This window comes from Ranitomeya variabilis, chromosome 3 (genome assembly GCF_051348905.1).
Source record: "Ranitomeya variabilis isolate aRanVar5 chromosome 3, aRanVar5.hap1, whole genome shotgun sequence".
Classification (NCBI taxonomy): domain Eukaryota; kingdom Metazoa; phylum Chordata; class Amphibia; order Anura; family Dendrobatidae; genus Ranitomeya; species Ranitomeya variabilis.
Genome location: NC_135234.1, coordinates 157,678,418 through 157,822,596, shown reverse-complemented (window position 1 = coordinate 157,822,596; position 144,179 = coordinate 157,678,418).

The window sequence follows — 144,179 nt, the reverse complement described above, 5'->3', positions numbered from 1 at the left end:
GGCGGGATTGTGTGTGGTAATGTGGGGGGCGGGATTATGTGTGGTAATGTGGTGGGGGGGCGGCATTATGAGTGGTGATGTGGTGGGGGGGATTATGTGTGGTAATGTGGTGGGGGGGCGGGATTATGTGTGGTAATGTGGTGGGGGCGGGATTATGCGTGGTAATGTGGTGGGGGCGGGATTATGTGTGGTGATGTGTTGGGGGCGGTATTATGTGTAGTAATGTGGTGGGGGGGCGGGATTATGTGTGGTGATGTGGTGGGGGGGCGGGATTATGTGTGGTGATGTGGTGGGGGCGGGATTATGTGTGGTGATGTGGTGGGGCGGGATTATGTGTGATGATGTGGTGGGGGGCGGGATTGTGTGTGGTAATGTGGGGGGCGGGATTATGTGTGGTAATGTGGTGGGGGGCGGCATTATGAGTGGTGATGTGGTGGGGGGGATTATGTGTGGTAATGTGGTGGGGGGGCGGGATTATGTGTGGTAATGTGGTGGGGCGGGATTATGCGTGGTAATGTGGTGGGGGCGGGATTATGTGTGGTGATGTGGTGGGGGCGGTATTATGTGTAGTAATGTGGTGGGGGGGCGGGATTATGTGTGGTGATGTGGTGGGGGGGCGGGATTATGTGTGGTGATGTGGGGGGCGGGATTTTGTGTGGTGATGGGTTGGGGGGCGGGATTATGTGTGGTGATGTGTTGGGGGTGCGGGATTATGTGTGATGTGGTGGGGGGCGGGATTATGTGTGGTAATGTGGGGGGGCGGGATTATGTGTGGTAATGTGGTGGGGGCAGGATTATGTGTGGTAATGTGGGGGTCGGGATTATGTGTGGTAATGTGGGGGGCGGGATTATGTGTGGTAATGTGGTGGGGGTGGGATTATGTGTGGTAATGTGGGGGTCGGGATTATGTGTGGTAATGTGGGGGGCGGGATTATGTGTGGTAATGTGGTGGGGGTGGGATTATGTGTGGTAATGTGGGGGGCGGGATTATGTGTGGTAATGTGGTGGGGGTGGGATTATGCGTGGTAATGTGGTGGGGGTGGGATTATGTGTGGTAATGTGGTGGGGGCTGGATTAGACAGTAATCACCTTGCCTCTTATATATATATATATATATATATATATATATATATATATATAGATGCAGTCAGTGTCGGACTGGGTTGTCAGGGGCCCACTTTTCAGCTACATGCACATGTGACATTATCTCCAAGCACACATTTATATAACAATGAACTGGGAAGATTGTGAATGAATAAGATGCCGCCTTTGTCTGTACGTAGTGATTCAAGTACATAGTGCCAAGTACTGCTCATATAAGAGCGAGGTAGCCCACTCTTGCACAGGGGCCCACCAAAGGATTCTCCTGCTGGCCAGTCCAAGCCTGCATACAGTACACAGTTCCTTTCTATCAAGGAGACATTTGTGTAGCGATTGCAGTTGCAGAGGGTACAACGGGAGTGGGCCCCACTGACTCGCCAATTTCACCTGGATATGCGTCCTCGGATGGACATTTTGCTGAAATATATTGCAGCTCAGACACCTACTGTCTCTGCTGCCAGCCAATCTGAGGCCAGCAGCAGATGTCAGCTTGCCCATGACAGGCGGTGCGTGGCAGTAACATCATACGCTGCCTGTGCTGGCACGCCGAAGTCAGCTTCTGGCTTCTGCTCTGGCTGTAGAGTAGGATGCTGCTCGTCTTACGATACAGGAAAGGTAAAAATACCGGTAATCATTTGTTTCTTTTTAAAATGTGTTGGAAAAGATCGGAAGGGGTCCAGGAGGGCATTGTACCAGGATGGGGAAACATTATATCAGAAAGTGGCCCAGGATGGAAGACATTGCTATAAGATGGGGGTCATTATTCCTGGAAAGGCCCAGGATGAAGGAAATTAGTAAATAAAGGGCCCAGGACAGGGGACGTTATTGCATGATTACATTATACCAGGAAGTGGCCCAGGATGGAGGACATTGTTATATCATGGGACTCATGATGATAGGCATTATTACTGCAAGGGCACAGGACAGGGAAATTATTACTGTAAGGAGTCAGGATGGGGACATTATTACTGGAAGAGGACAAGCATAGGGGGACATTCCTCAAAGAGAACTAGGATTAGTACAGAAAGGGGCCAGGATGGGGAGATTTTTACAAGAAGGAGCCAGTTCGAAAAAAAATTATTACATATGGAGTGAACATGTATGTCTTTATAGGATCTACAGAAGAACACTACAGAGGCCCATACACCTGACCAACATGCAGGTGGTGGCTTAGGTCCAAATTTTGTACCGGGTCCCATGGAACTCAAGTTATGCTAATACAAAGAGCTACTAGCTGAGCTGCCCTCATTTCAATAGGTTGGTCTGTCTTTACTTTCACAATCCTCATCCTTTACTGGATTGTCTTTCATTTCATACTAAATGGTTTTTACTAGGACAATATACCACTGGCAAATGAAACCCTGCCCAGTTAGAATATGGGTTCATCTTGTCCTATTCAGGCAGATTCTGCTCCAAAAACCAGAAAAAGCGCTTACTAAATGCTCAAAACAGTAAGCATAAAAACTTCTATGTAAAAATTACTAGCTTTTCAATTGTTCTGTCCTTTGAGCTTCTTTGAACCTCTTCAGGTTTTCAAAAACACCAAGCGATTTAAACGAGCGACCTGATTCTTCTGGTATTTTCCTCTGTGAAGACGCTGTATATTTTATAATAAAAGTCAATGGTATGTCTTAAAAGAAGCCTGGCGAGCGAGCCTCCGAGCACCGCACCTCAATTCAAGATGTTTTTCAACAGTTGGTGGGCCGATATACAACTTTTCTATTTTTTGCGACGTAAAAGATGGCTGACGCCTTTTTGAGTGGTTTGACAAAAATTTTCCTTGGAAAAATTGCTAGTTATTTCTTCATTGCTGAATGGGTTTAAAAAATAACAACAACTGGAAAATGGTAGTAAACAAAACACACAAAAAACATTGGCTGCCAAAAAAAAAGCAAACAGCGCTCATGAAACAAACAAACATACACTCAACAAGGGGTAAAAATGCTGTAGTTTTCTGATGATAAATTCTTTGAGTTCGCTAGTAATACACTTCAGATGAATGTCAAGTGCACCCACCAATTTTAGCAGGATCAGCAGACCATCTGATAAGGGTTGCCCCAGTGTTTCCCCACAGAAAATGTAGGCAGAATGAAAGAGACAAAAATGTTGATTATCAACACGCCATATCCTCACCGGAGATTAGGCACCACCAGAGCTGTCTGGCATGGATGTAGCTCCTTCTTCATATAAAGAGCATGGTCATGCTTGGTGCCTCATCAAATATACAGTAACACATATAGTTCTGTATCACATGTAGTAATATTATCTGTAAAAACATTTGTAATTGGATATTAACAAGAATTTGGAGCTAAATACAAACTTTCACCGGCAAAAGACACTATTTTTTCATATAGTAAATGACACAATAAAACTTAACATTTACTTAATATCAATAAAATTCAAAAACAACATTCACAACCTAAAAACATGTATGGCTGCAGACAAAGATACAGGGTGCTCTATCTCCCTAGAGGGCTTACTATCTATTCCCTACCTCACAGCAGAGGTTGGCACCCTAAAAAATCCTTCGCAATGGCGCCCCTGCTCAACGTAGGCTAGCCCTACCTGTCCCTGATAGGCCCTATCGTGCAGAAGATAGTCAAAACAACATACAGCAGTCCATACACTACATACAGCACAATTGATGAGCTGAGCAAAAAAGTGCAATGTGATGTACCCTTAATATATTGCACAATTAAATAGTATATTTTGTCTAATGCCACATTGGGAATTGTATACACTAGAAAAAAAGGCCTGTGCAAATAGTGTCTCTATATTCAATACTTTAAAAAATTGCACATAGATTAAGGCCTGTTCTGCGGCTAAATAGCCTATATACCTGCACTGAACCTAGAAACGAACAGCCTATCTGTGGGGGTTGGCACCCTATATACCTGCGCAATTGGCGCCCCCGCTCCAGTCGACTGTCCCTAGCACACCCTATATATTATAACCAAGGTGCAAAACCAAGCAAATGAGCTAGAAAACAACAAGGTAAAGTGCAGAAAATAGTGCAATACAAATACACAAAAATGCCCAGTAACAGCTCAAATAGAACAATATATAAACAATTAATATAAATAAGTACGTTTAACCCACAAATATGTTCAGCTCACAAGTATGTTCAGCTCGACGCGTTTCCCCTCTGTAGGTTCATCAGGAGACATACTCATGTTAAAATAAGATATAGAAACTTATCTGTATGCTATAAGGGGATGTCAAAGCCAAGTGACTACAGGTGAAAATGTAATACATGTAACAGTGCAGTTTAATAGTAGTGTAAGGAGAAATACATATTACCTATGATGGCAAGTGCAATGGACCTTAATTGATACCATTGTAACTAACCCACCACATGGACAGTTTGGAATTTAGTGGAGAGTGTTAAATGGTGCCACTGATGTAAGTTCCTTGCCTGTAGCATTATACTCACTAGCCGCTGTTCCCAGCACCGCTCCCAATCCGCCACCTTGGGACCGCAACTTCTGACTGACCGGATGCCAAAGGTAACGGTCACAAGCTCTCAATGTAAGTTTGTAAGGTCTTGTCCTGGGTCTCACAGTCTTACAATGATCAATAACTTCTGTCTCACTTAGGAAACACTGGAGAGATCCGGCAGGTCACAACTTGCAGAAGACGATCAGAGCGACCCCGTTAACAGAAGAAGATGGCAGCTGGTAAGTATGATACTAGGGGCAGGGAACTTAGAATAGTGGCACCACTCCACGCTAAAATGAAAAAAAAACACGCTGAAGTGGTGCTTTAAGCGCTCATTCAGCTTTATACCCCAATCACACTGGAGTAAGATTAGCAAAATTCATCAGGAGGCTCGCACCTCCACTAGGAACTGCACATTTTTGGTGTTAATTATGCCACATTAGTGATGTAAATTATGATGAATTTGTCGGGTGGACTTCGCCATGCTTTATCTTGCTCCAACTCGACCCTCCTTTCTAAAAGTTGGCAGAGCTGGCGGAAACTCCTTGATGAATCGGATCATAATTTTCCACTATAACATGGTTATCTACAATCGACGGTGTATGTAGCAAGTACAGTCAGTGTTACAGAAACATTTTTAAACTGGTCAGATGGTTTCTCCCCTAATGAGCTCCATCATTTCATCCATTTATGCGCAGCAATTACGACTATGATCAGTCATTTGATGCTATAAATGCGCACGTTCTGTACTTCTCATAGCCAAGACTCATCACTGTACTATTCCAAATCAAAGCAGGGTTAAACATCAAAGTGTTTCACAGCATCCTGCAAGGGTGGCGGCACATAATACCAGGTATTTCATTGTGTAATACCTGTCTCTATTATATCAGCCAGTACTGGGTGGTGTTAATTACTTTTGCTTCTATTGTGCAAGAGCAATTCACTACCAGGATGTACAGGTCACAAATTCAGTTATTGTTTGACACTTACTAAATGTATCCTAAAACCTTTATTCCTGTGCTGGTGATATGTAGAAGCACATTACAATTAAACCACATTGTTCACCTGATTATTAAAGATGATGTTAATGATAAAATTTTTAATGCAACATCTTACAGCCAGGCTTCCATTAGTCCCAGTAATGCATTATTGTCATCCTTCACTTTCTTTTAGGGTCGTTATATATCCCTTTGTGTGAACATTGGAGCTGGTCATTGCAGGGGTTGTTCACGCCGGTCTTGATGACTTGGCATGCTGGAGTCAGACACTCCTAATTTATGAAGAGGGTCAGGATTCTTCATGGACCTGCAGTGTCTTTCGAGTGCCATGAGGCTCCGTGGACTAAGCCATAAATCACACTCCAGTCAGGTACTGGAGTGAGATTTGTGACATACAGAACACCACAGCTTGTCATGAATTAGACAAGCTCTGCCACCATGCCCCCGTCCTGCCCTAGCTCTGCCCATTTTGGCAGAGCTAGGTGAAAATGCCAAAAGTTGTGCTTAAACTTTGCAACTTTTCAAAGTTTTGACACCAGAATTCTGGTGTGAAAGCTTTGATGAATTGGTCCCATTGTGACTAGTTTTGAATAGATAAATGTCATTGGTAAAATCAATAAATGGGTTTTGTAATCTCAGTCCACTTTGAGTTTTTACAAATCAGTTACACTCATTTACTGCCTTGGTTATACAGGTTTAATAATTTCTGATGGGAACAGAACCAACAATCACTCACTAACAACAAAGCATCATGTTAGCAGCACATCTGCTATTTACCTAGGGTTATGTGATGCCGAGAACGATGATTTTTATGCCAGCATAAAGGATCCAATCACCTGATAAACTAATGTTTTTGGACCTTAAAGGGGTTGTCCCATGAACAAAGTTCATTTTAATCATTGGATCTTAAGTGTCTCTCTGTCTTTGGTAAGGAAAGGGGGGCCTCAAACTGTCCCTGGAACTGGGATCTTAACTATCCCTGTCCCGGGGCACTCTTGAAGGTAGAGAGGCCTGAGTCTCCAACCTTACTATGCTCCTGTTAAACCCTGATCTGTCCCATCCCTCACCCCATGAGGCATGGGACATAAATGTAAGGTAAATATTCACAAAAACAAAACATGGATAACAGAAAACCTCTATCATACAAAAGCACTAACCAACAATAGGTAGGAGGATAGGGATAGGGAGGAATAAACTAAGTGGGAACAGGAACCAGGAGATAAACATACATATACTACAGTAAACCACAGAACACTACTTGAACAACTGTACTCCAACCACTTAGCTTTAGCATACTGCACAGGAACACAATTCTTTCACTGCCAGGGACAAGAAGGTCTGACCAGTTTCTATAGGAAGAGGTAATGACCAGATCAGAAGCAGCTGAAATGGAGCTGCATGTTTCTGACCAGATTAGGGTAGTTAACCTCTTCAGCACCAGAGTAAACTAAATCCATTTAATATGGGACACAAATCTCACCATCTCTAAAGAAGACTCATTAGAAGAATCATTACCAGACATGACCTTCTAACTCCAGGTCTTCCAAGAGGACTGACACCCTCATGATAGTATGTTACTATGATATGCTATCACTTAATCAGCTCGAAAGGTCTATTTTGAGGAAACTTTACAGAGTGTGAAAATAAAGGGTATACAGAACTCCATCCCCTTCATAGTTTTATCTGCACAATGGCACCCAGCCACTGTGGTGTGCAGTGAACCAGTGGCGTGTCCACTTCATTCTCAGGATTTGTGGGAATCCTAAATGTCAGATGTCCAGCGACCAGATTATGGCATATCGTAGCGGCGATGATAATATCCCTTTAGTATGTTAACATACAATACATTCCGAAGAAAGGCATAATCGTTTTAATGGAAGTACCTAGTCTACATAAAGATAATGTGGTGTACAAGTGAACAAGCATTGTTATATTGTTACAATGTTTAACAACATGAACCACATTTACCAAATTCGGAAAGCAGTATTCTTGAAGGTCAGGATGCTCGATCTGCGGCAAGGACATCAGATGTGTTTCAAGCACTTCAAGTTTTCGTAGCTATAAACATAGACTCTTCGGAGAACACTAGATACATAATAATTTTCTCTTTACTATCACTAAAGTAAAAATAAATTCTGAAAGTGGAATAAATACCAAATAGCATTTCACCAGCCCAATGTAACAGGGAGTGGGGAGCAAGCACAGGTCATTCATATTCCTCTACCGCAGGGGTAATATTGACCTTCATAGGACTCCACTACTCCATAAACCCACAATGCAAGCATAAGGGTATATTCCGACATTGTGGTTAAGGTGCAGTTAAAAAGCAGCAGGGTTTGCTGTGGTTTTTGATAAGGCTGCAGTTTTAACAGAAAAAAAAACGTTTTATTATTTTATTACACATATTTCTCCTGCAAAAACCACAACCTGAGGAAAATCAGATGTGATTTTGACTGCACCTCAACGGCTACTCTTGAATATATATTAAAGACGCCCAAATCGCCACACTGCCCTCCAAGAAAGGTGCAATCACCCACATTCTCTGGATGCTACGGTGTGATAGTGTGACCGATCACAAAGGCCAACACAAAATATTGATTGCTGTTATGGGGCAACCCCATATGTTCTCCATTGCAAAGATGTAATTGTTCTTGTGTGATATGCATTATATGAACACCGCTCCTGTGCAAGAATTCAGTCTCTGGCAAGTTTTCAATCCTATATGTGGCGAGACAAATTCTGGTGAGGCTACTGCTTACTCAACAAAGTAATGGCCCACACCGAAGTGATGAAATCCTCTGGAAACCATTTCTGACTAGCGGTGACCCACAATAGTATTGTTCCCCTCCTGCAAGTGAAAGATTTAGTGACAGGTCTAGCAAGTGTTAACCACGAGATACCACGTCTCACGGAGAAGCCCACACCTCAGCATGGTGTTCATTACAATACTGCAGTTCCTGGACCCGGTACTCTAATTTCATCCTTCCTCACCTAAATGCTTTCAGCTGTGACAAACTAGAAAAATACAAACCATGCTTGATGTGTAGCAGGAATGCCAGCTCCAAAAAGCAGTGTTTATTTGCGAAATCCTGTCATTTTTACAGCATAGCTATGGTTGCACATGTTGAGAGATGTAGGCGAGCAGATCTCTCCGCCGGATGTGTTTTCAAAGCAAGTTGGAATCCAGGGCTGCGATTCGGATCTCATTCAGTGTCCTAGATTCTGGCGTGTTTCCCCCCCAAACGTCTACTCTTTCAAAGCAGAAGTGAAACGTGCGTACGATTTGAAACTTGAAACTCGAGACCAAGAAAAGCTCGCTGATGAGGTTAATTTTCCTTGCGTGGGAGCTACTAAAAGGCAACTGTGCTAACTTCAAAGGAGATCAATTAGATCTTAAGACAATAGCTAGAAATGAGATAAATGCAGTTACATGTGTACCTGCATGGTGGGAAGAAATGGGTGCTTTCCTAATAACGGAAGGCAATTTAAAAAGAAAAGCTGAATTTCTTTTGCAAAATTACTAACGGTGCATTTACACTTGCCGATTATCGTGAACAAGCGTTCCTGGGAAAACTCATTTCCCGATAATCAGCCACTGTAAACATGGTGCCAATCACCCAAAGAATGAGCAAAATGCTTGTTCATCCGGTGACATTGTGTTTCACTCACATAAAAATCATCGTTCTTGGCAGCACATCTTCCTTCGTAAATAAGACGCAGGCTGCCGAGAACAACAATGGTCTATACACACTGAACAACCTATTGCAGGTCAGTTCCTGCCCATCTAAAAAAGTGCCGTCTGCCTGAGTAAACAGGCTAATGAATATCCCACGAATAGCAAAAATGTAGCCGATTGATGGTCATTTTCGGTCACAAGCCATGTAGTGTAAACCCATCTTAGGGCGCAGAAAGAAGGCCAGGATCATAGTGCAGTCCTCAGACTGGCCATTTGCACTCCTGACCTGAGCGTGACCACTGCATAGAAATACATCACGCTATCATGCTCCGGACAGGAGAGGTGCCAGGCCAGTGTGTGGAGTGTGATGCGATCCTCGCATGAGTTATATGGCCGTCTGTCTGCGCCCTTGAAGGGAACCTGTCACCATAAAAATACAGTTTACTCTGCAGGCATCAGATTATAGAGCAGGGTGTGGACTCGGTATTAGGCTATGTTCACTTGTCCAGTAATCATCCATTTTTTTTAAACGGACAAAAAAATTGTCTGCACAACCTTTTTGTCAATGGTTTGCTGCTGGATCCGTTCTAACAGATGATTACTGGACATGTGAACATAGCCTAACCTGTGTTTTAATCATTTAAACCTCTGCTCTTTCTGGGGTCTTTGGTCCAGTGGGTGGTCCTGTCAGTGACTGACAGATATCTCTTTATGCTCACTTATACAGTTGTGGCCAAAAGTATTGACACCCCTGCAATTCTGTCAGATAATACTCAGTTTCTTCCTGAAAATGATTGCAAACACAAATTCTTTGGTATTATTATCTTCATTTAATTTGTCTTAAATGAAAAAACACAAAAGAAAATGAAGCAAAAAGCAAAACATTGATCATTTCACACAAAACTCCAAAAATGGGCCAGACAAAAGTATTGGCACCCTCAGCCTAATACTCGGTTGCACAACCTTTAGCCAAAATAACTGCGACCAACCGCTGCCGGTAACCATCAATGAGTTTCTTACAATGCTCTGATGGAATTTTAGACCATTCTTCTTTGGCAAACTGCTCCAGGTCCCTGATATTTGAAGGGTGCCTTCTCCAAACTGCCATTTTTAGATCTCTCCACAGGTGTTCTATGGCAGAGGTCCCCAACCTTTTTTGCACCAGGGACCGGCTTTAAGCAAGACCAGTTTTCCATGGCCCGGTGGGGGTGGGGCAGGGGCGGGGCTTTGGTCATATGGGGGTGGGGTTATGGAGGGATGGAGCTTAGTGCATACTTATCATATAATTATGACATTTATAATGAGAATGTGATTCAACTTACCATAGGTTCAGAATGAGTGGGAGCACCATGCTTGTTTCCCTGGTGCTTTGCACCATTATTGCCCCATAGCTGTGCCATATAGTGCTCTGCACCATTATTGCCCCATAGCTGTGCCATACAGTGCTCTGCACCGTTTATTATTGCCCCATAGCTGTGCCATACAGTGCTCTGCACCGTTCATAATTGCCCCATAGCTGTGCCATATAGTGCTCTGCACCATTATTGCCCCATAGCTGTGCCATATAGTGCTCTGCACCGTTTATTATTGCCCCATAGCTGTGCCATATAGTGCTCTGCACCGTTCATAATTGCCCCATAGCTGTGCCATATAGTGCTCTGCACCATTATTGCCCCATAGCTGTGCCATACAGTGCTCTGCACCGTTTATTATTGCCCCATAGCTGTGCCATATAGTGCTCTGCACCGTTCATAATTGCCCCATAGCTGTGCCATATAGTGCTCTGCACCGTTCATAATTGCCCCATAGCTGTGCCATATAGTGCTCTGCACCATTCATAATTGCCCCATAGCTGTGCCATACAGTGCTCTGCACCATTATTGCCCCATAGCTGTGCCATATAGTGCTCTGCACCATTGCCCCATAGCTGTGCCATACAGTGCTCTGCACCATTATTGCCCCATAGCTGTGCCATATAGTGCTCTGCACCATTATTGCCCCATAGCTGTGCCATATAGTGCTCTGCACCATTATTGCCCCATAGCTGTGCCATATAGTGCTCTGCACCATTATTGCCCCATAGCTGTGCCATATAGTGCTCTGCACCATTATTGCCCCATAGCTGTGCCATACAGTGCTCTGCACCGTTTATTATTGCCCCATAGCTGTGCCATATAGTGCTCTGCACCGTTCATAATTGCCCCATAGCTGTGCCATATAGTGCTCTGCACCGTTCATAATTGCCCCATAGCTGTGCCATACAGTGCTCTGCACCATTATTGCCCCATAGCTGTGCCATATAGTGCTCTGCACCATTATTGCCCCATAGCTGTGCCATATAGTGCTCTGCACCATTGCCCCATAGCTGTGCCATATAGTGCTCTGCACCATTATTGCCCCATAGCTGTGCCATATAGTGCTCTGCACCATTGCCCCATAGCTGTGCCATACAGTGCTCTGCACCATTATTGCCCCATAGCTGTGCCATATAGTGCTCTGCACCATTGCCCCATAGCTGTGCCATACAGTGCTCTGCACCATTATTGCCCCATAGCTGTGCCATATAGTGCTCTGCACCATTATTGCCCCATAGCTGTGCCATATAGTGCTCTGCACCATTATTGCCCCATAGCTGTGCCATATAGTGCTCTGCACCGTCCATTATTGCCCCATAGCTGTGCTGCTGCTGCTGCAATAAAAATAATAAAACACATACTCACCTGTCTTGCTTGCAGCTCCTCGGCGCCATCTTCCCGGCGTCTCTCTGCACTGACTGATCAGGCAGAGGGCGGCGCGCACACTATATGCGTCATCGCGCCCTCTGCCTGCAGTCAGTGCGGAGAGACGCCGGGAAGATGGAGACAGCGCCCGGCGTGTGGAACGAGGACAGGTGAATATGTAATACTTACCTGCTCCCGGCGTCCCGCTCCTTCCCCCGGACAGCTGGTCTTCGGTGCCGCAGCCTCTTCCTCTGTCAGCGGTCACCGGCACCGCTGATTAGAGAAATGAATTATGCGGCTCCGCCCCTATGGGAGGTGGAGCCGCCTATTCATTTCTCTAATGAGCGGTCCCACGTGACCGCTGAACAGGGGCGCCGCGGACCGGCTGAAAAACCCCAACGGCCCGGTCCTGGTCCGCGGACCGGCGGTTGGGGACCTCTGTTCTATGGGATTCAGGTCTGGACTCATTGCTGGCCACCTTAGAAGTCTCCAGTGCTTTCTCTCAAACCATTTTCTAGTGCTTTTTGAAGTGTGTTTTGGGTCATTGTCCTGCTGGAAGACCCATGACCTCTGAGGGAGACCCAGCTTTCTCACACTGGGCCCTACATTATGCTGCAAAATTTGTTGGTAGTCTTCAGACTTCATAATGCCATGCACACGGTCAAGCAGTCCAGTGCCATAGGCAGCAAAGCAACCCCAAAACATCAGGGAACCTCCGCCATGTTTGACTGTAGGGACCGTGTTCTTTTCTTTGAATGCCTCTTTTTTTTTCTCCTGTAAACTCTATGTTGATGCCTTTGCCTAAAAAGCTCTACTTTTGTCTCATCTGACCAGAGAACATTCTTCCAAAAGGTTTTAGGCTTTTTCAGGTAAGTTTTGGCAAACTCCAGCCTGGCTTTTTTATGTCTCGGGGTAAGAAGTGGGGTCTTCCTGGGTCTCCTACCATGCAGTCCCTTTTCATTCAGACACCGTCGGATAGTACGGGTTGACACTGTTGTACCCTCGGACTGCAGGGCAGCTTGAACTTGTTTGGATGTTAGTCGAGGTTCTTTATCCAACATCCGCACAATCTTGCGTTGAAATCTCTTGTCAATTTTTCTTTTCCGTCCACATCTAGGGAGGTTAGCCACGGTGCCATGGACTTTAAACGTCTTGATGACACTGCGCACGGTAGACACAGGAACATTCAGGTCTTTGGAGATGGACTTGTAACCTTGAGATTGCTCATGCTTCCTCACAATTTGGTTTCTCAAGTCCTCAGACAGTTCTTTGGTCTTCTTTCTTTTCTCCATGCTCAATGTGGTACACACAAGGACACAGGACAGAGGTTGAGTCAACTTTTAATCCATGTCAACTGGCTGCAAGTGTGATTTAGTTATTGCCAACACCTGATAGGTGCCACAGGTAAGTTACAGGTGCTGGTAATTACACAAATTAGAGAAGCATCACATGATTTTTCGAACAGTGCCAATACTTTTGTCCACCCCCTCTTTATGTTTGGTGTGGAATTATATCCAATTTGGCTTTAGGACAATTCTTTTTGTGTTTTTTCATTTAAGACAAATTAAATGAAGATAATAATACCAAAGAATTTGTGTTTGCAATTATTTTCAGGAAGAAACTGAGTATTATCTGACAGAATTGCAGGGGTGTCAATACTTTTGGCCACAACTGTACAAGGAAAGCTGTCAGCTCCTCCTGCTCTATAGTATAACATGGTTCCTGTAGATTGGAATTTAGTTTCATAGTGACAGGTTCCCTGGACATGTGAAAGAGATGGTTCCCACTTCCATAGGTAATTGGGTACCTTTAATAGCCGAATGCACCTGCTGGCAGGTAGCTCTGTGGGTATTCTGGAGCACTATATGGGGCCATTATACTGTATTGGGCAATATACGGGGCTCATTATTCTGTTTGGAGCAATATATGGGGCTCATTATTCTGTATAGAGGACTATACTGTCCGGTTCCTGAGCTAATGTAGAATGCACAATAGATATCACTCATGTAATGTAAGAAGTAAGTGAAATCTTTGGCATTGTACTATACCTATATTTCTCTGCCGTATCCGTGCATTTTGAATTGTGGTATGTGTTAAAGGGGCCCACCGGGACTCTTTCACCCAGGGCCCATGAAAACCTGGAGCCGGCCCTGCTGAGGGTACATTCACATATCACTCGCTGAGTAAACTGTGCCCACACAGTGGGTGGGATTCTCAAGTATTAATTGGTTGCATTATTTTTCCAGCACTACTGCAGTTCTTACAGCAAAACTGTGGCACTATTAGGGTATGTGTCCACGTTCAGGATGGCCGGCGCTTTGGACGGAGCGGAAAACTCGCTCCGCCCAAAGCGCCGCCCCCTTCTGTAGATGCGATGATTCCGGATGTGTTCATTGCACACATCCGGAATCTCCACACCCCACACATAGGGCCCTGTGTTTTACCTTGCGGCTGCGGCTCTACACAGCATTCAATCCGCAGCTATTCCGGATGTAATATGGCCCGTGGACACATACCCTTAACAATCAGCCTGCAAATTAATGTGTACCTCATTAACAAATTATTTGAAAACTCAGTCCAACAAGTGTGGGCATGGTATTGTCTGCGTGCGGCCTCCAGAATATAGAAACATTGCCTCCAGTGGTGCCACTTATCTGATTTATAAAGAAAAGTTGCAATAAATCGCTAATGGCACCTGGATAGCAACTTTTACAAAGAAAAAATCACTAATTTGTGTAGTGCTCCCTGGCATTTAGAACAAATATATTTTTAAAGGAGCTGTCTGGTCTAAATGTATAAGTCTGCAATTACTCTATGTGACTTCAGACTTATGAATCCCCTCCAGTACACGCAGTGTGTGCTGTGAGGATTCGCCTACTTCTGAGCCGGGACTGGCGGGTATGTATGTAATATGCATACTCCCGGCCAGAACCCAACTAGCGGGCGCCGCCTCCCTCAATACACTTGTATTGAGCGAGGTAGCCACCCGTCTAGTGACGCGTCCAACCTGTTCATGCGGCTGTCCAGTGGGCGCTGCTTCACACAATACAAGTGTATGGAGCGAAGCCGTGCCCACTAGTTGGGCTCTGGCCTGAAGCATGTATAACTCATAGATACCATTAAATCGGCAAATTCATAAGTGTGCAGTCACACAGAGTGACTGTAGATTTGTCAATTTAGACCAGACAACCACTTTAAGGTAATCACAAAGGAAACAGATTTGATTTATATTAATATTGTCTTAGTAATTCATCTCCAGGTCATGTTAATCCTCCATAGAATCCTCTAGTGGAACCAGATAGTAACACAGAAATAGGCTCATGAGGATACGATCCTCGATTTGGAGTTATCATTAGAGCCAATCAGTTTGTATCTAGCGCTATTTCTTAGGACTCATTCAGACATCCATGAATTGGTTTGTTTCCTCAGTGTTTTGAATCTGATTTATATTAGGCTACTTTCACACATCAAATTGTGAAAAACTGATGCGACTGATCCGGTTTTTTTTGCTGGATACGTTTTTTTTTTGTTTTTGTTTTTTTTTTATACCCGGGGATAGAGTTTGGACTTTCTGTTCTGGGGAGGAGAGAGAGAGGGAGAAAGAGACCAGAATGGAAAATGCATGATTTGTGTAAAAAATATGGATTTGTTTTTCGCCAGATCCATCACTGGCCGTTTTTTTGCCAGACAGAAAAAAACATTCCTATGTACGTTTTCTCCGGCCGCCGGAAAAAGAATTTTCAATGGATCCGCCAAAAAACAGATGAAACATGAGGCAATCCGGCGCTAATACAAGTCGATGAGAAAAAAAAACGGATCCGGCGGCAACTTTTGCCGGATCCGTTTTTTTTCAAAATTCCCATGATTGTGCCTGATGGCAAAAAACTGATGTGTGAAAGTAGCCTTAGTGTTTGGTCACTTTATTTGCTTTTACCATAAGTGTTTTACAAAGCTTTCCCCCTACATTGCATTGTTAATCTCAGATTACACAATGCCATCCGTGCATTGTCCTGTCCATGATTTGCACAGATCCATGGACTTGTATTGGTAATTTTATTCCATGACTCCGATCAAAATCAGACTTGTCTCCAGATTTTTTTTGCAAATGCACGGTCTGCAAAATAACACAGACATGTGAATAGCATCATTGACTTTAATGGGTATCTGATTCACAGCCATCAGAATAAGGCCTTATGGATTCACTTAGACATAACCTATTAGACCTTGTTGATCTTATGTCCTTTGTGTGTTAGTATGCGTTTGAAGGGGTATCCGACACGGTTTGCTGTGAGCCGGAATGGAGTTTTCTTTGCCCTGAAACCCCTCTTCTAAACAGGAGTCAGACATGTGTGGGGTGTTGTGCTGTGGAGTTCGTTTTTTTCTCACTTGTAGTTTGAGAGTCCTTGTTACCTCCCCATGCATGGGGCCCGATCTGGCTGCAGCTACAGATATGAAAGAGACCCTAGGTCCTGTTCAACATGTTCGGCTTTACTGTGTAATAAGCAAGCAATTGCGGCATACAAATTTACACAGAGTCCCTTTTTGGTGCAGTTCCCTTCGTCCTGTGTATTATCAGTCCTTGAATACAAAGTGTGATCGCAGCTTAATAGCAAGAAAGGGCATGATGCCATAAAAGTGGATATGTGCACGTTCTGCATGGATGTAGGGTTTGGTTGCACTAAAAACAGTAGACAATGAATCAAGTCAGGGGCGGACACTGACAGCTTGGGGCCCCTGTGCAAGATATGTCTCTGGGCCCCCTCCTTTTATGGCGACAAAGCTTATATAGTCTCCTTTATTATGTATATCACTGTCCCTTATCACACAATGCCCTTGTTAAGAAAAATAACAAGAATACGCTATGTAAGGGGCAACACTGTGCATAACAGCAGAGGAAGCTAAGGGACCGCACTATATATAACTAGAGAGGATGGTACGTAATAAGGGATGGTGTTATCTAATATATAAAGCTGAATGTGTGTATGTGTGTATGTATGTATGTATGTCCGGGATTGGCATCTGAACCGTCGCAGCTGCAGCCACAAAATTTTGCACAGTCACACGTCTGGACCCTGAGAGCGTCATAGCTATGTTGTGAGGTGAAATTTTAACCCCGCGCTTTCCAATTCACCAAACAATTTTGCCCCTATCTACATAATGGGGAAAAAATGAAAGGAAAAGTGTTGGAGGCAAATTAACAGCTGCCAGATGTGAACAATGAGGACTTAAAGAATGACAGCGATGGCGCCAAAGAGTATATACCGTACAGTTGCTAAGGTGGGGCCCCAACATGGGATAATCACCACACCACCACGGGGATATGAACACACACACAAAATGCGCCACACACTACCACGTGCTCGAACACATATACCACCGTCAGCGCACATTTCCCCACACATACACCAACCTCGCCACATAAAAGTCGAAACACAAAAGTCGCCGCTCAAAACTCGCCACGCGCAAAACTCTCCACATGCAAAACTCGCCACATGGAAAACTCGCCACACGCAAAACTTGCACACGCGGAAAAATTGCCACATGCACAAAAGTTGCAACACATGCAAAAGTTGCCTCACACAAAACTTGCACATACTCAAAAGGCACCACACATAAAACTCGCCACGCGCAAAACTCGCCATGTGCAAAACTTGCTGCACACAACTTGCTACACTAACCTGTCACATGCAACTCGACACACAAAAAGTTGTTACACGCATGTCGCCACACAAAACTCATCTCACAAAAGTCGCTACATGCATGTCGCCACACGCAACTCAACACACACAACTTAACACACGAAACTCGCCCTAAAACACACACAAGTCTGGTATTATCCTTCAAAAATAAAAATCTGATTAATAAGCAGACAAACTACAAGAGCAACAAATGTACCATATAGGAATCCGGCAGCTGTCAGTCACATGACCAGTCTATTATGTGTATGTGTGAGCTAATATATACTGCCAGGGGGTGGGCTTCCTGTAGGCTGGGGATTTATCAGGCTGCCAATTTAGCTTACAAATACTGAGGTAAAAATACTGACCAAATAACGTGTGAACGAGGTCTAATACAGGAGGAGATGACATACAGATATATACTATATACAGGAGGAGATGACACACAGGTATATACTATTTACAGGGGAGATGACACACAGGTATATACTATATGCAGGAGGAGATGACACACAGATATATACTATATACAGGAGAGATGACATACAGGTATATATTATATACAGGAGGAGATGACACACAGATATATACTATATACAGGAGAGATGACACACAGGTATATACTATATACAGGGGAGATGACACACAGGCATATACTATATACAGGAGAGATGACACACAGGTATAAAGTATATACAGGAGGAGATGACATACAGGTATATACTATATACAGGAGGAGATGACACACAGGTATATACTATTTACAGGGGAGATGACACACAGGTATATACTATATACAGGAGGAGATGACACACAGATATATACTATATACAGGAGAGATGACACACAGGTATATACTATATAGAGGAGGAGATGACATACAGGTACATACTACATACAGGAAGAGATGACATACAGGTATATACTATATACAGGAGGAGATGACACACAGGTATATACTATATACAGGAACAGATTATCTACAGGTATATAGTATATACAGGAGGAGATGACATACAGGCATATGCTATGTATAGGAGGAGATGACATACAGGTATATACTATATACAGGAGGAGATGACACACAGATATATACTATATATAGGTGAGATGACACACAGGTATATACTATATACAGGAGATTACATACAGGTATATCTAATATATAAAGCTAAATGTGTGTATGTATGTATGTGTGTATGTCCGGGATTGGCATCTGCACCGTCGCAGCTACAGCCACAAAATTTTGCACAGTCACACGTCTGGACCCCGAGAGCGTCATAGGCTATGTTGTGAGGTGAAATTTTAACCCCGCGCGTTCCAATTCACCAAACAATTTTGCCCCTATCTACATAATGGGGAAAAAGTGAAGGGAAAAGTGTTGGAGGAAAATTGACAGCTGCCAGATGTGAACAATGGGGACTTAAAGAATGAGAGCGATGGCGCCAAAGAGTATATACCGTACAGTTGCTAAGGTGGGGCCCCGACATGGGATACTTACCACACACGGGGATATGAACACACACACAAAATGCGCCACACACTACCACGTGCTTGAACACATATACCACCCTCAGCACACATTTCACAACACACACCAACCTCGCCACATAAAAGTCGAAACACAAAAGTCACCACTCAAAACTCGCCACGCGCAAAACTCGCTACATGCAAAACTCGCCATATGCAAAACTAGGCTCACGCAAAACTCGCCACACGTGCAAAACTCACCTCATGGAAAACTCACCTCATGCAAAACTTGCACACACAGAAAAATTGCCACATGTACAAAAGTTGCACCACATGCAAAAGTTGCCTCACGCAAAACTTGCACATTCTCAAAACGCACCACACATAAAACTCGCCACGCGCAAAACTCGCCATGCACAAATCTTGCTGCACACAACTTGCTACACTAACCTGTCACATGCAACTCGACACACAAAAAGTTGCTACACGCATGTCACCACACAAAACTCATCTCACACAACTTGACACATGAAACTCGCCCTAAAACACACACAATTCTGGTATTGTCCTTCAAAAATAAAAATCTGATTAATAAGCAGACAAACTACAAGAGCAACAAATGTACCATATAGGAAATACGGCAGCTGTCAGTCACATGACCTGTCTATTATGTGTATGTGTGAGCTAGTATATACTGCCAGGGGGGAGGGCTTCCTGTTGGCTGGGGATTTATCAGGCTGCCAATAGCAACCAATCACAGCTCAGCTTCTATTTTGCTACAGTTAATTAATCTGAGCTCTGATTGGTTAATATAGGCAACAAAGACATTCTCAGTATAACAAAGCTAATATATGTTAAGAAATGCTTCTATTAGCTTAGTTTTTGCCTTTTAATAATTACATTTCTATCTATTTGTTTTGTGGTTTTTGTGTGCAGAATAAATTTTTGTTAACACATTCTATTTTGCTAACAGCAGTCATTAACCCGGGCGAAGCCGGGTAGTACAGCTAGTACATAATAAAAGAGGAAACTATGTAACTAAGGAGGGCACTATACATAATAAGTGAGTACACTATATACTACACATAATAAGGCTAAATTCCTGTATCTATGTTCATTGTCTGTGTGCTATTGTCTTTTACAGATTCATTGAGCATTTCCTACTCTGATCCTCAAAATCAGATCAGAACAGGATATTCTCTGACCTTCACGAATCTCATTCTCAGATATGTGAATGGACCTATGAAACTCTACAAGTTCATGTGCTGTCTGATAGAAAACCTGGAAGCACACAAATGTGAGAATGTAGAATAAGGGATTTTACAGATAACATCACTCCACGTCACACAGTGCAGATACAGAAAAATATCTACATCCAGGTACGTACCGCTGACATCTCGACTGTTTAGACTTGTTTTTTGCTGTTTCTTCTCCATTTGGTCAGACATTCATGTCGACATCTCCCAGCCATGACTCGTCTTGTTACTATGATCATTGCAGCCCTAAAAATAACAAGGTCACATACATTGTATATATACATGTATCTCCCCCGCACTGCACCCTTGAATACAGATATGTAATCCGTGATTAATATTCTATTAGCCACGCACCAATCAATATATAAAGTGATAAGCAGCACTGTACCCCCCATTAACTATAATCTCCACCACCCATTAATATAAATTATTCAGTCTGTGACTCTCCCCAATTAACTGTTAGGGTATGTGCACACGGAAAATGTGCAAGGTTTTACAGTACAGGAAAAGTGAATGAGATCACTGAAGTCTCATGCACATGTTGCTTATTTTTTCCTCGCAGACTTGCAGCAGATTCAAATGTGCATAATGTCAATTATTGCAGCGTATTTCACCCATACTAATGGGGAAAAATACGTAACAAAAGCATGGGAAAAATGTGACATCCAGCAGAATTTTCTCTTGCAAATCCTGAACGTGTGCACATAACCTTAGTCCGTGTCCTGTGTCCCCCCCCCCATTCATTATACATACTTGATAGCATCTTCTCCCACCCAAAATTCATTATGATGCTATCAGGTACTGAGCATCCTCCGCCACCTCCCAATCCATTACAACTCCCCGACAGAGCCTTCTCCAACCTTTCAATTCATTATAAAGTGTCCTATGCACCTTACCCCCTCATCTCCACAATAAATTTTAAGTCCCTAAGAGTGTCATAATGAATTGTAAGATGGGGAAAGACGCTATCAGGGACTTAGCACCCTCCTCCACCGCCTAATTCATTTTACATCCATATCTAAAGTCCTCCCTCTCCCCCGTTCATAAGTCCATTAGAAGCCACTTACTCCCATCCTAATTCCCCACCCCCTCATTATCTTCTCCCCACCCCCTTCATTGTCATCTCCCCCACATCCATGATTGTTCACCCCCACATCAATCATTGTCCTCTCCCCCACATCCATGATTGTCTTCTCCCCTACATTCATCACTGTCCTCTTACCCACACCCCATCATTGTCCTCTTCCCCACTGCCCTTATTGTCCTCTCCACCACCCGATCATTGTTCTCCCCCACCTCATCTGTGTCCTCTCCACCATCCCCAACATACCTTTCCCCACCACACCTCAGTGTCCTCTCCACTATCCCACCATTGTTCTCCCTCACCCTCATATTTGTGCTCCCCTATGCTCATCATTGTTCTCTCCCAGCACAATTCAATGTCCTCTCCACCAGTCCCATCATTGTTATTCCCCACCTCACTTGTCCTCTCCCCATCACACCTTATTGTCCTCTCCTCCGCCACCTATCAGTGTCCTATCCCCAGTGTATTGCTTAAAAAAAACAACACAACAACTTTTACCTCTCTGTCTGTTCCCCCTCAGCATTGTCATCATCGCCGCCTGCAGCTTTTTCGCTGACACAGGTGTTGTGAATTAGACTTTTTTGGCTCCCTCTTGTGGTCACTAGTGGTATGACTCTGAGATTGTCTTTCCCTAGTTTGGCACCCACCTGGGTCGTTAGTCCAGGGGTGTTGCTATATGAACTTCCTGAATTCTTAGTCTGGTGCCTGGCATCGTTGTAATCAGTCCTTTCTGCTGGTCCTGGTTAATGCAAAATTAAGCTAAGTCCTGCTTCCTTGTTTTTTGGTTATTTGTATTGCTCTTATTTTTTGTCCAGCTTGTACTAAATGTGATTCCTGATTTTGCTGGAAGCTCTAGGGGGCTGGTATTCTCCCCCCGGGCCGTTAGACGGTTCGGGGGTTCCTGAATATCCAGCGTGGATATTTTTGATAGGATTTTTGCTGACCGTATAAGTCATCTTACTATATTCTGCTATTAGTCAGTGGGCCTCTCTTTGCTAAATACCTAGTTCATTCTTACGTTTGTCTTTTCTTCTTACCTCACCGTTATTATTTGTTGGGGGCTTGTATCCAACTTTTGGGGTCTTTTCTCTGGAGGCAAGAAAGGTCTATCTTTTCCCTTCTAGGGTTAGTTAGTTCTCCGGCTGGCGCGAGACGTCTAGAACCAACGTAGGCACGTTCCCCGGCTGCTGCTATTTGTGGTGCTAGGATTAGCTATACGCTCAGCCCAGTTACCACTGCCCTATGAGCTGGTTTTTTGTGTTTGCAGACTTGGTATTTATTGCAGAGACCCTCTGCCATTGGGGTCATAACAGTATGCCAGGCCTAAGTTGAATGTTTAATGCATTGCAGAAGTGGGATAATAAGAAAGGAAATTCTGAGTTTTTTTTTTTTTTCCTCTCTTTCTTCCTCCCCTTTACCTCTGAGTGGCTTAAGCTTGCTGCAGACATGAATGTCCAGACTCTGATTACAAGTGTGGATCAGCTTGCTGCTTGTGTGCAGGGCATACAAGATTTTGTTACCAGTAGTCCTATGTCTGAACCTAAAATACCTATTCCTGAACTGTTCTCTGGAGATCGATTTAAGTTTAGGAATTTCAGGAATAATTGTAAATTGTTTCTTTCTCTGAGACCCCGTTCGTCTGGAGACTCAGCTCAGCAAGTTAAAATTGTTGTCTCTTTCTTGCAGGGCGACCCTCAGGATTGGGCTTTCTCGCTAGCGCCAGGAGATCCGGCATTGGCGAATATTGATGCGTTTTTTCTGGCGCTCGGATTGCTTTACAAGGAACCCAATCTTGAAATTCAGGCAGAAAAAGCCTTGCTGGCTATTTCTCAGGGCCAGGATGAAGCTGAAGTGTATTGCCAAAAATTTCGGAAATGGTCCATGCTTACTCAGTGGAATGAGTGTGCTCTGGCCGCAAATTTCAGAAATGGCCTTTCTGAAGCCATTAAGAATGTGATGGTGGGTTTCTCCATTCCTACAAGTCTGAATGATTCCATGGCGCTGGCTATTCAAATTGACCGGCGTTTGCGGGAGCGCAAAACTGCTAATCCTCTGGTGGTGTTGTCTGAACAAACACCTGATTTAATGCAATGTGATAGAATTCAGACTAGAAATGAACGGAAAAATCATAGACGGCAGAATGGGTTGTGTTTTTACTGTGGTGATTCTACACATGTTATATCAGCATGCTCTAAACGCCTTACAAGGGTTGTTAGCCCTGTCGCCATTGGTAATTTGCAACCTAAATTTATTTTGTCTGTGACTTTAATTTGCTCATTGTCTTCCTACCCTGTTATGGCGTTTGTGGATTCAGGTGCTGCCCTGAGTCTTATGGATCTGTCGTTTGCCAAGCGCTGTGGTTTTGTTCTTGAGCCATTGGTAAATCCTATCCCTCTTAGAGGTATTGATGCTACGCCATTGGCGGAAAATAAACCGCAGTTTTGGACACAGGTAACCATGTGCATGACTCCTGAACATCGGGAGGTGATTCGTTTTCTTGTTCTGCATAAAATGCATGATTTGGTCGTTTTGGGTCTGCCATGGTTACAGACCCATAATCCAGTCTTGGATTGGAAGGCAATGTCTGTGTCAAGTTGGGGCTGTCAGGGAATTCATGGTGATTCCCCACCGGTGTCTATTGCTTCCTCTACTCCTTCGGAAGTTCCTGAGTATTTGACTGATTATCAGGATGTATTCAGCGAGTCCAGGTCCAGTGCTCTTCCTCCTCATAGGGACTGTGACTGCGCGATAGATTTGATTCCGGGTAGTAAATTTCCTAAGGGAAGATTATTTAATCTGTCTGTACCTGAGCATACCGCAATGCGTTCGTATATCAAGGAATCTCTGGAGAAGGGGAATATCCGTCCATCCTCTTCCCCTCTTGGTGCAGGATTCTTTTTTGTGGCCAAGAAGGACGGATCTTTGAGACCTTGTATTGACTATCGGCTTCTGAATAAAATCACTGTTAAATTTCAGTATCCTTTGCCTCTGTTGTCGGACTTGTTTGCCCGGATTAAAGGTGCCAAGTGGTTCACCAAGATAGATCTTCGTGGTGCGTACAACCTTGTGCGCATTAAGCAAGGAGATGAATGGAAAACTGCATTTAATACGCCCGAAGGTCATTTTGAGTACTTGGTGATGCCTTTTGGGCTCACTAATGCTCCTTCAGTGTTTCAGTCCTTTATGCATGATATTTTCCGGAAGTATCTGGATAAATTTATGATTGTTTATCTGGATGATATTCTGTTTTTTTCTGATGATTGGGACTCGCATGTAGAGCAGGTCAGGATGGTGTTTCAGGTTTTGCGTGAGAATGCTTTGTTTGTTAAGGGCTCAAAGTGTCTCTTTGGAGTACAGAAGGTTCCCTTTTTGGGTTTTATTTTCTCCCCTTCTGCGGTGGAGATGGACCCAGTCAAGGTCCGAGCTATTCATGATTGGACTCAACCCACGTCAGTTAAGAGTCTTCAGAAGTTCTTGGGCTTTGCTAACTTCTACCGTCGTTTTATCGCTAATTTTTCTAGCGTTGTTAAACCTTTGACGGATATGACCAAGAAAGGTTCTGATGTTGCTAACTGGGCTCCTGCAGCCGTGGAGGCTTTCCAAGAGTTGAAGCGCCGGTTTACTTCAGCGCCTGTTTTGTGCCAGCCTGATGTCTCACTTCCCTTTCAGGTTGAAGTGGATGCTTCTGAGATTGGGGCAGGGGCCGTTTTGTCGCAGAGAGGCCCTGGTTGCTCTGTAATGAGACCATGTGCTTTTTTCTCTAGGAAGTTTTCGCCTGCTGAGCGGAATTATGATGTTGGCAATCGGGAGTTGCTGGCCATGAAGTGGGCATTTGAGGAGTGGCGTCATTGGCTCGAGGGTGCTAAGCATCGTGTGGTGGTCTCTTGACTGATCACAAAAATCTGATGTATCTCGAGTCTGCTAAACGCCTGAATCCTAGACAGACCCGTTGGTCATTGTTTTTCTCTCGTTTTGACTTTGTGGTCTCGTATTTACCAGGTTCAAAGAATGTGAAGGCTGATGCTCTTTCAAGGAGCTTTGTGCCTGACTCTCCTGGAGTCGCAGAACCAGTTGGTATTCTTAAAGAGGGAGTAATCTTGTCAGCCATTTCTCCGGATTTGCGACGTGTGTTGCAGAGATTTCAGGCTGGTAGACCTGACTCTTGTCCACCTGACAGACTGTTTGTTCCTGTTAAATGGACCAGCAGAGTCATTTCCGAGGTTCATTCCTCGGTGTTGGCAGGGCATCCGGGAATTTTTGGCACCAGAGATTTGGTGGCTAGGTCCTTTTGGTGGCCTTCCTTGTCACGGGATGTGCGGTCATTTGTGCAGTCCTGTGGGACTTGTGCTCGAGCTAAGCCTTGCTGTTCTCGTGCCAGCGGGTTGCTCTTGCCCTTGCCTGTCCCGAAGAGGCCTTGGACACACATTTCCATGGATTTCATTTCAGATCTTCCGGTGTCTCAGGGCATGTCTGTCATCTGGGTGGTATGTGATCGCTTTTCCAAGATGGTCCATTTGGTATCTTTGCCTAAGCTGCCATCCTCTTCCGATCTGGTTCCTTTGTTCTTTCAGAATGTGGTTCGTTTACACGGCATTCCTGAGAATATCGTGTCTGACAGAGGATCCCAGTTTGTTTCCAGGTTCTGGCGATCCTTTTGTGCTAAGATGGGCATTGATTTGTCGTTTTCGTCTGCCTTTCATCCTCAGACTAATGGACAAACGGAGCGAACTAATCAAACTTTGGAGGCTTATTTGAGGTGTTTTGTTTCTGCGGATCAGGATGATTGGGTGACTTTCTTGCCGTTGGCTGAGTTTGCCCTTAATAATCGGGCTAGTTACGCTACTTTGGTCTCGCCATTTTTCTGCAACTCTGGTTTCCATCCTCGTTTTTCCTCGGGACATGTGGAGCCTTCTGACTGTCCTGGGGTAGATTCTGTGGTGGATAGGTTGCAGCAGATTTGGAATCATGTGGTGGACAACTTGAAGTTGTCACAGGAGAAGGTTCAGCGTTTTGCCAACCGCCGCCGCGGTGTGGGTCCCCGACTTCGTGTTGGGGATTTGGTGTGGCTGTCTTCTCGATTTGTTCCTATGAAGGTCTCCTCTCCTAAATTCAAGCCTCGCTTCATCGGTCCTTACAAGATATTGGAAATCCTTAATCCTGTGTCCTTTCGCTTGGATCTTCCGGTGTCGTTTGCCATTCACAACGTGTTCCATAGGTCTTTGTTGCGGCGGTACGTTGTACCTGTGGTTCCTTCTGTTGAGCCTCCTGCTCCGGTGTTGGTTGAGGGCGAGTTGGAGTACGTGGTGGAGAAAATCTTGGATTCTCGTCTCTCCAGACGGAGGCTTCAGTATCTGGTCAAGTGGAAGGGCTATGGTCAGGAGGATAATTCCTGGTTGGTTGCCTCTGATGTGCATGCGGCCGATTTAGTTCGTGCCTTTCACGCTGCTCATCCTGATCGCCCTGGTGGTCTTGGTGAGGGTTCGGTGACCCCTCCTTAAAGGGGGGGTACTGTTGTGAATTAGACTTTTTTGGCTCCCTCTTGTGGTCACTAGTGGTATGACTCTGAGATTGTCTTTCCCTAGTTTGGCACCCACCTGGGTCGTTAGTCCAGGGGTGTTGCTATATGAACTTCCTGAATTCTTAGTCTGGTGCCTGGCATCGTTGTAATCAGTCCTTTCTGTTTGCTCCTGTCTGCTGGTCCTGGTTCATGCAAAATTAAGCTAAGTCCTGCTTCCTTGTTTTTTGGTTATTTGTATTGCTCTTATTTTTTGTCCAGCTTGTACTAAATGTGATTCCTGATTTTGCTGGAAGCTCTAGGGGGCTGGTATTCTCCCCCCGGTCCGTTAGACGGTTCGGGGGTTCTTGAATATCCAGCGTGGATATTTTTGATAGGGTTTTTGCTGACCGTATAAGTCATCTTACTATATTCTGCTATTAGTCAGTGGGCCTCTCTTTGCTAAATACCTAGTTCATTCTTACGTTTGTCTTTTCTTCTTACCTCACCGTTATTATTTGTTGGGGGCTTGTATCCAACTTTTGGGGTCTTTTCTCTGGAGGCAAGAAAGGTCTATCTTTTCCCTTCTAGGGTTAGTTAGTTCTCCGGCTGGCGCGAGACGTCTAGAACCAACGTAGGCACGTTCCCCGGCTGCTGCTATTTGTGGTGCTAGGATTAGCTATACGGTCAGCCCAGTTACCACTGCCCTATGAGCTGGTTTTTTGTGTTTGCAGACTTGGTATTTATTGCAGAGACCCTCTGCCATTGGGGTCATAACACACAGGCGTGTGCTGCTTGCTGACATCATCAAGCCATGCACACCTGTGTCAGGAAGAAAAAGAAAGTGATGGGCAGGAAGCAGAGGCCGGATCCCTGCAGCTCTGCTCGCTGCTACTCTCTCCTGTAGACAGCGGAGCTGCAGGGATTACTCCCTGCCTGCCACTGATAAGGGCAATCTGGCCTTGGGCCCCCGGAGCCTAAAGCTCTGAGAAACAGGCCAGATTGCCCTCAGTATTAGCTGCCCTGCAGGGGCCCTCCTCCACCTCCGGGCCCCGGTACAGCTGCATTGGCGGTATGTCTGCCCCTGAATCAAGTACAAACGACCGGTGACATGACAATTTTCATTTCCTAGGAGTCTAAAGAAAACATGAGCACATTTTGTGTAGTTTGTAATTGTTTCATTGAACATAGATGCAGATATTGGAAGATGCAATCAATTACTTTCTGTTTGGCTGATATAAAAGTCTTTGTGTTGGTCACTGCAATGAAAATACCCAGCTGTAGTATGTGTGGGTAATAATGAACAGACAGAGTGGGAAAATGCAGCATCGTGTTGTGCAATGGATAAAATAGGTCATTTCGGAAGGAATGTATGATCCGATTCTGACGGCCTGTAAAAACCTATGCCAGAATTTCTGGGTTTGACCTGGTGACATGTTGAGTCACTCGTCCCAAATTCAGCTCTTCAGTTCCGCTCATTTTTTACATTTCCATAAAGATTACTTGAAACTAATGATCTGAAGACGGTAACCATCCTTAAGTCTGCATCAGAGGAGTGTATGAAAAATCATTTGATTTGCACCCAGAAAGCTTGGACAATTTACATCTGCATTGTCATCAGCGTGTCATATGCTGTCCGTATTTTACGTCCAAAGTGACATCCGTATGGCATCTATTTTTATACATAAACGTTGCAAAATGTGCATGATCACATACAATATCCAATGTTAATAATGGAAATATCTGTAAAAAACGGATGCCACATTGATGAATCCAATGGGATTCAATTTTGGGGGGCAGCTAATACTGAGGGCAGTTTGTGATTTTTTTCACACAGACGCTCGGTTCATTTGAGCATCCACATTGAATTACATTGGTCTGTGTGCTCTCTGATTTTCACTCTGCACATGTCCGTATAGTATGTTTGTCTGAACGAGCCCTTATATACTGGAATAAAAGATACAGCAGAAAGTCATCCTCTGAAAAAGAAGAATTCCCATTCACTGACCACAAGCAGAGGTTTGGAAAACTATAAGAAATGGACACACAAACTATATATATTAGATAATTACATTACAATTAAGCAATGAATGCAGTTTATTTGCTGAATCTTCCCTCACAAATTGGTGTTCATGAGGAGTAATAATCTTTCTGCCATGAATTTTCCCATCTAAATGCAGCTTGCAATAAAAGCTGAGCACAAAGCCAGACCACCAACACTGGGAAGAGGGGGCAGTGAGCGACCCTATCATGGGTCTGGTTACCTTTACATCGGCATGATGGCCTTGCTGCCCATTATCTATGGTGCATTATTGCTATCCATTATTTGTTCCCTATTCAATCCCCTAAGGACCAGAGTATTGTGCTAGAGAAATGTGTTGGGACTAAAAACCAAACAAATTGATAAAGCATTAAAAATCTTATTTTGCTAAAAATGACTGTGATATTCTCTTTATGGACAAAAATGTTGGACACACTTCTTAGGTTAAATTCCCATGTTGAGGAACGCCCCGTCAGGGACGTGGGGTACTCAGTACCGGGTCTGGTACTTAAAGGGATATGTCACGACGGCGGTCACCTGTGACACGCTCTCTACAATCTGTTCTGCTCTCTCTTCTCTCTTTCCAGGAGCTGCAGCACCTTCGTGGCTGCACGGCCCCACTAGTGCCATCTCGTCTGTCTCTCTAACAGACTGTCTGACTTTCCCACCAAGCCAGAATATATATAGGGAAGCCACCCACAAGCTGGATCAGAGCTCCCCATTCTGGCCTGGAGTATGAACATGTTGCATGCTTGTGATTACCTGATAAAAGAGATCCTTCATCGCTTCCAAGCATGACATCACCTTCCCCGTGAGGAAATCAATGCCACTGTAACAACCAGAAATGTGGGGTGTAACAGTTGCATATTTGGTCTGTTTGATGCTGAAGATTTTCAGCAGCATTTATACACCAATTAGCTAATTTAGGTGACCTGCCTTTTAGTGCATTATTTTTACACACAATTTTTCAGCTGTGGTTTATAAATCTAAAGTATGCTTTTTACAGAATTTATTTAATTTGCTGTATTTATTTAATGCCTCATCACTACCTACTTCCTTTAATTCTCTAAATGCTTTCTTTTTGTCACTTATTGCGCCCCTTACAGCTCTATTTAGCCATATTGGTTTCCTCCTATTTCTACTATGTTTATTCCCATACGGTATATACTGTGCACAGGTCCTATCCAGGATGCTAATAAACGTCTCCCATTTTCTTTGTGTATTTTTATGTCTCAGGATATCGTGCCAGTTAATTGCACCAAGATCATCTATCATCTGTTGGAAATTTGCCCTCCTGAAGTTTAAAGTCCTTGTAGCCCCTCTACTACACATCTTATTAAAGAATTAAACACCACTGGATCAAATATAATATAACTCTATATTCATCATAACACCACAACCCCTTATTGTATATTAATCACATGAGGTAAAGAGTTTTTTTCAAAACAATATTTATTTATTTATTTATACCAAACAATTCATTAATATAGAACTAAGGAGGCCTCCTGAAGAAGAGAAAACAACGAAACGCGCGTCGGGGTGGCAGGTGGAGATACCAGGCTAAATTCATCTATTAATGTAAGTTATTGCTGACACAGGTCCCCTAACTTTGGTTTAAATATAACGCCCTTTTTCCTTGGTAGGACTGTTTTTGTATGGCACTGGCCGGTTTTTTATAAATCTGTATACTAGTCCTAATGATTACCCAGGGTAAATTGGTCTTTTGTATTGGAGTGGGCCCTTGTTAGTTTTGCTTGCTTTCTACCTGGAGGGTCAGTTATCCTGTTTAGTCTATTATATATAACATTTGGTATGGAAAATATGATATAATATAAGGATATACACGACATCTACTATGGTAGTTTTTATATTTTGTCTATATTGTAAGTGCTATTTATAAATATACCTGGTTATATTCCTCCATTAAACCTGCTTGGTTTGTGGTACTCTAGTTCTATATTAATGAATTGTTTGGTATAAATAAATAAATAAATAAATATTGTTTTGAAAAAAACTCTTTACCTCATGTGATTAATATACAATAAGGGGTTGTGGTGTTATGACATCTTATTAAAGGACTAGATGTGGCCCGATTCTAACGCATCGGGTATTCTAGAATATGCATAGCCACGTAGTATATTGCCCAGTTACGTAGTATATTGCCCAGTGACGTAGTATATTGCCCAGTTACGTAGTATATTGCCCAGTGACGTAGTATACAGCACAGAGCCACGTAGTATATTGCACAGCGACGTAGTATACAGCACAGAGCCACGTAGTATATTGCACAGCGACGTAGTATACAGCCACGTAGTATATTGCCCAGTTACGTAGTATATTGCACAGCCACGTAGTATATTGCCCAGTTACATAGTATATTGCCCAGTGACGTAGTATATTGCCCAGCCATGTAGTATATTGCCCAGTTACGTGGTATATTGCCCAGTGATGTAGTATATTGCCCAGTGCCGTAGTATACAGCACAGAGCCACGTAGTATATTGCACAGCGACGTAGTATACAGCACAGAGCCATGTAGTATATTGCCCAGCCATGTAGTATATTGCCCAGCTACGTATGTCACAGGTTAAAAAATAAACATATACTCACCTTCCGAGGGGCCCCTTGTAGTTCTGTCGCCTGTGTTCGGTTCAGGCGGCAGCTCCGGTCCGAGGGTGTGATGACTTCGCGGTCACATGACCGCGACGTCACAGAAGGCCCTTCTCGCGCAGGCGCGCAGGGCCTGCGATGACGTCGCGATCACATGACCGTGACGTCATGGCAGGTCCTTGTCGCACACCAACCTTAGCACCGGAACCTGCCGCTTGCATGGACCGGTCACCGGAGCGTCGGAAAGTGAGTATATAATGATTTGTTATTTTTTTTAAATTATTTTTAACATTAGATGTTTTTACCTGCATAGGCAGCCTCAATAGTAAAAACTTGGTCACACAGGGTTAATAGCGGCGGTAACGGAGTGAGTTACCCGTGGCATAACGCGGTCTGTTACCGCTGGCATTAACCCTGTGTGAGCCGTGACTGCGGGGAGTATGGAGTGGGCGCCGGGCAGTGACTGCAGGGGAGTAGGGAGGGACTAATCGGACTGTGCCCGTCGCTGATTGGTCATGGCAGCCATGACAGGCAGCTGGCGAGACCAATCAGCGAATGAATATCCGTGACGGAAGTTGCCGACAGAAAGACGGAAGTACCCCTTAGACAATTATATATATAGATACATGAAAACTTATTATTTTGCCTTTTAGCTTCCGTTTTTTGTTGCGATACAGTATTGTTGGAAGTGCGTATTATAGTGGACCGCAAGGTTTGGGAGACTTTGAAAATAGCACCGCAGGTCAATTTCTGCAGCGTCACAATGCCCAGTAGACATCAGATTTATATAAATCTCATCCATTTTGCTTGAACTGTAATACCCTGCAGTTTTTCCACACACTAATACACAGCATTAACATCTTGATCAAGGACACGTATTTATTTTGTGATCACTATTCCCCAAGTGACCCCCAACCCTTATATTTGATATGCGGTCTGGCCTGTTGGTTAATATTAGGTCTAGCAGTGCCCCCCTTCTTGTTGGGTCTTGAACCAGTTCTGAAAGGTAATTGTCTCTCATAGTAGTCAAAAACCGATTACCTTTGCTGGAACTGCAGGTTTCTGTTCCCCAATCTATTTCAGGGTAGTTGAAGTCCCCCATAATAATGACTTCTCCTTGAGTCGCAGCTTCATCTATTTGCTTTACGAGGATATTCTCCGTTGCTTCCATTATTTTGGGAGATTTATAACAAACCCCTATCAGTAATTTATTATTTTTCCCCTCCCCTTATCTCCACCCACAGGGACTCTACATTTTCATTAGATTCACCTATATTATCACGCCGGATGGGTTTTAACCCCTTAGTGACAGAGCCAATTTGGTACTTAATGACCGAGCCAATTTTTACAATTCTGACCAGTGTCACTTTATGAGGTTATAACTCTGGAACGCTTTATCGGATCCCGCTGATTCTGAGATTGTTTTTTCGTGACATGTTGTACTTCAAGTTAGTGGTAACATTTCTTCGATATTACTTGCGATTATTTATGAAAAAAATGGAAATATGGCGAAAATTTTTAAAATTTTGCAATTTTCAAACTTTGTATTTTTATGCCCTTAAATCAGAGAGATATGTCACAAAAAATAGTTAATAAATAACATTTCTCACATGTCTACTTTACATCAGCACAATTTTGGAAACAATTTTTTTTTTTGTTAGGGAGTTATAAGGGTTAAAAGTTGACCAGCAATTTCTCATTTTTACAACACCATGTTTTTTTTAGGGACCACATCACCTTTGAAGTGATTTTGAGGGGTCTATATGATAGAAAATAACCAAGTGTGACACCATTCTAAAAACTGCACCCCTCAAGCTGCTCAAAACCACATTCAAGAAGTTTATTAACCCTTTACGTACTTCACAGGAACTAAAACAATGTGGAAGAAAAAAATGAACATTTTACTTTTTTTTGCAAACATTTTACTTCAGAACCATTTTTTTTAATTTTCACAAGTGTAAAAACAGAAATTTAACCACAAATTTTGTTGTGCAATTTTTCCTGAGTACACCGATACCCCATATGTGGAGGTAAACCACTGTTTGGGCGCACCGCAGAGCTTGGAAGTGAAGGAGCACTGTTTGACTGTTTCAATGCAGAATTGGCTGGAATTGAGATCGGACGCCATGTCGCGTTTGGAGAGCCCCTAATGTGCCTAAACAGTGGAAACCGCCCACAAGTGACACCATTTTGGAAACTAGACCCTCCAAGGAACTTATCTAGATGTGTGGTGAGCACTTTGAACCCCCAAGTGCTTCACAGAAGTTTATAACGTAGAGCCGTGAAAATAAAAAATCGCATTTGTTTTCACAAAAATGATTTTTTCGCCCACAAATTCTTATTTTCACAAGGGTAACAGGAGAAATTAGACCACAAAAGTTGTTGTGCAATTTCTCCTGAGTACGTCGATACCCCATATATGGGGGTAAACCACTGTTTGGGCGCACCGCAGAGCTTGGAAGAGAAGGAGTGTCGTTTTACTTTTTCAATGTAGAATTGGCTGGAATTGAGATCGGACGCCATGTCACGTTTGGAGAGCCGCTGATGTGCCTAAACAGTAGAGACCCCCCACATATGACACCATTTTGGAAACTAGACCCCTTAAGGAACTTATCTAGATGTGTGGTGAGCACTTTAAACCCCCAGGTGCTTCACAGAAGTTTATAACGTAGAGCCGTGAAAATAAAAAAATCGCATTTTTTCTACAAAAATGATCTTTTTGCCTCCAAATTTTTATTTTACCAAGGGTAACAGGAGAAAATGGACCCCAGAAGCTGTTGTACAATTTGTCTTGAGTACGCCGACACCCTATATGTGGGGGTAAACCACTGTTTGGGCGCATGGCTGAGCTCGGAAGCAAAGGAGTGCCATTTGACTTTTCAATGCAAAATTGACTGGAATTGAGATCGGACGCCATGTCGCGTTTGGAGAGCCCCTGATGTGCCTAAACAGCAGAAACCCCCCAAAAGTGACCCCATTTTGGAAACTAGACCCCCCATGGAACTTATCTAGATGTGTAGTGAGAACTTTGAATGCCCAAGTGCATCACAGAAGTTTATAATGCAGAGTCGTGAAAATAAAAAATATATATTTTTTAACAATAAAGATTTTTTAGCCCCCAAGTTTTTATTTTCACAAGGGTAACAAGAGAAATTGGACCCCAAAAGTTGTTGTCCAATTTGTCCTGAGTATGCTGGTACCCCATATGTGGGGGTAAACCACTGTTTGGGCGCACGGCAGAGCTCGGAAAGGAAGGAGTGCCATTTTGGAATGCAGACTTTGATAGAATTGTCTGCGGGCGTTATGTTGCGTTTGCAGACCCCTAATGTACCTAAACAGTAGAAACCCCCAACAAGTGACCCCATTTTGGAAAATAGACCCCCCAAGGAACTTATCTAGATATGTGGTGAGAACTTTGAATGCCCAAGTGCTTCACAGAAGTTTATAATGCAGAGTAGTGAAAATAAAAAATATTTTTTTTCCCACAAAAAAGATTTTTTTAGCCCCCAAATTTTTATTTTCACAAGGGTAACAAGAGAAATTGGACCCCAAAAGTTGTTGTCCAATTTGTCCTGAGTATGCTGGTACCCCATATGTGGGGGTAAACCACTGTTTGGGCGCACGGCAGAGCTCAGAAGGGAGGGAGTACCATTTGACTTTTTTAGCGCAAAATTGGCTGTCGTGTTTGGAGACCCCCTGATGTACCTAAACAGTGGAAACCCCCCAATTCTAACTCCAACCCTAACCCCAACACAGCCCTAACCCTAATCTCAACCCGATCCATAATCCTAATCACAACCCTAACGATAATCACAACCCTAACCCCAAAACAGCCCTAATCTCAACCCTAACCATAACCCTAATCAAAACCCTAAATCCCAACCCTAACCCTAATCCCAACCCTAATCCCAAACGTAACACTAATCCCAACCCTAATCCAAACGCTAACCCTAATCCCAACTCTAACCTTAACTTTAGCCCCAACCCTAACTTTAGCCCCAACCCTAACCATAACTTTAGCCCCCGTCGTCACAAAAAAAGTTCAATGTAACCTTTTTTTTGTACGTCGCGTCCGCCATTTCCGCGGATGCGTGGCCGTAACTCTGCCCCCTCCTCCCCAGGACATAGACTGGGCAGCGGATGCGTTGAAAAACTGCATCCGCTGCCCACGTTGTGCACAATTTTCACAACGTGCGTCGGTACATCGGGCCGCATTGCGACCGCCCCGTACCGACGCAAGTGTGAAAGAAGCCTAAGGCTACGGGCCGACGTACCGACGCTAGCGTTGTAAGCGCCGCACAACGGGTGCAGCGGATGCTGTTTTTTCAACGCATCCGCTGCCCCATTGTGAGGTGCGGGGAGGCGGGGGCGGAGTTCCGGCCACGCATGCGCGGTCGGAAATGGCGGACACGTCGCACAAAAAAGTTACATGTAGTTTTTTTTGTGTCGACGGTCCGCCGAAGCACGACATGTGGCAATCCGTCGCAATGCGTCGCTAATGCAAGCCAATGGAGAAAAAACGCATCCTGCAAGCACTTTTGCAGGATGCGTTTTTTCTCCAACGACGCATTGCGACGGAAGCCAAAAAACGCTAGTGTGAAAGTAGCCTAACTCTAACCCTAGCCGTAACCCTAACCCTAAATTTAGCCCCAACCCTAACCCTAACCCTAACCCTAACTCTAACCCTAACCCTAACCCTAACCCTAACCCTAACTCTAACCCTAACCCTAACCCTAACCCTAACTCTAACCCTAACCCTAACCCTAACTCTAACCCTAACCCTAACCCTAATTTTAGCCCCAACTTGTCTTCTCCTGCCGGCCGGCAGATGGCAGCAGATGGCGGGCGCACTGCGCAAGCGCCCGCCATGATGAAAAAGCCGGCTGGCAGGAGAAGACAGAAGAGGACCCAGGGACCCCGGGTGAGTATGATAGGGTCCCCGAATCCCCCTATTTCTCTGTCCTCTGATGTGCGATCACATCAGAGGACAGAGAAATAACTGATCGCTTTTTTTTTTTTTTTTTTTTGCGGTCGCCGGTAAACTGTTAATTACCGGCGATCGCAAAGCAGGGGTCGGTGCAAACCGATCCCGATCATGTTCTTTGGGGTCTCGGCTACCCCCGGCAGCCGAGACCCCAAAGAACATCCGGGTGCCGGGCGGCGGGCGCACTGCGCGTGCGCCCGCCATTTTTTCCCGGAAAAAAGATGGCGGCGCCCATGGGGAGACACGAGGAGCACCGGGGGAGGTAGGTAAGTATTGGGGGGCTATTGGGGGCCATCGGGGACCACATTTCTCTGTCCTCCGATGTGCGATCACATCGGAGGACAGAGAAATTAAACGGCAAATCGCGTTTTTTTTTTTTTGTTGCGACCGCCGGTAAACGGTTAATTACCGGCGATCGCAACTCGGGGGTCGGTAAAAACCCCCCGAATCATGTTCTCTGGGGTCTCGGCTACCCTCGGCAACCGAGACCCCAGAGAAAATCCGACTCTGGGGGGCGCTATTCACTTTTTCCACAGCGCCGTTAATTAACGGCGCTGTGGATTAAGTACCCTTAGCGGCCGCCGTTAAAAGGCGTATCGGCGGTCGTTAAGGGGCTAAGGATGATTTTACATACAGACACACCCCACCCCCTCGCTTATCTGTACGGTCATTTCTGAAAAGGCTATAGCCCTGCAAGTTAACAGCCCAGTCATGGCTCTCATTCAGCCATGTTTCAGATATCCCCACCATGTCATATTTATGCTCCAACAACATTAATTATAATTCGTCCATTTTGTTGGCGAGGCTTCTGGCATTAGTATACATGCACTTGATGTTCCTCTCTGTACCTCTATTCTTTCTTAAATTTTTAACTGTTCTAACCCCACCCCCCATGCCACCGCCACCCCCAACTTCCTTATTTGTGCCCAGGTCTCTATCTGCACTATCTTCCCCTCCTATAAATTGAATACCCTCCCCCCAATCCCTAGTTTAAACACTCTTCCAGCCGTCTAGCCATTTTCTCCCCCAGCACAGCTGCACCTTCCCCATTGAGGTGCAGCCCGTCCCTAGCGTAGAGCCTGTAGCCCACTGAGAAGTCGGCCCAGTTCTGCAGGAACCCAAACCCCTCCTTCCTACACCAGTTCTTGAGCCACTTATTAACCTCCCTAATCTCCCGTTGCCTCTCTGGCGTGGCACGTGGTACAGGCAGTATTTCGGAAAATACCACGTTTGAGATCCTTGCTTTCAGCTTGCAGCCTAATTCCCTGAAATTGTTTTTAAGGACCTTCCACCTAACTTTGTAATTTGTGCCAATGTGCACCATGACCGCTGGGTCCTCACCAGCCCCTCCCTGTGATCTGTCCACCCGATCAGCGATGTGTCGGACTCGAGCGCCAAGTAGGCAGCACACCGTTTGACGATCCCTGTCTTTGTGACAGATTGCCCTATCTGTTCCCCTAATAATTGAGTCCTCCACTACCAGCACCTGTCTGGCCTGCACATGTGAACAAGATTTTAAGAAATCTATTCATGCACTTTGCTGGCACTGTAAAACGCTGCAGATTTTCTGCAAGCAGATACACAGTGGAAAGTTTGCAGTGGTCGCATTGTGGGTTGGAACTTAGCGACATATGTCCTAACATTGAAATCAAAATTTCGAATGGCAACATCGTATCTAATTATTTCCTATGCATACCTCCCAACTTTAGGGGAAGGGAAAGAGGGACAAAGTTAGCGGCGCGCGTAGCGCGCCGCGGCAAATTTTAGGCCACACCCATTTCACAACTAGCCACGCCCCAACCACACCCATTTAGCACTTCTGATCACAATGTTTCGTCCGCCCACGTCTATAGTTGAGGAGGAAGCCGGAGGCGGGCGGTGAGGCAACTCAAGGGGGCGTGGCTACAACGCAGTCCCAGGGAACGGAACGAACAGCGGGTACTAATCGGGCTCTCTCTACGTCCCGGAAGTGGGCGGGGCTTCACCGGCGGCCGCAAATTCGGGATTTTAAATGCCCGAAGCGGGACAGCGGGACCCCGGTGCCAAAGCGGGACTGTCACGCTGAAATCGGGACGGTTGGGAGGTATGCCTATGGTCTCACCGTGCACCCTGAGAACTACTTTCACTCCGACACAGTTTTGCAAATGTTCTGAAATGTGTTGGATTTTTAGTTGCTGGTTGCACCCGAATAACTTGCCATAGACTTCAATGCACGTAACATGTGGTTACGGTACAACTTGTGTGTGACTTATCAGCGATCTGAGAAGAAAAGTGCTCTCTTTGTAATCTGAAAACAAATATGGCTTTGTTCACGCATGGTGTTTTTTTATGGTAATTAAAAGCCCCTTATTACAGTACAAGAAAAAGCGATGAGATTTCAGAGGTATCATGCACACACTTGATTTTTTTCTGACTGGATTGGAAAACTTCAGCATTTTATAAATCTGCAGCATGTCAATTCTTTCAGCGGTTTTGCAGTTTTTTTTCACCCATAGAAGAGTGAAAAAATGCTGAGCTGCACTTTTGCAGCGTTTTTGGTGAATAAAACAAATTTTATTAAACATGTGTAGCGCCCCCACTGCCGCAGGGCTGAGGGGTACCCGGTACCGGGCCTCTGAGTCCCTGCTTCTGGGGTTGTCACGGCGGCTAGGCCCCGGCCCGTGACCCTGCCGTGGGGCGCACAGTGAATGATAGGTGTGGATGTTGGTTCCTGCCTGACCCCCAGTTTACCCACTATGGTGGGGAGTGGCCTAATGAATAGAACCCTTAGCTCCCCCCGGAGGCCCTGCTGTGAAATGTATTGGTGTCTGTGATACCTGATCAGATGAACTCCTTCAGTGCCATCGGACGCACCATGGCTCCCCATAGTGGCGGAGCCACAGTACTGCAACGACCAGGACTCTGGGGCGCTGCACATGTACTTTAGACAAATCACACAAGTAATCGGTCACAGACGCTCCTGCCGGGGATTCAGAAGCCTCTGCTGGGAGCTTCATGGCATGGTCAAACATCGGTCAACAATGCATGGCTTCACAAAAGAAGAGTTCGGTGAACCGGCCGCCTGCACTACAGGCCATTCACCAAAAGAAAACATTTGTACATTTTGAATGAGAAATCCAGCAAAGAAGGCCCAGGACTGTTCTGCAGCTAGAATCCTACATCAGACAAGAATGGGACAACACTTCTCTCCCAAAACTCCAGAAATTGGTCTCCTCACTTCCCAGACATTAAGGCCATGTGCACACGTTGGGGATTTTACTGCGGATCCGCAGCGTTTTTGATGCTGCAGATCCGCAGCAGTTTTCCATGCGGTGTACAGTACCATGTTAACCTATGGAAAATAAAAACCGCTGTGCACATGCTGCGGAAAAAAACGCGCGGAAACGCAGCGGTTTATTTTCTGCAGCATGTCAATTATTTGCGCGGATTTTGCAGCGGTTTTACACCTGCTCCATATTAGAAAACCACAGTAGAAACCGCACAAAAACCGCTGAAAATCCGCAGTAAATCCGCAGGAAAAACGCTGTGTTTTTGCCCTGCGGATTTACCAAACTCAGTGCGGAAAAAAAACGCACACCAGTCCGCAGCGTGTGCACATACCCTTACAGACTGTTGAGAAAAGAAATGGTAGACATGAGCCTGTCTCAACTTTTCTGAGATACAGTATGTTCCTGCCATCAATTTCTAAATTAGTTATTTTTTAAAATGGAAAAATGTGTAACTTCCACCTTCTGATCTGTGATCTGTGTTCTGTTGTGAATAAAATATGGCCAGAAGAACTTTCCCAAGAATTTAATTCTTGTTTTCTTCCCATTTTACACAACGTGTCAACTTTTTTGGAATTGGCGTTCCATTACTAGAGGACAGAATCCCTCTATATAACTGTGCTGTCCTTTCGACGCTACCGGTCTGCTCTCATTCCATTAAATAAAGTGTCACACATTTTTAAAAGGCAATTATGCATAACTCATTATTTAATTGCTTCATAAACCATATGGCAGTACTTGTAGAATGCAAATTTTGAAGGACCACTAATCATATAATATTAGATGATCCATTATGTGCACTATCCATATAATATACGCAGGTAACTCTGCAATGATTTCCAGATTGTAGAATATAAGCGTGCTTCTTATTACCGGTAATATGTAAAAAACTTGAGAATTCCTGAACATGTTCGAGAGGTTATTTCCTACTGTAACCTTTGTAGCTTATCTAATATAACAGGAACTTACCTTTACACTGTGAAAACATACACATGTCACATACCAGTGTTTCCCAATTTAGACCTCAAAGAATCCAAAAAGTTCAGGTTCCCTACTGTCGCACTGACCAGGTGTACAGGAGGGGCATCAGGTTAACCTCAATTCCAGCCATTCATTGTCCATAAACATTTATCACCAGAAGGTGGGTCACGTGGTGGCTCAGTGGTTAGCACTGCAGCATTGGAGTCCTGGGTTCAAATCCCACCAAGGACATACTTGTAGAACATTTGCAAGGAGCTTGTATGTTCTCCACTAGGGTTGAGCGACTTTCATTTTTTTAAGATCGAGTAGGGTTTTGGGAAACCCGATTTTGTCCAGAGTCGAGTCGAGTGCAGTCGGCCGATTATCGCTAAAAGTCGGGGATCGACCGAAACACGAAACCCAATGCAAGTCAATGGGGAAGCATAGTCGGCAGTGAGTGGAGGCCAGGAAAACACCTACAGTGCCCATTTTAATGCCAAAAACATCCATTCTTGTTTCTGAAGCTTGCCAATCTTAATTAACTGTATAATAATAGTTGGGCATAGGGAATTGGGGGAAAGTTGTGGGGGGAGTAGGGCTGGCTCAAGTTTTTCGTGGGCCCAGGAAATGCGGACTACGTCACGGCGGTGTTGCAGGGAAAGGTAAGTATTTAAAAGTTGCAAGTGCTGTGATCCTGAGCAAGCAGGGGGGGCCCACTCGTTCGCATTGCCACTGGCACAGGGCCCCTCAAAGTACGGCGGTGTGTTTGCATGGCGGGGGCGCCTCCCACCAGCAGCGACACTTTTGCGTACTCTGAGGGGCCCTGTGCCAGTGACGTCGCCAACGAGTATGCCCCCCCACCTGATGAAGGAACCTGCACTTTCATCTGCACCTTCCTCTTTGTCCCTGTGTAAGGTGGTATAACATGCGGGAAGGGGAACCTTACTTTCAGCAGGGACAGATTCTGGCTGTGTAGAGTACAAGGGGAATGTAGTGGTCTAGGTCAATGTACCAGCAGACTCATTTAGCAGTGGCTGGGCAATGGGCAGGATGAGGAGGAAACAGATATAGGGCCAAAGAATAAAGTAGGCTACATGCAGTTCAAAATTGGTAACAGGACTAAACAGGCGGCATTGCTTTGTTCAGTGGAGTAGCAAACCCAAGAGCAGCAGACACTGTTTCAAGGGCCTAACCACACTAGTAGGCCAAATGCAGTTTAATATCTGATAGTATAGGGCGAAAGCCAGAATGTGGAAGCTCAGCTTTGTTCAGTTGAGGACAACACCAGGGAGGGGCAGACACCTTTAGTAGGCCGGAAAAGCCTATTGCATTTTTTAAAATGGTAATTTGGAGCAGAAGGTTGAAGCTCAGCTTTATTTAGTTGAGGGCAACACCAGGGAGGGGCAGAAGCCGTTAGTAGGCCCTAACCACCATTTTTTTTTTTTTTAAAACCACTTAATGAGAGCCGGAAGGTTGAAGCTCAGCTTTATTTAGTTGAGGACAACACCAGGGAGGGGCAGAAGCCGTTAGTAGGCCCTAACCACCATTTTTTTTTTAAAACCACTTAATGAGAGCCGGAAGGTTGAAGCTCAGCTTTATTTAGTTGAGGACAACACCAGGGAGGGGCAGAAGCCGTTAGTAGGCCCTAACCACCATTTTTTTTTTAAAACCACTTAATGAGAGCCGGAAGGTTGAAGCTCAGCTTTATTTAGTTGAGGACAACACCAGGGAGGGGCAGAAGCCGTTAGTAGGCCCAAACCACCATTTTTTTTTTTTTTAAAACCACTTAATGAGAGCCGGAAGGTTGAAGCTCAGCTTTATTTAGTTGAGGACAACACCAGGGAGGGGCAGAAGCCGTTAGTAGGCCCAAACCACCATTTTTTTTTTTTTTAAAACCACTTAATGAGAGCCGGAAGGTTGAAGCTCAGCTTTATTTAGTTGAGGACAACACCAGGGAGGGGCAGAAGCCGTTAGTAGGCCCTAACCACCATTTTTTTTTTTAAAACCACATAATGAGAGCCGGAAGGTTGAAGCTCAGCTTTATTTAGTTGAGGACAACACCAGGGAGGGGCAGAAGCCGTTAGTAGGCCCTAACCACCATTTTTTTTTTAAAACCACTTAATGAGAGCCGGAAGGTTGAAGCTCAGCTTTATTTAGTTGAGGACAACACCAGGGAGGGGCAGAAGCCGTTAGTAGGCCCTAACCACCATTTTTTTTTTTTTTAAAACCACTTAATGAGAGCCGGAAGGTTGAAGCTCAGCTTTATTTAGTTGAGGACAACACCAGGGAGGGGCAGAAGCCGTTAGTAGGCCCTAACCACCATTTTTTTTTTAAAACCACTTAATGAGAGCCGGAAGGTTGAAGCTCAGCTTTATTTAGTTGAGGACAACACCAGGGAGGGGCAGAAGCCGTTAGTAGGCCCTAACCACCATTTTTTTTTTTAAAACCACATAATGAGAGCCGGAAGGTTGAAGCTCAGCTTTATTTAGTTGAGGACAACACCAGGGAGGGGCAGAAGCCGTTAGTAGGCCCTAACCACCATTTTTTTTTTAAAACCACTTAATGAGAGCCGGAAGGTTGAAGCTCAGCTTTATTTAGTTGAGGACAACACCAGGGAGGGGCAGAAGCCGTTAGTAGGCCCTAACCACCATTTTTTTTTTTTAAACCATATAATGAGAGCCGGAAGGTTGAAGCTCAGCTTTATTTAGTTGAGGACAACACCAGGGAGGGGCAGAAGCCGTTAGTAGGCCCTAACCACCATTTTTTTTTTTAAAACCACATAATGAGAGCCGGAAGGTTGAAGCTCAGCTTTATTTAGTTGAGGGCAACACCAGGGAGGGGCAGAAGCCGTTAGTAGGCCCTAACCAAAGTTGAAGGCCAAATGCAGTTTAATTTCTGATACTATAGGCCGAAAGCCAGAAGGTGGAAGTTCCGATTTAGACAGTGGAGGACAATTTGAATTAGGGACTGCAGACAGACTTAGTAGGCTGTCCCCTGTGGACCATGCATCCACCACATTAACCCATTGCGCCGTAATGGACACGTAATCTTCCGTGGCCATGCCTACAGGTCCATGCGTCTGTTGTCAGGTGCACCTTTGTACTCACAGATTGCCAGAGTGCATGGACAATGCGGTCTTCTACATGCTGGTGGAGGGTTGGGATGGCTTTTCTCGCAAAAGAAGTGTCGACTGGTTAGCTTGTAGCGTGGTACAGCGTAGTCCATCATGGCCTTATTAATAGTAAATAAAATATATAACTAGGCTCTATGAACTTTTAAATAGGTTCCAGGGGTACACGGGCAGCATTGGTGTGGTCAGTGGAGGAGTATTGCAAGTAGGGGCTGCAGACAGGCTATCAAAGGCCTAAAATAACAAACAGTAGGCAGTCATGGCAGTTTTACATCGGTTACATGGATACACAGGCAGGCACTCCAGGCAGCATTGTGCTCAGTGGAGGAGTATTGCAAGTAGGGGCCGCAGACAGGCTATCAAAGGCCTAAAATAACAAACAGTAGGCAGTCATGGCAGTTTTACATCGGTTACATGGATACACAGGCAGGCACTCCAGGCAGCATTGTGGTCAGTGGAGGAGTATTGCAAGTAGGGGCCGCAGACAGGCTATCAAAGGCCTAAAATAACAAACAGTAGGCAGTCATGGCAGTTTTACATCGGTTACATGGATACACAGGCAGCTAGGTGGTGAGTGGAGGAGTATTTAAAGTAAGGACCGCAGACAGGCTATCAAAGGCCTAACATAACAAACAATAGGCTCATGGCAGTTTTACAGCGGTTACATGGATACACGGGCAGGCAGCTTGGTGGTGAGTGGAGGAGTATTTAAAGTATGGACCGCAGACAGGCTTCGAAGGCCTAACACAATAAAATGGGCTGGCTGTAGGCACTTTAAAATTGGTTCCAGGGGTACACGGGCAGCAGTGGTCTGGTCAGTGGAGGACTAGTGGAAGGAGGGAGCGCAGAAAGGCTTCAAAGGCCTAAAATAACAAACAATAGGCTCATGGCAGTTTTACAGCGGTTACATGGATACACGGGCAGGCAGCTTGGTGGTCAGTGGAGGAGTAGGGACCGCAGACAGGCTATCAAAGGCCTAAAATAACAAACAATAGGCTCATGGCAGTTTTACAGCGGTTACATGGATACACGGGCAGGCAGCTTGGTGCTGAGTGGAGGAGTAGTGCAAGGAGTGTCTGTCCCAGTACTCCCAAAATATAAATAGATGTTAATGTCTCGCAAAACAACCAAAACAAAAAAAAAGATGGCATACTTAGGTACAGGGGTGGGCTCATCTGCTGTGTTTCTGACATAGTAATTTGGCAGTAACTATTTAATGGTGCCAATATAGGACACAGACACAGACTACTTTAAGTTGCATCATAGATGTCTACAAATTTGTATTGTCAGTGCCAGACATTGAATGATGTCAGCGAATAGACTAAAGATTGGTGGAGCTGTGCGACATAATTTTGCACGTAGTAGAGCCCAGTTTGAGCTGGGGTAGGGGGGAACTCTCTTGAGGCCGGCGGGACCGCCCCAGGGCCACTCATGTTACAACGGTGTGTCTGACGTTGGGTGCGCACCACCACCGCCAGAGACACTACATTGTACTATGAGGGACCCAGTAGCAATGCCGTCAACCAAAAGCGAGCACACCCACCTCTTCAGACAAACAGCAGTCTCACGGGTGCTTGCGCCAAGTCGCGATACCACGGCCCCGTGTGGGGAGTTTGGCCATTTAGGGAGGTGTAAACATGTCGTATGCTGTACAATCTGCAGCAGCAAATTAGACATTAGAAAAGTAATTCACAGGCAAGAGCTTTTCATAGGAAAGCTAGGTGTCGGCCGGGCAAGGTGGGGCAAAAGATTTTGAAATCCAGTTGTGGTTCATTTTAATGAATGTTAGATCGTCAACATTTTGGGTAGCCAGACGAGTCCTTTTTTCGGTTAATATTGACCCTGCAGCACTGAATACTCTTTCTGATAGGACACTTGCTGCCGGGCAAGCAAGCTCCTGCAATGCATATTCTGCCAATTCTGGCCAGGTGTCTAATTTGGAGGCCCAGTAATCAAATGGGAATGACGGTTGAGGGAGAACATCGATAAGGGATGAAAAATAGTTAGTAACCATACTGGACAAATGTTGTCTCCTGTCACTTTCAATTGATGCAGCAGTACCTGTCCTGTCTGCGGTCATAGCAAAATCACTCCACAACCTGGTCAGAAAACCCCTCTGTCCAACGCCACTTCTGATGTGTGCACCCCTAACACTCCTAGTCTGCTGCCCCCTGGAGCTCGTGTGAGAACGATCACGTGCGCTGTGTGCTGGGAATGCCTGAAGCAAACGGTCAACAAGAGTTGATTGTTTGGTTGCTAATATTAGTTCCAAGTTCTCATGTGGCATAATATTTTGCAATTTGCCTTTATAGCGTGGATCAAGGAGGCAGGCCAACCAGTAATCGTCATCGTTCATCATTTTCGTAATGCGTGTGTCCCTTTGTAGGATACGTAAGGCATAATCCGCCATGTGGGCCAAAGTTCCACTTGTCAAATCTCCGGTTGTGATTGGTTGAGGGGCAGTTGCAGGCAAATCTACGTCACTTGTGTCCCTCAAAAAACCAGAACCCGGCCGTGACACGCAACCAATTTCCTGTGCCCCCGTGAAAGTTTCCGCATTAAAAATATACTCATCCCCATCATCCTCCTCGTCCTCCACCTCCTCTTCGCCCGCTACCTCGTCCTGTACACTGCCCTGACCAGACAATGGCTGACTGTCATCAAGGCTTCCCTCTTCCTCTGGTGCAGACGCCTGCTCCTTTATGTGCGTCAAACTTTGCATCAGCAGACGCATTAGGGGGATGCTCATGCTTATTACGGCGTTGTCTGCACTAACCAGCCGTGTGCATTCCTCAAAACACTGAAGGACTTGACACATGTCTTGTATCTTCGACCACTGCACACCTGACAACTCCATGTCTGCCATCCTACTGCCTGCCCGTGTATCCTCCCACAAATAAATAACAGCACGCCTCTGTTCGCACAGTCTCTGAAGCATGTGCAGTGTTGAGTTCCACCTTGTTGCAACGTCTATGATTAGGCGATGCTGGGGAAGGTTCAAAGACCGCTGATAGGTCTGCATACGGCTGGCGTGTACAGGCGAACGTCGGATATGTGAGCAAAGTGCACGCACTTTGAGGAGCAGGTCGGAGAACCCAGGATAAGTTTTCAATAAGCACTGCACCACCAGGTTTAAGGTGTGAGCCAGGCAAGGAATGTGTTTCAGTTGGGAAAGGGAGATGGCAGCCATGAAATTCCTTCCGTTATCACTCACTACCTTGCCTGCCTCAAGATCTACTGTGCCCAGCCACGACTGCGTTTCTTGTTGCAAGAACTCGGACAGAACTTCCGCGGTGTGTCTGTTGTCGCCCAAACACTTCATAGCCAATACAGCCTGCTGACGCTTGGCAGTAGCTGGCCCATAATGGGACAACTGGTGTGCAACAGTGTCATCTGCCGATGGAGTGGTTGGCCGACTGCGTTCTGTGGAAGAGCTGTAGCTTCTGCAGGAGGACGAGGAGGAGGAGGAGGGGGTGCGAACGCCTACAGCCAACTGTTTCCTAGACCGTGGGCTAGGCACAACTGTCCCTAAATTGATGTCGCCTGTGGACCCTGCATCCACCACATTCACCCAGTGTGCCGTGATGGACACATAACGTCCCTGGCCATGCCTACTGGTCCATGCATCTGTAGTCAGGTGCACCTTTGTACTCACAGATTGCCTGAGTGCATGGACGATGCGCTGTTTAACATGCTGGTGCAGGGCTGGGATGGCTTTTCTGGAAAAAAAGTGTCGACTGGGTAGCTCGTATCGTGGTTCAGCGTACTCCATCAGGGCTTTGAAAGCTTCGCTTTCAACTAACCGGTAGGGCATCATCTCTAACGAGATTAGTCTAGCTATGTGGGCGTTAAAACCCTGTGTACGCGGATGCGAGGATAAGTACTTCCTTTTTCTAACCAGAGTCTCATGTAGGGTGAGCTGGACTGGAGAGCTGTAGATCGTGGAACTTTCGGGTGTGCCGGTGGACATGGCAGACTGAGAGACGGTTGGAGACGGTATTGTTTCCGCCGGTGCCCTACATGCAATATTTCCTCCTACAAAACTGGTGATTCCCTGACCCTGACTGCTTTTGGCTGGCAAAGAAACCTGCACAGATACTGCCGGTGGTGCGGAAAATGGTGGCCTTACAGTGACGGAAGGGATGTTGCGTTGCTGACTAGCTTCATTGGCCGAGGGTGCTACAACCTTGAGGGACGTTTGGTAGTTAGTCCAGGCTTGAGAATGCATGGTGGTTAAGTGTCTATGCATGCAACTAGTATTTAGACTTTTCAGATTCTGACCTCTGCTTAAGCTAGTTGAACATTTTTGACAGATGACTTTGCGCTGATCAGTTGGATGTTGTTTAAAAAAATGCCAGACTGCACTCTTCCTAGACTCTGATCCCTTTTCAGGGATTGCAGACTGAGCTTTAACCGGATGGCAACGCTGTGCTCCAACAGGTTTTGGCTTTGACACGCGTTTTGGTCCAGATACGGGCCCGGCAGATGGAACCTGTTGCGATGTTGATGCCTGCTGCGGCCCCTCCTCCACCTCCGCTTCTGAACTACTGCCGCCTGCACCCTGTTCCCCCAATGGCTGCCAATCGGGGTCAATAACTGGGTCATCTATTACCTCCTCTTCGAGCTCGTGTGCAACTTCGTCTGTGTCACTGTGTCGGTCGGTGGTATAGCGTTCGTGGCGGGGCAACATAGTCTCATCAGGGTCTGATTGTGGATCTGTACCCTGAGAGGGCAATGTGGTGGTCTGAGTCAAAGGAGCAGCATAGTACTCTGGCTGTGGCTGTGCATCAGTGCACTCCATGTCAGAATATACTTGTAATGGGCATGGCCTGTTAAATGTTTCACTTTCTAAGCCAGGGACGGTATGTGTAAAGAGCTCCATGGAGTGACCCGTTGTGTCGCCTGCTGCATCCTTCTCTCTTGTTGTAGTTTTTGCTGAGGAGGACAAGGAAGCGACTTGTCCCTGACCGTGAACATCCACAAGCGACGCGCTGCTTTTACATTTACCAGTTTCGGAAGAGGAGGCAAAAGAGCTAGAGGCTGAGTCTGCAATGTAAGCCAAAACTTGCTGTTGCTGCTCCGCCTTTAAAAGCGGTTTTCCTACTCCCAGAAAAGAGAGCGTTCGAGGCCTTGTGTAGCCTGACGACGAAACTGGCTCCACAGCTCCAGACTTAGGTGGAATATTTTTATCCCCACGACCACCTGATGCTCCACTACCACTACCATCATTACCAGCTGACAATGAACGCCCACGACGACCTCTTGCACCAGACTTCCTCATTGTTTTAAAATCTTAACCAAAGTAACTTTATTTGTTGCTATCAAACAACTTACACGGTGAGCTATAACTTCAGTATGATTTCAATATCCCTTAACAGGTTGGTGAGACCACAAGGAAAATCAGGCACAATGTTACACACTCTGTTTTCTGTGGCACAAAATCACAGAGATGACACACACGCAGGACTGTCACTCAAGCACTAATGTCAATATTAATCTCCCACCTAATTTATTTATTTTTTTTTCTCAGGGAGACTTTAGAAACCAAATAATATTAAAAAAAAAAAAAAAAAAGGCTTTCTATGGCCCACAATTAGAGAGAGAGAGGTGGCACAACCAGGAGTCAAGACTGGCGCACAAGCTGAAAGGGCAATATTACTCTCCCACTGTTTTTTATGTTTTTTTTGTTTTTTTCAGGGAGACTTTAGAAACCAAATAATATTAAAAAAACCAAAAAAAAAAAAGGCTTTCTATGGCCCACTGAATGAGAGGGAGAGAGGTGGCACACCCAGGAGTCAAGACTGGCACACAAGCTGAAAGGGCAATATTACTCTCCCACTGTTTTTTTATGTATTTTTTGTTTTTTCAGGGAGACTTTAGAAACCCAATAATATTTAAAAAAAAAAAAAAGGCTTTCTATGGCCCACAATTAGAGAGAGAGAGGTGGCACAACCAGGAGTCAAGACTGGCGCACAAGCTGAAAGGGCAATATTACTCTCCCACTGTTTTTTATGTTTTTTTTGTTTTTTTCAGGGAGACTTTAGAAACCAAATAATATTAAAAAAACCAAAAAAAAAAAAGGCTTTCTATGGCCCACTGAATGAGAGGGAGAGAGGTGGCACACCCAGGAGTCAAGACTGGCACACAAGCTGAAAGGGCAATATTACTCTCCCACTGTTTTTTTATGTATTTTTTGTTTTTTTCAGGGAGACTTTAGAAACCCAATAATATTTAAAAAAAAAAATAAATAGGCTTTCTATGGCCCACTGAATGAAAGGGAGAGAGGTGGCACACCCAGGAGTCAAGACTGGCACACAAGCTGAAAGGGCAATATTACTCTCCCACTGTTTTTTTATGTATTTTTTGTTTTTTTCAGGGAGACTTTAGAAACCCAATAATATTTTAAAAAAAAAATAAATAGGCTTTCTATGGCCCACTGAATGAGAGGGAGAGAGGTGGCACACCCAGGAGTCAAGACTGGCACACAAGCTGAAAGGGCAATATTACTCTCCCACTGTTTTTTTAGGTTTTTTTTTTTTTTTCAGGGAGAATTAGAAACCAAATAATATTAAAAAAAAAAAAAATAGGCTTTCTATGGCCCACTGAATGAAAGGGAGAGAGGTGGCACACCCAGGAGTCAAGACTGGCACACAAGCTGAAAGGGCAATATTACTCTCCCACTGTTTTTTTATGTATTTTTTGTTTTTTCAGGGAGACTTTAGAAACCCAATAATATTTAAAAAAAAAAATAAATAGGCTTTCTATGGCCCACTGAATGAGAGGGAGAGAGGTGGCACACCCAGGAGTCAAGACTGGCACACAAGCTGAAAGGGCAATATTACTCTCCCACTGTTTTTTTAGGTTTTTTTTTTTTTTCAGGGAGACTTTAGAAACCAAATAATATTAAAAAAAAAAAAAAAAAAAAAAAAATAGGCTTGCTATAGCCCACTGAATGAGAGATAGCACACACAGCAGTGGCACACAAGCCCTGACTGAGGCCAATATTTTTCTCCCACTGATTGATGTAGTGTTTTTGTGTTGAGGTAGAATTTAGAACACAAATCACGGAAAAAATAAATAGGCTTTCTATGGCCCACTGAATGAAAGGGAGAGAGGTGGCACACCCAGGAGTCAAGACTGGCACACAAGCTGAAAGGGCAATATTACTCTCCCACTGTTTTTTTATGTATTTTTTGTTTTTTCAGGGAGACTTTAGAAACCCAATAATATTTTAAAAAAAAAAAAAGGCTTTCTATGGCCCACAATTAGAGAGAGAGAGGTGGCACAACCAGGAGTCAAGACTGGCGCACAAGCTGAAAGGGCAATATTACTCTCCCACTGTTTTTTATGTTTTTTTTGTTTTTTTCAGGGAGACTTTAGAAACCAAATAATATTAAAAAAAGCAAAAAAAAAAAAGGCTTTCTATGGCCCACTGAATGAGAGGGAGAGAGGTGGCACACCCAGGAGTCAAGACTGGCACACAAGCTGAAAGGGCAATATTACTCTCCCACTGTTTTTTTATGTATTTTTTGTTTTTTTCAGGGAGACTTTAGAAACCCAATAATATTTAAAAAAAAAAATAAATAGGCTTTCTATGGCCCACTGAATGAGAGGGAGAGAGGTGGCACACCCAGGAGTCAAGACTGGCACACAAGCTGAAAGGGCAATATTACTCTCCCACTGTTTTTTTAGGTTTTTTTTTTTTTTCAGGGAGACTTTTGAAACCAAATAATATTAAAAAAAAAAAAAAAAAAAAAATATAGGCTTGCTATAGCCCACTGAATGAGAGATAGCGCACACACAGCAGTGGCACACAAGCCCTGACTGAGGCCAATATTTTTCTCCCACTGATTGATGTAGTGTTTCTGTGTTGAGGTAGATTTTAGAACACAAATCACGGAAAAAATAAATAGGCTTTCTATGGCCCACTCAGTGAGAGATGGCACACACAGGGATGGCACTGTAGCAGAAATGCCAATCTTAATCTCCCACAAAAAAAAAACAAAAAAAAAAAAAAAACTGTCCTACAATTACTATCTCCCTGCAGTAATGTAAGCCAGGTATGGCAGGCAGCAATAGGAGTGGACTGATGCACAAATTAAATAAAAAGTGTGGACAAACAAAAAAGATAGCTGTGCAGAAAGGAAGGAACAAGAGGATATGTGCTTTGAAAAAAGCAGTTGGTTTCCACAGTGGCGTACACACAGCAATACAGCTATCACGGAGCCTTCTAGGGCAGCCCAATGAGCTACAGCGCTGAGGGGAAAAAAAAAAAAAAATAGCTTCCACTGTTCCTGCACACCGAAGGTGGTGTTGGACAGTGGAAATCGCTGCAGCACAAGCGGTTTGGTGGTTAGTGGACCCTGCCTAACGCTCTCCCTGCTTCTGATGAAGCGGCAGCAACCTGTCCCTAAGCTCAGATCAGCAGCAGTAAGATGGCGGTCGGCGGGAACGCCCCTTTATAGCCCCTGTGACGCCGCAGACAGCAAGCCAATCACTGCAATGCCCTTCTCTAAGATGGTGGGGACCAGGATCTATGTCATCACGCTGCCCACACTCTGCGTTCACCTTCATTGGCTGAGAAATGGCGCTTTTCGCGTCATTGAAACGCGACTTTGGCGCGAAAGTCGCGTACCGCATGGCCGACAAGCACAGGGGTCGGATCGGGTTTCATGAGACGCCGACTTAGCCAAAAGTCGGCGACTTTTGAAAATGATCGACCCGTTTCGCTCAACCCTATTCTCCACATGTTTGTGTGGGTTTCTCACTCCAAGACATACTGATAGGAAATTTAGATTGCGAGCCCCAATAGGGACATTGATGATGAAATCTGTAAAATTAATGATGCTATATCAAGTAAAATAAATGTATCATTGCTGGGAATCTGCACACTGAGACACCCAATGATCCTGAGAATAGTGAAGTGGTATTGAGCATGTGCCACCACTACTCCATTCATAATCTATTGGAGTGATGGTCACATACACACTACAGCTCAATTAACATTGGCAACTTTGGGCCACTGTTCTCAGGATTGGTGATAGTCTCAGCAACCAGACCACCTAGTGGTCATAAAGTGAATATCTGACCTGTAGAAAAATGATAAATATTGTTTATGGACAATTCCTTTAAACTAACTGGAAATTGGAACTTTGATCTGAAAATTTGGTTTTCTATTAACGTAATTATCCAACAACAAACGGCTGCAGTGAATCATGCAATCTCTACATACCTACCAAGAAAAAGGTAAGTGGATGGATACAATGTCTGACTTATTTATCACATTTGTTTGTACAGTACCAACAGTTTCCACCAAACTTTACAGTATATCTTAGGAATGTGGGAAGAAACCGGAGAACCTGGAGGAAACCCACACAAACTCGGGGAGAACATACAAACTAATTGGTGATGTCATTTGTGGGATTTGAACCCAGGGCTGCAAAGCAACAGTGCTAACCACTGAGCTACTGTGTTGCCCACATGTATCAGCTATTGCAGTTTTTTGTAGTTTTATGATTATCTTAGAGTGTGAACAGGCTGCAAATCAAGATCATCGTTCTCAGAGGTGCATCATCCTATGTAACGTGGACTCGCATTGCCGAGAACCATGATAGCCTACATTCACTGAGAAATCTATTACAGATTTGTTACAGATGGCTCAGCACACATTGTTTACTTTGGTCTGCCTGTATAAACCGGCTGTTAAACGTCCGCCGATCACGATCAGTAAAGATTTGCTGACTGTCGATCATATTGTGCCGCTGGTCAGTTTGTGTAAACAGACTGACTTTTTATGTTGAGTATATATCTAACATGGGGCTTGTGTGGTGTGGGCATAACGTGGTATTGCTTTGTTAATAAAGCTGATTGGTATTAGATAACGAGCCATCAGAGTCTAATCTTGTGTCTTATTTTCAAAGCGAGATTATACCACAATGATTAGACTAAATGTTGTTTTACTGTGCATGAGCTAATAACTTCTTAAGGCCCCGTCTCACATAGCGAGATCGCTAGCGAGATCGCTGCTGAGTCACAAGTTTTGTGACGCAACAGCGACCTCCGTAGCGATCTCGCTATGTGTGACACGTACCAGCGATCAGGCCCCTGCTGCGAGATCGCTGGTCGTGTCGGAATGGCCTGGACCTTTTTTTGGTCGTTGAGGTCCCGCTGACATCGCTGAATCGGTGTGTGTGACACCGATCCAGCGATGTCTTCACTGGTAACCAGGGTAAACATCGGGTTACTAAGCGCAGGGCCGCGCTTAGTAACCCGATGTTTACCCTGGTTACCAGCGTAAATGTAAAAAAAAACAAACAGTACATACTCACCATCTGATGTCCGTCAGGTCCCTTGCCGTCTGCTTCCTGCTCTGACTGAGTGCCGCCGTACAGTGAGAGCACAGCACAGCAGTGACGTCACCGCTGCGCTCTGCTCTCACTGTACGGCGGCACTCAGTCAGAGCAGGAAGCAGACAGCAAGGGACCTGACGGACATCAGATGGTGAGTATGTACTGTTTGGTTTTTTTGGTAACCAGGGTAAACATCGGGTTACTAAGCGCGGCCCTGCGCTTAGTAACCCGATGTTTACCCTGGTTACCCGGGTGCTGCAGGGGGACTTCGGCATTGTTGAAGACAGTTTCAACGATGCCGAAGTCGTTCCCCTGATCGTTGGTCGCTGGAGAGAGCTGTCTGTGTGACAGCTCCCCAGCGACCACACAACGACTTACCAACGATCACGGCCAGGTCGTATCGCTGGTCGTGATCGTTGGTAAATCGCTATGTGAGACGGGGCCTTTAGGCTGCTTTCACACACCAGTTTTTTGCCGTCAGGCACAATCCGGCGAATTTAAAAAAAACGGAACTGTCAAAAGTTGCCGCCGGATCCGTTTTTTTCTCATAGACTTGTATTAGTGCCGGATTGCCTCAAGTTTCATCCGTTTTTTTGCCAGATCCGTCGAAAATCCGTTTTCCGGTGGCCGGAGAAAACGTACATAGGAATGTTTTTTCTATCCGTCGAAAAACGGACAGCAATGGATCCGGCGAAAAACGGGTGACACATGAGGTCAAATGATGGAATCCGGCGACGGATTCCATTTTTTTAAATAAATCATCCATTTTCCATTTTGGAGTTCTCTCTCTCTCTGGCAGATCCACAAACTTGGATCCGGCAGAAAAACAGATCCGTCGCATCAGTTTTTCACAATTTCCGACGGATCAATTTTTCTCAAAATTTGCCGGATTGCACCTGAAAACGAAAAACTGATGTGTGAAAGCAGCCTTAGCTGTGCCCATAAATTCACTTTCTGTCAAAAATTCAACTGGGAGCTGAAAGCATTGCATAATGGTTGTGGTTCGATACTTATGGCATCAGTTGCTAAAGATTTGTCAGCTGCTACTATTTTGCCTCATCCTAAAAATGTACCGTACGTTTCAGCTGACAGTCTAATGTGTATGGGGGCCCCGGATAACCGATTGTCAAGCAGGATGTCTGATTTTGGATTGCTAATCGCTTTCTTCTCCTGCAGATGTCTGCTCTCTCATAGAGAGCACAGGAGGGCCTGGTCGAACACGTGCTCCAGTGTATGGGAGAGATAGCTGTCTCCCAAACAATCTAACTGTAACGAATGGAAACGGAGGCACAGATGGTGAAGAGCACATTCCTTTATTTAAATTTTCGTGAAACCACGGGATCACTACCCAGGGGGCTCCGAAGGGGGCGTGACTATGTGAATCCCGGACTCCCGTAGTAAGACCCCTCAAACAGGGACAGAATGGAAAGTTCGGGAGACACAAGGTGCTACCTCCAGTTAGACTCTGGGTACGTGGTAGCTGACTCGGCCAGACTGGCGGACAGGCAGGTACTGCAAGAAGCAGAGAGCCAGGCAGGAGATAAGCGGCTCAAGCGGGTAGCGGACGACGGCTGGCACGGAGAGAAGCAGGTGTTGCAGACGTAGTCCCGGAAGGCGTGGGAAGCACGGTAGAAACACTGAGGAAACAAACCAGTATTAGTGAGGTGCAAGCAGAGCATAACACACAAGCAAAGGGAACACTTGTTGCTCAGGCACCTCCCTAATGGCAGAGGTGCCTGAAATAGTATGAGACACTCAGCCATTGGCTGAAACATAACTTTGAAAATGTTGCGCTGTCTCTTTAAGAGACCAGGAGTGCGCATGTGCGTGCCCTTAGTGGCGTGCTAGGAGGCCTGCAGGACACACGCAGCGTCCCATAAGCAGCAGCAGGAGCAGGCAGCACGGGACATGGGAGGGGAGCCTCAGGAGACCGGCGTCCCCGCTGAGCACAGCGCCGCAGCAGCAGCCACGAGTCAACAGGTGAGGACCGAGGAGCGGACCAGGAACGGGATTGAGGCACTACACAAACAAAGCTGGTATGTGTATGGCGACCTTTAGTCACTTATAAAAGATCATACATGAAATACATGTGTTGCAAAATCAAGCATTCAAGTGTTTACCAAGATCACCCCACTGGGGACTAGGAACAGACATTTATTGTTTAGAAAAGAGATTTCCCTTTTTTATAAAAATTTGATCTCTGAAATAATTTATAACTTAATGAATATATAAGACTAGAAGGAGGCCCGATGGGAGGCCGGTAATGTCACCATGGTAATCTCTCCCCCCCATGAACTCACCCACCTATCCACTCTCTCTTTCCCCATGTGCTGACTTCTCCCGTCTGTGCTCTCTTCTTTGACCTGTCTACTCCATGTGCTATCCCCCTTGTCTGCTGTCTCTTTCCTTCCTGTGCTGTGCTCTCCCCTCATGTGCTGTCCCGTTTGAGCCATCTCCCCCTGTGCTCTGTCTCTCTCACCCCTGTGCGCTTTCTCTCTCCCCCATCTGCTGTCTTCTCCTCTCATGTCATCTCTTCTTTGACCTGTGTACCCCATGTGCTCTCGTACACGGTCAGACACAAGACAATTTTGAAAATGAACTTTGTTTGTGGGAAAACCCCTTTAATGTGACCGGCTTCCTCTGCCTGTAGACACGTCGTGCATCTGCCACCGGGATCAGACGAATGCTTCACTGCAGGTGCAGTAAATCAGACCGCCGCCATCTTTGTGCAGACAGATAGCGGCAGTCACATTAAAACTGTGCATGCACTCCTCCTGTACAAAGATGGCGGCGGTCAGTGCATCATTCGGTTGGTCCCGGCGGCGTGTTTGCGATGGTGTTCCACTGGTGGTACCGCGCAAGAGGCTGCATACGGCGTATACAGTGTGTGTGTGTAGTGCGTACAGCGTATACAGTGTGTGTGTGTGGTGCGATGGTGTTCCGCTGGTGGTACTGCGCAAGAGGCTGGTACCACCAGTAGTTTCCATATTGAGACACCCATCACTTGGGTGTCCCAATATGGCGATCGGTGAACTTCCGCCTCTTGGAATTCTGGGATCTGGACACATCTGGACGGAACAGGATGTGAAGACATTACAAGGTAAGTGTATAGATGAACAGTATATAGTGTGCAAGGCCGGCTCCAGGTTTTTGAGGGCCCCGGGAGAAAGAGTCTCAGTGGGCCCCCCCTTTAACACATACCACTATTCATGATGCACAGATACAGCAGAGAAATATAGGTATAGTACAATGCCAGATTTCACTTTTTACATGAGTGATAGCTATTGTAAATTCTACAATACCATACAGCTGAGCAGCTTTATATAAATCAACCCCTTATATACCAATTTTTGTGACCTACTCCCCCTTCCTCAGTTACCAGTAGGCATTTTATTGTTAGCTAAACTTGCTGCAAAGAAAAAACTGCATACATTGAATATGACAATTTTTTTAATGGAAAACTTTTTAAAGTAATTAGAAAGTATTAACGTAGAACATTTGTAAAAGTGCAAAATGGGTAGCATATAGCACAGCCACATAGTATATAACATAGCCACGTAGTATATAGCACAGGCACATAGCATATAACACAGCCCACGTAGTATATAACACATCCCATGTAGTATATAACACAGCCCAAGTAGTATATAACACAGCCCATGTAGTATATAACACAACCACGTAGCATATAGCACAGCCCACGTAGTATATAGCACAGCCACGTAGCATATAACACAGCCCACGTAGTATACAACACAGCCCATGTAGTATATAACACAGCCCATGTAGCATATAGCACAGCCACGTAGCATATAACACAGCCACGTAGTATATAGCACAGCCACATAGCATATAACACAGCCCATGTAGTGTATAGCTGCACAGTCACGTATTATATAACACAGCCCACCTAGTATATAGCATAGCCACGTAGTATATAGCAGTGTGGGCACCATATCCCTGTTAAAAAAAGAATTAAAGAATTAAAATAAAAAATAGTTACATACTCACCTTCTGGCGGCCCCCGGATCCAGCCCAGACCGTGGTGATGCTACCACCAGCTCCCCTCCCCAGTACTGCCTCGCGGCAATGACCTGTGATGACGTAGCAGTCTCGCGTGATGCTACATCATCTGGGGTCATTGCCACGAGGCATTATTGGGAGCGGGACCTGCCGAGAGCATCGCGAGGAGCAGGAAGGCTGAGGGTTCCCCCCGTCTCGCTAGGGCCTCGGCACTTGCCCGGTTGCGCCAGGTGCTGACACCGGCCCTGATAGTGTGTATACTCAGGGTTGAGTTGCAGGCAAAACACACGGACTGACAAAATCACCTCTAATCAGAGGTAAAATCTTGGTATTACTTCAAGATAAATGTTTCCGTATGAGATGCAAATTTGAAATTTACCTTTTGTGACAATGGCAAAAACGTGAATTAACTTTTAACCCCCTTAACATCCAATAATGTGCAGGGTCCATCCTTTTCAAGCACAGGACAGCTTATCTGATCAGCTGTCTTGTGCCCCTTCCAGCCACAGGTGGTATTGCGAACCACCCCTGTCTGTTAACATGTTAAATGCTGCTGTCAATCTCTAAACAACGAAACTGGGAAAGAAAGCGCAATAAGGTCTTAACCGGTAATCCACTCACCTTGTATGATTGCTACAAAGCAACATGTAACTGGCATGAAATATATATCAGCTGCTGCAAGGACATCTCCTTCCTGATTATTTTTCTGTCAATCTCTAACAGCTGTTTTTTTTGGTCACCGCAACATTGCATTAAAATGCAATAACGAGCAATCAAAAGTTGTATCTACACCAAAATGGTATAAATAAAAACTTCAGCTCTGCACGCAAAAAATAAGCCCTCACCCAGCCCCAGATCATGAAAAATGGAGACGCTTCGGGTCTTGGAAAATTACAATTTTATTTTTACAAACTTTGGATTCTTTTTCAACACTTAAATAAAAAAGAACCTATACATGTTTGGTGTCTATGAACTCGTAATGATGTGGAGAATCATAATGGCAGGTCAGTTAGCATTTAGGGAACATGGTAAAAAAAATATATATATATATATATATGTATATGAATATCACTTTTTTTGTAATTTCACCACACTTTTAATTTTTTTCCCGTTTTCCAGTACGCTATATGGCGAAACTAATGCTGTCCTTCAAAAGTACAACTCGTCCCACAAAAAACAAGCCCTCACACAGCCATATTGATGGAAAAATAAAAAAGGTATGGCTCTGGGAAGAAGGGGAGCAAAAAACGGAGACGAAAAAATGGAAATACCCCCGTCGTTAAGGGGTTAAAGTCACTACCAAATCATGTTAATAACACAAGTTAAAAGAAATGTATCATCCCTTTTTGTTACTAATTAAAGCCAGATATTGAAACCTTTTATATTTCCTGATATTAGATTATATATATTTTTTTAGTGCTTTCAGTACGATTGTCAAGTAGATATCTTGCCCAAGTTCTTGTTCTCACCATTCAGATATGTAACTTACAGTAGCAAAAAAAGTAATTTTGTGAGAGGCATGCTCAGTGATCTGTGCAGAGGTCATTGTGCAGGGAGAGGAGCAGCTGAGTTGTAACCAATACCTATTGTCATTGGTGCGATCCTATAATAAACAACTTCATTGTGATTGTGTGCCTGTTATAATGAGAAGTGATTTCCACAGAAGAGGAAAGTGTGTCTATAAGTTTAGCATAAAGATAAAACCTTGATTTAAAGGGATCCTGTCACTTGCAGAAATGCTATTTACCCCTAAGATATTATGGTAATGAGTAAGATAAACCGTATTTAAACAATGCCTAGTTTGATTTCTTTAGCAGTGGCTACAGGGAGAAAATTATATTTTATTTACCCTGGAGCCGATTTGCATCCACTCATTGACAGGTTCTCTTTATAACTCCAGATATAGTAAATCTATTTTAGTGTATGCAGATTATTTTTCACAGCTCAAGAAAAAAATGGTGGGATATTGTGATTTTGCAGGACTGGTAACGGGTCAAGATCTGACTTGGGGGGGGGGGGGGGGGACTTTTAGCAACTAATTACTGTGTAGAAATGGGAAGGAGAGAGTTGGCCAGAATATCATGAGTTAACTACTCTTTGGAAGCTAGTGTGCATACCTGCCTAGCTCTGGTGATCTTTGTCTTTGCAAACCAGCTGTCTACTATGCAAGATAAAAGGTATCATAGCGGGAAACTTATAGTAGATTGAAAAAGCAAGTCAATTGCAAACTTGCTTATTTTCATGCTAACTAACTAAGCATACCAATTTTATAACATGAGAATACCATTTTAAATGTTTGAATGTCAATAGTGATATGGCCTGAAAGAAGGATTTTGTCAATTCTATAACCACTAACAGTGATGATGACTCTACTGGAGGACTGCTGCCCCAACTTCAGGTTTCTTACTGTCGCTTTTCTCCCATGGCAAGAAATAGCCCAATAGGTGGTCTTACACCTGGTTTGTCTTTGTACTAATTTGCTAAAAGTGTTTTTCTGAACACGTAATAAAGACATTGAGAAAGAACACAAAACATGCACAGCTGGGAGTGAAACAGATCTGCTTAGGTGGAACATGCTGCTAGGGGTTTGTTTGCATTAGGGCCCAAACACAAGCCATATGCAGGGAGATTGCTCACTCCCCAGGACTATGCAGACCGAGTGCACAGAATGAACTTGTAAAAACAAGTGACACACTGATAGGACACACATGAGCCGGGCACACAGCTTTTAACGTATCATTTTTACACTCTACTTGGACAAGGAAAGCCTTGTCTTTTGGAACTATGTTGTTTGCAAACAATTTTAAACTAAAACGTGCAAGAATTTTTCTTATTTATTTTTATTTTTTTAGCAAGTGTCTTTGGTGACATTTTTTGGGGTGTTCTCACATTTTTGACATTCATTTTTACCATTTTTGCCCTCAAAATGACACATGCTCTGGGTATGGTATTTTTGTTTTTTATAGAGAAAAAAAACACAGCGAAAGATTACATAGTTATAACATAAGCTTAGTAAAAGTTGTCAAAAATCGTCAAAACACGTAAACACAACAGAAAAAAATCCACTAAAAAAGCACTGTTTGTAGTCAATTCCCTATTGATTTCTAACTAACATCTGGCTGCATGTTTTTACCATAAATAATTGCAGCTAAAATAATAGGAAAAGTTGAACAAAAATTATCATTTTTTCTAAATAATACCAAAATACTGCCATTATGATGCCCTCACACACAGCATTTATAAAAACAAAAAAAACATTTTTAGTGTTTTTCTAGCATGTTTTGGCAAACAATGTTTAAACAGTCTGTCTCTCTCCCTGTCCCTATGATGAGGAACATGTTTGTGCTTCGAGGCGACCTGTGGGCAGGTCTCTGCTTAGTTTCTCTGGCTTAGCAGGAACATAAGGCCGGGGTGACACTTGCGAGTGCAATGCGAGAAACTCACACGAGTCTCTTGCATCAATACCCGGCACTGCTGCCGAAGCGTTCAGCTGCATGTATTTCTTACTGAAAATGTCTAACACTGATTACGCAAGAAAGAAAATATTGATTTCTTCACCCCAGGTATCAATTTAATCAGTATAACAGTGCCAACCTGACAATGCCTGTAGTTTGCTTAGCAAAATCTTGCTGACAGGCTCACTTTAAACCCCAAACCACTTGTCTTCTTTTGACAGTCCCGCTTTGTAACATTGGACCTTTTCAAATTGGCTGAGCGTAGGATGTCATCCCAAGATCCCCAGCAATCAGCTGCTGGGGAATGAAGCAGTTAGTCTATGTTCATACTATGTTTTTTTCAGGAGTTCAAGAACCAAGAGTTTTCAAGCAGAAACTTCTTCAGGAAGCTCCCTTTTTTAGTCCGGGGTCACACTTGCGAGTTCAATGCGAGAAACTTGTGCATCAATTCCCGACCCTGCCGCCGGTGGTTTGGACCTGAGCGTGCAGCTGCAAAGAAATACATGCAGCCGCAAACTCTGGTCCCGAGTGCTGGCGGCAGTACCGGGTATTGGCGTGAGTTTCTCGCATTGAACTCGCAAGTGTGACCCCCGGCCTTAAGGAGTTTTTTGTGGAGTTTTTATTTTCTAGTAGCTTTTTTAAATACATTTTAAAGCATTTTAATGGTATTTGCACACAGAGTCTTTCTGCAGAGTCTCCAGAGCAGAAGCTAAGCGGAACCTCGCAAGTTTTTGAGGAGGATTTAGGCTATGTACATATGTTTTTTTTTTTTAGACGCAGGCGCATCCGAGATTTCCCAGGCCAAGCAACTTCAGGAAAATCCCGACTACAGTTCTCCTGAAGTGGCTTTGCTGGCTGCCTTCTAGCTGTTCTTACGTCTAGCTCAGCTGCTGCTGTCTTTTGCTTTATACTGTGAAGTATAAAAAGCAGACAGCATCTCAGCGGGAACCATCCGAACAATGAACATGTCATTTCTTTTAACCACTTCAGGGTTTCCAAACCCTGAAGTGATTAAAAGAAGTGACATAAGATGAAATATGTGTACAGCAATAAGATTGCTGTGCATTATGTTAATTTTTGGGTGCTTTTGTGGCACTTTTTAAGGTGGATTCTGTGTGGAATCCACCGTTAAAAGGATGCTGTGTATTCATAGCATTAGAGAGTTTCCACTCAGTTTCTGCTCCTAAACCTCCTAAAAAAATTTAGGGGGAATGTACACATGACATCTCAGATGATGACGTAAACGCAAAAGTTTTCCTACGGAATTCAACTAAAAAAGACACATACCCAAAGGGTTTTCCATGAGTTTTTGAGGAGTATTTTGACCGGCATCCAGAAACTCCTGAAAAAGACATTGAACATAACCCACAGTGCCTTGTGAAAGTATTCGGCTCCCTGGAACTTATCAAACTTTTCCCACACATCATGCTTCAAACATAAAGATGCCAAATGTAAATTTTTGGTGAAGAATCAACATCAAGTGGAACACAATTGTGAAGTTGAATGAAATTTATTGGTTATTTTAAATTTTTGTGGAAATTCAAAAACTGAAAAAAAGGGGCGTGCAATATTATTTGGCCCCTTTACTTTCAGAGCAGCAAACTCACTCCAGAAGTTCATTGTGGATCTCTGAATGATCCAATGTTGTCCTAAATGCCTAATGATGATAAATATAATCCACCTGTGTGTAATCAAGTCTCTGTATAAATGCACCTGCTCTGTGATAGTCTCAGGGTTCTGTTTGAAGCAAAGAGAGCATCATGAAGACCAAGGAACACAACAGGCAGGTCTGTGATACTGTTGTGGAGAAGTTTAAAGCCGGATTTGGATACAAAATGATTTCCAATACTTTAAACATCCCAAGGAGCACTGTGCAAGCGATCATATTGAAATGGAAGGAGTGTCATATCACTGCAAATCTACCAAGACCGGGCCGTCCCTCTAAACTTTCATCTCAAACAAGGAGAAGATTAATCAGAGATGCAGCCAAGAGGCCCATGATCACTCTGGATGAACTGCAGAGATCTACAGCTGAGGTGGGACAGTCTGTCCATAGGACAACAATGAGTCGTACACTGCACAAATCTGGCCTTTATGGAAGAGTGGCAAGAAGAAAGCCATTTCTCAAAGATATTCATAAAAAGTGCTGTTTAAAGTTTGCAACAAGCTACCTGTGAGACACACCAAACATGTGGAAGAAGGTGCTCTGGTCAGATGAAACCAAAATCAAACTTTTTGGCAACAATGCCAAATGATATGTTTGGCATAAAGGCAACACAGCTCATCACCCTGAACACACCATCCCCACTGTCAAACATGGTGGTGGCAGAATCATGGTTTGGGCCTGCTTTTCTTCAGCAGGGACAGGGAAGATGGTTAAAGTTGATGAGAAGATGGATGGAGCCAAATACAGGACCATTCTTGCAGAAAACCTGTTGGAGTCTGCAAAAGACCTGAGACTGGGACGGCGATTTATCTTCCATCAAGACAATGATTCCAAACATAAAGCAAAATCTACAATGGAATGGTTCACAAATAAACGTATCCAGGTGTTAGAATGGCCAAGTCAAAGTCCATACCTCAATCCAATCGAGAATCTGTGGGAAGAGCTGAAAACTGCTGTTCACAAACGACCTCCATCAAACCTCACTGAGCTCAAGCTGTTTGCCAAGGAAGAATGGGCAAGAGTTTCAGTCTCTCTATGTACAAAACTGATAGAGACATACCCCAAGTGACTTGCAGCTGTAATCGCAACAAAGTATTAAGTTAAAGGGGCCGAATAATATTGTACACCCCAATTTTCAGTTTTTGATTTTCCACAAAAATTTTAAATAACCAATAAATTTCGTTCAACTTCACAATTGTGTTCCACTTGTTGTTGATTCTTCACCAAAAATTTACATTTGGTATCTTTATATTTGAAGCATGTGGGAAAAGGTTGAAAAGTTCCAGGGAGCCGAATACTTTTGCAAGGCACTGTCAGGGTATGTGCACATGTTGCGGATTTTGCTGCGGATCCGCAGCGGATTTTGCTGCGGATTCGCAGCAGTTTTCCCTGAGTTTATAGTACCATGTAAACCTATGGAAATCAAAATCTGCAGTGCACATGCTGCAGATAAAAATGCGCGGAAACTTATTCCGCAGCATTTCAATTCTTTGTGTGGAATCCGCAGCGGTTTACACCTGCTCCATAATAGGAATCCGCAGGTGTAAAACCGCAGGTGGAAACCGCACAAAATCCGCAAAAAAATTGCGGTAATTCTGCAGGTAATCCGCAGTGCGGTTTACCTGCGGATTTACCAAAATCAGTCCGGAGAAATATAACCTAAGGCTGCATATGGCATCTTTCATTGTATCTTCTTGGGACTTGCCTGAAAGTCAAAGGTTACAAATCCTGAACATATATATAGCAATGTGAAAACGACTTACTGTGCATATATTCCATCTCTTGTCACTTGTTTTAACCGCCATAGACTTCGAAAGCTATAAAATGGCTCAAAGAAGCAACTGATCCTTTCTTCAGGTGGCTTCTATTTGGAATCCACCAAGATTTTATATGTATTTTTTTTCAAAAAGAAACTGGTGGGGAAGCTGCCACAAATCGTCCAACACTGGTGTTTTCCTGAAGCATCTTCTGCTTCTAAAACAAAGCCTACATTCCCTGCTGAGTTTTTTTGAAGCAAAAGAGACTTCAGCAAAATATTGTCAATGTTTCTTTAGCATATTCTTTGTCTTTTATATAGTATATATACACCAATAAGCGGCTTTCAAAAGCCTGAAGAATGGTCAAGTCATTTCTGCTACCCATTTAACGGCTTTCGAAGCCGCCTAAAGCAGTTTTGACAATGCAGTGTGTATGTTCATTCTTTTTAGCACTTTTAAGCAACTTTCTAGGTAAAATCCACCTGAAAAGACATTGTTTGCACATACCCTTAGGTGTTAAATGACCTGCAGTGCCTCCACAGGGGAAGCATTACATAGCCTCCTCTATTTTTAATGGGCACTGTCTGTGTAATTCATGGTGTCCTCCAGAGAGAGAGGTCCATTGTAGCCATGCTTCATTCTAGATGTCCTAAATAAGAGATTGTCCTCGTCACAGAATATCCTAATAGACTATTTAAAGATGGATTTTTCCAAACCAGACAACCCCTCCAAAGGGGGTCACACCAATCAATATCCTTACATGATACCTCACATGTAAAGCGCCATGGAATAAATGGCGCTATAATAATAAATAATAATAATATTAAATGCAAACTTATGCCTGCACCCTTTTCCTGGCTGTAACTACTACTATACAGGGTCATGAGGAGAGGGTCATTGCATTGTCTTTTGGCATGTGTCTGCCCTTCACACTTCCATGCTGCAGATTTCCACAAGTCTCAGCAGATTTTGTTATTGGCAGCTATTATGCTGCCTAAATCAAGAGGTACAGTGGATCGTGTGTAGTAGAGCAAAGTAGAAGGGAGAATGACATTTTCTTCCTTGCAAGCACTTAAGGAAATCCTTAAACATGGGTAAGTGATAGTTAAAGTAAAAACCTGATGTTTTATATCCCTTTAATGATGACTCTGGGCATATATTGCCTTCTGTGACAGAATGTCTGTCTCTGTTTTTACTGACCAGCTAACCTTCAGCACTTGTAGATTGATATGGCATAAAGGGCAAAATTAAGACGCTTGCAGCGAGGTAGAACACAGGGTAAAGGATTTATGCCGCATGGTGGCACGTAAGTAAAAGTCTCCAATTCAGGTGAAAATTCACATACATTTTTCCATGCAATTTTTGATGATTTAATTTTTAGGCAAATCAGTAATGTAAACAACAAAAAGGACAATCAAATCCCTCTTTTACACTTCTTCCTATGTCATCAACGCTCCACAATAATCTGCCTCCAGAGTTTATTTTAAGTGAAAGGGGAAGTTACCAGTGACAGTCTTCTCTCCTAATCTACATGTCTCAGTGATTACATGCCTCTCACTGATAATGCTCCCTTTCATTTATAATGAACTCTGGATGCAGATTACAGTGGAGATCTATGTCTTGCCTATATATCTTAAATAGCATCTGTCAGCAGGCTTTTGCTATTTAATCTGAAGACAGCATGATGAATGGGTTAAAACACGGATTTCAACATTGTGTCACTTATTGGGCTGTGTTCTGTTGTTTCAATACAATGAATGTTTTATCAGCAGGAGATTCAGTGCCCAGACTAGTTCCCTCATGCCAAGTGGTCTGACCACACCCCCTCCTGTGATAGCCAGATCGCTATCAATAGACAATGTACACAGAAAGCTGTGATGTAGGTGGGGTTAGCTTTCTGAGCTCTGCTTTGATTGTGTCACAACTGCTGCACCCACTAAACTAAGTGATACATTGCTGGAATCAGGGTCTCTTTTCCTACATTTTCTGCTCTCAGATGAGGTAGCAAAAATATAGTGACAGATTACATTTAACAGCTCATTTACTCATTAAGAAAAAGATTGATTTCTCTGGAATAAAACATTGGATTGCAGAAATCATGGTATCACTTTATCCAGCTTCTTATGACCTGCTCATCAAATACTTATAGTGGGTTGGTGGATATGGATGGTACGATAACATGCTGAGAGTTTTCCTTCTAGAAAATCTGGATACAAAATCTGCCGCATTTATATCTCATGTAAAAAAAACCATTATTCTGTGGATTACAGCTTGGAAAAGAAAAGAGAAAAGGGACTTTTGCTAGGCATAGACTACATGTGACTAATAAGACAACTATCTCCCAAGACTCCCAGTGGGAACTTGAATAAGCATTTGTCCATCGGGATAAAAACGTAACCTTTCAGATTCAAAGGAAAATGAGAGAGAATGGTTTGCCAGTCACTATAGGCACACGACTGATAAGTTCCAACTAAGTCAATGCAATCCACCAAGAAAAAGCTCAAGTTAAGGGTACCTTTATACAGTTAGGATCATCCTGCAAAAATATTCTCTGTGTAAATTTACTAGAGCTCTGCAAATTGGTATTCTACAGCGTGTTACAAGTAGGTTCTTGTTGCCCTATGTAGTATGAGACAGATTGACTCCACTGGCCAAACCAGGCACCAAATGATTGCTGCACTTTGCAGTGTGACACAGAGCAAGTCCGCCATGCGAGCCCTGATGAAGGGGAGGCCAGCCAAGGCATGGAGATCCCACCTGAGAGTGCCAGCCACACCTGCAACAAGAGTAGTGAGAATCCCCACCTGCAAATGGCCTTGTAGCAACTCAATGCATACGATTGTGATGGACGTCTGAACCTGATTCAGCAGTACCGAGAGGCTAAGAGAGCCGAGCGACAGGCCCAAGCTGAGAGAGTTGAAGGACAGGCACAAGCCGAGCATCAGTACCAGATTGATTTAGCCCAAATCCAGACGCAGAGATCCACCCCATCAAATTGGGAGTCCAGTAATGCCAACAACTTTAAATCCCATACTGAGCATTTTCCTGTACTGGAAAGGGATGTGGATTTAGACTTATTTCTGAGGGGGTTTGAAAAGGCCTGCAGATAGTACCAGCTGCCTGCGGACCAGTGGGCCTGATAGTTAACCCCAGGGCTCCGAGGAAAAGCTCTGGAGGTTAGCCTCTCCCCCTCAGCCCATGATGGAGACAATGAGGTCATCAAGCAGGCCCTGATAAAAAAAAAGTACCCCTTGGGTAAACTCCAGAGGTGTACCAGAAAAAGTTCAGAGCCCTCCAGCGTGGACCACATAACAACTGTAGTGATGTGGTAGACGAGCTCAGAACCAACTTTGAGCAGTGGGTCCAAAGGCTGTCAGTCACCACTTTCGAGGACCTGTAGGATATGATGGTCAAGGACCAATTTCTTCAGTTTTGCCCTGTGGAGGTTCGACAGTTCATGATTAGTGTTGAGCGATACTTTCCGATATCGGAAAGTATCGGTATCGGAAAGTATCGGCCGATACCGTCAAAATATCGGATCTAATCCGATACCGATACCCGATCCCAATGCAAGTCAATGGGACGAAAATATCGGAATTAAAATAAACCCTTTATAAACTTGTAGGTTCATTCTACATGAAGGAAAACAACTAAGAATAATGTAGGATGTATTGGGGGACGTGGCGGAGACATTAAAGGCACAGAGGTGTAGCCCAATGTAATAGAATAGCAGGATTTTGTTTTTTTTTATGACGTTCGGCGATAGAAAGATTTTGACTATGTTAATTTTTTTTTTATTTTGTCAGATATTGATGTTTCACTACTTCCACGCCCTTCACCTTCTTTTTTACTTCTCCCACACTTTCTTCTTCATTATCCTCATCATCAGCTTCTTTGACATCAACTTCTTCACCTTATTCATCTTCTTCTTCATCTTCTACCTATTATTTTTTTGGTTACATTGTTCATATTCTTTTTATTTTACTATTATCTTCATCATATTCTACTTCTTCATCATATTCTTATTTGTGACAGGCATTCCCGTAGTTGTTATCTATAAAAGTTTGAAGATTACACCTTCCGTTCTGCCTGTCACAAAACAGTTACATTTGTCCGCGTTCAGTTTGGCCTGCAGCATCAGGCTTTATCCAGGGGCACCACGAGGAGGAACGGACTCACCCCCATACACTGCTTAGTCTTCTTCTGCTTATAATTTAGATAATATTTTTTGCTCTGATATTTAGTGTTATGCTTAATGTTCTTCTGCTCTTTGTTCTGCAGCCTCTTGTTCTTCTGCTTCTCGGTCTTCCAGGTCGTCGTTGTCTCCAGGGTCGTCGTCTCCGGGGTCGTCGTCATCGGGGTGGTCTTCAGGGTCGTCGTCTCCGGGGTCGTCGTCATCGGGGTGGTCTTCAGGGTCATCGTCTCCAGGGTCGTCGTCATCACGGTGGTTGTCGTCTCTGGTGTCGTCGTCATCTTAGGGGTGGTCTTCCGGGTCATCGTGTTTAGTCTCTTGAACTTGGAAATGTAGCAGAAGGTACAAGAAGGCTGAGAAAATGCCGAGAACCAGCTGATGGAACTGGAACTCGGATGGCTACCCGAAGGTCCAAGAGCCAATGGAACTACCGAGGACCAGCTGACGTTACTGGAACCCGGTTACTAAGCAGGAGGTACCCGTGCTTGAAAGCACTACCAAGGACCACCTGACGTTGGTGGAACTCGGATACCCAGAGGGAGGCACCTAAGCCAAAGGCTCTGCCCGGAACCAGCTGACGGTACTGGAACCAGGATGGGGAGCAGAAGGTACAAGAGCAAGTGTCTGCATGGCTTTTGCAGGACACGATGCCGGCTGCACAGCAGGGGAACAGCTGGCGGTGCTGAACCCCACTGACACATTGGCTGGTGTTTTTCTCTGTGCAGCTAGCAGTACTGGGCCCCAACTGGCGGTGTTAGAGCCCGGGGTCAGCAGGAGGAGGAGATGGAGCAGAGTGTAGGCCGAAGCCTGCACTGGCGGCAGCTTTGGGTCTATTGTGCCTGCGTGGCAGTTGCAGGACACGTTGCCGGCTGCACAGCAGGGGAACAGCTGGCGGTGCTGAACCCCACTGACACATTGGCTGGTGTTTGGCTCTGTGCAGCTAGCAGTACCGGGCCCCAACTGGCGGTGTTGGAGCCCGGGCTCTGCAGGGGGAGCAGAGTGTAGGCCGAAGCCTACTTGAACCAATTTCAAAGGTAACCTTTAACCCCCCCTCAGGGGTTACAAAGTAGAAGAGCCACAGCTTATGCAGCAGTAGTGCTGCACAAGTCAAAGGTTGCTCTTTTAATTTTGCTCCTTGCACACGCTGAATGAAACACGTATAACATTTAGCCCTTTATACAGTCAAACTGTGTTGGAGGCGCGAGTTCCCTTTGTAATGAGACGCAGCACAGATGTCAAGAATCCCACCTTGGTGCTGGGTGCAGCCTCCTGAGCGTTGTTATTTGCTGTACAGGAGTCTGCGCTGTCGTGTTATCCCCTGGCCTAGCGCTGTTAGCGCTGCCCATCTTCTGACCTCATTTAATGTCGGCCGCTGCGGTTCGCGATGACCATGAATCCCAGCCCCGCGGTGTCTTAACATTGTTAAAACACTGCGGGGCTGTGATTCATGGCCTGGCGCAGCACATATGTTCGCCTCTCGCACTCGGGTCCTTACACCCGCTGCAGACTGTGCGGCGTCAGCTGATCCCTTATCGCATGCCACGGCCATGAAGCCGCACAGTCTGAAGAAGGCGGAAGGAGATGAGGGACAGGCGAAGTGATGCACTGCTCATGCCCATCAATCACACCCTCGCAGTCCCAAGAAATAAGACACCGAGGGGCGTTGTGTGGGTCAGGGCGGCCGCAGAGGCGCAGGCAGCCAAACAATGATGCCAGAAGACGGGCAGCGCTACCAAGGGGGTTGCAGCGTGTCATTACAAAGGAAAGTCACACCCCCGGGACGGTTAAATGGTCACACAGAGGACACATTTCAGACGTGTTTTCAGTTCCACATGTGCGAGGAGAATACGTTTATGAGCCACCTTGCACACATGCAGCATTACCGCTGTACAAGGTGGCCTTAAAAACGTACAAACGCCTGGGGGAGGGGGGACAGGTTCCCTTCAATTTCAGTTCTTGTGTCTGCGTGGCTTTTGCAGGACACGATGCCGGCTGCACAGCAGGGGAACAGCTGGCGGTGCTGAACCCCACTGACACATTGGCTGGTGTTTTTCTCTGTGCAGCTAGCAGCACCGGGCCCCAACTGGCGGTGTTAGAGCCCGGGGTCAGCAGGAGGAGGAGATGGAGCAGAGTGTAGGCCGAAGCCTGCACTGGCGGCAGCTTTGGGTCTGTTGTGCCTGCGTGGCAGTTGCAGGACACGTTGCCGGCTGCACAGCAGGGGAACAGCTGGCGGTGCTGAACCCCACTGACACATTGGCTGGTGTTTGGCTCTGTGCAGCTAGCACATCTGGGCCCCAACTGGCGGTGTTAGAGCCCAGGGTCAGCAGGAGGAGGAGAGGGAGCAGAGTGTAGGCCGAAGCCTGCCCTGGAGCAAGTTGAAAGGGAAACTTTAACCCCCCCCCCAGGCGTTTGTAGCTGAAAGAGCCATCGTGTACAGCACTAATGCTGGAAAAGGTAAACTTAGCTCTTTTAATTATGGTCCTTGCACATGCTGAACCTAACACTTATAAAAAGTGTCCCCTCCTACCGTGATACCGTCCGGTAGGTGGAACTTTCCTTTGTGATGTGACGCAGCACAGCCGTCATTCTTACCCCCTTGGCGCCGTGCGCCGCCTCCTCAGCGTTGTTTGAATCAGTCCCGGAGCCTGCGCTCTTAGGTTAGCCCTTGGCCATGCACACATTTTGCGCTGCCCGTCTTCTGACATAATTTGGTGTCAGGCTGGCTGCGCCTGTGCGGCCGCGCTGGCCGAGATCCCGCCTCGTACTGTCTTCTGATTTAATCCCACTGGGGGCCTGAGATCCATGGACATGCGCAGTGCATATCTGAACCTCCACCTCTCACTCATCTCCCTACGGCTTCTTCTGACTGTGCGGTGTCACGGCCGTGGCATGCTATTAGGGACCAGCTGACACCGCACAGTTTGAAGAAGCCGTAGGGAGATGAGTGAGAGGTGGAGGTTCAGATATGCACTGCGCATGTCCATGGATCTCAGGCCCCCAGTGGGATTAAATCAGAAGACAGTACGAGGCGGGATCTCGGCCAGCGCGGCCGCACAGGCGCAGCCAGCCTGACACCAAATGATGTCAGAAGACGGGCAGCGCAAAATGTGTGCATGGCCAAGGGCTAACCTAAGAGCGCAGGCTCCGGGACTGATTCAAACAACGCTGAGGAGGCGGCGCACGGCGCCAAGGGGGTAAGAATGACGGCTGTGCTGCGTCACATCACAAAGGAAAGTTCCACCAACCGGACGGTATCACGGTAGGAGGGGACACTTTTCATAAGTGTTAGGATCAGCATGTGCAAGGAGCACCACGAAAAGAGGCACTTTTTCCCTTTGCATCATTACTGCTGCACAAGGTGGCTCCTTCAGTAACAAACGCCTGGGGGGGGGGGGGACAGGTTCCCTTAAATTTAACTTGTTGTGCCTGCGTGGCGGTCGCAGTACACGTTGCCGGCTGCACAGCAGGAGAACAGCTGGCGGTGCTGAACCCCACTAACACATTGGCGAGGTGTTTGGCTCTGTGCGGACAGCACTTCTGGACGGCAACTAGCGGTGTTGGAGCCCAGGGACAGGTGGAGGAGGAGGAGGTGGAGGAGGTAGGAGGGATTGCTACACACACAGCTGGGGAACAGCTGACGTTACTGAACCCCAATAACAGAGGAGGGACTGTTGACTGTGCGTACAGCACTTCTGGACGGCAACTGGCGGTGTTGGAGCCCAGGGACAGGTGGAGGAGGAGGAGGTAGGAGGAGGTAGGAGGGATTGCCACACACACAGCTGGGGAACAGCTGACGTTACTGAACCCCAATAACAGAGGAGGGACTGTTGACTGTGCGTACAGCACTTCTGGACGGCAACTGGCGGTGTTGGAGCCCAGGGACAGGTGGAGGAGGAGGAGGTAGGAGGAGGTAGGAGGGATTGCCACACACACAGCTGGGGAACAGCTGACGTTACTGAACCCCAATAACAGAGGAGGGACTGCTGACTGTGCATACAGCACTTCTGGACGGCAACTGGCGGTGTTGGAGCCCAGGGACAGGTGGAGGAGGAGGAGGTAGGAGGAGGTAGGAGGGATTGCCACACACACAGCTGGGGAACAGCTGACGTTACTGAACCCCAATAACAGAGGAGGAACTGTTGACTGTGCGTACAGCACTTCTGGACGGCAACTGGCGGTGTTGGAGCCCAGGGACAGGTGGAGGAGGAGGAGGTAGGAGGAGGTAGGAGGGATTGCCACACACACAGCTGGGGAACAGCTGACGTTACTGAACCCCAATAACAGAGGAGGGACTGTTGACTGTGCGTACAGCACTTCTGGACGGCAACTGGCGGTGTTGGAGCCCAGGGACAGGTGGAGGAGGAGGAGGTAGGAGGAGGTAGGAGGGATTGCCACACACACAGCAGGGGAACAGCTGACGTTACTGAACCCCAATAACAGAGGAGGGACTGTTGACTGTGCGTACAGCACTTCTGGACGGCAACTGGCGGTGTTGGAGCCCAGGGACAGGTGGAGGAGGAGGAGGTAGGAGGGATTGCCACACACACAGCTGGGGAACAGCTGACGTTACTGAACCCCAATAACAGAGGAGGGACTGTTGACTGTGCGTACAGCACTTCTGGACGGCAACTGGCGGTGTTGGAGCCCAGGGACAGGTGGAGGAGGAGGAGGTGGAGGTGGTAGGAGGGATTGCCACACACACAGCTGGGGAACAGCTGACGTTACTGAACCCCAATAACAGAGGAGGAACTGTTGACTGTGCGTACAGCACTTCTGGACGGCAACTGGCGGTGTTGGAGCCCAGGGACAGGTGGAGGAGGAGGAGGTAGGAGGAGGTAGGAGGGATTGCCACACACACAGCTGGGGAACAGCTGACGTTACTGAACCCCAATAACAGAGGAGGGACTGTTGACTGTGCGTACAGCACTTCTGGACGGCAACTGGCGGTGTTGGAGCCCAGGGACAGGTGGAGGAGGAGGAGGTAGGAGGAGGTAGGAGGGATTGCCACACACACAGCAGGGGAACAGCTGACGTTACTGAACCCCAATAACAGAGGAGGGACTGTTGACTGTGCGTACAGCACTTCTGGACGGCAACTGGCGGTGTTGGAGCCCAGGGACAGGTGGAGGAGGAGGAGGTAGGAGGAGGTAGGAGGGATTGCCACACACACAGCTGGGGAACAGCTGACGATACTGAACCCCAATAACAGAGGAGGGACTGTTGACTGTGCGTACAGCACTTCTGGACGGCAACTGGCGGTGTTGGAGCCCAGGGACAGGTGGAGGAGGAGGAGGTGGAGGAGGTAGGAGGGATTGCCACACACACAGCTGGGGAACAGCTGACGTTACTGAACCCCAATAACAGAGGAGGGACTGTTGACTGTGCGTACAGCACTTCTGGACGGCAACTGGCGGTGTTGGAGCCCAGGGACAGGTGGAGGAGGTAGGAGGAGGTAGGAGGGATTGCCACACACACAGCTGGGGAACAGCTGACGTTACTGAACCCCAATAACAGAGGAGGGACTGTTGACTGTGCGTACAGCACTTCTGGACGGCAACTGGCGGTGTTGGAGCCCAGGGACAGGTGGAGGAGGAGGAGGTGGAGGAGGTAGGAGGGATTGTCACACACACAGCTGGGGAACAGCTGACGTTACTGAACCCCAATAACAGAGGAGGGACTGTTGACTGTGCGTACAGCACTTCTGGACGGCAACTGGCGGTGTTGGAGCCCAGGGACAGGTGGAGGAGGAGGAGGTAGGAGGAGGTAGGAGGGATTGCCACACACACAGCTGGGGAACAGCTGACGTTACTGAACCCCAATAACAGAGGAGGGACTGTTGACTGTGCGTACAGCACTTCTGGATGGCAACTGGCGGTGTTGGAGCCCAGGGACAGGTGGAGGAGGAGGAGGTAGGAGGAGGTAGGAGGGATTGCCACACACACAGCAGGGGAACAGCTGACGTTACTGAACCCCAATAACAGAGGAGGGACTGTTGACTGTGCGTACAGCACTTCTGGATGGCAACTGGCGGTGTTGGAGCCCAGGGACAGGTGGAGGAGGAGGAGGTAGGAGGAGGTAGGAGGGATTGCCACACACACAGCTGGGGAACAGCTGACGTTACTGAACCCCAATAACAGAGGAGGGACTGTTGACTGTGCGTACAGCACTTCTGGACGGCAACTGGCGGTGTTGGAGCCCAGGGACAGGTGGAGGAGGAGGAGGTGGAGGAGGTAGGAGGGATTGCCACACACACAGCTGGGGAACAGCTGACGTTACTGAACCCCAATAACAGAGGAGGGACTGTTGACTGTGCGTACAGCACTTCTGGACGGCAACTGGCGGTGTTGGAGCCCAGGGACAGGTGGAGGAGGAGGAGGTAGGAGGAGGTAGGAGGGATTGCCACACACACAGCTGGGGAACAGCTGACGTTACTGAACCCCAATAACAGAGGAGGGACTGTTGACTGTGCGTACAGCACTTCTGGACGGCAACTGGCGGTGTTGGAGCCCAGGGACAGGTGGAGGAGGAGGAGGTAGGAGGAGGTAGGGATTGCCACACACACAGCTGGGGAACAGCTGACGTTACTGAACCCCAATAACAGAGGAGGGACTGTTGACTGTGCGTACAGCACTTCTGGATGGCAACTGGCGGTGTTGGAGCCCAGGGACAGGTGGAGGAGGAGGAGGTAGGAGGAGGTAGGAGGGATTGCCACACACACACAGCTGGGGAACAGCTGACGTTACTGAACCCCAATAACAGAGGAGGGACTGTTGACTGTGCGTACAGCACTTCTGGACGGCAACTGGCGGTGTTGGAGCCCAGGGACAGGTGGAGGAGGAGGAGGTAGGGATTGCCACACACACAGCTGGGGAACAGCTGACGTTACTGAACCCCAATAACAGAGGAGGGACTGTTGACTGTGCGTACAGCACTTCTGGACGGCAACTGGCGGTGTTGGAGCCCAGGGACAGGTGGAGGAGGAGGAGGTAGGAGGAGGTAGGAGGGATTGCCACACACACAGCAGGGGAACAGCTGACGTTACTGAACCCCAATAACAGAGGAGGAACTGTTGACTGTGCGTACAGCACTTCTGGACGGCAACTGGCGGTGTTGGAGCCCAGGGACAGGTGGAAAAGCAGAAGAACACAATGTAGGCCGAAGCCTGAGAAAGTCGAAAGGGAACCGTTAACCCCCCCCCCAAGGCGTTTGTAGCTGAAAGAGCCAGCTTGTGCAGCACAAAAGATGCAAAAGGAAAAGGTGGCTCTTTTCATCATGCTCCTTGCAAACACAGAACTAAACACTTATAAAATGTGTCCCCTGAAACCGTGAAACCGTCCCGGAGGTGGGACTTTCCTTCGTAATATGACGCAGCACAGCCGTCATTCCTACCCCCCCGGCGCCGCGCCCCGGCTCCTCAGCGTAGTTTGATTCCGTCCCGGAGCCTGCGCTGTTATGTTATCCCTTGGCCAGGCACACTTAGCGCTGCCCATCTTCTGACATCATTTGGTGTCAGGCTGGCTGCGCCTGTGCGGCCGCGCTGGCCGAGAGCCCGCCTCGCAGTGTCTTCTGATTTTATCCCACTGGGGGCCTGGGATCCATGGCCATGCGCAGTGCATATCCTCGCCTCTCACTCCCCTCCCTACGGCTTCTTAAGACTGTGCGGTGTCACGGCCGTGGCATGCTATTAGGGACCAGCTGACACCGAACAGTCTGAAGAAGCCATAGGGAGATGAGTGAGAGGTGGAGGTTCAGATATGCACTGCGCATGTCCATGGATCCCAGGCCCCCAGTGGGATTAAATCAGAAGACACTGCGAGGCGGGCTCTCGGCCAGCGCGGCCGCACAGGCGCAGCCATCCTGACACCAAATGATGCCAGAAGACGGGCAGCGCTAAGTGTGCCTGGCCACGGGATAACATAACAGCGCAGGCTCTGGGACGGAATCAAACAACGCTGAGGAGCCGGGGCGCGGCGCCGGGGGGGGGAGGAATGACGGCTGTACTGCGTCATATTACGAAGGAAAGTCCCACCTCCGGGACGGTTTTACGGTATCAGTGGACACATTTTATAAGTGTTAAGTTCTGCGTGTGCAAGGAGCTAAACCAAAATAGCTACCTTTTCCTTGTGCAGCATTACTGCTGCACAAGGTGGCTCTTTCAGTAACAAACGCCTTGGGGGGGGGGGACAGATTCCCTTACATTTCAATTGTTGTGTCAGCGTGGCGGTCGCATGACACATTGCCGGCTACACAGCTGGGGATCAGCTGACGTTACTGAAACCCAATAACACTGGGTCGTATGTTTTGACTGTGCAGACGGCACTTCTGAGCCTCAACTGGCGGTGTTGGAGCCCAGGAATTTAAGTTCAGGTGGTAGAAAGATGAACACAACAGGAGACCTGGATAACGTATACAGTGACCTAATTATTTAATCAGGAGGAGGAGTGGCAAATTCCTGCGAGATCCAGGCCTTGTTCATTTTCAGGAAAGTAAGCCGGTCAACGTTATCGGAGGATAGTCGCATGCGACGGTCAGTTAGTACACCACCTGCAGCACTAAAGACACGTTCCGATAATACACTGGCCGCAGGGCAAGACAGCACCTCCAATGCATACTGGCTTAGCTCTGGCCATGTATCCAGCTTTGAGACCCAAAACTTGAAAGGGGAAGAGCCGTCTGGGAGTACAGCAAGAGGGCAAGACATGTAGTCTGTCACCATCTGACGGAACCGTTGCCTCCTGCTGACTGGAGCCGTCTGTGATGGTGTAGACTTTTGTGGGGGGCACAGAAAACTGTGCCACAGTTGGGCCATACTGGTCTTGCCTTGGGCAGAGGCACTGCTTCTGCTCCCTCTTTGTGCAGAGCCTCCACCACTGCCTGGACGCACTGAGCTGCTTTGGAATGCACTAGCAGCACTTCTCTCAGTTGGAATGGAGAAGATGATGGAATTGACCAGTGTGTCTTGGTACTCCCGCATTTTTTGCTCCCGGTTCAACGGTGTGATGAGGCTTTCTACGTTGTCCCGGTAGCGAGGATCGAGGAGGGTGAACACCCAATAATCAGACATGTTGAGAATGTGGGCGATGCGGCGGTCGTTTCTCAGACACTGCAGCATGTAATCCACCATGTGCTGCAGACTGCCAACTGCCCAAGAAAGGCTGTCCCCTGCTGGAGGCGTGATCTCTGCCCGCTCGTCATCACCCCACCCTCGCTGTACACACTGAGTACTGGACAATTCGGTAACTCCCTCCTCTGGACGGATGTCTTCCTCCTCCATTGACTCCTCCTCATCCTCCTCACAAACTGTCCCCTGCCTACGCGTTTGTGAGGAACCACGTGGCGCTGACTGTCCAGAAGATGATGGAAATGGTGAATCCTCATCCTCCACCTCTTCCACAACATCATCCCTTAGCGCTTGCAGTGATTTTTCAAGCAGGCAGATAAGGGGGACAGTCATGCTGACTAGTGCATCATCTGCACTCGCCATCCGCGTGGAATAATCAAAGGGACGCAAAACCTGGCAGACGTCATTCATAGTGGCCCACTCTGTGGTTGTGAAGTCTGTACGGCGCTGACTGCGACTTCTTTGCGCCTGAAGCAGCTGGTACTCCATTACAGCTTGCTGCTGCTCACACAACCGCTCCAACATATGTAACGTGGAATTCCACCTGGTAGGTAGGTCACATATGATGCGATGTTCCGGCAGGCGGTGTCGGCGCTGCAGAGCCACAATGCGCGCTTTTGCCGTGCTGGAACGCCGCAAGTGAGCACACTCTAGGCGGACCTTGTGCAGCAGTGCATCAAGATCCGGATAGTCCCTCAAAAAGCTCTGCACGACCAAATTGAGCACATGTGCCAGACATGGGATGTGAGTGAGGTTGCCGAGGCCCAGAGCTGCCACCAGATTTCGGCCATTATCACACACTACCATGCCTGGCTGGAGATTCGCTGGCACAAACCACACATCGCTCTCCTGCTTGATGGCATTCCAGAGCTCCTGCGCTGTGTGGCTACGATTCCCCAAAAAAATTAATTTCAAGACGGCCTGTTGACGTTTGGCCACGGCTGTGCTCATGTCGGTCGTAACAGGTACACGTTCATCACGGGTCCATGTGGAGGTGGACTGTGACGGCTCCTGCAGCGATGATTCTGAGGAACTGGTGTAAGAGGAGGAGTCAATGCGTACAGAATGGATTCCTGCAATCCTTGGAGTGGGCAGGACACGTCCTGCGCCACTCGCACGGTCTGTACCCGGCTCAACGACATTAACCCAATGGGCAGTGAGGGAAAGGTATCGCCCCTGTCCATGTTGACTGGTCCACGCATCGGTGGTGAGGTGGACCTTGCTACTGACGGCGTTCAGTAGCGCGTGTTTTATGTGTCCCTCCACATGCTTGTGCAGGGCAGGGACGGCTTGCCTGCTGAAGTAAAAGCGGCTGGGCACATTGTACTGTGGGACTGCCAATGACATCAAGTCACGGAAGCTGTCAGTCTCCACCAGCCTGAATGACAGCATTTCCAGTGACAGAAGTTTGGCAATGCCTGCAGTCAGAGCCTGTGCTCGTGGGTGGTTTGACGAGAAAGGCCGCCTTTTCTCCCATGCCTGTACTACCGATGGCTGTAGACTGGGCTGGGAGTGTGTGGATGACTGGGAAAGTGGTGCTGCGGGTGGAATTACAGCGGGTCTCTGGACAACAGGGCCAGAGGTTCTTCCACGGCGATCCTGGGAGGAAGCCGAAACAGCTGCGTGTGAGCTAGAGGAAGAGGCAACACGAGCTGAAGAGGTGGTAGCTGCCGCTGTTGGTTGGCCTAGCTCTTCAGTGTGTTTTTCTAACTCCGCCGGGTGCCTGTTGCGCACATGTTTCCACATGTTGGAGGTATTGAGGTTGCTGACATTTCGACCTCTTTTGACTTTTTGATGACACACCTTGCATCTGACATAACAAATGTCATCTGCAACTGTGTCAAAAAAGGACCAGGCACTGCAAGTCTTGGGAGCGCCCTTTTTGGCTTTTGGAAGAGACATGCTCCTAACGGGTGCCAAAGCGGAGGCTGCAGGATCCGCAGTCTTCCCCCTCCCTCTCCCTCTTTGGGCCGTACGGGGAATCTCTTCCTCAGAGCTGCTCCCACCACCTTCCTGTCCCTCACGCCAAGATGGGTCAAGGACCTCATCATCTACACTACCCTCTGCCCCCAACTGCTCCTCCTGGGTAGTCTCAGCAGCAGAGCACGCACCAGTAAGTGGCACCTGAGTGTCATCATCAGCTGATGCGGCCTGCGATGTGGTGACCGGAGCCACTGGCCCACCCGCCTCTTCAGAGGAAGAGAGAAAAAGCTGTTGGGCATCACTGCACCCTGCCTCTTCTTCCATTTCTCCAATGCTGCTTGGCTGTTTCCAAGCCAAGAGATTCAGAGAACAGAAGTAGAGACGGCTCCTGTCCTGGGCTCTCTGTCTGCCTGGGCAATTTGGCAGGTGGTGAAGAGACAGATGGCTGCTCTCCAGTGCTCTGTGTCTGAGAGGATGTGGCACTAATTGAAGTTGATGCATTAGCTGCCATCCATCCAACAACGGCTTCAATTTGTTCTTCACGCAGCAGCGGTGTACGGCGCTCTGACACAAAGCTGCGCATGAACGACTGTTGCCTGGTGAAAGTGGGTGCTGATGAGTCACCGGTGCCCGCAGCAGGCACAGAATCCCCACGTCCCCTCCCTGCTCCGCGCCCACGCCCACGTGCCTTACTCACTGCCTTCTTCATCTTGGTTGACTGATAAAGATAAGCAGAAAAGTACTAACGGCTTTGTGTGCTTATTCCTGAGCAACTCCTCCTAACAGGTATAAGAAACACTAATTTTCTAAAGTGTGGACTAGACTTTAATATGAGCTAATGTGGCCTACACAAATGTAAAGTGGTGTCACTGGTGTGTTTGGTGAACTTTATTATTTATTTATTTTTTGGGGGCTGAACTGACAACAGATAGAGCTGCAGTCACACGGAGACCGTGCAGACAGACGTAAACGGCGCTACAAGGCCCCAAAACCCTCCTCTACGTTATCCTATGTAGTGTTTTTCCACAAATTAGCTGGAGACGGGTGGAAAGACACTAATAGGAATTTTTTGAAAAAATGTGCAGCAGCCTGCACTACTTAAAACAAAATGAAAATTGATTTGGCGGTATGACGCAGTGAAGAACCCCGAGCTGGAGACAACCAGGCTATGGCTGCTCACAGACTACAGGGCGAGCTGCAGTCACACGGAGACCGTGCAGACAGCCGTAAACGGCGCTGCAAGGCCCAAAAACCCTCCTCTACGTTATCCTATGTAGTGTTTTTCCACAAATTAGCTGGAGACGGGTGGAAAGACACTAATAGGAATTTTTTGAAAAAATGTGCAGCAGCCTGCACTACTTAAAACAAAATGAAAATTGATTTGGCGGTATGACGCAGTGAACAACCCTGAGCTGGAGACAACCAGGCTACGGCTGCTCACAGACTACAGGGCGAGCTGCAGTCACACGGAGACCGTGCAGACAGCCGTAAACGGCGCTGCAAGGCCCAAAAACCCTCCTCTACGTTATCCTATGTAGTGTTTTTCCACAAATTAGCTGGAGACGGGTGGAAAGACACTAATAGGATTTTTTTGAATAAATTAGCAGCAGACTACACTACTTGAAAAAAAAAAAAAAAAAAAGAACAGTATGAGGCAATGAACCACCCTCCCTGAACTGAATACAACCAGCTATGGATGGCCTATGTGGCTGCACTCAGACTAGAGAGTGGGCTGCACTCACACACACACACACACACACAGACCTTGCAGATCGCTGTGAAAACAGCGCTACAAGGCAAAAGCAAGGTGAATAGTAGGTGAACACAGCGGTTGCTAAATTAGCCTTTGGAAAGCACAAAGAAGCAAATCGCTATCTCTAAACTGTCCCTCAGTCAGCAAACAGCGTCCTGTCACTAACTGAATTCACAGCAGAGTGATCGCAAAATGGCGCCAGCGACTTTTAAACTGCATCATGACATCATTTCAGCAGCCAATCACAGCCTTGCCAGTAGTTTCATGCCCTCCATGCTAAACAGGATGTGCCCACACTTGGAATCATTCTCATTGGCTGAATTTCTGCATTTTGAATCTTGGAACTTCCGATTCCGGTATCCGATACGCGGCAAGTATCGGAATCCCGGTATCGGAATTCCGATACCGCAAGTATCGGCCGATACCCGATACTTGCGGTATCGGAATGCTCAACACTATTCATGATGGATCGGGAGCCAAAAGAGATCCTAGATATTATGAGGCCAATCTTACACCGGAGGTGCAGAAGACAGGAAAGGGGGTAAACTGATAACCACCCCCAGTGCCCCTGCCAGCCGGGCCTCAGGGGATCCATTTCCAGGACCCCGCCTGCACCTGACTCCCGACAGCCCTATACCTGTGACCGAATTGGTCACATCAGCCTCATCTGCACCGGAGAGGCAGAAGATGAACCCTACAGCTGCATTAATTCTTTTTATGGGTGGGACAATTGGGAGGGCCCGGGAAAACTTGGAATCGGTTATTGTGGGCAACAACATTACTGTTGGGCTCAAGGACACCGGCGCAGAATGTATCCTCAATTTCCTTGAGTTTGTGTTACGGGAAGAACTCATCCTTGGGAAAACTCTGACTGTCACAGGGTTTGGGGTTGTTCGCTGTCCTTTACTGGTTTTCCTGGGTTGGGGAGCAGGGATAAGGGAAGTAGGGGTGTCTAAGAATCTCCCCACAAATATGTTATTGGGAACTGATCTGGGACGGTCGGTTGCCCAATACATTCCTGACAACCCTCCCAGATCTGATATGTCATGCATTTCAAAGGTTAATACTGTAATTGTGAATGTCATGCATAATGAAAATGTGTTCTGTAGTAAGGGAGAACTCAGTCACATTATGCTGTGGAGGATGGTGCTGAGGATCCCCTAAAAGCCTGCATAAGTGCTAAGGGCGATTGGGACAGGCACGGAGATTATGATGCAGGTGGTCCCATGCACCTAACCAGTGTCACAACAGAAGATGATATTGCTGGTGGTAGCTGCCCCATACTTAGCACGGCTCTTGAGGTAACAGGGGAGTAGCACGGGGATCATAAGGATGGTGGTCGAGTGCATCTTACCCGTGTCACGACGGACTGTAACATAGCTGGTGGTAGCTGCCCCATAATTAGCACAGTTCCTGAGGTAACAAGGGGAATGTCTTATCCCCAGCCTGTCTGGATGGTGGGAAAGTGTGTACCACTGTCTGTCAGGATGATGTAAAAGTGGTATCCATAGCCTCTCAGAGTGTGGAAAAGTTGTGTCTGCAGGCTGTCCGGATGGTGGGAAAGTGTATCCTACAATCTGTGAGGGTGAGGGAACAGTGTACCTCACCATCTGTCATGATTATGGGAATGTTGTACCCACAGCCTGTCAGGATGGTGGGAAAGCGGTATCTATAGCCTATCACGGGGCTGGGAAAGCAGGTCGGAAGGCGCGTCCCACAGCTTGTCAGAGTTGGCAGGAACATAGTATTCACAGTCAGTCAGGGTGGTGGGAAAGTTGGATCCACAGCCTGTGAGACAAATAGGAAAAAGTTGGTACCCCCGGGGAGACAGCCTTCCTAGCTGCTGTCACCTACAGCCAGAGATAACACACTGCCTTCTGTGCAATTTCTTCTCAGTACACCGATACCCAATATGCGGGGGAAAATAACTCTTTGGGCGCACAGCAGGGCATGGAAAGGAAAGAGTGCCATTTGACTTTTTTAATGCAAAATTTGCTGGAATAATTCGTGGATGACATGTTGCGTTTGGAGAGCTCCTGATGTGCCTAAACAGTGGAAAACCCCTGCAAGTGACACCATTTTGGAAACTAAACCCCTTTGGGAACTTATCTAGATGTGTATTGAGCACCTTGAACCCCCAGGTGCTTCACAGAAGTTTATAACGCTAAGCCGTTAAAATAAAAAAAATCTAATTTTTCCCACAAAAATCTTTTTTTAGCTCCAAATTTTGTATTTTTACAAGGGTAACAGCAGAAAATGGACCCCAAAATTTGTTGTGCAATTTCTCCTGAGTTCACGGATACCCCATATGTGGTCGAAAACTACTTTAGAGGCACAGTGCAAAGCTCAGAAGGGAAGAAATGCCATTTCACAGTGCAGATTTTTCTGCGCTTGTTTGAGTGTGCCATGTTACATTAGCAGAGCCCCTGAGGTGCCAGAACAGCAGAACCCCCCATAAGTGATCCCATTTTACAAACTAAACCTCTTAATGAATTCATCTAGGAGTGCAGTGATTATACTGACACCACAGGTGTGTCACACTCTTTTATACCATTGGGCAGTGAAGAAAAAATAATTTACATTTTTACCACTAGGATTGTGTATTAGCCCCAAGTTTTAAATTTTTATAGTGGGTAATGGGTAAAAATGGTACCAAATTTGTCCCACAATTTCTGCTGAATGTAGAAATACCCGATATGTGGATGTACAGTACTGCTTAGCCATATGGAGAGACTCGGAAGGATTGAAGCACTATTTGCCTCCTGGAGCGCAGATTTTCCTATAATAGTTTGCGGATTCCATATAAAGAGTCCCTGAGAGATAGAAAAGTAGAATCCCCCTCAAGTTTCCCCATTTTGGAAATTATAACCCTTTGGGAATTTACCTACAGATGTAGTGATGATTTTGACTCCATGGGTGTTTGCCAGAAACAAGCAGTAGTGGATGTTGCTTAGTGAAAATTACAAACTGCCGTTGTAGTCACCAGTACGCTGTAATGACCAGTACATTATACCCAGCTCATGCTTCTGGAGACACACACCTGTAAATTAGGCGGGCTCTCATCACTACAGAAATGCCAAACATGTGGGCACTAAATGTAGTTTAGGCACACTGGGGCTCAGAAGGGATGAGGGTGCATTTGTAATTTGATGAATTTCTTTAGGGGAGTGAGGAGACTTTTCACTTTTCCAGAGTCTTTGTGCTACCAATAACGTGGAAGTCCCCTATATTTCCGTTAACAGATGGCGGACCTGAGTGGGGACTTGCTTTTTTTGTGGATTGAGTTGAAGCTTTTATTGGGAACATTTTACATAACGTTTGGGATCACATTTATCCGGTGCTCTATGCTGAGCACTTACTTTGGGGTTTCCATCTTAATCTCCGAGTGACATGACAGATGAAACCCCGATGGATCCACTCACTATAATGAGGCAGAAGAGTTACTGTGGACTCCATCTGGCCTCTGTTCAGTGTTGTCCTTTTCAGAAGTGCACAAAACTGTGGCCAACGGAACTTTTATGTAATCCTTAAAATACGGACACTGCTGGATCACAGGTTAGACAGCGTCCACAGTGCCTCTGCAGCGCCCCAGAGTCCTGGTCGTTGCAGTACTGTGGCTCCGCCACTATGGGGAGCCATGGTGCGTCCGATGGCACTGAAGGAGTTCATCTGATCAGGTATCACAGACACCAATACATTTCACAGCCGGGCCTCCGGGGGGAGCTAAGGGTTCTATTCATTAGGCCACTCCCCACCATAGTGGGTAAACTGGGGGTCAGGCAGGAAGTTAGATCAGAAAGCTGACTGGATTGGACGAAGCAACACTCAGTGGCAGAGGGTGTTGTGGAGGAAGAGACAGTAGGGTCTCTGTCAGGGGTGGGATCCTGACAGAGGCTTGGCATTGGAAAGAACGTAACGGGTCCGCGCCAGCTCCGGGAAGCGGCGGGATTCAAGAAAGGACTAGAAGCGAGATAGATTGTGCTGAGTGAGAAACGAGATCAAGCGATAGGAGAATTCCAGCAGGGGTCGTGCTGTAAGACCGAAGCAACACCCTACTGAGGCGCACTACCGGTGGCCGGAACGCCGAGGGAGTATTATAACATTCAGCTTCAAGCAATACTCTAAACAGCGGCAGGACAGTCAGTTTAAGGCGGGCTGTCTAACACATATCACCTATGAAGTCTTGGGAGGCAATTGCGGGAGAGGGGCGTCTCTAGGGTCCCGGAAGAACTCCAGGCCTACCCGACAAACGGGTGCCGTTCTAACCGTAACATCAGGGAGGGACGGACGATTAGAAGAACATCATTTAATCGAGTTGTGAGGGAACTTAAGAAACAGACACAACAGTTGTGGGGTACTTTCCGTAAGCACAGCAGGGGAGGACTACAACACATAGCGCTAAGAAGGAAGGCACCGATTTCCACCTGTGAAGAGGACTCTGGAGGTGCCATTGGACCGGCCGGACTTGCGCAGCCTGGTGAGCCGTACTCTGGACTGAGGACTCAGAGATCTCCAGTAAAGAGGTAAAGAGACTGCAACCTGGTGTCCTCGTTATTTACCGCGACCTGCACCCCACAACTGCACCGTTACAACACCACTTATTGCACCGGACGTCCCCCACTGACAGACAGGGCCACGGACCGGGTCTAGCCACCGTGACAACCCCAGAACTGAGACTCAGAGGCCCGGCTCCGGGTACCCCTCGGCCCTGCGGCGGTGTGGGGGCGCTCCACCTCCATCTGCCTCATTATAGGAAATCTTCCTCTGGGGTTCTGTCTGAATCACGCATTTCAGAGATTTACACAGAAACCCCAACTTAAGCACTCAGCGTAGAGCGCAGGATAAATGTTCGCCTAGGCTTACTGCGATCTTTGGGAGACAGAATGAAAAAATCAACAGCATATGAAAATTGGTTTTATTTATTTTTACTCCGTTCCTCGTGCGGTATAAGTGATTAAGCAACTTTTTTCTTTGGCTCAATGCGATTACAGCGACACCAGATTTATATGGGGTTTTTATGTTTGGCTGCTGTCACACACTAAAAGACGCTTTATATTGCGAAAACTAGTTTTTGCATCACCACATTTAGAGAGCTATAATTTTTCCATATTTCGGCTGACAGAGTCATGTGAGGGCTTGTTTTTTTGTGGGACGAGTTGACTGTTTGATTGGTACCATTTTCGGGCATATAAAGCTTTTTGATCGCTTTCTATTCCAATTTTTGGAATCCACGTAATCCAGCTTTATTCTTTGGACCAGTACGATTACCGTAGTGCCACATTTATTTTTTTATGTTTTGGCCCTTTTAACACAAAAATGATTTTATAGAAAAAATAATTATTTTTGCATCACTGTATTCTGAGAACTATAACTGTGAAGGGGTTTTCACTTTAAGCACATCAGGAGCTCTCCAAACACGACATGGCATCTGCTGATGATTCCAGCCAATTTTGTTTTCTAAACATCAAATAACGCTCCTTCCCTTCTGAGACTTGCTGTGCGCCCAAACAGTAGTTTTCCCTAACATATGGGAAATTGCACAACAACCTTTTCAGGTCCATTTTCTCATGTTACTCTTGTGAAAATAAAAAATTGGGTAACATTTTTGTGGAAAAAAGTTATTTTATTTTCACAGCTCAAAGTTATACATTTCTGTGAAGCACCTGGGATTTTAAGGTGCTTACCAAGCATCTAGATAAGTTCCTTCATTGGCCTAGTTTCCAAAATGGGGTCAATTGTGGGGAGTTTTCACTTTAGGCATATTATGGACTCTTCAGACGTGACATGGTGTCTGCTCTCATTTGTAGTCAATTTTGCATTAAAAAAGTGAAATGGTGCTCCTTCACTTCCGAGCACTGTCATGCGCCAAAACAGTGGTTTTCCCCCACATATGGGGTAAATGAGTACTCAGTAGAAATTGCACAACAGATCCTTTGGGATCCATGTTCTCCTGTTTCAACTGTAAAAAAATAAAAAAATTACATCTAAAGTAACATTTTTGTGAAAAAAAGTTAAATGTTCTATTTTTCCTTCCACATTACTTCAGTTTCTGTTAAGTACCCGTAGGGTTAATAGTCTTATTTAATGTGGTTTTGAGCACCAGTTTTTAGAATGGTGTCACTTTTGGGTATTTTCTGTCATACAGACCCCTCAAAGTCACTTCAAATGTGATGGGGTCCCTAAAAAAATGTTTTGTTTTTTAAATTTTGTTGGAAAAATGAGAAATTGCTGGTGAACTATTAACCCTTCTAATTTCCTAACAAAATAACGTATAAGTCATAATAAAGAAATTTTAATACTGTCATGAAGTACAAAATGTCCCGAAAAACCTCTCAGAATCAGTGGGATTCATTGAGGCATTCCAGAGTTATTGCCTGTTAAAATTACACTGGTCAGAATTGTAAAATTTGGCTCGGTCATGAAGGTGAATACATGTACAATGCCAGAACAGCTCAGTTCCTTACACTATGCAGTGGACATTCCTGGGTTCTGCAGCTCAGCTCTCATTAATTTCACTGGGAAGCAGCAGGACATGAGCTGTAGTTCACAATGACAGCCATTACACGGTGTAAGGAATTGTGCTGTTCCAGCTCCTACACTGTTTACATCCAGCCGTCGTGTAGCTGATAACATCTGATCAGTGGAGGTTCCGGGTGTCATATTGATAAAGATAAACTATTCTTTGGATGGATCCATAGTTTTGGTGGCTAGGTCATTAATATTACAGTCCAGTGTTTAATATTCTTTTGGTGTTGGCTAAAGACCCTTCTACATGGGGCACTTTCAGCATTGATAGGAATGTTTTTTCTTGATCATTGCCTATTGATCAACCAACAAACATTAGCTGATTGCATATTTTTTGTGGGCAGAAAATCATCATTGGTTGCTGACAATAATTGAAACTATATGTGGACCAAGAATTGTAGCAAGGATTGTTCATCCAGTTTACAGAGTGCAAATTATTTTAAATGAAAGTGATTGCCTTGTACTAACAGTTGATCAACCTGCTACATTGTAGATTTGGGCTTGTATTTGAGCTGAAAATCTGCCAATGGATTCGGGGCCTTAGGCTTGGGCTACATGATACGTCTCGTGACCAAAGATCACTTTGTGCTTTGTGTCCCTGCCACTTTTGCAGCATAATGAAAATGCGACCTGCAAGGTACAACAACTGCGAAAAAGCAATTTGCAACAATTCAGTTACCCAACTGGTTCCAACGTTTTGTGATTTGCTCGTTGTGGCCGTGTTATCCCGCGACCCCTTGCACCTGCATTATACTGTGATGTAGACGCGGTACAGACCAATCTTTGCAGTGTGAACTGTGTCCTGGCCAAAGTTGCCATGTAGCCCCAGCTTTTCATTCATTGCCTTCTTGTAAAATTGGCCCTTGTGTCTGTGTTAGAAAATAGGGAATATATTTTGTGAGCCCTACTGGGAAAGTGACTGACGTGAGTGATAATAATCTCTATACACTATGCTGTGCTATATAATCACAACCAAATAAATGTTATTGAGGAAGGAATGTGCTTTCGGCCTTGTAAAATGCTATATGTAATATGAGACAACAGTTTCATGACATCATAGGAGCAACTAGGGCATAAAGAATCTGTGATCTGTACAGCAGTTTACAGACTGCTCCCGTGTTTTATAGTATGCTTTTGCTTTTGAGAAGTTTCACTTGATTTTGAAGAAAGTCGTTGGCCTACGCAGAGCCTGTGAGAACGCTGATGGGTGCGTGCTAGTTTTTTTTTTTTTTTTGGTACTTTCATATGCAGCTCACATCTCCACTCCGGTTTCTCATTAAATAGAGGCTCCCACTTTGAAGTCACAATTATGTCACTAAAATGTTTCTTTATAGTCCATAACACTCAGCTGTGAATGTGCAGGAAATTAGAGGTGGTTTTGGGCATTACCAGACTATGCAAATGATTTGGCCTCCAAGCAGCTGCATGGGCATTGTGTCTTTTAAAATGTCAGTCATGGTCTAAGAACTCAGGTTATTTATCAAAAAGTTCAAAGAATGGGGCAAAACCATCCACTGAATTTCCTGACAAAACTCGCGTCTTCTGGATGTGACCAATGCGATGCTGATTCGGATAATGCAGTGAGCCACCATTAGTGCTGATTTTCAGGCAGACATAGATAAATGAGTCAGCGGGTGCAATGGGCTTCTCCACTAACCAACAGCCCTTTTTAATTTTATTTGATAATGAAAAGCAACATGGCAATTTATTAACCAAATGCCAACATGGCCGTGCATTGCCAGTAATACGTGTGTGATCCAATCAAACCTACCTCAGCATTTTACTCGAGCCTCACTGTGACAGTTGGATATCTACCATAATATTGTTTTGGAGGTACCGCAGGTAATATATTAGGGAATGGCATTATCTGCAATCCTCTGAGATGATTTAGTTAGCTGAGATGCTCCGGCTGAGAAAAGGACCAATCTGCAATTAGAGCTGGTGGGAAATCAAATTCCCTTGGTTCCCCTACAACCTTTCACAAGATGACACTTTGTACCCTGCCTTCTATAAGTAAACTATACATTATTGCAAACCACTTTATTCTGGGGGCTTCCAGAAAAACCATGGGGAATATGATTTGTCCTACTTATTTGATTTAACTATTTTAGAGACTTGCAAATATAACATGTCCTTACCATACGAGCCCTTGTACCTCCATACTGGGTGTCTATCTTCTACAACCTATACCTACAGTATATACAAAAATTTTTTTTATACATTGTAAATGACTCCTGTATCATATTGACCGCAGCCTACCATTAGAAGGCCGGTTACTCCTGTCCTGATGGCTGGAAAATACTCCTATTTACACATAGCGCGCTCCACAATGCCGCTTGCCTGAACACACATTTTTTACAAGTCAGATCAATATCCATTACAATGGCAGCAATTATTGTAAATTGAAAACGATCGCTTTGGGTCATTTACAGCCAGCGATTATTGTTAGATGCAGTTGGAATTAATCAGATCGCATGCAAACTCGTAGTGTATAACCCACCCCTACACATACAGATGATCATTTGATCTATATGGCCGATAACTAGCTTTCTGTCATCTATCTGGACATATGTAGTAACACCATTAAATGCCATTATCCAAAAGCCTATAAAGGCCCCCATACAATTTGGAGTAAAGTCCTCAGACAAGACGATGTCCTCGGAGGCGGTCAACAAAGTAATTTATTTTGGGCACTCTCCCCAAAGAGATGATGTTAGGGGAAGAGAAGGATCTGGCAACCTGGAAATACAAGGTTCTTTTGTTCTCCCGCTGTTAAACCACTGGCAGAAGAGTTTGTCTGCGGCTCTCTCATAGTGAACACAGGAACGCTTGGCCGTATGGTGGACTTTGGTGCAATAGCTGGGTAACGGCTCACTCATGGGTATGTGCGGGGGTGACTAACAGGAGAACAAATATAAAGACAGAAACAGCATATTTCAGAGTTGATTCCTTATGGATGTTTTTCTCATAAAAACTCCAATGTCTGAATATAGCTTACAATAGACAATGAGATGACCACCTCTACAAAGCTCTGCTGCTTCTCTTTGTTGATAGGCTGCAGTGGTGATACCTCAACTACAGAGCACAAGCCACTGCAGTTAATCACTGGAACCAGTTTTGATGCCGATATAGATGGCACAATGTACTGAGCCCAATGATTGGTTGCAGTGGTCCAGTGCACTGTAGTTATGACGCTATCACTTCTCTCAACGAAGCAGACGTATAGCATGTGATTTCTGCTCGACTGGTGTGGATCATGAAGCAGCAGCCCTGGAGTCAGAGGGGTTTAAATGGATAATTAATGATTATTTTTACCCCTTTAATGCACCACCCCAGTGTTTTTTTTCAGCACTGGAGCGGTACTATTTAACTAAGGTCCTTGCCTCCTCCACCGTCTTCACCTTTTTTCAGAGCTGCCACGGTCCAGTGGTGCCATCTTGTGAGCACACCTTCTGAGTTAAACGGAAGTCAGAAGTTACCTCACAAGTAGGGATGAGCAGACCCATGGAAGTTCAGGTTCTGATACTCCAAAGTTCAGTTCGGGTACCATAAGCCTTTGAGAGCCAGAAGGATGTTCTCATATACTTGTACTAAAATATGACCTCCATCTCACTCCATGAAACACTGGAGCGATCCGGCAGGCTCAAAATATATACTGTGTGTGCAGCTAGCTATCGAACAAGCAAGAAAATGGGAGCCAGGAACTAAAGTGCCTGTCCTTTTTAGTGCACTATGACCTGCTATCCCTACAATCTCAGGATGGCAGATCATACAGGATTTTGGGAACACAGTTAGATTTCAGATTGATCATGCATGATCTAGTGACCACAGATGTAACAACGACAGTTATTTTAAGGCCAGCGTTAACGACGTAGCCAGAATTTCAGCGTACTGGCATTGACGTGTCTCTCTACAACTGCAGATTTTCCGAGGGATTTGTGAGTCACGCGCACACAAATGTAATCACGTCTTTCTGTCAAATGCAAAATGTTGTTGCAAATGTCCAAATGACCCCTCATTACACAACCATTTTGCATTCTGGAGGCAGGATGCAGTTTGCTCTTATGGTGGCTCCATGCACAGCTCCTTGATGGAAAAAATTATAAACATCTTCCACCTCCTTCCCCAAAGGCACAATTTAAGAGACGCAGCAGGATGATTAAATTGTATTTTTTCTCAATAAAACCACAGGCGAGTGGAGATGTATATATTGTGATTACACACTGATCTGCTAGCTCATCTGTGATAAGAGAAGGAAGGCATTCTGCCCAGTCTGGGGGTTCTCCTATCCAAACACATAAACTCCAGGAGGGCAGCTACTCAGCATTATTATAGCATGCAGCCGCGCTGAATGATTGCTTCCCTGAGAGGCTGAGCCCTGCCTGCCACATGTGCTCCCCTTCCATCAGTGTGTTGACGGATGATCAGGCTGAGGAGCTGCGTGAATACGGACATAATAGGATTGCCTGCAGAGTCTGTCAGGCTGCGCTCCCCCCTCACAGCCCTTGGGCGCTGACCTAGAGGTCAGACCGCTGTGTGCCTCGCTTGGTGCGGTCGGGAGGAGCCAGCTCTAGGAGGGAGAACTCGGGCCTGGCGGAGAACAGAGCGTGTAGATAAAGGGCACAATGCTCGGCCTACGCCCGTGTGAATAGAATAGAGAGTAGAGAGGCTGGAAGGGTGCGGCACGGGCAGCGCAAAACTCTGCCTCCACATGAATATTTAGTCAGGGCATTACTATTCAGCGTCAGCCCTTGTTATCCCTCATACATATCACCGAGTGTCAATTATTACACATTAGGCCACGTTCACACGTTCAGTTTTTGGTCAGTATTTTACATCAGTATTTTTACATCAGTATTTGTAAGCCAAAACCAGGAGTGGGTGATAAATATAGAAGTGGTAGTGCAGCGCCCCAGAGTCCTGGTCGTTGCAGTACTGTGGCTCCGCCACTATGGGGAGCTATGGTGCGTCTGATGGCACTGAAGGAGTTCATCTGATCAGGTATCACAGACACCAATACATTTCACAGTCGGGCCTCCGGGGGGAGCTAAGGGTTCTATTCACTAGGCCACTCCCCACCATAGTGGGTAAACTGGGGGTCAGGCAGGAAGTTAGAGGAGAAAGCTGACTGGGTTGGAACCAGGCAACACCTTGTGGCAGAGGGTGTCGCAGGGGAAGATACAGTAGGGTCTCTGTCAGGGGTGGGACCCTGACAGAGGCTTGGCAACTTGAACGAACGTAACGGGACCGTGCCTGCTCCGGATAGCGGCGGTGCCCAAGGAAGGATTAGAAGCGAGATAGATTGTGCTGAGTGAGAAACGAGATCAAGCAAAAGGAGAAATACCAGTAGGGGTCGTGCTGTAAGACCGAAGCAACACCCTACTGAGGCGCACTACCGGTGGCCGGAACGCCGAGGGAGTATAATAACATTCAGCTTCAAGCAATACTCCAAACAGCGGCAGGACAGTCAGTCTAAGGCGGGCTGTCTAACTTAAATCACCTATGCAGTCTTGGGGGGCAACTTGTGGAGAGGGGCGACTCTAGGGTCCCGGAAGAGCTCCGAGCCTACCCGTCAAACGGGTGCCGTCCCAACCAGAACACCAGGGAGGGACGGAGGATTAGCAGAACATCATCTAATCGAGTTGTGAGGGAACTTCAGAAACAGACACAACAGTTGTGGGGACTTTCTGTAAGCACAGCAGGGAAGGACCACAACACATAGCGCTAGAAGGAAGGCACAGATTTCCACCTGCTAAGAGAACTCTGGAGGTGCCATTGGACCGGCCGGACCTGCGCAGCCTGGTTATCCAGATTCTGGACTGAGGACCCAGAGATCTTCAGTAAAGAGGTAAAGAGACTGCAACCTGGTGTCCTCGTTATTTGCTGCACTGCACCACTAACATCATCTATTCACATCTCTACACTGTGCGCCCCTCGGCAGGGTCAAGGACCGGGGCCTAGCCACCGTGACAACCCCAGAGCAGAGACTTAGAGGCCCGGTACCGGGTACCCCTCGGCCCTGCGGCAGTGGGGGCGCTGCAAATTTTGGCGTCACGAACAGGATCTACTTAAGCCTGAAGAATCAGGTCATGTGTGCCTTGGAACTGTGATTTACTGTGCTTGGACTGTACTTTATTGCAAAAGGCTGTGGATTGTCACTTGCCGCCAAATGTTCGTGCCAAAACCGCCGCCATTGCAGCGTCACAGGGAGCGCAGAGGAAGAAGAAGGGCGTGCCATGGGAGGAGACTACCAAAGCGGCGCCCGAAGTAGCGACCGCCCCCTCCAACTCCTGCTGCGAGAGGACGACCTGCCCAGCAGCAGAGGAGAACCGCCCCCTGATTTGCAACGGCGGGAACGAGGTGAAGGAGGAGCCCGACCTCGGAGAAATGGCGGAGCCAGGTGCATGCGTTGCCGCCGAATGCCAGACAGCGACGATGAGCAGCAAGTGCCCGAGCAACGGCGAGGTGATCCCAGCTGGCCCTCACCCATCAGAAGCGGACTCGCTTCCACCGCCGGTGAGGGACCGAACTCCTTGGAGCCGCCAATGGAGGAGCCGAGCCTACCTATCCCAGCCACGGAACCAGGGAGGGCGGAGTTACATCAAGAGGTGACTCCGGAGGAGCCGCGGTCCGGGCTGCAGCCGATTCCAGTGCCCTTGTCAACGGACCGGAGCGACATCGGTGGATTCACATCAGGCGCAGGTATGGACGGCATCCCTACTCCCCTGGCCGATTCGGCTCACCTGACCGATCCCGCTCCTGTGACCGCTCCTCACCCCAGCAATGATCGTTCCTTCTTGGTGGAGCGGGTCATCCTCACCTCTAACGCGATGGGGAAGCTAGTGCCTCCGCTACCAACCAAGATGGGAGAACCCCTAGATGTGGGCCTAGATGGGGTGATCCTCCGGTGGGACACCCCCTGGACCGGGCCGGATGGGACCCGGGAGGATGGCCTCACCCTTGCGGTACTTACCTGGGAACAGTATAAGCAATGTCTAATACAACACTGGAAAGATCGAGACGAGACCGAACAACCTGACACACAACGTAAGAAGTCTGCTCCCGGCAGGAAAGACGTGGTAAAGCGGGGAACTGTGCTGGCCTACCACCCGAAGAGGGGATGGGGCTCCATACAGGAACCGGGGCTACCGACTGATGTCTTTGTTACTAGCTATAACGTGAAAACCCCCTGCTGCAGTCGAGATGGTGACCCATTACAAAGGGGGGATCAGGTGACCTACACCCGTCATCGGAATGCACGAGGATGGTGTGCCCGGAACGTTCGACGGTGTGAACCTGAGAGAGCGCCCCCTGTTGCCCCGATCGTGACTGATCCCGATTTGCCAGACCTTGTTCCTATCACCACTGTACGCCTTGTAGCGGCTACCGAACTTGCAAGCAGGATTAGCCTTCAAATCCAGACACCGGCTGATCTGATGGCATCTGAGAGACCAACTACCAGTACAGGTGCTGCGTTGGCCGGGGAACAAAGATCACCCCCAGATTTAGAAGGATAAACCTCGATACCATGAATATGTACATAGTTTCTTAACTGTTTGTTTGTTTCCTGATTTTGCTGCTAAAACCCGTTTAGGGTTAACTCTTAAGGGGATCCTTTTGTTGACCCGGGATCCCTATTGTTTTGTTTGTTTTTTCTAAGTTTTGCACAAGTTTCCAGAACTGCCGCAATCATGAACAGTGTATGATACAAACTTTTTGTACATAGTTTGCACCTTATTAAAGGTGCTCCCTACTGGTTTTACTTCAAAAAGGACTCTTTGTGAAGATACCACACTGGAACCTTTGCCGAGTACGGACTGGTAGCTTGAGAAGATATGCTACCTCATAGAGACTTGGTTCCCTCTTAAAGGGGATGTTCATTTGTTGCGCTTAAATGGTGATATTGCTTTAAGGGATAAGAGATAGCAATAATGTTTGATGAAAGAAAGTGATGATAATGTTCATATGAGAAAGTTATATGTATCCAACTAGTTAATTGTAAAGAAATGCTGATGATGTTCTCCGAAAGAAAGTGAAAGTTAGAAGAAGGATGCGGTGGGCCCGTAGGGGTAGACGTGGTGTCCAGCACGCATGTTAGTGAGAAAGATGATGAGAAGGTTTAATGTTCGAAAAAAGAAACTGTTTTTGATAATGTTGATAGATAGTGGGGATAGAAGGTGAACCCTGAGTCCTCAGAGGAGTCATGAAAAAATGGCTCGGTGCTCTTAAACCGAAAGTAATGTTATGTTCTATACTGTGTATAGTAGTTGAAAAGGCAGTAGGCCCGGGCTGAACGGGGCGGTCCTGCATAGAAGGGAGAGGCAGTAGGTCTGGTGCCGTTAGGACAGGCGGTCCTGCAGATTTAAAGAAGGAGAATGGAAAAGTTAAATTGCCTTATAATGTGATTATAAGAAGGTCTTTAGTGGATGCAGAGTGTATGTCCTTAAAGGCAATGTTAAATTATTGTTCAACAATTTTGCACTTAGTAGAATACCCGGTTGGGTAAGAAAAGTTATTTATAGCATGTTGCTATGATATCTAACCATGTTTGTAACGTTCAAGTGTCCTCACCTCCCATAAAGGGAAGCTCTGTTTAAGTATACTTATTGTTATTGCACTCAACAAAACTGTAAGTCTTTTTGCTAACTGTATTGTTGTTTTCTTCTCAGTCCCAGAGTACTGTGTTTAACCAGGGGGGAGTGCAGCGCCCCAGAGTCCTGGTCGTTGCAGTACTGTGGCTCCGCCACTATGGGGAGCTATGGTGCGTCTGATGGCACTGAAGGCGTTCATCTGATCAGGTATCACAGACACCAATACATTTCACAGTCGGGCCTCCGGGGGGAGCTAAGGGTTCTATTCACTAGGCCACTCCCCACCATAGTGGGTAAACTGGGGGTCAGGCAGGAAGTTAGAGGAGAAAGCTGACTGGGTTGGAACCAGGCAACACCTTGTGGCAGAGGGTGTCGCAGGGGAAGATACAGTAGGGTCTCTGTCAGGGGTGGGACCCTGACAGAGGCTTGGCAACTTGAACGAACGTAACGGGACCGTGCCTGCTCCGGATAGCGGCGGTGCCCAAGGAAGGATTAGAAGCGAGATAGATTGTGCTGAGTGAGAAATGAGATCAAGCAAAAGGAGAAATACCAGTAGGGGTCGTGCTGTAAGACCGAAGCAACACCCTACTGAGGCGCACTACCGGTGGCCGGAACGCCGAGGGAGTATAATAACATTCAGCTTCAAGCAATACTCCAAACAGCGGCAGGACAGTCAGTCTAAGGCGGGCTGTCTAACTTAAATCACCTATGCAGTCTTGGGGGGCAACTTGTGGAGAGGGGCGACTCTAGGGTCCCGGAAGAGCTCCGAGCCTACCCGTCAAACGGGTGCCGTCCCAACCAGAACACCAGGGAGGGACGGAGGATTAGCAGAACATCATCTAATCGAGTTGTGAGGGAACTTCAGAAACAGACACAACAGTTGTGGGGACTTTCTGTAAGCACAGCAGGGAAGGACCACAACACATAGCGCTAGAAGGAAGGCACAGATTTCCACCTGCTAAGAGAACTCTGGAGGTGCCATTGGACCGGCCGGACCTGCGCAGCCTGGTTATCCAGATTCTGGACTGAGGACCCAGAGATCTTCAGTAAAGAGACTGCAACCTGGTGTCCTCGTTATTTGCTGCACTGCACCACTAACATCATCTATTCACATCTCTACACTGTGCGCCCCTCGGCAGGGTCACGGACCGGGGCCTAGCCACCGTGACAACCCCAGAGCAGAGACTCAGAGGCCCGGTACCGGGTACCCCTCGGCCCTGCGGCAGTGGGGGCGCTGCAGTAACATGTTTCTGAGTCGCCCACCAGGGCAGGGTACTCGGTACCGGGTCCGGTCAGCTATTAAAGGGGATGTCACGGTGGCTGTGACCCAGTCCGTGGCCCTGGACCTCACTGTAAAAGGGAACAGTCTTTAAAAGGTAATTGTGAATAAGTCTGTCGTGACGCCACCTGTGGTGTTCGGTCAACAGGGGGGACCGACGCTGCTTTAAAGGGGTCCTCTGGGGATGTTGTTGCAGCAATGACGGTGATGCTTCCCACAGGTGAAGCGGGGTCCCCAGGGGTCCTAGAGTGTATGGTGATGATGGTGTTTGCCGGTCAAAGAGTAAAGGACACAAGTTGTAAAGTCTTTACCTGGTTTAATGTAGTTGGCAGGCCACAGTCCAGGGTACAGGCAACAGGTACATTAGGAGTCCAGGCAGCCCAGAAACAAGTGGAATCCCCTTGGCAAGTCAGGTTGGGAGCCTTCCACTGCACGCTTGCTATAGTCCCTTGCTGTCTGTAATGTCCTAACAAGGTCCTGGTTCTTTCCCCTGTCCTGGGACAGGTACCTGCTAGGCAGCTTGAGCCGTTCCTTCTGGGGTCTCTGCATGGTGACTCCAGGGTGCTGCTGTACCACAGGCTTAATTTGGGCAGTATACGTGTAGTTCTGTGCCCTGCGGTTCTGCTAGGTGTCCTACAGTTCCACTCTAGCCTCGGTCTCACGGTACCAGGTCTCTGCGCTTTGGCTCCTCAGAGGCCTACTTGTAGCCTCCTTGAGCCCTGAAATCTCTCCTCTGCTCCTTTCCTGTCTGCTCTCCAGACTGTCTAATCCAGACTAAACTCACTGGTCTACTGGGACCAACTGACTCAGTCCACTGTCTCTCTCAGACTGGCTGACTCCTCCTCCAAACCAGGATCTTTATCCAAGGAAGCTGCCTTAAAACAGGGTTTTGAGCTCCCCCTCCTGGCCTGGATTCAGAAGGTGTTGTGTGTGTGATTTACCTGCCAAAGAGATCCCTCTTGTTTCCAGGCATAGCACTACCCTCCCCGAGAGGAAGGCAGCACTACTGTGGTACCCGAACTCCTGGGGTGCCACATTTCTATTACATTTCTGGATAAAACTTAACACTAGGAAGTGGAGTGGCTACATTCACACATTTCGCGTTCGGCGGGCACGTCAAAACGACACACGGGGACGCATCCACATACAACGCATGTCCCTGCGTACATAATGTTAAATATAGGTACGCAGGATGCATGCGGATCTTAAGGAAAGAGGTACGCAGGCCTACACTGCGCACAGAAACGCTACTGTGAAACCGGCATTAGTGCCGTTCTTTTCCCATGGTCGGTGGCTTACTTCTGAACTTCCTGCAAAACAAGATTTGTCATTTGACATCTACCTGTCAAAGTCCAAGAGACGTCCACAGCCAAAAATGATGTACGACAGAGCACTCGGTGACTCGGTTTGCACCATTATAGTCAATGGCCATGTCAGCACATTCACCCAAATATTATTTTGTGGGAGGGGAGTCGAATGTAAACCACAATGGGGCCATCCAATCTGGGAAAGAAAACAGTGTGACAGGGTCCTTAGAAATCATTTGGAGCTAAACAAAAAACGCTTTAAAAGGGTTGTCCAAATTGTGAATTCTCACAGTTCGGTGTCTGGATTATCTGCTGCTGGTGGTGAGACTGAGCAGTCATGTGACCAAAGTACGTGATTTGCATAATTGCTGTCACATTTCAACTAGACGTGCCTGGCCTCTCTCATTACACTTAAATTGTGAACGGCAGCGCACGTCTAGTCGGCACGTGACTGCATGTTTGCAAATCACATACTTGCAGTCATGCTCTCACCCTCTCTAGGCACCAGAGAATCCTGACAATGACTGCAAACTTGAGCCCCAAGCCTAAACAACCCCTTTAAGGGTGTTTTCTGGATTTGTTTTTATGCTTCATTCAACAGTGAAGAAACTGCTAGCATAATTTTAAGCAAAACAATAACAAACCCCCCAAAGGAGTCTAGTCCAGTCTTTTGAACCTTCCAATTGACTTGCATTGTAAGTATAAAGGGTCTTCCGAACAGAAGCCGCCTGAAGAATGTTCCGCTCACTTCTTTTAACCACTTGGCGTGTTTGGAAATCTGTATTGGTTAATAATCGTTAAAATCCAGAACATATGAACAGCAAGTCATTTTTACATAAAAATATATATGTTCTTTCTTTTCTTAGTGCTTTTTCAGGCAGGTTTTGGAGTAGGTGTAGAGGAGAAGACCGGGCTGTGGGTGCTGACCGGGCACTGGGTCCGGAACTGGTGGGGTCGAACCTTCTGTTGCAAGGGGGGGGAGGGGATTGGAGACGGAACAAGCACGTGACCTGCAGAGCGGAGGCGTGGTGAGCCAGAGGAGTATAAGGGGTTTTGCGCAGGAAGTGAGGGTTGGTTCCCACCAAAGAAAGGCAAGAGTGCGGACCTGCGTTGCGCTGTGTGTAGCGTTAGGCATCGCAGCAGCAAAAGAGGACAAGTGCAGAAAGGACCGGGGACAGTCGCCGGGCGCGCAGAGCAGAGCACACCGAGCTGGAGATTGTTGTGCGAGACTCCTGCCTGCAGAGCACTCAGAGCTGGAGATTGTTGTGCGAGACTCCTGCCTGCAGAGAACTCAGAGCAGGAGATTGTTGTGCGAGACTCCTGCCTGCAGAGCACTCAGAGCGGGAGATTGTTGTGCGAGACTCCTGCCTGCAGAGAACTCAGAGCAGTAGATTGTTGTGCGAGACTCCTGCCTGCAGAGCACGCCGAGCTGGAGATTGTTGTGTGGGACTCTTGCCTGCAGAGCACTCAGAGCAGGAGATTGTTGTGCGGGACTCTTGCCTGCAGAGCAGGTCGAGTGGGAGATTGTTGTGCGAGACTTCTGACTGCAGAGCACACAGAGCGGGAGATTGTTGTGCGAGGCTCCTGCCTGCAGAGCACGCAGAGTGGGAGATTGTTGTGTGAGACACCTGCCTGCAGAGCACTCAGAGCGGGAGATTGTTGTGCAAGACTCCTGCCTGCAGAGCACTCAGAGCGGGAGATTGTTGTGAAAGACTGCAGGCCGCAGGGCAATTGAAAGGACTAGGGGCTCAGCGGGCAAAACCGGAGACCACCTGCTGCCATCAGAAGAAGGACTGTTTGTCACAGGTGGGGAAGCTGGAAGACTCAGCACCAGCCGGCAGCCAGACAGCCATCGGACTCAGAGAGAAACGGACAACCGAGTCTTTATAAGTGAAACTGATAGACTGTTAATTTGAAATACTGTTATTTTGTTTAACCCTCAGCCCTTTAACTGTATTTCCCTAGTTTTCTTCCTGCGAGGAGTTTATTCCTGTTGATAAAGCGAACAGTTGTTTAACCCTTGCTCTGTGCGTCTGTGTCACTGCATCTCTGTACCTGTGTTACATAGGTTCGCTCCAAAACCACCTGAAAAAGACATAGTGTGCACATAACCGAAAAAGATGCTACAAAGACTTTTCCCATTCATTTCAATGTTAATCCACTTTTCCTTTTCTGGTTTAAAAAAACCCTTAGTGGAAAAAAGAAGAGACCAGATTCGTTAAGACCGGCATTGTTCAGGTGGTGTGGTAAGGTGCTGGAGTCAGACGTTCCTGGTTCATGAAGGGGTGTACGCCTCATAATGAATTAGGAGCATCATGATAGGTGGCGTGGGCCTCAGTGTGCACCTTGGTACAAGTCCGATCCCACTTCCTGCTGGAGTAAGATTTGTGGTGTAGTGAATGACGCCGTTCGTCATAAATGTAACCACGCCCCCGTACTGCCAAGCTCCGCCCACTTCAGAGTTGGCAAAAATGGCATCAGAATGCAAAAAGTCACAACATTTTAACGCAGCCTCACGTTGTGCCAAAATTGTGCGATTATTCAATCTTTTTGCTCCAGAATACAAATAAAAGCTTTTAGCAATCGGGTCCAAAGTGTATATCACTCCTTTGAAGCAGATTCCTCAGTGGTTGATACCTTTTAATGGCTAACTGAAAAGATGGTAACAAATTGCAAGCTTTCGAGACTACTCAGGTCTCTTCATCAAGCATAGACTAATACAAATTCTGAAGAATCACATATTTATGCACAACATAGCACAGAACAAAAAAACAACAAAAAAAAACATGGATAAGACAGGTGGCATGAAGCAGAATTACCATGAGTGATAAACAGTTATGTCCATAAATGTTGGGCCAGTTCTTAGATAAGGAATGTTTTATTATTTATTATTATTATTATAGTTGAGCAATCACACTAAACTGTTCAGTCATTGCTCAGTAGTTGTACAGGACCTTGTTACAGCATCAATCTTGCCTCATTTTGGGTCACAAAATCTGCGCACGTAATAGGACCCTTAGTGTTAGGACTTGTATTAAAGCTCTGCTTTGAACAGAAGTCTCTACCATACCCCCATATGCCTCTCTGGTACATGCTCCATCAAATACCTTATGAGCTGCACACCATATGAACAGTATCAGGCGGAGGTTGTGTGGCTCCGTACTAAATCAGCTTTCCAGACTCCGTGCACAGCCGTAAAGGCTTCCTGCCAGTGTATATGTGTCCTTATGTCAGTGTCTTTAAAGCCATATTTTAGCCTTTTGCAAGCCACAAATTCTGATTAAATCCAGGCATGCAGTAAATATGGATGTGAATGTAGATCTAGACACAAGACTGCATATGTTTTTAAGATTCTTTCTCTTTTCTAGAGATACGTAACTATGGTAATAATATGGAGAAAAATGAAGCACAAGAAATGTAGATATAAAATACTGCCAGACTCCACATTCGGAAGACAAGTATGCAACTAAAGCTGGTCATACACATTACATGTATGTTGGGGAAAATGCACATTTTTTCAAGAATGGGTGACTAACAGTAAACATCTGGGAATATAAGGATGGTGCAGTTGGGAAGAGTTCTTTAGGCCAAGTTCAACCATTCAGTATTTGGTCAGTATTTTACACCAGTATTTGTAAGCCAAAACCAGGAGTGGAACAATCAGAAGAAAGGTATAATAGAAACACGTGTACAATGTCTACATTTTTCACCCACTCCTGGTTTTGGCTTACAAATACTGATGTAAAATATTGAGCAAATACTAAACGTGTAAATGTGGCCTTTTACCAGTGAAGGTAGCATGAATGCTCAGCTGACCCAAAAAGACGTGTATGGAAGGGTGGTTTGGAAGGTGTAGCATTTAGCCCTCAGGTATGTAATGCATATTGCCAGCCTAAGGCTAGATGATATCACATTTGTTCTTGCTAGACAAAAGTGAATCGCCCTCCAGCTGACATATGCATGGACGCACTTCCTGGCTTGCCACATACATCTAGAACAGAAAGGGGTTAATGGCCATTGTGAACGGTCATTGTTATGGTTCTCAATGGCAAGAGAACATAGCCCAGCAAACATCAGTACTAGCTCTTGGAAGGATGGAAACTAAACTGACCATGAACTAAACCTGCCGCACAACTAACAGTAGCCGGGTAGCGTTGCCTACGTTTTTTATCCCTAGACGCCCAGCGCCGGCCGGAGGACTAACTAATCCTGGCAGAGGAAAATATAGTCCTGGCTCACCTCTAGAGAAATTTCCCCGATAGGCAGACAGAGGCCCCCACATATATTGGCGGTGATTTTAGATGAAATGACAAACGTAGTATGAAAATAGGTTTAGCAAAATTGAGGTCCGCTTACTAGATATCAGGAAGACAGAAAGGGCACTTTCATGGTCAGCTGAAAACCCTATCAAAATACCATCCTGAAATTACTTTAAGACTCTAGTATTAACTCATAACATCAGAGTGGCAATTTCAGATCACAAGAGCTTTCCAGACACAGAAACGAAACTACAGCTGTGAACTGGAACAAAATGCAAAAACAAACGAGGACTAAAGTCCAACTTAGCTGGGAGTTGTCTAGCAGCAGGAACATGCACAGAAAGGCTTCTGATTACAATGTTGACCGGCATGGAAGTGACAGAGGAGCAAGGTTAAATAGCGACTCCCACATCCTGATGGAAACAGGTGAACAGAGGGGATGATGCACACCAGTTCAATTCCATCAGTGGCCACTGGGGGAGCCCAAAATCCAATTTCACAACAGTACCCCCCCCTCAAGGAGGGGGCACCGAACCCTCACCAGAACCACCAGGGCGATCAGGATGAGCCCTATGAAAGGCACGGACCAGATCGGAGGCATGAACATCAGAGGCAGTCACCCAAGAATTATCCTCCTGACCGTATCCCTTCCATTTGACCAGATACTGGAGTTTCCGTCTGGAAACACGGGAGTCCAAGATTTTTTCCACAACGTACTCCAACTCGCCCTCAACCAACACCGGAGCAGGAGGCTCAACGGAAGGCACAACCGGTACCTCATACCTGCGCAACAATGACCGATGAAAAACATTATGAATAGAAAAAGATGCAGGGAGGTCCAAACGGAAGGACACAGGGTTAAGAATCTCCAATATCTTGTACGGGCCGATGAACCGAGGCTTAAACTTAGGAGAAGAAACCCTCATAGGGACAAAACGAGAAGACAACCACACCAAGTCCCCAACACAAAGCCGAGGACCAACCCGACGCCGGCGGTTGGCAAAAAGCTGAGTCTTCTCCTGGGACAACTTCAAATTGTCCACTACCTGCCCCCAAATCTGATGCAACCTCTCCACCACAGCATCCACTCCAGGACAATCCAAAGATTCCACCTGACCAGAAGAAAATCGAGGATGAAACCCCGAATTACAGAAAAAAGGAGACACCAAGGTGGCAGAGCTGGCCCGATTATTGAGGGCAAACTCCGCTAAAGGCAAAAAAGCAACCCAATCATCCTGATCTGCAGACACAAAACACCTCAAATATGTCTCCAAGGTTTGATTCGTCCGCTCGGTCTGGCCATTAGTCTGAGGATGGAAAGCAGACGAGAAAGACAAATCTATGCCCATCCTAGCACAGAATGCTCGCCAAAATCTAGACACGAACTGGGTTCCTCTGTCAGAAACGATATTCTCCGGAATACCATGCAAACGGACCACATTTTGAAAAAACAGAGGAACCAACTCGGAAGAAGAAGGCAACTTAGGCAGGGGAACCAAATGGACCATCTTAGAGAAACGGTCACACACCACCCAGATGACAGACATCTTCTGAGAAACAGGAAGATCCGAAATAAAATCCATCGAGATGTGCGTCCAGGGCCTCTTCGGGATAGGCAAGGGCAACAACAATCCACTAGCCCGAGAACAACAAGGCTTGGCCCGAGCACAAACGTCACAAGACTGCACAAAGCCTCGCACATCTCGAGACAGGGAAGGCCACCAGAAGGACCTTGCCACCAAATCCCTGGTACCAAAGATTCCAGGATGACCTGTCAACGCAGAAGAATGAACCTCAGAAATGACTTTACTGGTCCAATCATCAGGAACAAACAGTCTACCAGGTGGGCAACGATCAGGTCTATCCGCCTGAAACTCCTGCAAGGCCCGCCGCAGGTCTGGAGAAACGGCAGACAATATCACTCCATCCTTAAGGATACCTGTAGGTTCAGAGTTACCAGGGGAGTCAGGCTCAAAACTCCTAGAAAGGGCATCCGCCTTAACATTCTTAGAACCCGGCAGGTAGGACACCACAAAATTAAACCGAGAGAAAAACAACGACCAGCGCGCCTGTCTAGGATTCAGGCGTCTGGCGGACTCAAGATAAATTAGATTTTTGTGGTCAGTCAATACCACCACCTGATGTCTAGCCCCCTCAAGCCAATGACGCCACTCCTCAAAAGCCCACTTCATGGCCAAGAGCTCCCGATTCCCAACATCATAATTCCGCTCGGCGGGCGAAAATTTACGCGAGAAAAAGGCACAAGGTCTCATCACGGAACAATCGGAACTTCTCTGCGACAAAACTGCCCCAGCTCCGATTTCAGAAGCGTCGACCTCAACCTGAAAAGGAAGAGCAACATCAGGCTGACGCAACACAGGGGCGGAAGAAAAGCGGCGCTTAAGCTCCCGAAAGGCCTCCACAGCAGCAGGGGACCAATCAGCAACATCAGCACCCTTCTTAGTCAAATCAGTCAATGGTTTAACAACATCAGAAAAACCAGCAATAAATCGACGATAAAAGTTAGCAAAGCCCAAAAATTTCTGAAGACTCTTAAGAGAAGAGGGTTGCGTCCAATCACAAATAGCCTGAACCTTGACAGGATCCATCTCGATGGAAGAGGGGGAAAAAATATATCCCAAAAAGGAAATCTTTTGAACCCCAAAAACGCACTTAGAACCCTTCACACACAAGGAATTAGACCGCAAAACCTGAAAAACCCTCCTGACCTGCTGGACATGAGAGTCCCAGTCATCCGAAAAAATCAAAATATCATCCAGATACACAATCATAAATTTATCCAAATAATCACGGAAAATGTCATGCATAAAGGACTGAAAGACTGAAGGGGCATTTGAAAGACCAAAAGGCATCACCAAATACTCAAAGTGGCCCTCGGGCGTATTAAATGCGGTCTTCCACTCATCCCCCTGCTTAATTCGCACCAAATTATACGCCCCACGGAGATCTATCTTAGAGAACCACTTGGCCCCCTTTATGCGAGCAAACAAATCAGTCAGCAGTGGCAACGGATATTGATATTTAACCGTGATTTTATTCAAAAGCCGATAATCAATACACGGTCTCAAAGAGCCATCTTTCTTAGCCACAAAGAAAAAACCGGCTCCTAAGGGAGAAGACGAAGGACGAATATGTCCCTTTTCCAAGGACTCCTTTATATATTCTCGCATAGCAGCATGTTCAGGCACAGACAGATTAAATAAACGACCCTTAGGGTATTTACTACCCGGAATCAAATCTATGGCACAATCGCACTCCCGGTGCGGAGGTAATGAACCAAGCTTAGGTTCTTCAAAAACGTCACGAAATTCAGTCAAGAATTCAGGAATCTCAGAGGGAATAGATGATGAAATGGAAACCACAGGTACGTCCCCATGCGTCCCCTTACATCCCCAGCTTAACACAGACATAGCTTTACAGTCAAGGACTGGGTTATGAGATTGCAGCCATGGCAATCCAAGCACCAACACATCATGTAGGTTATACAGCACAAGAAAGCGAATAATCTCCTGATGATCCGGATTAATCCGCATAGTTACTTGTGTCCAGTATTGTGGTTTATTACTAGCCAATGGGGTGGAGTCAATCCCCTTCAGGGGTATAGGAGTTTCAAGAGGCTCCAAATCATACCCACAGCGTTTGGCAAAGGACCAATCCATAAGACTCAAAGCGGCGCCAGAGTCGACATAGGCATCCGCGGTAATAGATGATAAAGAACAAATCAGGGTCACAGATAGAATAAACTTAGACTGTAAAGTGCCAATTGAAACAGACTTATCAAGCTTCTTAGTACGCTTAGAGCATGCTGATATAACATGAGTTGAATCACCGCAATAGAAGCACAACCCTTTTTTTCGTCTTAAATTCTGCCGTTCACTTCTGGACAGAATTCTATCACATTGCATATTCTCTGGCGTCTTCTCAGTAGACACCGCCAAATGGTGCACAGGTTTGCGCTCCCGCAGACGCCTATCGATCTGGATAGCCATTGTCATGGACTCATTCAGACCCGCAGGCACAGGGAACCCCACCATAACATCCTTAATGGCATCAGAGAGACCCTCTCTGAAATTCGCCGCCAGGGCGCACTCATTCCACTGAGTAAGCACAGCCCATTTACGGAATTTCTGGCAGTATATTTCAGCTTCGTCTTGCCCCTGAGATAGGGACATCAAGGCCTTTTCCGCCTGAAGCTCTAACTGAGGTTCCTCATAAAGCAACCCCAAAGCCAGAAAAAACGCATCCACATTGAGCAACGCAGGATCCCCTGGAGCCAATGCAAAAGCCCAATCCTGAGGGTCGCCCCGGAGCAAGGAAATCACAATCCTGACCTGCTGAGCAGGATCTCCAGCAGAGCGAGATTTCAGGGACAAAAACAACTTGCAATTATTTTTAAAATTTTGAAAGCAAGATCTATTCCTCGAGAAAAATTCAGGCAAAGGAATTCTAGGTTCAGATATAGGAACATGAACAACAAAATCTTGTAAATTTTGAACTTTCGTGGTGAGATTATTCAAACCTGCAGCTAAACTCTGAATATCCATTTTAAACAGGTGAACACAGAGCCATTCCAGGATTAGAAGGAGAGAGAGAGAGAGAAAGGCTGCAATATAGGCAGACTTGCAAGAGATTCAATTACAAGCACACTCAGAACTGAAGGGAAGGGGAGAAAAAAAAAAAAAAAAAATCTTCAGCAGACTTCTCTTTTCTCTCCTTTCTCTGTCAATTAATTTAACCCTTTTGGGCCGGTCAAACTGTTATGGTTCTCAATGGCAAGAGAACATAGCCCAGCAAACATCAGTACTAGCTCTTGGAAGGATGGAAACTAAACTGACCATGAACTAAACCTGCCGCACAACTAACAGTAGCCGGGTAGCGTTGCCTACGTTTTTTATCCCTAGACGCCCAGCGCCGGCCGGAGGACTAACTAATCCTGGCAGAGGAAAATATAGTCCTGGCTCACCTCTAGAGAAATTTCCCCGATAGGCAGACAGAGGCCCCCACATATATTGGCGGTGATTTTAGATGAAATGACAAACGTAGTATGAAAATAGGTTTAGCAAAATTGAGGTCCGCTTACTAGATATCAGGAAGACAGAAAGGGCACTTTCATGGTCAGCTGAAAACCCTATCAAAATACCATCCTGAAATTACTTTAAGACTCTAGTATTAACTCATAACATCAGAGTGGCAATTTCAGATCACAAGAGCTTTCCAGACACAGAAACGAAACTACAGCTGTGAACTGGAACAAAATGCAAAAACAAACGAGGACTAAAGTCCAACTTAGCTGGGAGTTGTCTAGCAGCAGGAACATGCACAGAAAGGCTTCTGATTACAATGTTGACCGGCATGGAAGTGACAGAGGAGCAAGGTTAAATAGCGACTCCCACATCCTGATGGAAACAGGTGAACAGAGGGGATGATGCACACCAGTTCAATTCCATCAGTGGCCACCGGGGGAGCCCAAAATCCAATTTCACAACAGGTCATATCAGTGGTTTTAGCTCAAAGAACTGCACCAAAAACTGCACGTGTGTTTCCTGCCTTAAAGAGGTTGTGTGACCCCCTCATCCACTGGGTGGATGACGTAGGATGCATCATCCACAAGAAGCAAGAAGAAGGACGGCATCGCAAATAAGAGGAGTCGCCGGACAAAGTCAGCGATGCCCATTGGACCTGACTGCTCGTAGGTTAATATTATGAAAAGGTCTTTTTCTTGTCTTGCAGGCCAGATTTGGGGCATATATACTGCATTAGAATGCTGTATATCAGGGCTGAAAGGTAGTGGTTTTATTTAATTTGGGACAAACCTGGTGACAGGTTCCCTGTAAATATGTGGTTTTACTGTCTCAGAATGCACATGTTGCCTTATTTTTAAACCAACCAAAGAAAAAAAAACTTTGTAATAAACATTAACTCAGAATTTACAGAAACACAAAACAAATTACAGATTACCCACATCAATGGGTTGCTAAGGTCTTGACCCTTCTGGCAAAACAAAATAATTGGATAATATCTCAAGGATTCAGAGTCCAGAAGGGTCACGGTGTGTCTGTACCGGGGGGTTACACCAACATTTGGACCGGGATCTTATATCGCTCCATGAGGGCCTGTTGGATGAAATTACCTGCAGATCCAGAGTCCAGGTAGGCTGATACAACAAAACAGATGCCGCCACAGGAAACAGCTACTGTCAGAGATAATGATGGAGAGGGGTCATTCTTGCCCAAGGTGGCCTCTCCAACAGACCCTAGGCTCTGGAGTTTCCCAGTCTTTTAGGACAGGAGCGGATGACATGCTTGGAACTGCCACAATAGAAGCACCTACCCTCAGAACAATGGACCTCCTGGAGATTCTTGGCCATTGGCATCTGGTCCACTTGCATAGGCTCTGGGGAGGAAGCCAAGGCTCGCTATAAGACCAACTTTTGAAAGGTAGGTGCCAGGCGTAAAGGTCTTCTCTTTTGAGTTATCTCCCTGGAGCGCTCCTGGAACCTGATGTCAATCTGTGTAGCTAGAGACACCAGGTCATCCAGCGAGGAGGGTATGTCATGACCAGCCAGCTTGTCTTTGATTCGCCCAGAAAGGCCCTTCCAGAAGGTGGCCACCAGAGCTTCGTTATTCCAGGCAGACGAGTGTGCAGAAACGTATAGCCTACTGGCCCACTGTGAGGTTTCCCTGACGCAGATGGAGGGGAGAAGAGGCTGCTGAGGAGGCACAACCGGACTCATCGAAAATCTACCTGAAGGCCTCAAGGAAGAACTGGAGATTCGATACAAGGGGATTCCCATTCTACGATAGGTGATTGAGTCAAGCCAAACCCTCACCTGAAAGATGGGACATCATGAAAGCTACTTTGGCCTAGTCTGAGACAAACTGATGAGCCAGGAGTTTGCAGTGTAGTGTGCACTGATTAATAAACCCCCGACATAGGGCAGGGTCTCCCCCATAGCATGGGGGCACACACAGATGGGGTCCGGAACCGGGCACATAGCTGGCAGATTGTTGGATCAAGGCCGAGGTCGTCACAGCTTGATTAGATGTGGGTGCTGCCAAGGTTGTCAATGCATCCAGCTGGGTGGTTACAGTCCGTAGGTAGGAGAGAATTTTGTCTTGCTGCTCCTTCTGGTGGGAGACACGTACAGATCTGAGAAAGGGGATGTCTGGGCGCCAGCGGATTCCATGGCCTGTGCAAACTGTATCGGTCTGGGTGGTGGAACCACTGTGCCGGGGCCCAAGGTAAGCCTGAAGGAGTGTAACTAGGGGCCTCACCCAACCTGACCTCGGATACACAGCGACATGAAATACCGTAATCCGAGGAGAGACAAAGGAGGTGGACCAGGTGCTACATCAGGACTGGCCTTGGGTAGATGGCAGCTGGCCCCAAAGGGATGGCTAGCTGGGATGGCCCGATGAAGGTCCAGTGGATGCAGGCAGGTGATGTAATAACACGGGAACCACGGATGCAGATGGGACCAACTGATGTAAAGATGAGCACTGGCAGGTGCGGCTAAACCTGCTGATGTAGAGATGGGCACTGGCAGGTGCAGGCTGGACTAGCAGATGGACAGGCAGGCGGGCACAGCTGATAGACGGGTGGGCACGGCTGATGTACTGGCAGGCGTGCATGGCTGATACACAGGCTGGCGGGCACGGCTGATAGACAGACAGTATACAGGAATATGAGCACTAGGACCTGAGCATTAACATATCACTTTTTTACTAGTCCATTCGATAGTTGATAATGTCAAGTTAAAAAGTTTCAAAACTGTGTAAAGAATGTCTTCAAGCTGTGTCACATCTGAACTCCTCAGAGATGGAGATGGAAACTGAGGGCGATCTCTGTACAGCACCACAAATATGTTGGTGATATATTAACGGTGGAAATAAGAAAAACTCTGATTGGATTTTAGTTTGTCCGCAGGACTGTGTGTTTTCTCCTCTGATAGCTGAAATTTGACTTTCAAGATGCATCTTGTCTGTCTTTTGAGAATTTGCAGCCCAATTCATCACTCAGAAAGCGCTTTCTTATTTCCTTTTCTCTTCGAGCACATACAGTAATAGCCATTGTGTTTTCATTTTGAAAACAACCAAAATATTGACAGGCCTCCTTATATACGCAGGAGAGTACGAGGTGCTGTTTGGTCTGTCTCCCCTCTGTTATCATCATTCCAAACTAGGTTGGGGCTATATATAAAATTAAGCAGCGAAACAGCTGCGATCTCCACTATCATGCGTCTTACATGTGACAGCTGCGATCTCCACTATCATGCGTCTTACATGCAACAGTTGCGATCTCCACTATCATGCGTCTTACATGCGACAGCTGCGAACTCCACTGTAATGCAACTTACATGCGACAGCTGCGATCTCCACTATCTTGCGTCTTACATGCGACAGCTGCGATCTCAACTATCATGCGTCTTACATGCGACAGCTGCGATCTCCACTATCATGCATCTTACATGCGACAGCTGCGATCTCCACTATCATGCGTCTTACATGCGACAGCTGCGATCTCCACTACCATGCGTCTTACATGCGACAGCTGCGATCTCCACTATCATGCATCTTACATGCGACAGCTGCGATCTCCACTATCATGCGTCTTACATGCGTCAGCTGCGATCTCCACTACCATGCGTCTTACATGCGACAGCTGCGATCTCCACCATCATGCGTCTTACATGCAACAGCTGCGATCTCCACTATCATGCGGCTTACATGCGTCAGCTGCGATCTCCACTATCATGCATCTTACATGCGACAGCTGCGATCTCCACTATCATGCGTCTTACATGCGACAGCTGCGATCTCCACTATCATGCGTCTTACATGCGTCAGCTGCGATCTCCACTACCATGCGTCTTACATGCGACAGCTGCGATCTCCACTATCATGCGTCTTACATGCGTCAGCTGCGATCTCCACTATCATGCATCTTACATGCGACACCTGCGATCTCCACTATCATGCGTCTTACATGCGACAGCTGCGATCTCCACTATCGTGCGTCTTACATGCGACAGCTGCGATCTCCACTACCATGCGTCTTACATGCGACAGCTGCGATCTCCACCATCATGCGTCTTACATGCGTCAGCTGCGATCTCCACTATCATGCATCTTACATGCGACAGCTGCGATCTCCACTATCATGCGTCTTACATGCGACAGCTGCGATCTCCACTATCATGCGTCTTACATGCGTCAGCTGCGATCTCCACTATCATTCGTCTTACATGCGTCAGCTGCGATCTCCACTATCATGCATCTTACATGCGACAGCTGCGATCTCCACTATCATGCGTCTTACATGCGTCAGCTGCGATCTCCACTATCATGCGTCTTACATGCGTCAGCTGCGATCTCCACTATCATTCGTCTTACATGCGTCAGCTGCGATCTCCACTATCATGCGTCTTACATGCGACAGCTGCGATCTCCACTAAATTGAAATGAAATTTGACTTTCAAGATGCGCCTTGTCTGTCTTTTGAGAATTTGCAGCCCAATTTATCACTCAGAAAGCTTTCTTATTTCCTTTTCTCTTTGACCTCATAATAGCCATTGAGTTTTCATTTTGAAAACAACCAAAATATTGACAGGCCTCCTTATATAAGCAGGAGAGTACGAGGTGCTGTTTGTTCTGTCTCCCCTCTGTTATCATCATTCCAAACTAGGTTGGGGCTATATATAAAATTAAGCAGCGAAGCAGCTGCGATCTCCTCTATCATGCGTCTTACATGTGACAGCTGCGATCTCCACTATCATGCATCTTACATGTGACAGCTGCGATCTGAACTATCATGCGTCTTACATGCAACAGCTGTGATCTCCACAATCATGCGTCTTACATGCGACAGCTGCGATCTCCACTGTAATGCAACTTACATGCAACAGCTGCGATCTCCTCTATCATGCGTCTTACATGCGACAGCTGCGATCTCAACTATCATGCGTCTTACATGCGACAGCTTCGATCTCCACTATCAAGCGTCTTACATGCGACAGCTGCGATCTCCACTATCATGCGTCTTACATGCATCAGCTGCGATCTCCACTACCATGCGTCTTACATGCGACAGCTGCGATCTCCACTATCATGCATCTTACATGCGTCAGCTGCGATCTCCACTATCATGCGTCTTACATGCATCAGCTGCGATCTCCACTACCATGCGTCTTACATGCGACAGCTGCGATCTCCACTATCATGCGTCTTACATGCGACAGCTGCGATCTCCACTATCATGCGTCTTACATGCGACAGCTGCGATCTCCACTATCATGCGTCTTACATGCGTCAGCTGCGATCTCCACTATCATGCATCTTACATGCGACAGCTGCGATCTCCACTATCATGCGTCTTACATGCGACAGCTGCGATCTCCACTATCGTGCGTCTTACATGCGACAGCTGCGATCTCCACTACCATGCGTCTTACATGCGACAGCTGCGATCTCCACCATCATGCGTCTTACATGCGTCAACTGCGATCTCCACTATCATGCATCTTACATGCGACAGCTGCGATCTCCACTATCATGCGTCTTACATGCGACAGCTGCGATCTCCACTATCATGCGTCTTACATGCGTCAGCTGCGATCTCCACTATCATTCGTCTTACATGCGTCAGCTGCGATCTCCACTATCATGCATCTTACATGCGACAGCTGCGATCTCCACTATCATGCGTCTTACATGCGTCAGCTGCGATCTCCACTATCATGCATCTTACATGCGTCAGCTGCGATCTCCACTATCATTCGTCTTACATGCGTCAGCTGCGATCTCCACTATCATGCGTCTTACATGCGACAGCTGCAATCTCCACTAAATTGAAATGAAATTTGACTTTCAAGATGCGCCTTGTCTGTCTTTTGAGAATTTGCAGCCCAATTTATCACTCAGAAAGCTTTCTTATTTCCTTTTCTCTTTGACCTCATAATAGCCATTGTGTTTTCATTTTGAAAACAACCAAAATATTGACAGGCCTCCTTATATACGCAGGAGAGTACGAGGTGCTGTTTGTTCTGTCTCCCCTCTGTTATCATCATTCCAAACTAGGTTGGGGCTATATATAAAATTAAGCAGCGAAACAGCTGCGATCTCCTCTATCATCCGTCTTACATGTGACAGCTGCGATCTCCACTATCATGCATCTTACATGTGACAGCTGCGATCTGAACTATCATGCATCTTACATGCAACAGCTGCGATCTCCACAATCATGCGTCTTACATGCGACAGCTGCGATCTCCACTGTAATGCAACTTACATGCGACAGCTGCGATCTCCACTACCATGCGTCTTACATGCGACAGATGCGATCTCCACTATCATGCATCTTACATGCGACAGCTGCGATCTCCACTATCATGCGTCTTACATGCGTCAGCTGCGATCTCCACTACCATGCGTCTTACATGCGACAGCTGCGATCTCCACCATCATGCGTCTTACATGCAACAGCTGCGATCCTCTATCATGCGGCTTACATGCGTCAGCTGCGATCTCCACTATCATGCGTCTTACATGCGACAGCTGCGATCTCCACTATCATGCGTCTTACATGCGACAGCTGCGATCTCCACTATCATGCGTCTTACATGCGTCAGCTGCGATCTCCACTACCATGCGTCTTACATGCGACAGCTGCGATCTCCACTATCATGCGTCTTACATGCGTCAGCTGCGATCTCCACTATCATGCATCTTACATGCGACAGCTGCGATCTCCACTATCATGCGTCTTACATGCGACAGCTGCGATCTCCACCATCATGCGTCTTACATGCGTCAGCTGCGATCTCCACTATCATGCATCTTACATGCGACAGCTGCGATCTCCACTATCATGCGTCTTACATGCGACAGCTGCGATCTCCACTATCATGCGTCTTACATGCGTCAGCTGCGATCTCCACTATCATTCGTCTTACATGCGTCAGCTGCGATCTCCACTATCATGCATCTTACATGCGACAGCTGCGATCTCCACTATCATGCGTCTTACATGCGTCAGCTGCGATCTCCACTATCATGCATCTTACATGCGTCAGCTGCGATCTCCACTATCATTCGTCTTACATGCGTCAGCTGCGATCTCCACTATCATTCGTCTTACATGCGACAGCTGCGATCTCCACTAAATTGAAATGAAATTTGACTTTCAAGATGCGCCTTGTCTGTCTTTTGAGAATTTGCAGCCCAATTTATCACTCAGAAAGCTTTCTTATTTCCTTTTCTCTTTGACCTCATAATAGCCATTGTGTTTTCATTTTGAAAACAACCAAAATATTGACAGGCCTCCTTATATACGCAGGAGAGTACGAGGTGCTGTTTGTTCTGTCTCCCCTCTGTTATCATCATTCCAAACTAGGTTGGGGCTATATATAAAATTAAGCAGCGAAACAGCTGCGATCTCCTCTATCATCCGTCTTACATGTGACAGCTGCGATCTCCACTATCATGCATCTTACATGTGACAGCTGCGATCTGAACTATCATGCGTCTTACATGCAACAGCTGCGATCTCCACAATCATGCGTCTTACATGCGACAGCTGCGATCTCCACTGTAATGCAACTTACATGCAACAGCTGCGATCTCCTCTATCATGCGTCTTACATGCGACAGCTGCGATCTCAACTATCATGCGTCTTACATGCGACAGCTTCGATCTCCACTATCAAGCGTCTTACATGCGACAGCTGCGGTCTCCACTATCATGCGTCTTACATGCATCAGCTGCGATCTCCACTACCATGCGTCTTACATGCGACAGCTGCGATCTCCACTATCATGCGTCTTACATGCGTCAGCTGCGATCTCCACTATCATGCGTCTTACATGCATCAGCTGCGATCTCCACTACCATGCGTCTTACATGCGACAGCTGCGATCTCCACTATCATGCATCTTACATGCGACAGCTGCGATCTCCACTATCATGCGTCTTACATGCGACAGCTGCGATCTGCACTATCATGCGTCTTACATGCGTCAGCTGCGATCTCCACTATCATGCATCTTACATGCGACAGCTGCGATCTCCACTATCATGCGTCTTACATGCGACAGCTGCGATCTCCACTATCGTGCGTCTTACATGCGACAGCTGCGATCTCCACTACCATGCGTCTTACATGCGACAGCTGCGATCTCCACCATCATGCGTCTTACATGCGTCAACTGCGATCTCCACTATCATGCATCTTACATGCGACAGCTGCGATCTCCACTATCATGTGTCTTACATGCGACAGCTGCGATCTCCACTATCATGCGTCTTACATGCGTCAGCTGCGATCTCCACTATCATTCGTCTTACATGCGTCAGCTGCGATCTCCACTATCATGCATCTTACATGCGACAGCTGCGATCTCCACTATCATGCGTCTTACATGCGTCAGCTGCGATCTCCACTATCATGCATCTTACATGCGTCAGCTGCGATCTCCACTATCATTCGTCTTACATGCGTCAGCTGCGATCTCCACTATCATGCGTCTTACATGCGACAGCTGCGATCTCCACTAAATTGAAATTAAATTTGACTTTCAAGATGCGCCTTGTCTGTCTTTTGAGAATTTGCAGCCCAATTTATCACTCAGAAAGCTTTCTTATTTCCTTTTCTCTTTGACCTCATAATAGCCATTGAGTTTTCATTTTGAAAACAACCAAAATATTGACAGGCCTCCTTATATACGCAGGAGAGTACGAGGTGCTGTTTGTTCTGTCTCCCCTCTGTTATCATCATTCCAAACTAGGTTGGGGCTATATATAAAATTAAGCAGCGAAACAGCTGCGATCTCCTCTATCATGCGTCTTACATGTGACAGCTGCGATCTCCACTATCATGCATCTTACATGTGACAGCTGCGATCTGAACTATCATGCGTCTTACATGCAACAGCTGCGATCTCCACAATCATGCGTCTTACATGCGACAGCTGCGATCTCCACTGTAATGCAACTTACATGCAACAGCTGCGATCTCCTCTATCATGCGTCTTACATGCGACAGCTTCGATCTCCACTATCAAGCGTCTTGCATGCGACAGCTGCGATCTCCACTATCATGCGTCTTACATGCATCAGCTGCGATCTCCACTACCATGCGTCTTACATGCGACAGCTGCGATCTCCACTATCATGCGTCTTACATGCGTCAGCTGCGATCTCCACTATCATGCGTCTTACATGCATCAGCTGCGATCTCCACTACCATGCGTCTTACATGCGACAGCTGCGATCTCCACTATCATGCGTTACATGCGACAGCTGCGATCTCCACTATCATGCGTCTTACATGCGACAGCTGCGATCTCCACTACCATGCATCTTACATGCGACAGCTGCGATCTCCACTATCATGCGTCTTACATGCGACAGCTGCGATCTCCACTATCATGCGTCTTACATGCGACAGCTGCGATCTCCACTATCATGCGTCTTACATGCGACAGCTGCGATCTCCACTATCATGCGTCTTACATGTGACAGCTGCGATCTCCACTATCATGCGTCTTACAGGGACAGCTGCGATCTCCACTATCATGCGTCTTACAGGGACAGCTGCGATCTCCACTATCATGTGTCTTACACGCGACAGCTTTGATCTCCACTATCCTGCGTCTTACATGTGACAGCTGCGACCTCCACTATCCTGCGTACTACACGGGACAGCTGCGATCTCCACTATCATGCGTCTTACACGCGACAGCTTTGATCTCCACTATCCTGCGTCTTACACGCGACAGCTGCGATCTCCACTATCATGCGTCTTACATGCGACAGCTGCGATCTCCACTATCTCACGTCTTACATGCGACAGCTGCGATCTCCACTATCTCACGTCTTACATGCGTCAGCTGCGATCTCCACTATTATGCATCTTACATGCGACAGCTGCGATCTCCACTATCATGCGTCTTACATGCGACAGCTGCGTTCTCCACTATCATGCGTCTTACATGCGACAGCTGCGATCTCCACTATCATTCGTCTTACATGCGACAGCTGCGTTCTCCACTATCCTGCGTCTTACATGCGACAGCTGCGATCTCCACTATCATGCGTCTTACATGCGACAGCTGCGATCTCCACTATCATGCGTCTTACACGGGACAGCTGCGATCTCCACTATCATGCGTCTTACATGCGACAGCTGCGATCTCCACTATCATGCGTCTTACATGCGACAGCTGCGATCTCCACTATCATGCGTCTTACATGCGACAGCTGCGATCTCCACTATCCTGCGTCTTACATGCGATAGCTGCGATCTCCACTATCATGCGTCTTACATGCGACAGCTGCGATCTCCACTATCATGCGTCTTACACGGGACAGCTGCGATCTCCACTATCATGCGTCTTACACGCGACAGCTTTGATCTCCACTATCCTGCGTCTTACATGTAACAGCTGCGACCTCCACTATCCTGCGTCTTACATGCGACAGCTGCGATCTCCACTATCATGCGTCTTACATGCGTCTTACATGCTACAGCTGCGATCTCCACTATCTCACGTCTTACATGCGACAGCTGCGATCTCCACTATCTCACGTCTTACATGCGTCAGGTGCGATCTCCACTATGATGCATCTTACATGCGACAGCTGCGATCTCCACTATCATGCGTCTTACATGCGACAGCTGCGATCTCCACTATCTCACGTCTTACATGCGACAGCTGCGATCTCCACTATTATGCATCTTACATGCGACAGCTGCGATCTCCACTATCATGCGTCTTACATGCGACAGCTGCGATGTCCACTATCTCACGTCTTACATGCGACAGCTGCGATCTCCACTATCCTGCGTCTTACATGCGACAGCTGCAGTCTGCGTTTTGCTTGTAGAGAATGTAAGTTTGCATGCAAATGTTTTTCCCCCCATGAGCCTCATTTATCAAAATCGTGTAGCAGAAAAACTGGCCTTGGTGCCCATAGCAACCAATCACAGCGCAGCTTTTCTAGAGCAGTTACGGCTCCGTTCACGGTTTGTTATTGCACTCCGTCAGATTTACAGGACGTGCTGGGAGGATTTCCTACATATATCTCTCATGTAAGGCGCTATCGCAAGCAACTGTAGAGACATCCATAGTACAGCATGTCACCCACATCATTTCAAAGGGGGAAGAAAACAATATCGTTTTTGATTGCATGCTTTGGATGAATAGAATAATCCACTGTATTCTGAGTGTAGTATACTAGTGAAGTGTGAACAAAGCCTTACAAATATGAATTAAAGCAAGTGATTATGGGAAATAAGACGTAATGCCTGCAGGTCACTTGTCTATACACAGTGGTTAGGGATGTTGTTCTGAAACGCGTTAGTAACTTTTTAATCTTTTCAATGGTCTGCATTGAGATTTTTATCTATATGTGATAAAGATGATTTTTTACTTGAGCAAGGATCAGGATGCTGGATTTTTTTTTATTACTGACCTTACAGGTAAGAGTTGATCTCTAATGCCATGCATCTAGATCTGCCTGTTCATTGAGCTCTATTGCAAAAAATAAGGTTATTGTAGGTTAGTTTCATGCCTTTCAAGTATGTTACGTCTGGCTCATAGAAATCTATAGGAACAGAGCCCAGTGCAATAATCTAGTACATTTGCCGTGATGGCACACAGCAGTTAAAAGATGGAAGAAAAAACTTCTTAATAAATTTGGTGCATCTTACTCCATCACAAACTCATAGTTTTAAGATTGAAAGACACAAATCCATCGAGTTCAACCTATAACTTAACATGTGGATCCAGAGTAAGGCAATAACCCCAGAGACACAGATGCTGTTTGCCTCATATAAGGAGAAAATTTCCTTCCCGACTCCATACAGCAATCAGACTAGTTCCCTGGATCAACGCCCCATCACAGAATCTAGCACCCATAACCTGTAATGTTATATTTTTCAAGAAAGGCATCCAATCTTCTACATTTTAGTGAATCAACCATTACTACAGCATACGGCAGAGAATTCCTCATTTATTTGTATATTGCGATAATATCGCCCCATAAAGTTTCTATTTTTCCATCCTGAATAACCCTATCTGTGTCAGTATTGCAGTTCGCCCATTCCCTTAATATTCTTGTTCGCTCTTCTCTGCACCCGCTCTGGTTCGGCTATGTGCTTCTTATACACCGGAGACCAACATTGTACACAGTATTCTAAGTGTGGCTGCAGATACCAGTCTTGATGAATTGGCGCCAAGGAGTAATAGCCTTCAAACAGCAAAAGTATTTGCCTATGTACCAGTTATAGTCTCTACAATGAAACTGGTGCAGAACAGGAAGAAAGTCATATCAAGAGTTTAAAAAGTTTTACAACATTTTTATATCCAACTGAAGTCAGATGGGAACAGGTTCACAGCAGACGGGGTTTACATTTTATTATGGCATAATTTCCAATGAAAACCCTTTATTTCTTTTCATCTGTCAATTGATGATAAACTTGCTACACCTGCCAGGCTCACATCACATGTGTATATGTACCTAGCCAAAATGCCACAATGTAAGGCTACTTTCACACTAGCGTTTTTGGCTGTACGTCGCAATGCGTCGTTTAGGAGAAAAAACGCATCCTGCAAAGTTGTCTGCAGGATGCGTTTTTTCCCCATAGACTAACATTAGCGATGCATTGCGACGTATGGCCACACGTCGCAACCGTCGTGTTTTGGCGGACCGTCGCCACAAAAAAAGTTACATGTAACGTTTTTTTGCGCCTCGTGTCCGCCATTTTCGACCGCGCATGCGTGGCCAAAACTCCGCCCCCTCCTCCCCGGACCTTACAATGGGGCAGCGGAAGTGTCGTAAGACTGCTTCCGCTGCCAACGTCGGGCATTTCTTTCACAACGCGCGTCGGCACGTCGGGCTGACGCATAGCGACGCCCCGTGCCGACGCTAGTGTGAAAGCAGCCTAAAATGACTGCAGGCCACAGTCTTGTTGCCAACAGACTTTCAAAGTTCAAGATGAAGTCTTAAAGGGAACCTATCACCCCGTTTTTTTCGGTATGAGATAAAAATACTGTTAAATAGGGCCTGAGCTGAGCATTACAATAGTGTAGTTTGTGGACCCCGATTCCCCACCTATGCTGCCGAAATACGTTACCAAAGTAGTCGTTTTCGCCTGTCAATCAGGCTGGTCAGGTCGGATGGGTGTGGTTTCTTCCCCCAGATATTGCGTAGTTTTCCGTTGGTGGCGTAGTGGTGTGCGCATGTCCAAGGTCCCGAATCCTGCACAGGGGTGTGAAAATAGCAGCGATGTCCGTTAATCCATTAGTGGTGGGTGGGCGCGGCCATCTTCCTTTGGCCGCGCGTGCGCAGAAGCGGCGCTCTGCTGGCCGCGGCGCTCTGCTGGCCGCGGCTTCAGGAAAATGGCCGCCGCGATATCCATCTGCGCACGCGCGGCCAAAGGAAGATGGCCGCGCCCACCGACCACTAATGGATTAACGGGCATCGCTGCTATTTTCACACCCCTGTGCAGGATTCGGGACCTTGGACATGCGCACACCACTACGCCACCAACGGAAAACTACGCAATATCTGGGGGAAGAAACCACTCCCATCCGACCTGACCAGCCTGATTGACAGGCGAAAACGACTACTTTGGTAACGTATTTCGGCAGCATAGGTGGGGAATCGGGGTCCACAAACTACACTATTGTAATGCTCAGCTCAGGCCCTATTTAACAGTATTTTTATCTCATACCGAAAAAAACGGGGTGATAGGTTCCCTTTAAAGTGCAGTTTCCACTTTATAAAGGAGCCCCTAGAAGTGGTTGCAGTAGGGTTAAACCTTGGTTGACGCTTGGGTGGCGGGGCATCCAGTGGATGAATAGGCTGGGTAGGCGGTGCGGGGAATCTCTGCCTGTCTACAGCTTCTAGCGCTGTGACTTTAACCCTTTAGCAGCATTCTGTTCGAAGCCCAGTTGCTTTAATGTTAAACTCACTATAAAAAAAACACCAGCTACATTATTTGGATACTACTTTAATTTGCAAGAATGATCATAGTATTCAGAATTTTAAATGACTGTAGAAAAAAAATATAAAATAAATATGTAAGGATAGAGAGCCACTAGAAAGGTAGCCTGTCCTTCATGTCATGTGTAGGTGGCCTGTCAACTGATGATAACCACCACCTATGTATCTGACACACAGCACATATCTAAGTGTAAAGGCTCATGTACACAAACCGATAATCGGGTTAGTTAGAACACTTATTCACTGATTATCAGCTTGTGAAAATGTGCCGACAGTCCCCCTGATGAACACTCAGAATGCTGGTTTGTCGGGTGATTGGATCATTCAACGCTGCATTAAAAAGTAACCGTTGTTTATTTTGTTTCATAAATCAACAGTCCACATGAAGATAATAAATTACGTAATACATCCTATTATAGAAATCTGCTACTTTCTCCTGCTTTGCTCTCAATATTCTCAATACAAAGGTAAAATCTGTCTTCAATTAATCCAGATTTTCCCATTACTGAGCTAGGAGAAGGCATTTGGTGCTCATAAAATGCTATGCGGACCTGTAAATGTTGTTTCAAGAAAACCTGCAGCAGTATGTCTGCCTCTAGCTCCTGTCTTCTTCTCCTCCTCTCCATAGAATTTTAAAAGCACCAACTGCCATCCCCTATCTCAGTAATGTGAAAGTCTGGCTTCGTTGCATACAGATTTTAGCTATGAATCAAGAGTGCAAGATCAGTGCAGGAGGAGAAAAAAGCTGATTTCACTGATGACATAAATTACAAAGTTCCTTATTTTCTGTGTATTATTGATTTATGAAAAAAAATAAAATAAAATGATGCTTACTCTTTAAAATCATCACTATCAGCAGTACATTGACCTCTGTAAAAAGGAAATGGACTGTTGATGACATGATATTTTTGTTATAACAGAATGACCCATTCTGCATGCATAGACTGTTTGATGGCCTGTCTAAATAGGTCATTAAATTAGCGCTTGTATATAGCCAATTGTCCGGTCGTTTAACGGTCAGGATCCGTAGGTGTGAATGCCCTATAAGAATGGAGGGGTGAAGGGAACTTAATGTCTAAGCAAAAGCTGCTCCGTTACTTGGAGGGTGTCTTTAAAGCTATAGTAAGATGTACAAAAGTATGCAGCTAATTAATTGTGATACATTTTGCTACATCAGTATTCTTAGGACCTATAGTATCCAGCTGTTTTCCTCCAGTGTCAGACAACTAATGATTTTACTCTAAGGCTATGTTTCCCCGAGGAGCTTTTGTTGGGTTTTTGATGTTGCAGAATTTCCGCATCATATCTGTACCTGTTATTTAAATTAGGTTACTTGTATTTTTTACTGCGTTTTTTTTTAATATGTGTTTTTATTGCGTTTTTGTGTCTTGCTGGTGTGTCATGCTTTGAATGAAGCTACTTTGTTTCTGAAACTTCCTGTTATTTGGCTTTTACAGTACTTGATTGACCCACTTAGGTGAGAATTACATGTTCTTTTAAGACGTTTCTGTCGAGTAAACACTTGTGTGCAATTTCCGCACCTAATGCAAGTCTATGGGGAAATTCAGCACAGATAACTCCGCGAACCCACAAGATGAATTGACATGCTGTGGATCTGAAACTCGGCAGGACACTTTACGCTTTGTTGAAAAGAAGCACAGTGGGCCGGAGCTTTCTATAAATCCCATCCAATTTGCTTGAACTGTAAGACATTGCATTTTTGACATAGCATCAAAAACGTTACAAAAGCTCATTGTGGAAACATAGCCTTGGGGTAAAATCTTTTTCAGGCTGATTCCGCCTACAATCCACCTAAAAAAGTGCTTAAATTATGCTAAAAAGAATTAACATACACATTGCAATGTCAACACGACTTTCTACGCATATGTTCAGTCTTTATGATCTTCTTTTAACCGCTTTGAAAGCCGTGAAGTTGCCAAAAGGAGTGACCTGACCAAATTCAGGCTTTCTGCTTACTAGTTTACATATACAGTTAAAAAAATTGATGAATGGGCAAAACTACTAAAGGAGATACTTTAGGAAAATCATCGCCGGCGTACACTTGTGGCTAAAGGATGAACATACCCTTAGGGGTCCATATGGGTCAGATACATAACAGATTTTTTTTTTACTGGATGGAAAAATCCACACTCTGTTGAGATAATCTGCAGCGTAAATTGTGCGACATTACCCATAGCATGAATTGATGGACTGCTGATGTCTGGGTGAAAATGGCATTCTGTAAAATCTCATCCACAACTAATTTACCGTAATATGCGGCGGTATTTTGGTCCAGAAAGTCTGGACAGAAAACCTACTGCATATCAGACCTATGTGGATATATCCTTAGATCTTTTTCAAATGACTGTGTTCAATTTTGCTTCAACGAAAAATGGATATATGAGAAATGGATAGCACAATGATGACTTCCACATGCTCAGCTTTTTTTTTACTTCCATAGACTTAAACGGCCTCATATGAAACGCAAAAACAGGCGAGAATAGGACGTGCACTGAGTTGGGCACATACAGTAGACCCATTAAAGAAAATGGATGTGTGAAAAGCCCAATTAACTTATATGGATCTGTCTGCTATCCTTAGATAGAAGCGGATTGTTTTTCTCCAGTGATTCTTTGGAGTCAAGAACACTGACTTCAGTTAAGGTTAGAGAGGCCGCTAGTGAATTCCAAGTTCTCTTAGGATATTTTATGACTTCCAGGATGAGGCTTTGCCCTTGGAGTAATTCTGAGAACTTCTGATACTGCTGGCCACTCCTGAGAAGAACTAGCAAGGTTTACATTCAATTGAAGTTAGGGTTTTCAATATGGTTTCATGTAAACCTTTCTATACTAATAATTTTTTTTTTTAATCTTTTCTACAATTTCCTATGAATGTAGCATAAAGTTCTTGTAGAATTATTTATAAAAGTAGGCTCATATTGCTTCTATTTTATTATGCAAGAGAAAACCTGTTCCTTATTTATAACACATGGTGATAGGGGTTGTCCATTACTCAGACAACCCTTTCTCAGACAACCTATGTTTTAGGGATAGTGAAGCCAGCGCTGATTGTCCACAGGGATTGTGTGACATGATAATGCCAAGCGACCCCCGGGAACGGCGCCGGCACTGCTGGAACAGCATCGGCACTGGAGGTGAGTATAAGTTTTATTATTCTATGAGGGAAACATAGAGATTGAGAAGAGATTGTCCGAGTAGTGGACAACCCCTTTAAGTTATTTTTCTGGCAAAATTAGTTCAACTCTTTTCACTCTGGGTGCTTGAATGAAAGTGCTTCTCTTGTCAGTGGAACATATTCTGACACTGTCCAATCAATTCCAAACCTTGTGGAGATAAAAATGTTTCCTTCAGGCAAGGAGCTATTACAAATTAGTAAGGTGAATTTGCTATTATAAAGTATTTGCTCACAGTAATTGCTTGAATATGTTCCCTACCAAAGTATAATTTTAAAGAGCGTAAACCTTTATGGGCAATGAATCCCTATTCCCCACAGCGCTGTTACATGCAGCATACCATATGCAATCTGAAGATGGTCCTTTTGACCGAAACATATTGCTTGATAATAAATCTGATATTATTTTTCTGCAACTCAATAGACTGCCTGTTTTTCTTCACTTTCTATAATTTTAAAGAGGATCTGTCACATGCTCAAAAAATTTGAGTTAAATGTCTTGAAAAAAATCTGTTTTGCGCTGCAACTATCATAGTCGTTGCTCTTGGACTGTAGTATGTGAAATCTCTGCCTGTAGTGCAACTGTTCATTTAATCAGAGTCTTCTCTGGGGGCTTGTGCCTTCAACCCTCCCTCTCAGACACTGTCAAACACAGATTGGCAGCTGATCTAGCACATGCTGGCGAGCTGTGATTGGCAGTGTCTGGGAGGGAGGGGTTAAAGCACAAGCCCTAGAGAAGACTTTGAAGAAATGCCCAGTTGGTGTGCAATCAGAGATTTCACATAGTGGATTCCTAAAGCTGATAATATGATTATCTCTGTAATAGAGTCACGCAATGATAAATGAAAATGAGAGGTAGAATCCAGGGAGCTCAAGGACATTTACAAGGCATTTTTTTAAGCAAGTGACAGGACATTTTTTTTTAAAGAAATCTGATTCTCATGACGTAAAAAGTATTATCTTCATTGTAAATCAAGATGGTGGCAGCATTGTGTTGTTGAATTGCTTCTTTTAATTAGACCCTGGAATATTAAAGGTTAAAAAGACTTAGAGCTGACTCCGCTAGACGGCAATCCCAAATATAAAGCAGAAGCTACACGGGGATGGCATAAAACCAACAATATTAATGTAGTGGCAAAGTCCAGACCTCAATGCAATTGAGAATTTGTGGCTGGATAATAAAATAGCTTTTCACCCACAGTCTCCATCCAAGTTGAACATTTTCAAAAGAAAAATAGGCAAAATATTTTAGTGTTCAACTGTGCGCCGCTACGTGTTTGACCGTGAACAAAGTACAGGAGTCAGTTATCACTACATTTGCTCTACAAATTGGGAGACTTATGAAACTGTCTACAAAGAATCACAACCAATCACAGTGTAGCTTTCATTTTACCTGAGCAGTTTAGTAAATGAAAGCTGCACTCTTATTGATTGCTTTGGACAAGAAATACAGCTTTAATTGGGTTGTCCATCTTTGGGGACAATATTTTTTACTTAAATAAAGTTGCACAGACTGCATGCTAAAGTCTCTGTGTTGCTGGCTGCAGTATGAGGTAGCTGAGAATTTGTCAGTCACACTGTTATTACAGTCTTAGGGGAGTTTGTAAGTCCTTTATCGGTCTTTATCTCTGTGCCGAACGAAAGGATCGACCATCGAAATTCCAACATCATGTAAGATCCTTCGTAAGGCCCCTCATACCCATTAGTCTAACATTGCCTGACAGTCCTCTGACAGGAAGATCCAGCATATCCTATGTTGGACTGCAGATTCTTTTGTTCTCATGGAGATACGCTACGAGCAGAGGAGTCTGGCAGAAGCTCTCTCATAGAGAACACAGGAGCGTTCGGCAAAGCCAGTGCGCCTGTGTATGGGACAGATGAGCGAGATTGTTAATCCACAACATCATGTGTTGGGGAAGAATTGGGAGGCCTCATTGACATTAAACTACTGGCTGGTCTCTCCAAGATCGATAATAATAATTTTATTTATATAGCACCAACATACTCCGCAGCACTTTATAATTAAGCGAGGACACATACAGACAATAAAGACATTACTGAGTATCACATAGTTGCAGTTACAGGAGTGAGGGCCGTGCTCACAAGCTTACAATCTGTGAGGAAATAGAGTGGACACAATAGGTAAAAAGTGCTTGTAGTGTAGGTCCGGCCATAATTATAATAAATAGGGGTTTTCACATGAAGCTCTGCGAGTCTGGTCATCAGCCAGTATCTGTAAGGACTAAGTGCTATTGGGTGCATGGAGGATGTGGAGACAGATGATTACGAGGGACCAGATTCTGAGGAAAATATAGAAAGTGGTAATAAGGGAGAGTTAGGTTAGTGGATTGAAGTGATAGGCCTGTCTAAAAATGTGTTTTTAAAGCACGCTTAAAAACGTAGGGTCTAAATATTATACTCCCCTGGTAAATCCACTGTTCCACTGGTCTCTTCGAACTGTTTGGAAGTAAAGACGTTCAGCCGTGCGCACATGACTGCTGCAGCGAGTCACTGACTTAGCACTCACATCCTACCATACTACAATCACCGCTGAGGCCAAGGATGGTCTCCAATGACCACATACACATAGTGTACATGCCATCACTGTCACACAGTTGCTAAAACACACTGGAGCTGCAGGAGTATAACTTACGGTATTTTGTGTTTTTCCTGTTTTATATCCAATTACAAAAAAAGACAACCCTTTTATGTAGTTTGATGATTGAGAAAATGCATTAAATCTGCCCCATTCTTATTGGTGTTGGAATAACCGTCCTAGTGCCATACATCTCTTCCTGTTGAAACCAGCATCCTCGATTAATCTTTATTTATTTACTGCAAAGATTTTAATTTTACAAAGTACATGTACTTTAAAAATCAAACTAACTCATATAAAAGAATTGATCGTCCGTCCCACAAGAGCTTACAATCTAATATGAATTATGTCCTGATATGACGTAATGGGACTTAGCACAGAGCACTGGGAGTGATGGACAGTGGAAGCCTGGAGTAGAATCAGCGAGCTTGTGAACGTGACTGGTTCCGTGTGCGCTCCTCTGCTCGTTAGCATTACAGATAAGTGCACGCGCTGCCTTTACATTATTCTATTCTGTAAAACGGACCAAAACAATGCATACTGTGATTTTTTTAATGTGGGCCATCAGTCCGTGTGGGAAATCAGCCATGGATCTATGTTTTCTTCATGTGTGGTCTGTGCTTCTGAGAGGGCCCCTAACCAGGTATCCCTGATTACAACTCAGTGACGCACCCTAATATTGGATGTAGGAGATGACTGCGCAGTTACCAATAATAATCTCTATATAAAGACCAACATGGATATTGCCGCCCTATGGTCAGTGGTAAATACCAGTCCTACAGAACATATAAGAGATCACAGCACAGTTATAGTTGGTGACTTACTGCTGACGTTCTTTCTGATTTAATTGTTCACTTTTCACGTCTTTTCCATTTGGCCCAGACCAACGTGACAGTTTCTTCCAGCCAGGACTCGTCTGCAGAGAATACAACAAAGACACATTTCACGTCTCTTATTTCAGCTTTATCACCATCTATTTCCAACCTGCACAAACTCCTCATCCTGCTGATACCCCAATGCTGAGCCGCTGCTGCCGTATGTGTCCCTATTACTGCACCTACTGTGTGGTTCTCTGTGCCTTCTAAATTCTAAAGCAGCCCTACAGAATATAGTAATGCTGGGTGCAAGTGCCCTAGAAAACAGTGCCCACATTTTGTCCCATATAAACTAATATTGCCCTTTGTGTGCCCCTTTGACAGTCACAGTAACCTGAGTTCCCCTATAGCAATAAGTGCCCACTTTACATTTAATAATGTCCCGAGTCTCCCCCTGTAGAGCTCCCCTATACACAGTATGATGCTCTCATGCACAGTATAATGCCCCCTCTCTGTATACATACTGACCCCTTATTATCCCCCAAACTGTTTGATGGCTCCAACACTATATGATGGCCTTCTCGCTGTAATCTCCACACTGTATGATGGCCCCCTAGATAGCCTCCATATAGTATAATACACCAGATAGTTCTCAATATAGTATAATGCAGCCCACATAGGCAGACTCTATATAATATATGGTAGCCCCCCATAGGCAGACTCTATAGTACAATGCAGCACCCCCATAGGAATACTCTACAGTATAATGCAGCCCCCATAGGCAGACTTTATAGTATAATGCAGCCCCCCGTAGGCAGACTCTATAGTATAATGCAGCCCCCGTAGGCAGACTCTATAGTATAATGCAGCCCCCCATAAGCTGACTATAATGCAAGGCAGCCCGCCATAGGCAGACTGTAATATAATGCAGCCCCCATAGGCAGACTGTAGTATAATGCACCCCCAGGCATACTCTAATATAAGGCAGTCCCCCATAGGCAGACTGTAATATAATGCACCCCCAGGCAGACTGTAATGTAAGGCACCCCCCATAGGCAGACTGTAATGCAAGGCACCCCCATAGGCAGGCTGTAATGTAAGGCACCCCCCATAGACAAACTGTAATGCAAGTCTCCCCCGTAGACAAACTATAATGTAAGGCACCCCCCATAGGCAGACTGTAATGTAAGGCAGCACCCCCCCATAGGCAGACTGTAATGTAAGGCAGCACCTCCCATAGGCAGACTGTAATGTAAGGCAGCCCCCCCCATAGGCAGACTGTAATGTAAGGCACCCCCATAGGCAGACTGTAATGTAAGGCAGCCCCCCATAGGCAGACTGTAATGTAAGGCAGCACCCCTCATAGGCAGACTGTAATGTAAGGCAGCAACACCCATGGGCAGACTGTAATGTAAGGCAGCACCCCCCATAGGCAGACTTTAATGTAAGGCACCCCCATATTCAGACTGTAATGTAAGGCAGCAACCCCCACATAGGCAGACTGTAATGTAAGGCAGCAACTCCCCCATAGGCAGACTGTAATGTAAGGCACCCCTCATAGGCAGACTGTAATGTAAGGCAGCACCCCCCATAGGCAGACTGTAATGTAAGGCAGCAACCCCCCCATAGGCAGACTGTAATGTAAGGCAGCACCTCCCATAGGCAGACTGTAATGTAAGGCAGCACCTCCCATAGGCAGACTGTAATGTAAGGCACCCCCATAGGCAGACTGTAATGTAAGGCAGCCCCCCATAGGCAGACTGTAATGTAAGGCAGCACCCCTCATAGGCATACTGTAATGTAAGGCACCCCCCATAGTCAAACTGTAATGTAAGGAAACCCTTCAAAAATAAATTAATAAATACAATACTCACCTCTCTTCCTCCTGGCTCCTGCGCTGCTCCGAGCTCCCTTTCATCTCCTGACGCCGAGTAGTGACATCATCGCGCCTGCTATCAGTGTCTGCGACTGCGTCAGACACTGACGCTGACAGGGGGATGATGGGAAAGGAGTGTAACGCTCCGCTCATCAATGCGGTCAGCTGTATCGGCTGGATGCCGATACAGTTGACCCTGTGATGACAGGCAGGGGCCCACTGCTGGCACCGGGCCCCCCCCCGCCTGCTCAGGGGCCCCATAGCGACCAGGCGGCAGAGCAGGGAAATCTATTCTCCCTGCTCTGCCACAGAATGTAACTGTATGGGTGCACTGTGCACGCTGATAGAGTAGTATAGCTCCGGGTGGGCCCCCCAGAGCATGGGGCCCGGGGCCATCCCCCCTCTGCCCCTCCGGTAGCTATGCTACTGATACAACCTTGCGTGCACGAGCCCTAACTACCACAAATGAGCAATACTGAACTAAGATCTAGTCCATTAGTGTTTGGATATTCCTTATGTAACAAGTTTCCTATGTATTTTATATTCAATGTTTATTAATATGTACTGGACAACATTTTATGGCTTACTATCTAAATAATCTAGTTCAATTTTAGTCCATTGACCTGCAGCTTAGATTCATCAGGTCAGACTCGTGTATCAGGAGCCACATGCAGCCTTTTCTCTTCTTGTGTTCATTCCTTATCCACATTTACAATTTCAATTAAAGAGGAACTGTCACAGTCGGGAACTTCATTTTATAATGAAGCATATCCCGCTGGGACTGAGGAACTCCTGCTATTGCCGTAGATAAAGGCTATGACCGGAGCTATGGGCCTCAGACCTTTACTGTCACTAAATGCAAATGACTAGCTGCAATGTGGAAAGGTGTAAGTTTGCATGAGCCTACCTGTAAGCTCAATGAGGATGCGTTCACTCGAGGCAGACCTGTTAAAAAAATTCCTGTGACTCTCCCATTCATCAATATAGGTTAGTAGAAATCCATCCAAGCACATTGGCTTAGCTAGGCTGTCTTCTTACCTCTTTCACTTTTATGTGGTTCTATGATGCCAGTGAATTTTCTTGTATGTAAAAATGAATCAATTTTCCTACACTGCATCTTAACTAATTTTTATTGTAGACCCATAGACTTGGAATGGCGAGCCTGATCCAATGACTCAGATCAAAACCGATATATAGGGCTATATAAATAAAATTATTATTATTAGATGTCTCTGTGTTTTGGTGCAGTTCTAGCTAGTTCTGAATGAGCCCTTGCCGAAACACTGTGGCGTAGACTGCTGGTCTGTTTCCTTAATTGATGCCGCATACAGACAGTTATTCCCATCTCCGCAATGAATGGCTGAAAGGGGAATACTTCTTTAATTATAAATGAAGTTCTCCTCTGTGACAAATCTTCTTTATGTGTGACCTCACTGCTATAATGAGACATGTCATGCTATTTTGTAGACATATTCTACAAAATATTTGTTTACTGATCTTGGAGTCCAAGGTCTAAGAAATGTTTTTTAATGTGAGCATGTGATGAATGCGTCACTCTTTTTCTTGACTATACATCTTAATTTTCACCCCAGTAGTGACATTCAAGTTGTCCATATGGCTTCCTGATCCTGTAAAAGAGACAAATCCAAAGTGATGAGACAACCCATGGGACGTTACATGGGAAATCAGCTAAATTAGTTTTTTGTTTAAGGCTACGTTCCCACAATGAGCTTTTGGTGCATTTTTGACGTTGCGTATTTTTGGGGTGTCAAAACGTAGTGGCTTACAGTTCCAGCAAAGTGGATGGGATTTACAGAAATCTCATGCCCACTGAGCTTTTTTAACGCAAAGTAAACTGCCCCGCGGAGCGTGTTTCAAATCCGGAGCATGTCAATTTCTCTTGTGGGAACATTGAGTTTTCTGAGTGGACTTAGAATTAGGTGCAGAAATTCTACAGGTAAAAAAAGTAAATTTGTTTCCTCGTCAGAGACGCATCTGAAATGCTTGTAATCTGCATGTGTGTCAATAAAGTTTTGTAAAAGCCAAATACCAGAAGTATCAAAAACAAAGCAGCAACAAATTACAGCCCCATAGAAAACAACAGACACAATTGAATATTTGCACCCATCGGCCCTTTTGCATCTTTACAGCTGGGGACCTCCTGTAATTTCACAATATACTGTAATATTACTGGTTGACTAGTAATAAATATCTAAAAAATATATATATCACCCCCTTAGCATAAAATATCACCATATTTGGTATTGCCATGTGTGTAACTGTCCCAAATAATAAAATACCAGAATACTTAGCCCATACAGTAAGTAGTAAATAACAACATAAATTTCGTCTCATTAAAGCTTCTAGGACAAAGTGAACATGTTGTTTTTATCATAAAGTACCGTAAAGTGAACTTTGTAAAATTAAAATCTAAAGAACAATGGTGGCTTCTTTTTTTTTTTTTCAGTACATTAAGCTGAGGAGGAAAAGTTCAAAACAAAAAAATGCCCACCAAGACTTTGCCATCCAAAAACCAACATAAACCTGAAACTGGCCCTACGTTTGGGTCTACACATAAGAAATGTCCAACTGTTGCAAAATAGCACTGGTCAGGTTAAAGCTGCATTTACATAAACTTATTTTACGGTCCATTTATGGTCCACATGCCTGGACTCTCCAGATCCGAACTTATAGCCTCATTGATACACATAAGACCACGTTCACAGGTTCAGTATTTTGTCAGTTTTCTACATCAGTGTTTGTAAGCCAAAACCAGGAGTGGGTGATAAATACAGAAGTGGTGATGTGTTTCTATTATACTTTTCCTCTGATTGGTTTTGGCTTACAAATACTGATGTGAAATATTGACCAAATACTGAACGTGGCCTTAGGCTGTAAGTTGTGGTCAGTATATGGACTGTGAAATATGATCGTGTGAACCCGACCTAAAACTTACTCAATAAAATATTCCACATACAAAGTTTCTTTCTTAAAGGGATTGGCCACTACTAGGACAACCCCTTCTTAAACTAAATGTTTGGCCCCGATAAAATAATAAAGCCTATACTCTCCTCCTGGGCCAGTGCCGATTCCACGGTGTTGATACTCCCTCTCCCCGGGGCTATGATGTGTTATTGTGACATGATACGCTGGCGCCCAGTCAGCGGTGGCATCACTGTCTCCGCCTTCAGATAAACTGAACATCAGTAGGAAGTTTGGGTTTGATCCCCAGCTTCTTCTTCATGTTCAGTTTGTCCAAAGGCAGAGACAGTGATGCCACCGCTGATTGGGCACCGGTGTCACATATCACAGCATCACATCACAGTCCCATGGAGAGTGAGTGCAGACACTGCGGGAACAGGGCCAGCACAGGAGGGGAGTATAGGCTTTAGTATTTTATCAGGACCAAAGATTTAGTTTAAAAAGGGGTTGTCCTAGTAGTGGGCAACCCCTTTAACATTCCAAAATGAATGGTGTCTGGTGGCCAAATCTCAGAAAACAAGGAGCATTGTCATAAATACATCTTAAATCTGATACTCTGAGTCCAGTGTGATTGGGTAACACTTTAATATAAGATCCCTCCATGTTATGTGAGCTCGCTATGCTTTGTTTTTCTGCTCTACATTGCGCGTAAGCTCCTGGAAATGAAACAGTTACGTGAACTGGCAGAGGATAAGTGTGCTCACCACAAGGGCTTTCCAGTGAACACACACAGACACAATCTGGATCTGGCAGAGAACACCGCGCTTTGCTGATCTCCAGCGCAGGATAAATGAGGGCGGTGAACTCTCTATGTCACTGGGTTTTCCATGAAGAAGACACACAGCCTCAGCTTCTTGTCTTTCTCGTTTTGCGCTGCTGCTGTCGCCTTCTCATAAACTGGTCACAAATTCATTTCTTAGAGCCAACGCTTGTTTGTATGTGTGGGAAGAAGGGTAACAAAGACAGTCATTCCACTTATTCTACCTAATCAATGGACAAACGGCGGTAAAGTAAAATGGCAGGTGGTAAAATATAATTTTATTAAGAGAAAATTAGCAACAAAAGAAAAAGCCTAGAAACAAATGAAAAAAAAATCATAAAATATAACATGAGCGCCTGTTCGTGCTGCAGGGCAGGCGCTGCATTCATTACGAGGAGGTGATTACTCTGGCAGTGAGAGAGTGCGGCTGAGGAAGGTGATTAAAAAGAGAAGCATGAGGGATGGAGGAAAGAATAGGATGAGAACGAACTAAAAATCGATTAGTAGTTTTACCCACAGTCAACTAAACATGGTAGAGTAATGCGCTGCAGCTGCTTCGTAAGGTGAATTACTAGGGACTAAAAAGCAAAAGGAATAAAGAAATACACAATACATAGTATGTTTCTGTGCATTTTAGGCCATGGTGACAGGTTGACCAGGTGAGTAGTACATAAGCAACTGGCCATCAGAGGCAGTTTTCCCAAAGTATAGCTTCAAAAGAATGTCCAAATTTATAACATTATAGTGTCATACAACTCAGATTGTACAAAAACATAGATTGCTGCACTCAGCTATAGAGTAGAAAAAAGTATACTGATCCTATAGAGGCTAAAAAGAGCCATATGGATACAATTGATGTATACGCTTGGAGCATTTTGCTGCTTAATGCCAAATGACGGACTCAGATGTAGTGCTCACAATGCCACACGCATTTCGGGCTTGCACAGCCGAGCATAACAGCAGTCTGTTCAGACTACATAGGCAGCCTGTGTCCTCGATGGTGTGAGCACCACAGGGATATGCACAATTTTCGAGAATTAGGGCTAATTCAATGCCTATAAAGCTTTAGGGTGAACATCAGAGGTATTCAGGCACTGGGATCAGGGGTATATAATGAGATATTACCATTTGTACATTCACACTGTGTTCCATTAGAAGCACTGTATGAGCACGCTGTCACTGTTCATTTGCCCTTATGGATTGTTCAGGCAGCCGTTTTTCTGAGGTGGGAGGCAACGTGCTCAGGTGGTTTTGGGACATGCACAATATTCTCGATGCAGAAGTTAACCCAATGCTAGCATAGACATTCAATAACACCAAAATTGTGATATCCATGATAGTGATACAACAATGCGGAAGATTTTTTTCATGTGCTTTTAGGTGTTGTAAAGGAGATACGGTAATGAGAGCAAAAAAAGGAGACTTCAGACTTAGGACCCATTCAGACATCTGTTTTTCATGTGAAAAATGTGGACAGAACTCATACCCATGAGCATCTATGAGGCTTATCCCTCGACCGTTTTTCTTCGAGGACCACATGTCTGCAAAAAAATCACAAAGATATGTAAAATTGTGATCTGAACCATGGATCAAAATCACCCATACAAACTCACCCATCCATGTGCTATCTGTACATTTTTAACATTGCAATGAATAGGATTAAGCAGTGTGCATTTTTTTTTAAAGCATACAAGAAAATCACTGATGGAAAACTGACAGTAAAAGTTGAAACACTGACCAAACACCAATGAAAGTCAGATCCAAAACACTGAAGAAAATCAGATCCAAAGCATTGATGGAAATCGGATCTGAATCCGAGGCATCATAGGTGTTTTCCATGCATGTAATATTGATGATCTGTCTTCAGGATAGGTCATCAATGTCAGATCAGTGGGTATCCAACATCCGGCACGCTCACCGATCAGCTGTTATTAGTTCCAGCAGAGGCCTGTTGTAAAAATTGAATGGATTTGAATAGCACAGGTTCGTTCAGTTTATATTGGATGCAGCGGAGAACTGCAGATCAGTGCTATTCTCTTCTCAACCTATCCTGAGACTAGGTCATCAATATTATATTTATACTTATATTTCATAAAATAGGGAAACCTATCCTTTGAATATAAGATACATTATACACATTACTTAGACTGTCTACAGGTGCCAACGCATACAAACATTAATTGTTGCCATTATACAGTATATTGCAATGCATGGTTTGGCATTAGAAGCTGTAAGTAAACCACCAGAAACATTGGAATCACCTGATCTCAATTTCATTTTAATGACTAAGTATAGGATTTGAAAGCTTATCCCATCTGGTACATATATTTTTGAAATATGATGAAGAAAGATGTTGCATAATTCTCCACACATGATACACTAATTTTAATTTTAATAATATCTGTTCATGTAGAGTAGGGGTGGGCCCGCGGGAAGGTCCCCGGAGTCCGCAATGTCCGGGCGGCAGCCGAATCCTGCCGGATGCCGGCCCTTCAACCCCAAGGGCACGGCACGCAGCGTTCATCACAGAACGCTGCCTGCGCTGCACATGAATGGTGTCATCGAGGTGGGCTGGGCTAGCACCAAATGCTCCCCCGTCCCGGAAAAGGAGCTGCTGCTAGAGAGATCTCTGTGCTTGCAGCTCTGTCTGCAGGTGATCTGTGTCCCTCAGCTAATCTATGTGCCCACTGTGATCTCTGTGCCCCACGCTATGTGCCACAGTATGATCTTTTTGCTCCCCCAACTATAAGCCCCCTGTGATCCCTGTGCCCCTCAGCTATGTGCCCCCCGCTACATGCCCCAGTATGATCTCTTTGCTCCCAAAACTATAAGCCCTCTGTGATCTCTGTGCCTTCCAGCTATGTGCCCCCATGTCATCTCTGTGCCCCCTCCTGTGATCCCTGTACCCCCAGCTATGTGCCCCCTGTGATCTCTGTGCCCCCACTATGTTCCCAATATGATCTTTTTGTTCCCCCAACTATAAGCCCCCTGTGATCTCTGTGCCTCCCAGCTATGTGCTCCCATGTCATCTCTGTGCCCCTCCTGTGATCCCTGTGCCCCCAGCTATGTGCCCCCTGTGATCTCTGTGCCCCTCAGTGATCTCTGTTCCCCCTGTGATCTCTCTGTCCCCGCAGCTATATGCCCCCCCTGTGATTTCTGTGCCCTCCAGCTATATGCCCCCTGTCATTTCTGTGCCCCCCAGTTATGTGCATTCCTGTGATCTCTGTGGCTCCCAGCTTTGTGCCGCCTGTGATCCCTGTGCCCCCTGCTATGTACCCCCTGTGATATTTGTGCTCCCATGTCATATGTGCCCCCTGTGATCTCTGTCCCCTCCATCTATGTGCCCCTCAGCTATGTGCCCCTCCATGATCTCTGTGTCCCCAGCTATGTGCCCTCCTTTGATCTTTGTGCCCCCCTGTGATTTCTGTGCCCCCCTGTGATCTTCATGCCACCCCTGGAAAAGCAGCTGTGAGAAGCAACATGATCAGTATCACCTAACATCACAGCTGCACCAAAGAGAAGCAGCTCCAGCTGTCACATTAAGGGTGAGTTACTGTAATTAATTGTTTGACTAAATATACTGGGGTGATTTTCAAGGTGATCATTTTTATGCAGCCCCCGGATGATGGTAGAAATTTCCAAATGGCCCCCGGCTGGAAAAAGATTCCCCACCCCTGATGTAGAGCATGGGTGAAACACACTTGCCCTTTGCAGACTAGGTTATTGGGAATATTTAAGTACTGACCTGCTAGGACTGTTGTCCTAAAAGTAGAAATGTATATTGTTTCATTTGTTAATGTAGCACATGCAATTCCTGTGTTCTCTATAGGGTTCACTGCACTCCATAGGAAGGAAAAGTGTGAACTAATAGAACATGGACATGATGAGGGAATATGTTCAGGCGTCTCTTAGCCATTATTTAGCAAATAGATAAATGGCTGCACTCAATTTTACTGTGCTAAAGCAAGGAAATGTGCGATACAAGAAATGTGAATAGCATAATGGCTTGTGAAATCTATGAAAAAACACATGAGATGCTTAGCACAAGATTTGGCCAAAAAATTGTTCACACTAGGCAGACAGGTCAGGTACCCATCCGATCTGAGATTACCTTGACGTTTGGTGGATGGGCTCACAATTTTTGGCCAAATCTTGTGCTAAGCATCTCATGTGTTTTTTCATAGATTTCACAAGCCATTAAGCTATTCACATTTCATGTATCGCACATTTCCTTGCTTTAGCACAGTAAAATTGAGTGCAGCCATTTATCTATTTGCTGTATGTCTTTTTTGGTTATGCACCAGTTCAGACTAGATTGCTGTTCAGTCAGTTTTCCTATATTAGCCATTATTTATTCATTCTCATGGTAGAGACCACTTTTATTTATGGTAATTCAGGATAACTCTATAATTTCACTAGTGCAAATGTGCAAAACTAGAATTTTTGTGGATTCTGTAAATTTGAATATTTCTGTACCAGAGTGATCCAGAATAAATCATTTATGCATGTCCTCAACTATTAGGTAGGACATCTGGTTCCAAAAGCTGACATTCGATTTGCATACCCTTAGAGTATACTTTAGAAAGTAGGTGATATACTTGTGCCCCATTTACCAACAATATGCTGGGACACTATTTACAAAAAATCACCATAGAACGAAATGCATTGTATATTGTGTGCAGTATATTGCACTACAGAGTTCAATGTAATACCTGGCCGCAATAGAAAAACACCAGCCTAATCAGATGGTGTAATATGATATATGTTATTTATCTATTGAAAGCACTGAATAGTCGCTCAGCAGGTTTTGCGACTGCATTACTGGGTTATTCTTATCTTGGACAATTACGGATTACCCACAGTCGTCCACTTGGTCATATTCCACATGGTTAAATGTACATCCCTCATTCGCTATGAAATAATAAGCTGACATAAACTGCATTTTATTCTGTGTGGTCTGAGACAGAGACATTGATAAGAAAGCCTTTCTGCAGAGCCTTCATAGGGACATTACTGTCTTCTATGTTTCTCCTTGTGGAGTGTGCCAAGTAGGCATAGAGAGACTTACAGGCCATGCGATGCTCCCATGGGAGATGAAATACACAAATAGCCTCTCCAGAGAGGGAAGAAGACAGCGGAGAGTTTAGAGCCACTTACTGGAAAATGTACCCATTACACACCCTGACAAAGGCCTCTCGCCCAGCCATCCAGTTATCCTGCTTTGCACTGATGAGGGGCAAAGCCTCCTCTGCAAATGAAGGTTACTATCCTAAGTTACATGGCAAGGTTCTTTAAATAGTCCATATTAACTTTTAAGATTGCTACTTCCAACAGGTGGCAGTACAGACCCTGCTCCCTTCCTCCTTGAACAGGCTATTTGTATCTTCTTTGTTGGTATAATGGTGTAATATAGCAGAGATTTTGCATTTAGTAGGACTTCTGGCCTAAGAGGGATTGTATTTGCAGGCGGAGAAGGGAGTGCAGAAGAGCTTGCAGGGTTTGATAGTCTCTAGAGCTAGCCCTCAGTGTTTTTTTCTGTAGAAGAGTTCCCTCTCATCTATCTGAGGCATGAAAACAGAATCTGCAAGTGGTTTTAACAATCTTTTTTAGACTAGTTACTGATGTTAAAAGCCACTTTCTTCCTCATCAGTGTCAGCTGAAGTGCCACCATAGTCATATGACCAGATGGCATACTGGATATTACTCTCATCTGTTGCATGCAGAACTCAGAAACGTCATGTTGTTTCTAATGTATCTTGCACTTTATAGAATTGCCATGAATGATAATTTAGTATAATGAGGCAAACTTTGGACTCGATTTTGCCTTCCTTTTTGACAGTGCCCACATATGTAGCCAAACACAATAAAGTAGAAAATAGGAAAAGAGTCCACAGTCCAAAATTTCAGCCTTTCCACGTCATAGCGACATTATATTCAATTACTTTGTCAAGGGGTCTGTCTAAATCATGTTTTTCATGGATTCTTATAGAACTCCCATTGGAATTATGAAAATGGAGGCTAAATGCAGTTTAAACCCTTCCTTAATGGATGATCATGTGCTTGATATGTGATTCATGTATCTTAACTCTCATAAAATGACTAGCTATAGGGAAATGTACAATATCAAAATACACAAATTATTATTAATTTGCACTCTATATTTATTTGACTATCACATAATTGAATCTGGAAGTTAAGATGTTATGTCTTTTCTGAATGTCCAAAAATGGCACAAATTAATTATAATTTTTTCCTTGCTGGCTTCAATATTGAAAACCACCTACAGGAGGTCTGACAGCTGTCAGAGAGACTACAATATTGAGTAACAGTAATATGTTCAGCCAGAAGAAAACATGGAATGAGACGCAGAGATGAGTGATCCTTAGATTTTTGCCAGAAATCACAGAATTGAGCCTAATTATGTGGAGAATTGTAGCTAAACCAATACAATTCCATCTAAAAAGCATGATCCCTATATGCTCAGAGATGCCAAATACTATTATGAAATGTCTGCTGATCTGATGCACCAATATAAGTTTTTGTTTCAGTTATCAAAGACATTAGATACAAATATTTCTTTACCCACCAGTTTTTGTGGAAACAGCTGAGTAGTTGATGTATATGGGGATGACCCAACTCTACCTTGAGGTCAGCTGAGGGATCACACTAGGTGACAAGAGGACAATAACCAAGGATTAGAAACATGTCAAATCAAAAATAAAGAAAAGAAACATCCACACCTACTATAGTGGTTTCAGTAGTAGGTTAATATTGAAATCATCTTTTGAATACCTGGACAAATTACTGCCCCTTGGCTGTCCCTGTCTGGCCCATGGATCGGGACAGCCAAAGGGCTGGAAGTCAAGTGTAACTAAACGCCAGTGTGGTGCTGAGACACAGTGTTCACCTGATCTGCACAGAGGCACAGAAACACAGGTCAGGTATACACACAAGGAAGGAAATGGCAGAAGTAACTTGAGCGACAAAGAAGAGAGTGAGAACAATACAAAAAGCGGTAGAAAGACAAAGAACGAGAGCTTGATTGTGTCACAAATAGAGACAGAGACCGTGAAAGAGACAGAGATCATGACAAGTACAGAGATCATGGGAGAGATTATAGTAAGGATCACAGCCAATCCCAGTACATCTATGCTTATAAATCCGTAAAAAGAAGAAAAGGTGGCACTCACCGTCTCTTTCATAGTCCTTTATTTCATATCCTTAAAATATGGAGGTGGGGGAATAATGTGAACCTTGGATGGACGATGGCCGTTTTGCACTTCCTGCGCTTTAATGGGTCCTAAGCGCAAGACCCGTTGAAGCACAGGAAGCGACTTTGAAAGGGATGGTGAGTGCCACCTAATCTTCTTTTTATGAACTTTGATGCATGGAATGTATTTTCTGGTGAGCACCTTGTTTCCCTCAAGATCAATGTCAATCTTCTGTTTGCTATTGGCAGCTTGACACTAGCGGAGGTTGAATTTTGGTGTTATTTTTTTTTCCTTTGCTAGGCTGTTATATGAACATCCATACTTATTATACATAAGGCCAATAATAGGAGCAGTAGATTTTACTGCTTTTTCACATTTTATAAAAATCAGTAAATTATATGGTTTTGATTACTGCTTCTGGTAAGAATCTATGTTAGAATAATGCCTATTATAACATGTATTAGCAGTAGCAACTTGTTAAAGGGATTGTTCACGACTTGGACAACCCCTTCTCAATCACTATGTATTCAAGTAAAATAATAACACACTCAACTCCGGTGCTGGTGTCGTTCCAGTGTTGTCAGCAATCGCTCTCCCAGGGCTTGCATGACATTGTTATATTTTGCGATCCCTGCAGCCGATCAGCAGCCATTTCACTCTCCTCTCCTACCTTTGCAACTGACATCCTGAAGAAGTCAGAGCTGCGGCTGCTCTCTCACTTCCTCCGAATGTATGATTTGTCCATAGGAGGTGAGAGAGCGTATAAAAATGTGACGCAAGTTAGTGCCAACACCGCTGGAACCTCGCTGCTACCACAGGTTAGCATTAGTATAATTATTATCATTTTACTTGGGTGAAATGTAGTGATTGAGGAGTTTTCTGAGTAGTCAACAATCCCTTTAACATACTTAATTTATGTGATAAAATGCATATTGAGCAAAATTAAACACAGACTATTGGTTTAGCCCTCGATACCAGTCACATTCTCTCATGTAGCCCATTGGGAAAATGTATTGCCAACCGCTAATTTATTGTATTCATATCTATTTGCATTTTAACTTTTCTGATTGATCAGACCAGATGGGCTAGCCAAAGCCCCGCAAGTGCATCAGTAAGCTTGGGACACCCATGACTCATGTTGGTTTACTTGTTGCCCTTTCTTGGATCACTGTTGGTACTTACCAGAAACACCAGAATCTCTGGAGAATCTCACAAGACTAATTATTTTGGAGATGCACTCACCATGTTGTCTAGCCATCAAGATTGCAGCCAGGTTGGTTTTGGAGATGTCGCAAAGGTAATAAGCGTAGGCCCTGGGCTGACAATGCAATATGTGTTTCCATGCTTCTTTCACTGAGGCTTAACTATGTAAAGATAAAAGAAGAAAAGAGGTTTCATACAAAGGATTGCTTGTGGGGAGTAGAACGTATGATGTGACTTATGTCGATGCACTCACTTGTATCGGTTGAGAAAGTGTTCAACATACATATAAAGTGAGAAAAACAGGTAGAAAGTAGCATATGTATCAAATATGCATCAATAGGTTGTTGAGGTTAAATAGTTTTTAATTTAAAATATTGTGTTTCAGACCCAAACCACTTCCTTTTTCAGATTAA